General features: G+C 40.5%; 7 protein-coding genes across 15 annotated transcripts; 3 read left to right on the top strand and 4 right to left on the bottom strand.

The window, feature by feature from the left end:
- Window positions 1-28,510: 28,510 nt before the first annotated feature.
- On the bottom strand, window positions 28,511-43,198 carry mideasa (mitotic deacetylase associated SANT domain protein a). 3 transcript variants are annotated; one of them, XM_061746357.1, is made up of 13 exons: window positions 42,869-43,198; window positions 40,737-42,420; window positions 38,590-38,808; window positions 36,449-36,791; window positions 36,292-36,358; window positions 36,065-36,207; window positions 35,866-35,969; window positions 34,590-34,665; window positions 34,369-34,457; window positions 33,756-33,899; window positions 32,040-32,156; window positions 31,684-31,850; window positions 28,511-29,563 (listed from the first exon to the last, which is right to left on the bottom strand). In XM_061746357.1, exons 2-13 carry the CDS (start codon window positions 42,189-42,191, stop codon window positions 29,278-29,280), a joined length of 3,210 nt encoding a protein of 1,069 aa, XP_061602341.1. In that variant the 5' UTR covers window positions 42,192-42,420; window positions 42,869-43,198; the 3' UTR covers window positions 28,511-29,277. The 3 variants fall into 3 exon arrangements, with proteins under 3 accessions (XP_061602341.1, XP_061602339.1, XP_061602340.1); XM_061746355.1 differs by having other exon boundaries at window positions 36,449-36,815; window positions 42,869-43,197; XM_061746356.1 differs by having other exon boundaries at window positions 36,080-36,207; window positions 36,449-36,815; window positions 42,869-43,197.
- Window positions 43,199-47,445: 4,247 nt separating this feature from the next.
- Window positions 47,446-61,732, top strand: ttbk2b (tau tubulin kinase 2b). Its single transcript, XM_061707396.1, has 15 exons — window positions 47,446-47,613; window positions 48,677-48,804; window positions 48,891-49,038; window positions 50,479-50,552; window positions 50,654-50,794; window positions 51,014-51,118; window positions 51,319-51,384; window positions 53,201-53,293; window positions 53,386-53,511; window positions 53,661-53,818; window positions 54,081-54,270; window positions 54,543-54,757; window positions 54,845-55,316; window positions 58,148-58,845; window positions 60,114-61,732. The coding sequence occupies exons 2-15, from the start codon at window positions 48,736-48,738 to the stop codon at window positions 60,460-60,462; spliced, it is 2,904 nt and encodes a 967-aa protein (XP_061563380.1). The 5' UTR covers window positions 47,446-47,613; window positions 48,677-48,735; the 3' UTR covers window positions 60,463-61,732.
- A 303-nt stretch (window positions 61,733-62,035) lies between these two features.
- churc1 (churchill domain containing 1) lies at window positions 62,036-66,627 on the bottom strand. Its single transcript, XM_061707404.1, has 4 exons — window positions 66,423-66,627; window positions 65,453-65,588; window positions 63,089-63,159; window positions 62,036-62,976 (listed from the first exon to the last, which is right to left on the bottom strand). Exons 1-4 carry the CDS (start codon window positions 66,459-66,461, stop codon window positions 62,884-62,886), a joined length of 339 nt encoding a protein of 112 aa, XP_061563388.1. The 5' UTR covers window positions 66,462-66,627; the 3' UTR covers window positions 62,036-62,883.
- A 135-nt stretch (window positions 66,628-66,762) lies between these two features.
- LOC133418609 (zinc finger protein 106-like) lies at window positions 66,763-78,800 on the top strand. 4 transcript variants are annotated; one of them, XM_061707394.1, is made up of 21 exons: window positions 66,763-66,807; window positions 67,105-67,226; window positions 67,717-67,778; window positions 68,280-68,483; window positions 68,579-69,880; window positions 69,977-70,313; window positions 70,396-70,456; window positions 72,082-72,236; window positions 72,344-72,404; window positions 73,124-73,931; window positions 74,036-74,079; window positions 74,151-74,284; window positions 74,738-74,872; window positions 75,175-75,291; window positions 76,156-76,347; window positions 76,588-76,650; window positions 76,760-76,879; window positions 77,936-78,007; window positions 78,160-78,231; window positions 78,347-78,493; window positions 78,611-78,800. In XM_061707394.1, the coding sequence occupies exons 2-21, from the start codon at window positions 67,107-67,109 to the stop codon at window positions 78,665-78,667; spliced, it is 4,263 nt and encodes a 1,420-aa protein (XP_061563378.1). In that variant the 5' UTR covers window positions 66,763-66,807; window positions 67,105-67,106; the 3' UTR covers window positions 78,668-78,800. The 4 variants fall into 4 exon arrangements, 2 of the variants coding, with proteins under 2 accessions (XP_061563378.1, XP_061563379.1); XR_009770470.1 differs by lacking the exons at window positions 76,588-76,650; window positions 76,760-76,879; window positions 77,936-78,007; ... (1 more) ...; window positions 78,347-78,493; window positions 78,611-78,800 and having other exon boundaries at window positions 74,738-74,892; window positions 76,156-76,271; XR_009770471.1 differs by lacking the exons at window positions 76,156-76,347; window positions 76,588-76,650; window positions 76,760-76,879; ... (2 more) ...; window positions 78,347-78,493; window positions 78,611-78,800 and adding an exon at window positions 76,125-76,154 and having other exon boundaries at window positions 74,738-74,892.
- Window positions 78,801-78,821: 21 nt separating this feature from the next.
- capn3b (calpain 3b) lies at window positions 78,822-111,250 on the bottom strand. Of its 3 annotated transcripts, none has more exons than XM_061707397.1 (23): window positions 110,758-111,250; window positions 103,594-103,663; window positions 103,058-103,176; window positions 102,292-102,425; window positions 101,725-101,893; window positions 101,352-101,435; window positions 101,158-101,249; window positions 100,903-100,980; window positions 90,749-90,909; window positions 90,505-90,674; window positions 90,408-90,419; window positions 89,671-89,879; window positions 89,515-89,551; window positions 89,219-89,242; window positions 88,559-88,645; window positions 85,565-85,642; window positions 85,410-85,467; window positions 85,267-85,331; window positions 84,141-84,209; window positions 83,991-84,069; window positions 83,735-83,851; window positions 83,395-83,453; window positions 78,822-80,157 (listed from the first exon to the last, which is right to left on the bottom strand). In XM_061707397.1, the coding sequence occupies exons 1-23, from the start codon at window positions 111,073-111,075 to the stop codon at window positions 80,131-80,133; spliced, it is 2,316 nt and encodes a 771-aa protein (XP_061563381.1). In that variant the 5' UTR covers window positions 111,076-111,250; the 3' UTR covers window positions 78,822-80,130. The 3 variants fall into 3 exon arrangements, with proteins under 3 accessions (XP_061563381.1, XP_061563383.1, XP_061563382.1); XM_061707399.1 differs by lacking the exon at window positions 110,758-111,250 and adding an exon at window positions 104,344-104,465; XM_061707398.1 differs by lacking the exon at window positions 89,219-89,242.
- Window positions 111,251-114,754: 3,504 nt separating this feature from the next.
- nrbp1 (nuclear receptor binding protein 1) lies at window positions 114,755-129,414 on the top strand. Of its 2 annotated transcripts, none has more exons than XM_061707402.1 (18): window positions 114,755-115,200; window positions 116,105-116,351; window positions 120,725-120,847; window positions 122,522-122,623; window positions 122,723-122,812; window positions 122,964-123,004; window positions 123,481-123,575; window positions 123,763-123,846; window positions 123,927-123,985; window positions 124,306-124,404; window positions 124,482-124,614; window positions 125,018-125,108; window positions 125,241-125,291; window positions 125,620-125,755; window positions 127,317-127,370; window positions 127,459-127,522; window positions 127,636-127,691; window positions 127,792-129,414. In XM_061707402.1, the coding sequence occupies exons 2-18, from the start codon at window positions 116,133-116,135 to the stop codon at window positions 127,885-127,887; spliced, it is 1,593 nt and encodes a 530-aa protein (XP_061563386.1). In that variant the 5' UTR covers window positions 114,755-115,200; window positions 116,105-116,132; the 3' UTR covers window positions 127,888-129,414. The 2 variants fall into 2 exon arrangements, with proteins under 2 accessions (XP_061563386.1, XP_061563385.1); XM_061707401.1 differs by having other exon boundaries at window positions 116,102-116,351.
- A 209-nt stretch (window positions 129,415-129,623) lies between these two features.
- On the bottom strand, window positions 129,624-141,185 carry si:dkey-12h9.6 (macoilin-1). The gene is made up of 11 exons (XM_061746426.1): window positions 141,007-141,185; window positions 139,283-139,424; window positions 138,989-139,115; window positions 138,258-138,381; window positions 137,761-137,939; window positions 136,028-136,496; window positions 135,781-135,939; window positions 134,782-134,952; window positions 133,726-133,852; window positions 132,777-132,951; window positions 129,624-131,896 (listed from the first exon to the last, which is right to left on the bottom strand). Exons 1-11 carry the CDS (start codon window positions 141,081-141,083, stop codon window positions 131,706-131,708), a joined length of 1,941 nt encoding a protein of 646 aa, XP_061602410.1. The 5' UTR covers window positions 141,084-141,185; the 3' UTR covers window positions 129,624-131,705.
- Between the last annotated feature and the right edge of the window lie 1,473 nt (window positions 141,186-142,658).

Here is a 142,658-nt window from a genome sequence, read left to right as displayed (position 1 = left end):
CAGACTCATTACTTATGATGATTACTTATTTAATGTTCATTTATAATTAACAGTTGCTACCTCATTTTAACCAAAAATCTGGAATTTATTGCAGCAATGCATGGATGCTACATTTTTGTTTTTGGGTTGTTTTTTTATCCATTTAATACATTTCTTATTCCCTCTCTGTGTGGTGTTTGTTGATAGATAGATAGATAGATAGATAGATAGATAGATAGATAGATAGATAGATAGATAGATAGATAGATAGATCTATCTTTGGTCACCACTCTGAATGTATTGAAATGTCAAATATATAACCCGACTATTGAGGAATGACACAACTTTAATAGATTATGAAATCAGTAAACATTGCTCAAGTAGTTTATCGTCTCAACAACCAGTATTTTGTTACTTTTAAGAGGGAATAATGTTAATTTGCATCTAGTGTAAATGAAATGGAAAAGGATGGTATGCATTTGGGCAGGCCTAGGTTGTGATCAAGGAGCATGTTCTCATTGGTGAAAGCTCAGATGGTTCACAGATACACTTCATTTAGTTTTAGCTCTCCTGAGAGTCACGATACAGTACTTTTTAGTGACAAACTTGTGTCACAAAAGTATGGAAACTGCATACATTTACATCTCTTTTAGACCTTACATTTAATTCCAAGTTGTGGAAAAGGAGCACATCAAGCTGAATATTTTTTTGTTTTTTATTGTTTCTTGAAAATAAATGCCTTTTTTAGTTTGATAAATTGGAAAGTGACAAAGCGAAATATGTTTGTGTGAGCAGTGATATAGTCAATGTGTTGCTGCATATGAGAATGCATTTGCAGAGAGTAGTGCCTTCCTCACCATTACTCCCAGTCTTGTGGCTTTGGCCTTTGGTTCTGACGGGGAAATTTCAACATCCTGTTATTTATTTTTATGCCAGAAAGCATTCTCTTCTTGTGGTTATTTCAGGATTTTCATGATTTATAACAGGACATCAGGAACGCACGGTGTGTAAGTTCTCACTTACAAAATGGGTACTTTATAAGGATGTTTTAGGTCATTACATTTGAGTTTATATAGCAGAATGATACCCAATTTGAAAATTGGTTTTGAGTTGAAATTATGAAATTATGATAAATTGTTGCACTTGCAGTATAGAATTTTCCTCCAAACATGTATGCCTACAGTACTTAACTGTCAAACCCGTAAACCATAGTGAGTGTTAAAACACACCGCTTATTTAAGCCTATGACCCGGCCCTCCCACCGAGCAAATCTGTCCATGCATAAAACAACTAAAGCCTGTATGCGCTGTGTTGGTTGTGTGCTGCGCGTCATTGGCCAAGAGGTTGTAAAATTCAATTTGGAAAAGGGCGATTACCTGTAAAGGTCACATAAAGTGTGTCAGCAGAAATGCCACTGCTGCAAGAATGAACACCTGTGCTACAGACTTCCAGTTAAGGCTTTAATTGTTCTTTAAATTAAACCCCCCCGTTGCCTTCGAGCTGAAGCTGTTTCCCACAACATTGCTGCAGCATTAATTGAAATCTTAATGAAAGTTAATTGGATGTGGTGGAGCATTAAACCGCCTGAATAAAGAGTCACTAATCAATCCAATTTCTACTGGAAGCACTGGGATCACTTTCATAAATAATCTAATCTCTTCTTTGAGATTTATGTTGGTGAATACAGATAGTTTGTTTTTTTTAATATATATTTGATTTGAGCTATTTGTGCACAAACTAAAGTGGTTTAGCAGGCCTTTATACTTGTCCATCTGTGTTCCCTATACTTCAAGTGTTTGAGGAGAAAACATAAATCTTTCTTCGGACACTCTGACATTTGTTTTCAGGTAAAATGGATGAACTTGTATAAAACCTAAGCCTCAGGGTCTATGAAGGGATTTGTCCCTGGACCTCACACAAAATAAAAGGTCACTGCATGCAGTGATGAATGTGCATAAAGTAAATTGGAGATTTCAGAAGTTGGTTTTATGACTTTCTTGAGCAATTTTACATAAGTTACTTCTGCAGATTCATTAAATTTCATGCAGTGGATTTTTGATCAGCACACCTTCAGTTCAGAGGACACATGAGCACAATTAGTAATAAGTTGAAACTTTTTAACGCACTCTTTTAACCTTTAAGATGTGTCTCAGTCACGTATAAATATATATATATATATATATATATATATATATATGCGGACCCGTCTATTCACTGATCACACAAGCAAAGATGCACTTCTGCATCAAAGTATAGGTCCAAGCGTAAAAATTTATACTCAAATTGAAACTTGGTGGTTGTCGCTCGTGCAACACTTCCTAACAATACCTGGCTGAAGTGCAAGTGAATGTTTTTTTTTCTGAAGTAAATGAGTAACTGTGGCTACAGACTGTACATAGGATAAACCTTTTACACATCCGTTGGTTTCTGCACTTCAGCTCCTGTTCAGTGTTTTTGATCAGAGCTAAAATAACCATCCATGCAGAATACATTCACAGGTTTGTTTTTTTGTTTTTTCACAATTAGCTCTTAAGTTTCAGCTGTGGTAGAACAAAGAAATAACTTTTTATGAATTTGTATTATATCTGTGTTCCCCTTGATTTAGGTTTAAAGCACACCGCCTGAAAGGGCTGTGTTATTACATGTGTTCATCATCATTTGTTACTTGTACAACATTTGCAGTTCTGGACGCAGAACTGTGCTGCAATGCAGTCAGACACACAGCACGTATTCACAGTGAAGCGTTCTCCACATCTCATATACTGAAAAATGTAATTTAATGGACAAAAGTGCATGGAATGGTGCCACATTTCCCAGCTTTTGCAGCCTAAGCTAGTCTTCAATACCAGATCTTGGGGTGTTTTCACAGATGGCTCTTTTTAAGGATCCTCTTCTTTTTCTGTTCCACGTAGATCTCATGAGGCCTCAGCCGTCTTTCTGTTCACGCTAGTTCCTTCAGAAGTCTGAGACCCTTACTGCTGGGAATGGAAAACCTGAGATAAGAATAAGATTTAAAGAGAAAAAAAGCAAGGTTGCTCTTTATGTTTATAATGCTGATGTTAGGGGAGCCACTTAATGGACTATAAGTGAACCACTTCACTTCAGAGGATTCTTGAGTTAATTTAAAGTGTTCTGATCTCCCTGTGTGTGTTATTTTTCTGTTTGGCCAATGTTGTCCTTGATTGTTGCCACCTGTGTCTAAGTGTGTATAAATATGTACATTCTGTCCATGTGTTTTTCTTTTCTTTTCTTTATTCAATGTTGAGGGTCTTGGATTGGTTTTGGAGTTTTAGTTAAGAGTTACAGTATGGTCAGTGTTTGGGATCTACACCAGCACTTTCTCATGACAAATGGTAGACGGATACACACAGCTTTATCATTCTTCAGTTCACTAACTTACTTAGCTAGACAAATCTGTGTAGGTTAAATAATCACATTTATGTTTATGTTTCCATATTCTGTACAATTCTCTGGATCAGCCAGTTTCATCATATTGAACTCTACTTTTTTGTGGATACAGTTTACTTGATTGTCATGGCAATAAAGTGTTTACTTGGAGGTTAATTTGATTATTTTGGTTTTGTACTCCCTTACAAGTATGAATGAAAACTGTAAATGAACCAATAAACATCCAGAATTCAGTAATCTGGAGCTTAAACTGATTTGTTAAGATATTTTCTATTAACAGTGACCAATACATGTAAAAACTGCAGAATAAAAGTGTAAAGACCTATCGTATGCATAAAAGTACTGATGATGAAATTATCTTTCCAAGATTTTTTGTCCCTTGTTATTTTTAATTGTTATTACTATTATTTGATGGATGCAGAGCATTTCTTCATTAGTTGCAGAAAAGACGTGCCTGGCTTTGTACCTTTAGAAATGTGTTATCATGTGATAGACATAGTCCAAATGATCTCCAAGTTGTTTTGCCAGATTTTTCAATTATTTTATAAACCTATACAGACAACTATCAAAAAACAAGAATATTATCCATCCATCCATCCATTATCTATACCCGCTTTATCCTTTGCAGGGTCACGGGGGTCTGCTGGAGCCTATCCCAGCTATTTTCAGGCGAGAGGCAAGGGTTACAAGAATATTAAATAAAAAATATCACAATATATTTATTAAATCTCTGTGTTGTGACTAATCTGGTTTAATAATTTAAATATAATGATTTTTAGCTGCATTGTTCACAGCTGATAAGAAATAATAAATTTAAGGCTGAACTCACCTTCACCTCACCCTGGACCCCGCTGTGTGACTTATCCCATTTTGCCTTTTTGGTCATGCCTATTGTCCACAGTTATAGTCATAGCTGGGAAACCCTCGGCAATTATGAAAACGGAAATAAGCAGATAATCCAGCCTCTCATCGGCTGTCTGGTGTCACTCTCAGAGGCCTGATGTCCTCAGCTCCAGTTCGCCTCTCGCTGCAGCATCAGCTCCACTGGGACCGCTGGCATTAGCATTCACTTTGCCTGTCTTATTTGGACAGGTTATGTGAGGGTAGCACGAAAACACTCCAAGGCAGTGGCGGAGCTTCAAACATCCCGGCATACAAACATTGGGATGTTTAAACTCTGCATATAGATCCCCCCTCACTCTGCTTGTCTGCTTTCAATGTTGTTCAAATTCTAGCATTCCTTTTGTTTAACAATATCAAAATGTATTCTGTATTGCCTTTCCAGTTTCCACTGGACCCTACAAGTATATTTTGAAATATTTCCTGCATCCTCTTTGCTTTTTTTTTGTTTCTTTTACTCCAGCCTAACTAGATTTTTATTTGACACCTTATGAGCTGCAGCCCCACTTCATTATTCATTGTAATAAACAACGTGTATCTCCAAACAAATAAAAGTGCAAGAAAAGCAGACATGATACATGAGCTTCAGACTCTCCCACTGTTCATCACTGGCTCACTCACATTTTATAAATTGAATTTGCGTTTCACTGACGTATTTCATAGTCACGGAGAGCCGAGCTGGGCAGGGCCGAGCTCTTGGAAAAAATGAAGTGCAAGCTGAAAAATGTCAACAACATGGCTGCGGCTCTTAGCTTGGATGATGAACTGACGTGCCCACTATCTGAGAGCTGAAATGAAAAGAGCAAGGATTTAATGGAGGCAGTAATGGAAATGAGGGCTCTGAGTCCTGCTAATGAATCAGAAGAAGACGAACAGAAGAAGGGAATGGAGATGAAGACGGAGGTTGAAGAATGAAAACACTTCACAAATCTTTTTACACACATGGAAATGTACCGGCACACAGTGAGCCACATTTATAAGCCGTAAAAATTTGCAATCCTTTGACATTTTTGCTGAGATTATAGAAACTAAACAGAATGATGACTTTTTTAAAGAAAACTATGTGTTCAATGTTGTAGATTCCAAAAGAAACGTTTAAAACTCAAATAGATTAGGTTGCAATAAGTTCTAATAATGTAGCAGTAGGTCACAATAGAGCAGCGAGCCACCCATTCTTGTGACACCAATCAGAGGCTGGTTAAGAGCAGGTGGACTCAGACTCCTCAGATCCTTCTGTGCTCTGGCTGTGACTGACTGCTCTGGGGTAAAATTGACTTTTTTAGCATTGTTTTATCTGTATTTTAATGATTGTAGTTGTGGGTCTGTCATTTGTCATTCAAGGTCAAGGTTTACTTTATTAATCTCCCGCGGGAGAAATTGGTCTCGGAGTAAAAGCCACAATGCTGCAGTACAGACAGACATAGACGGCACATTAAAAACATCATTATTAACAGTGCTTTCTTCATTTTTTTTTAGGGACAGCACTGGCTGTCGTTTATCTTAGTTTTGCATTTTAGATTTCAATTGTATTGAGTTTGTTTGAGTTGTGTTGGTTTAGTTTTAGAGTTTTAACATTTTGTCTCTTTTGTTTCTAGTATTGCGGCGTGTGGCGATGCTGGGAGTTCACTGGGGATATGGTTTGTGGTTGCACATTTAGTGAGTGTGGTGTCTTTATTGGAAGTAGAAGAGGGATTTGTACTTCTTTTCGATATTTGGTATGCTCCTAGTGTCCTAGGCGGTGAGTGGTTGGTCTCCCAGCCATCATAGGACTCTCTATCTCCTTATTTTCTATTTACTGTGTCTTTTAGAGTTTCGGGTGTAAAATGAAAAACGACTTACCCACACTGACCGTTGTGGCCTCCTTAATTGAAGCCCCTGTGAGTCCACTAGGTTACTAGAGATGTATCACTTTTGCTTGAAAGTTATTGTTTGCATTAGGTGACGAAGAAACTGGGTTCATACAAATGCAGAATGCCTTTTATATTCCAACTCAAAAACAACTAAAAACCTAACTCCTAAGAAAGTTAAAAAAAAAACCTTGTTTTGAAAAACTATTTTTAGAGTATTTTGACAATTTCAAGAATTCTAGACATCTCTTATCCCACTGACAAAGATATTTTTGCTCTAAATTAAACTGGTTTGGGGCTTACCGTATGTCTAAATAGGCTTTTTTTGCTGTGTCATCATGTGATATTGTGTATCTCAACATAGTAGAAAACCAGAATAGAGATACGAGCCCATTCTTGCTCTCAACGTGACAAATTCTGCTATTTTGTTGTATACTTATACTTATGTGTTAGGCATTTCCACACAAGGATCAAGGTATAGAAACATTCTGGTGATCCCCTCCTTATTTACCTCCATTTTCCAGCTGAGTCTTGCCTTCCTGGTATTTGCTCTCTCAAAGCATTCTGTCGCTCCTCAATCTGAACATGGTCTCTTTTCCTCACCTTCACGGTTCACAGCAACATGTCATTAATGTCTCTGGTGTCTGACTGTTTTATTCAGCTGGTAGTAAAAAAAATAAAAAATTAAACATTTTTATCTGGTTGTCCCCTCCTTGAACTGCCACCTTACTGTGGTGGAGGGGTTTGTGTTGCCCGAGTGATCCTAGGCGCTATGTTATCGGGGGCATTACGCCCCTGGTAGGGTCTCCCATGGCAAACAGGTCCTAGGTGATGGGCCAGACTAAGGGCGGTTCACAAGCTTGTTATGAGGAGGAAACCAACAAGGGCCGTAACGTCGCCCGGATCGGCGTCACCGGGGCCCCTCCCTGGAGCCAGGCCTGGGGTTGGGGCTCGAAGACGAGCGCCTGGTGGCCGGGTCTTTGCCCGTGGGACCCGGCCGGGCTCAGCCCTAAATGCCGACGTGGGCCCGCCTTCCCGTAGGCCCACCACCCGCAGGAAGGTCCATGACAAGCCGATGCCATGTGATCTGGGTAGCAGTCGTGGCGGGGTACCTCGACGACCCAATCCCTGAACCAAAACCCTCACAGTGGGGACATGGAATGTCACCTCGCTGGGGGGGGAAGGAGCCGGAGCTTGTGCGTGAGGTTTAGAGATCCCGGCTAGAGATAGTCTGGCTCACCTCCACACATAGCTTGGGCTCTGGAACCCAGCTCCTTGAAAGGGGCTGGACCCTCCACTACTCTGGAGTTGTCCAGGGTGAGAGGCGGCGGGCTGGTGTGGGCTTGGTTATAGCCCCCCAGCTCAGTCGCCATGTGTTGGAGTTTACCCCGGTGAACGAGAGGGTCGCTTCCCTGCGCCTTCGGGTCGGAAAAAGGTATCTCACAGTTGTTTGTGCCTACGGGCCGAACAGCAGTGCGGAGTACCCGGCCTTCTTGGAGTCCCTGGGAGGAGTACTGGATAGTGCTCCAACTGGAGACTCCATTGTTCTACTGGGGGACCTCAACGCTCACGTGGGCAATGACAGTGATACCTGGAGAGGCGTGATTGGGAGGAACGGCCTCCCCGATCTGAACCCGAGCAGTGTTTTGTTGTTGGACTTCTGTGCTAGTCACAGTTTGTCCATAACGAACACCATGTTCAAGCATAAGGGTGTCCATCAGTGCACGTGGCACCAGGACACCCTAGGTCGGAGGTCAATGATCGACTTTGTTGTTGTTTCATCTGACCTTCGGCCGCATGTCTTGGACACTCGGGTGAAGAGAGGGGCTGAGCTGTCAACTGATCACCACCTGGTGGTGAGTTGGATGCGCTGGCGGAGGAGGAGGTTGGACAGACCGGGCAGCCCCAAACGGATTGTGAGGGTCTGTTGGGAACGTCTGGCTGAGCCCTCTGTCAGGGACATCTTCAGCTCTCATCTCCAAGAGAACTTCTCTCAGATCCCGGGGGAGGCGGGGGACATTGAGTCCGAGTGGACCATGTTCTCTGCCTCCATTGTTGACGCGGCGACTCGAAGTTGTGGACGCAAGGTCTCCGGTGCCTGTCGTGGCGGCAATCCTAGAACCCGGTGGTGGACACCGGAAGTACAGGATGCCGTCAGACTGAAGGAGGAGTCCTACCAGGCTATGTTGGCCTGTGGGACTCCTGACGCAGTAGATAGGTACCGGCAGGCCAAGCGAGCCGCAGCTCGGGCAGTCCTGCAGGCAAAAACTCGGGTCTGGGAGGAGTTTGGGGAGGCCATGGAGGAAGACTTTCGGTCGGCCTCGAGGAAATTCTGGAGGACCGTTCGGCGCCTCAGAAGGGGGAAGCAGTACTCTGCCGGCACCGTTTACGGTGCGGGTGGGGAGCTGTTGACCTCGACTGGGGACATCGTCGGACGGTGGAAGAAATACTTCTAGGATCTCCTCAACCCGACTGACATGCCTTCCACTGAGGAAGCAAAGAGTGGGACTCTGCTTAGAAAATATGGAACTACTCTTTCAGGTATGAACTTGGTTATTAAGAGCTTTATATGTGAGAGAAACTTAAACTGGGAAAAAATGATCTCTCCTGCAGAACCATGAATTTCGGATGAGTTTTGGATGCAACATATTCCAAGAAAAGTCTGATTTGTCCGATTTGTCCTGCGAACACGTCTTTAAGTGTGCAACTGCAACTTCTTTGTTGCATTTTTCGTTTCAAAATCCTCCACACATTCTTTACAGGTCGGGACTGCAGGCAGGCCAGTCCAGTAACTGCACCCTTTTTTACTCACTCGAGCTCAACCATAAAGTGAATGTGCTTTTTGCATCGTCTTCTAGAAAACTGCATGTTTGTTCCCAGGATAGATGTGCACACACGTGTAAGTTACATTACCATTTCCAAAGCACTGATACAACCTCACTATCACATATCATGGCTTTTGAACTTGTTGCTGATAATAGTCTGGCCCTTTCTGGAGAACACAGTGTCAATTTCTTCCATCAACGATCAGGATTGGTGATTTGTGTGACCACAATGCATGTTTCCGCTCTGTGATGGTGTCAGCTTCAATATAGCCACCTTTAAACACATTTGAAGTGGTATTTGATTTTGTATACTGTAACTTGCTATTGTAGTTCTTCCCACTGCCACACTCATGGATTTGAATGGTGGCGTCCTGTCTTGCATTTTTGCCCTCTGTGCACTGAAAGAGGGAGAAATGTCTTCCAATCTTTCTTTGGGGAACATTGTTCAGTCCATAATATTTTTCTAAAATGTTTATTGACAAATGTGAGTTCCTCCCAAGCTATCAGCCTTACATGAATACTGATTCATTTTAAATAATGTTTACAAACTTCTGTTATCACCTGTTGTTACCTCATTACTTAAAACATTGGCATCAATATGTTTTATTGTTTCTTTCTTTTTTCTTTTTATCGCTTCATTCAAGTTGCATTATTGATGTTAAACTTTTTCTGAAAGTTAAACCTGACTTTCCTTTGAACTATGAGAGTTCTTGTATCTGGAATCACAAAACTGTACTTGGGTCATTGGCTATTTCCACCAGCGTTGCTCCTGGGTCTCATAAATCAGACGTAAATGATTGTCAGAACTGTCTGCAGCTGCAGCTGGTGGGACATTCAGCTGCTAGAGGTAGTATTGTTAGCCCCTTAGGTTTGGGGCTTTTTTCCCCCCACAAGGGCTTGATGAACAAATTCATCAACTCTACACCTGAACTACAACAACAAAAAAAAAAAACCCAAAAGCAGTTTCAACACTCAAAATCTCCAGTTCAATAGAAAAGTAAGTCCACATGAAGTGAGCCCGGTTAGACTGGTGATTTTATTACTTTTAGCCCATAATCATAAAATGCAACCATATGGTCATAAAAATCCATCAAGGCAAAGCATGATTCCCCACTCCCAACCCCATGAGTGCAGTTGATGGTAAATGCTTGGGGTACGTAATGCGCATGCTGATTAAGGCCACTCAGGCATCGATAAATGTCTGCAAACTGAAAATCAATGAGAATTATTGCTTTATTATTGTTTATGCAGTCTCTAGTCTAATTATGCAACATTTTAACTTCTTTGATGTGATCTAATCTGCTTGTCTTTACTCCCACATTTTCAGTGAGAGCATGGAGAGATTTCTGATTGAGAGATAAATGCTATTGTATACATGGATCATGACTGAATAAGAGTCTGTATATAGTGAATAAACACTGCAGCATCAGCGGATGGTACTAACGACAACAATGTCCTGATATCTGTTTGGGAAGTGAAAGTAGAAAATGAGGGTATTCTGTCCTTGAATGATAAATGATGCAGTAACAATGTTTAAATGGACTTGTGCAACCTTCCCTCTAACTGCAGTAATAATGGTTTTTGGAGGAAATAATCCATCATTTTCAAAAAAGTGTCTTCTATTACAACATTGAAGAGCAGGTCATCTGCCTTGTCCTCATCTCTCCACTTCTCTGTCCTTCACTCTAATTTGCTGTTATGACAGAGTGCTGCTTTGATGGTTTTAGATTTCACTGTGTCATTACCGGTAACTGGATAAAGATGACCGACATTGAAATGGATGAATCAACTTCAAGCACTTCAGACAGCTCTGAAGATATTCAGTTCTGCTGCTGTATTACTCAGCAGGATTGTGACCCACTGATTGCTTTGATTAGCTTAGGACGACCTTGTGGATAATGGATATGGTATTTCATTTCTTATGGAGTGATTAATGCCACAATAAATCTTATACCTGAAGGTGAGAGTGCATGTGATTACTGCATATACCTTGCTCCTCTTTTCATGTTTAGTAGCAAGAAAAAGTATGTACCGGTAAGCCCATATGAATTAATAGTTGTTTTTTTTTATTAATTTTCCCTAAAATGTTATCTCCTCTTAGTCTAACTGACTACACTCACCGGCCACTTTATTTTATACACCTGTCCAACTGCTCTTTAACGCAAATTTTTAACCAGCCAATCACATGGCAGCAAATCAGTGCACTTAGGCATGTAGACATGGTCAAGACGATCTGCTGCAGATCTAACTAAGCATCAGAATGGGTAAGAAAGGTGATTTTAAGTGACTTTGAACGTGGCATGGTTGTCGGTGCCAGAAGGGCAGGTCTGAGTATTTCAGAAACTGCTGATCTACTGGGATTTTCACGAACAACCATCTCTAGGGTTTAGAGAGAATGGTCCAAAAAAGAGAAAATATCCAGTGAGCAGCAGTCAGAGGAGAATGGCCAGACTGGTTCGAGCGGATAGAAAGGCAACAGTAACTCAAATAACCACTCGTTATAACCGAGGTATGCAGAAGAGCATCTCTGAATACACAACACGTCCAACCGTGAGGCGGATGGGCTACAGCAGCAGAAGACCACACCGGGTGCCACTCCTGTCAGCTAAGAACAGGAAACTGAGGCTACAATTCGCACAGGCTCACCAAAATTGGACAACAGAAGATTGGAAAAATGTTGCTTGGTCTGATGAGTCTCGATTTCAGAATTTCAGAATTTATTAAAGGATAGCCCCTTGAGATGTGCCATCTCATTTTCATGGGGGTCCCAAAAAAACATACATTACAATACATCACATTACAGTATAGACATACATGATATAAGACAAACAGACATCTTGCTCACTCCCTCCCACACACAACCCCTACCCACATAAGTCTAGTTACAAAATAGACAAATTGAATAACCGGAACAATGAAATTAATATAACATAACAGAGAAAAAAAAATATAAAAAAGGACAAAAAATACATAAATAAATTAAAAATGTAGGCAATTTGTTTTAAGATGAGAGTATAATGACAACTTAAAATAATGAACAGGAAACTGAGGCTACAATTCGCACAAGTCTCGATTTCTGCTGCGACATTCGCATGGTAGGGTCAGAACCGGAAAGCATGGATCCATCCTACCTTGTATCAACGGTTCAGGCTGGTGGTGGTGGTGTCATGGTGTGGGGGGTATTTTCCTGGCACACTTTGGGCCCATTAGTACCAACTGAGTATCGTGTCAACGCCACAGCCTACCTGATCATTGTTGCTGACCATGTCCACCCTTTTATGACCACAGTGTAGCCATCTTCTGATGGCTACTTCCAGCAGGATAATGCGCCATGTCATAAAGCGCCAATCACCTCAGACTGCTTTCTTGAACATGACAATGAGTTCACTACTCAAATGGCCTCCACAGTCACCAGATCTCAACCCAATAGAGCACCTTTGGGATCTGGTGGAATGGGAGATTTGCATTATGAATGTGCAGCCAAGAAATCTGCAGCAACTGCATGATGCTATCATGTCAATATGGATCAAACTGGATATGGAATGTTTCCAGTATGTTTTTTAATCTATACCACAGAGTATTAAGTCTGTTCTGAAGGTCCAACCCAGTTCTAGCAAGCTGTACCTTATAAAGTGGCCGGTGAGTGTATATAAAATCAATGTGCTTATGATGACAACACACAAAAATGTATAATTTGGCATGTCATTATTTAGCACACCTGTTAAGCTAGCACAGTTTGGATAGAAAATTTGATTTGAAACGAGTTTAGACTTTTATTTTGACACACCAACATTTTGAGTTTGATGTTCTTAAGAAACATCTTCTGAACAAACGTGACCCCTGATGACATATGATCAATAGTAGCTGATCTGCATAATGCTGGAAAGAGATACAAATTCATCACAAAGTGTTTAGGTATCCTTAAGTCCACAGTTCGGACACATTAATTATAAATTGACACAGTTAAATATTGCAATTCTTCTTTTTAGTCGTCTTCATCTTGAATTTTTCAGGAAGAATGCTCATGATTATGATGGATGTGACTAAAAAAGGGCACAGTATACCACCATCAAAGCAGCATCCCAGTGGTGAAGTATGGTGGAGGGATGATTTGGGTTGAGTTTTTTTTGCCCAAGATAATGTCAGGGTGCTTGTTTGCCAGCTGAAGTTTAGCAAAAATTGAGTGATGCATTAGGACAATCATCTGAAAACTATAATCCTCCACAGAAAGGGTTCAGAAAGAGAAACTCTTGGACTAGTACCTTCATCCTTGTAGAAATCTTTGTCTGGGCAAAAGCAGGTCTGTGAAGAGGAATGGTCAAAAGGTTCTCCTGATTATTGTGCTGAGGTGATCTAAATGTTGGGCTTAAGGCTTTTCTCGCACTATGGGAGTTTTTACCTGCCATTGTTTATGTAATAATTGCTCGGGGGTTTATGTTTATGTTTATTTTCATGTTCTGGATCTCTGGAAAGCGTCTAGAGACAACATCTGTTGTATTAGACACTATATATATAAAATTGAATTGAATTGAATTAAATCTACCAGGGACCTTTTCTTAAAACCATTTCTTCTAAAGGAGGCTCAACCAGCTGTCAACTCTGACGGTTAACTTACTTTTTATCAAGCACTATGAATGTTTAATAGTTGTGTTCAATAAATAGATTATATTTGTGCATGATCTACTTAAATAATCTGTGTTCATCTATTATTGTGATTTAGATCAGACCACATTTTATGGAAGATTAAGGTTGAAAAACCATGTAATTCCAGGGGGTTCCGATACTTGAAGAACTGAAATTAGCTCTGTCATTTAAAATAACACACAGCCATCCGAGACTCCTGTTCTGGTCTAATGATCCGTGAAATTATTCTGGGGGATTTTGCCAGAATAATAAATGAAAGAGATGGTTTTTGCTTTTTTTTTCGCCTTAATCTCAAAATATCTACCTCATATCATCTTGATTAGTTAAATGGATTTCTCTGGACTTTTAATATAATACTGTCCTCTGATTTCAGCAAAGTCTAAAGGAAAAAAGCACAAACAGCTTGATATACTGTATATTGAAGGGCAGTAAAGCTTTCTGTGTCTTTTTACCACATTTCCGATCTACATAGTGCGTTTAATCTGCAGCAGAAAACAGTTTAAAGATGTTGTTAGGATTGTGCGGAAAAGTAGCCACTATGTCAAGCATTACGTGTTTCCAATTTCTAGACCCAGATACAAAAACAAATTCACCGTAACTGCAAGGAATGCTTGATGTTTTATGTTGGAGACCAGAGACAGACCTTATTGGACTTGTCAGCTCCATTTAAATCAAAGACATAAAGAAGAATCCGCCTGTGTAATGGATAGCGGCACTAAATTCACCTGAATATGTAAACAGAACTCTTGGAACGAGCAATTGTCTTGTCAAATAACGCACACACAGTGCAAAATGCAGCCAGACACAAACTTTAGGGGTCATGAAGAGACAACATGTCTCTTGAATTTAAATTGTTTTCAAGGCACCAGGGAGGCATTTTCAAAGGATGAATTATACATTGGCAAACAGTGTAACTGGAAGAAGATTTACATGGTGCCTTCTTTATGTGTGCACATAAATGTGTAAAAAAAAAAGAGAGAGAGGTCTGGGCTGAGATCGAGATGGTGTTTCATGTATTAATATTTCTCTACTCACAGTAAATATGTAGTGTAAATGAAGGTAGAATGAGTGAAACATGTGGCTGATTGTGGGAAAAAAAAAGAAAACTTGCTTTGATTAACTTAATACTGGACTAAACAAACAGCAACCAGCCAATGAAATGGCACCAATTTGTCATTTGTTTTTTTGTTTTGTTGCGTTGTTGTCAGTTTGCAAATGGATCACTTAGCTGTGATTCAACACCATGCTACGTAAACTGCTACATTTCAAATTTAACTTGCAGCTGCACTTGACATTGAACCTGATTTTAGTTATGCCTCCTTTCCACTTGTCGTCCATTGGTTCGTATGAATACATGCCCCCCAGTGTTTAAAAGCCAGAAAGTTCAAAGCAGTTAATAAACAGATAGGTTAGCTTTATACTAACACTATCAGTTCTAACCCTGCTGCCATGGGAGAGAAGTTGCTCTTATAACATTCAAACCTGAAGCCTAAATAATTTCCCTTCATAGTCCAACGACTGAAAATTTGTTTCTCAAAACCCTGCAATTTATTCATACTCTGCTGACTAGCATTAAAAACTAACACATTGTGTAAATTATCTGAAATCCACAATGCAATTTTCAACACACACTAGATAATTACCTCTCTAAATAATATGGAAGAAGCAGTTTCACAACAAATGTGATTACGGAGGTTCTTGTAGTAGTAAACGTACTTCTGGCCATATGACATCAGTAAGAGGTTTTTCTCAGTTGTTTCACTAAAGGACAAAAGGATTTGTGGATTCAAACGACATCATGTATTACATCACATGTCATGAGACGAGCACCCCCCCCTAATTATTTTAATATAACTAATACAAATTTTAGCCTCTACTTTGAGTGCGTAGTGCCATGGCTTGCCATAATTAGACTTGCGTTAAGCTGACCGAGCAGAGCGGAAGTTGGTTTCCAATTTGTGGTTTTTGACTTGACAATGACAAACTCACAAATCCAAAGCTGCAAATCAAAAGCAATGAAGGTTGAAAATTTCAAAATTAAGCCCACGTGAAATCGATTGATTTGGTTTTATTTTTCAATCAGTTTTCTGACTGCAAAGGGCTTAAACAAAGGTAAACATCAACCAAAACTGTGTGCAGGATGAGATTCTGGGTGCTTTCACACCTGTCCCGTTTGGAGCAGTTGTTCCGAAACAGGGAGCGTTTCCCCCTAAAGATCGGTTTGTTTGGTATATGTGAACACAGCAATCGCGCTCGGATGCGGGACAAAACAAGCGAGCCGAGATCGCCTAGGAGAGGTGGTCTCGGCTCGCTTCCATTCCAGACCTGGAGCGGTTCGTTTGCAGTGAGAACATAATTGACACAGCAACCGACACAACTCACTCATAAATCGCTTAGGATGCTCCATAGTTGTTTTTCCCGGGGTACGGAAGAGGAAAATCCTTCCGCGTTCATTTCTGACCAATCAGAGAATAGTTGGTTCGCACATGGCATTTGTTAACAGCTTTGAACCACTACAGACGGTTGCCTTGAGAACACAAACACCACAAATGAGAAACGAAACAACTGTATCAATTTAGCCCCTGAATCGGAACAAAACAAACGGGCCACAGATCTGAAAGCACCCTAAGAAACTACATAGATCCTTGTTCAAATCTTTTATCAGGCCTAAGCAGGAACATTTCAGAGAAAGAGACATTCTTTGAGGAATTATCAGGTGACATCAAGCTCACTGTCATCTACAGGGTAAACCAGAGACAATAGAGGCAGTGCAATGATGCTCAAAAGGACATGGCTGTCTTATGTCACATAGGAGTTTAACTTTGGATTAAGCTCTAAATCTTAAATAAACTACCAGAACTTGGCCCAGATTGTACAATACCTAAAGATATCAACATTACAAAGGCAGGTGTTGCACTAGAGCATTAAAATCTCTGTCAAAAACAAACACGAGAATTATCACGCAAATAGTGCATTTCGGCACAGTTAACCTTTACTGAGCTTTAATTTTGTTGGCAACATTCTGTTGTATCAAATGCAGCTAATGTAAGTAAGAAATTAAATTGTGTAAAGCAATTACACTCTCTGTGCAACAGGAAATATTGGAGAGGTTGAAAAGGAGAATACATTCAACAATATGTCAAATGCCAGGAATCACAGAGAGGATGTAAAACACTATGTTCCTGAAGAAATTGAATAATCTTTGCTTGACTATGACAGGCTCATTACATTTTCTTTACAAACATACAGTGTGGATGTTGTTACAATAATCATAATCAAAATTACAAAAAAAGTAGTAAAAACAAGAGTAGTTTAAATAGAAAATGATTATTTCAGGTTGAATAACATCAAACAAGCATAAGATGCTGTGAGCTAATTGAAGTGGTGTAGTTTTGGTTTCATGTTCAAGTTTAAAAGCAAAGGAGGCAACAACAGTCTTGTTATGGTTTGGGTTTTCTGGAGGGTTTTGAGTTTCATTTCTGTTTTACTTGTTTCTTTAGTTCTGATCTTGTGTTTGACCTGTTTTTTGAAACTCTGTGTCCTTGTGTTTAGTTAAAGTTTGCCCTGATTGTTTGCACCTGTGTCTCTTCAGTGCTATGAGTGTATGTTGTCTTGTCTTCCCCTCCCCCCCTTCATTTTGTAAAGCCTTTTTGTTTATTAGGAGTTTGCACACTCCTAGTGACTCATCTCCTGCTCCAACCTAAACTTGTGACAGAATGGACCAACCGGTCATGGACCCGGTGGAGATAAAACTACTTCAAAATGAAGTCGACACAAGGAAAGCCGAAATGAGGAAAGCCCCTCTGAGAAACAGCAGTGCAACCTCATCAGAGCTCTCAGCACACAGTGTGTTCACTAATGGAGCCTTGGCCGGATGCCTGGATCGATAACGAGGCCATAAGGCTGAAGAAGTTCTGCTTTCAACAAATCAGAAGCCATCCTTCAGTTCACATGCAGGCTAAGACCGACCCCCCATCACTGTGGGATGCAGGAGAAAAGCTTAATCAGGGTGGTGCCAGTGGTCGAGGAGGGACAGGTGGAGGTGTGACAGATGGGACATGCGAACAAACCTTGAACGGAGGAAAGTGTCACTGAGATAAATCTGAGCACCCTGAATACATTACCTGCCTGCTGAGAGGGCAAGGCTCATGTTGATGACTTGATGATGGATTACTGATTCATCACATCACATGATGGATCACAGCAGGATCGAACAGTTGTTGAGGGGAATTAAAAGTGTCAGCTCGGGGGTTTGAGAGAAACATCATCAGGCAACAAGGAAACATACTGATACGGTTGATGCTCTGTTGAGGGATTTTTCAAGAATGTACAAATATATTTATTTTAAAGTAGATTATTGATAGATGTGGGAGATGTATAGCAGATGCAATGAAGGTTAAAGTGCATGATATAATTAAATACTTTTCTGTTAGATCATTTTTCTTACATATTTCATCAACATTGAAAAAGTTGGATAAGATCAACGACAACATGGTGGAGTTTTTTCCATAATTGTAAGTTAGACCGTAAACAGTTTGACAACACAGTGAAATAGTAAAGACCTTCATAATACAAGATACAGTTTTTGCTTATTTTTGTCAGCTCTATGAATTTCATCCCTCCATTCCACCTTCATACTTCAAATGTAACAGGTTGTGGGGTAAAATAGTGTTCGAAGGATACTTTACATTTAAGCATCAACATAAATACTTTAAAACACAACAAAGTTTCTTTGGACCTGTTCGATTCCAAAAATACAGGGTAATGTGACTCCACAGACGCAAATCAGAGTAATTTATCCAGCGTCTTTGCTTGATTTTATGTTTTTCTGCATTGGATCTACCTCTGAAGTGGTTCACACAAAGCTGCAATACGAATTTGGACGAGACCCACCTTGAAGAGGTGGGTGAACTGGTAGTTTAGATGACTCCGCCCCCTGAAAACCAGCTGCTATGAACAGAGCTCTTAATGTGTGGTTGAAAACTGAGCTGTTTCACTGTATTACTGTGGGATTTTGACCAAAATTTGATGGAGACTTTAGTTAAGACTTTAATGAATTGTATCGGTTATAAAACTGCTGTCCTAGCGACTCTTCGACTCCTCAGATGTACTTCTTGTCCTTTTGCATGCAGAAGATTATTAAAAATTCACTATCTGGAACCAAAGCGTCAAGTCTTTATTTTGGTGTTATATTATTTTAGTCTTACTCAGATATTGCACTCACCTGGACATTAAAATGTGTTTATACAGAGGTATTAGATACTTTTTCCACAACATTCAGTCAATGCAGGTGATCTTGAAAGTAGTACTCCAAGAAGCTAACAGCTAAACTCTCTTAGATGCCTCCACATCCGGGTCAAACTCTGATTGGTTGAGCAATAGCAAAAAAAAATTTTTTTTTAAAGTGCAGCATATCAAGGATAATGCTGAGGTGTAAATCATTGTTTAAAAAACAGAGTAGATAATAATAATAAAAAAGTCTCATCATCTGGCTTCATCTGCCTCTCAAGACTGCATCAAGAAATTAAAATGTACATGCTGATACTCGCTCTGCCAAGAAAAGGGCCGATGATAGAGTTCATCAGGACAAAACGTGAAATTGAGATATTAAGTAAATGAATACAATTTAAAAACTTAATGAGAAGCAAAAAAGTGAATTTATTTAGTACTTTATCTCGTTGTTTATATACATAGACCACATAAATACCCACATACAGAATGTCTTGCAGCTTTTTGAGATATTTTGAACTGAGCAAGGAAGGTTTACCTGTTTTTAGGAGCAAAATGTCCACAAGAACAGTCAGGAAGTTTTAGGTCTTGCGTTGCTCAATTTGTTGCAGTTTTTACTTTTGTGACATCTGTAAAAGACATGATGATTCAACCGTTTAAGAAAATTCACACTAATCCTTCTTCCCATACTTTCAAAATGACTTCAAACATTGCACTAAGTGTCTGGTTGCATGAAACTGATGAATGTGATCATTAGACCATCTAAATAATTTATTACCTTAAATTAAACAACAACAATAATTATCTTTAAACACAGTTACCATTCAATGAAAATGTGCTTTGTTGTTTTTTCTTAGCCATTTCTCCTGATGGATGCATGTTTTGTGGCTGCGTAAGCAATAAATATGTCCTTGTATATAGAGTCTTTGTTAAGCATCAGTGCGGATGGGCCAAAAGCCTTTGTCCTCTCATGGGGAGATGGCCAGGAGTCAGGAAACGAGCCCTCGGTTGAGAGCACTTACAATGAGTGAGTGCATTTGGCAGGGCTGCAGTCACCACTTCTGTCACTCATGGATTATTTCATATATCAGCTAGGTGGCCTTCCAAGCTGCTTATTTTTTTGCAGAGTAAGGACAATAGAAGAGCCAGTGGTGAATGAAGTGAGTTACCTTTGAAGGACAAGACACGTGGTCACACTTTCCATGGCATCATTCCAACATCTATACATCCCACAATTCAAGAAAGATTACATTTCCCTCCACTTTTACACCAATTGCCTTTATTGTAAAATGTACGTGTCCATAAGACAGTAAGAGCACCGGACCTTTGCAGAGTCATATTCAAAGTGACACAAAGGAACTTCTCCAGTTTTAAGCTCTGATGCTCCCGTTCTAGTTGTGGAGGTTAAATTGCATTTACAACACTGTTAAAGATTCGCTTTGGTTCAATCTCTCGCTTCATTAATCCTTTTTTCTCAATCATTTCTCCCCTTATTAATGTCTTCGGACTTGCATCCGCCCACTGTGACTCTGTGAGCTGCCTTCAGTTTACAGCCACTGTTACTGATGTGTGACATCACAGGATAAAGATGAGACAGTTGTCAGACTAAAACTAGGACAGCGTTGAAACTTACTTTATTTGTTTTTTGCTGATCTCCGAGACGGGAGACCATGAAAGCTAAACAATTCCTCCAAAAAATAACTCAATGTTCCCTTCCATAACATTAATTCTGATATGTTAACCTGGACTTACATGTCACTAATTTACGTAGGTGTAAAAGGCAAATTGGTGTAACTTGTATTAAGTTCATGGTTTTGAGCTGGAATTTCCAAACGGTTGACACACGGTGTGTTCAGTGATATTGATCGACTTCAACAGAGAAGATGGAGCTATCCGAATAGGAGTCATTTGGAGCCAAATTCAGCAGCCGTGAGTGGTTTTCATGTGGAACAGGTGGGTGGCAAACTTTGATTGATTGATTGATTGATTGATTGATTGATATATTTATTTGGTCACGTTGTTAAAGTTATTTGTCGATACAAAGTTTTTTCATGTAGATCAAGGACCAAAAGGTGTAGACAGAAGCCAAAGCTTATTTTGTCTACCCTTTTAACATAATATAACCACTACAGTGCAAGATTTGAAAAAAACGAAACTAAATAACTACGTGAGAGAGAAAATAAATAAATAAATAAATAAATATATATATATTCATACATATATATATATATATACATACACATACACATACATACACACATACATACATATATATATATACATATACATACATACACATACACATACACATGCATACCCACATACATATGAGATAAGGAAAGAAAAAAATAAATAAATAGGAAAAAGAAATAATGTTGCTCAAACTGGCCTATCTCGGTTTAACAGCATCAAGATGTGCATACATTCATCCACATGTACCAAACCCACTTATATATACATAGCTGTGCATACATACATACATATATATGCACTTGTTTATACCTGTATACACATACATACATGTACACTCATCTACACATACATGCACCCTTCCATAGACATAATACACACATAATTCTGTCCATAATTTAGCAATAAATTTACATAATGTGGCTATGCCAATGATTTATAATTATTTATGATCTTATCTTTATACATATTTTTGAAATATTTTAGTGTATTACACAGTTTCATTTCGGTATCAAGGTTATTCCTTAAACTGAAAGAAAAAGCAGCCATGATTCCTTTTCTCAGTGTAGGTTCAGACGCAGAATGAATGGATGTCCAGTGGAGGTATTTGAGGTATTTGCAGAGCTGAAGTGTTTGTGTGAGGTGGAGCCGGTTCTGCAGGACACTGCTGGTATTAACCAAACTGTTGTCGTTTAGTTGACTTTTCATGTCCTTTGGGTTTTAGCTCTGTCATGCTGGGGGAGGCCACTGACACCAGGATACAAATTTTCTTTAAAGGATGTGGGTGATCACTCAAAACAGCTTTGGATTGATTTGCAATTTGGACCAAAAACCAAGTCAGCAAAAAATGTCTGCCGCATCCCAACAGAGCTGCTGTATCCCATCACCGCAGAGGTCAGGGGTTCGGTTCTTTCCTTACATCTGTCCCCCAAGTTCATGCTTGACTTAACAGTCTGTTGGTAAAAGACTGAAAATTAGACCCTTTAAGTTTCTCTTTTTGTTATGTTGTGATGAGCTGATTGTGTCCTCTTTAGATTCAAGATAATCCTTTTCAGGTCTGCCGTTACAAATATTTTCATCTAATAATTGGTAAGAAGGAGAAAGCTAATTTTTCTTAAAAACTTAGCTAAATATGAACCTACTGTATCATCCTGTTGAAGCTGACAACAGCTGGAAGAGCTTCTTTATTCAAAACTGGAGGCAACGGCTCATTACACTTGGGGACAAACTATATACCTGCCAAACTGAGATATACAGTAGATCTAGCACAACACGTAAGTGTGTGTCACAGCTCATATTTTAGGCATCACAACTCTGTCAACTCTGTTTTAACTGGAGATTAATGGTCTTCAGTCGAGGGCTATTTGCATACCAGGAACAGAGTGATGCTGCTGACTCCAGCTAAAACACAGACAGACGGGTTTAATTTCCCTAAGTGATTTAAAGTGTAAAAATAGAGTGGCAACTGATCTGTAACGCAGTATGATTCTTTTTTATCACTTTCCGCTGCACTGAGCCTTACTGTAAAAACAAAGCAGGAGATCTGTGAGTAAAGATGAGACGTGTTCACGATCCAAGAGAGAGGCAGCACGAGTCAAGAGGTCAGCCAGACAGATCACATCTCTCGAGGGCACTGACTCCTCACTCACATTTTGCTGAGCACTTTGTCTGTTATATGGCCCCCATAGTCATTACATGAAATGATTTTGTTTGAGTCAAGGACAGCTGGATGTAAGTGGTGCCAGAGAGATTATGTAAATTACACACTGCTTCAGAGGACCAACGTCCTTTCTGTTATTTAGTGAATAAGCTCATTGAAGGTCTTTGAGATCAAATGCTGTAGATGTGCTGGGTGTGAAGGATTTGTGTGTGCTACCTTTTCTGCTAAAGTACGGGAAATCAATGTGCTTCATTACTCTGCACTTACCACAATTTACTTGAGTTGAAGTTGAGTTTTTCTATGGATGTTATGGGCTACATTTTTGGTTCCACTTTAAAAACTTAAAAAATAAAAATATATAAATGTTTTGAGTTGATGACTTAATCCATCCAGCCATTAACTTATTCAGAGTTTGGTCAAGATGCAATTTCGCCAGTGGGGACTGCCTCTGAGCTTTCTCTTTGGCAGCCTGTCTTTGGCACCATGGGCTCCCTGACGAGCCCCTCCCCCTGGCCCGGCTCCAGGGTGGGGCATCACCTAACCATAGACTAAAAACAACGGGCAAAGCATTTTTTTTTATTTATTTTTTTTTTATTTTTTTTATTTAATTTAATTTGCACAACATGAATGTATACATAAACATGACATGATAATTCATTTCCAGAGGAAAGATAACAGGTAGTGGTTGTGCACGTGAGGACAGAAACCCTAGGGGGGCTTATGCAAGGACCTCGCCGTTTACAGGACATTACATGACTTGTTTATTATTAGAAAGTAAAACTAGAACAGAAACAAAAACAAAATAAACAGCAAAAGAAGACAAACAAGAAAAAAACAATCAACAAGCAGTAAATAAAAATAACTGCAGAATGTTAAAATACTAATACAATAAAAGTGAATACTAAAACAGAGAGAACGAGACAAAAGATTGGCAAAGCAACACAGGTAAGGCATAATCATCATATAAATGGTATATCTCTTTCCTTTAGTTTCTTACTTTAGGTAAGGTGACCCACTGGTTTCTGAAGAGTGGTTCTGAAGCCTCTTCTTCTTTTGTATGGGGCCGCTACTATGTTGCTCAAGAAGCCGACAGGAACACGCCCACCGTTGGTCAATGAAAGTTAGATTTGGCTACCAGCTCCTTCAGTAGATTTCCGCCAAAATATCTCCAGAGCTGCCTTCAGACGTTTACAGCAGAATATGACCTTTAATATTTTGACTCAACAGCAAAATCAAAAATGAGTTAGAAGTTAGATGGTTGCCCTCGGCCCGAACCGAAGGGCCTTCAGCTCTGCATGTTCTTCTCCTCACGCAGGAATTGCACTGGATCACTTAATCCTCCTGCACCAGTGTCTCTTGGGAAACCCAACCAGGTCTAATTTCCCCGGTGTTCCTGACATCATTTGGCCACACAAACTTTCCTTTTCAATAAGTTGATGAATTTAAGGAGGGGTGATAAAAACTTTTGATTTGAGTAAAAAGTAATTTATTGCAACTTATGGGCTTCATTGTAGGAAAAAAATAAGTTGACTAACAAAAATGTATATTTGCAATCCTTCAAATTCAGAAATTGACAACTTTTTATGCATTTTCTCATTTACTGTCATTTATTACTGAATAACCAAAAACAGCAACTAAGAGCCACAAAATAATGGTTTATAACTAATCTATTATGAGTTTCCTCTCCAATATTTCATGTTATATTACTACTAATATGCTTGATTAGGAACTGTAAGTCCTGTCTGGATTAAATGTGATTTTATTTTTTATTTTTACCATCAAAAGTCTGACTATAATCCTTAATTTTACATATTGTCTAAGGTTTCTTGTGGGTTTTGACACAATAGATGTGTGTATTTAATTAATGTAAACAGCAGAAGTAGAGATGTTCAATTGCTTTTTACCCAAGTAAGTATAACTGCTGCTCGAGCGCATGCTGAGGGGAGGAGTTTGTCATAATTTCTCAAACATCTAGGAGACCAAACTTGGACTGATTTTTATGTAAAAGGGTCAAGACAAACTTTCCTGGAAAATGTGAAGTATCACATGTTTACCTCAAGTACCCGACCTCGGTGTGACCCCTGTTGTACTCGCCGTCAGCATCAACAGTTTGCAAGACCAGCAAACATTAGTTTAAACATTGAGAACGAAAACGCAACAAACAACTGACCCGTAGTCCAACACGGTCTCAAACTCAAACTCCAGGCAAACTGGAGGGAAAAAAAGCTCAAATAAACAGAATTTGCTTCACAGCTGTCTTTGTGCTACATGTAGTATGTCTTGCTTTCAGGACATTCACATTTTTCTTCACAGCTGCTAACCATGGTGGCCTTTGATGCTTTTTATTAGTTTTTGTGTTTTTTTTTTGTATTTTGTGATTTTTAATTGTTGAACATTCTACAATGTTCTGAAACTTGTAGGTTCCTTAGCATATTTTGTAGAAAACAGACCAGATTTGCTGTCTCAAGACAACAATTGCATCCAAATCGATATTGATTGGTTTATTTCATTTTACTTCAGTGTTTAAATCCCACAAAAGCCATATCACTTGCATTTCTAGTCAGTATGAGCTTTCTGTCCACTAATGTTAAGTGGAATGCATTTATATAACACTTTTCTAGTCTTACTGACCACTCAAAGAGCTTTTACATTACGAGCCAAATTCATCCATTCACTCTCATTCAGCACTCCTTAGTCTACATAGTTTTCCTTTTTGTTCCTTTATACTTTTCTCCCTCTGCTATACAGGGACCAGTGCACATCACCCACCCAAAAAATGGAGAGAAAAAAAAGAAGCTTTACAGCACAATGTCTGAACATAAATAATCGTAATATATATTTCTGCTTGGCATGAGATTTAGCCTCGGTCTGACGAGAGGAAAATCAGCGCACCTTTCATTCATCTTCCAGACATTTAAAGACATTGATTCAGTGTGTTGGCCTTGTCCCCCATCATTCCTCACCAGTCTGTCTTGTAATGTCTTCATCTTCTCCTCCATCGTTGACAGTGTGACGGGATTTCTTACTAGACATTATCATATAGACCTACACTCAGGGAAGATATTTGATCCAAACCCGTAATGCTTTGTAGCATGCGTTGTCGGTGTAAAACTAACATTCATAGAATAAAAAACATGCATGATGGGTCCTGCAATGAATTTCTGAATCTGCAAACACAACAAACAGCAAAAGGGATTTTTTGAAGCAATTTGAAATGATTTAGATGTGAAAAGCGGTGCTGCTGTCGTGATTTATGGGACATGCTGGTGTCTGTGATTAAAAACATAATTTCCTTCTTTTTTTTCTTTAAGCTCTCATGGTGTTAATCTAACGGGGGAAGGAGACATAAAGATGGGCAGAAAGTGGGGGTAAAAAGCGATGAACAGGCATAAATCAGGACTTAAACCCAGCCAGCTATGTCGGGAGGTTCAGCCTCCTCACCTAAAGCAGTTAAACCATAGCCTGTTCACGTCTAACAAAGTGCTACGAGTGCATATGTATGTCCTTGTATGTTCTTGTCCTTCCACTGTCCATGCGAGCCCTCTTCACTAACTGGTTTCAACACAGCAATTTCTATGAAAGTTTTTTTTTTTTTTTAAAGAAAGAAAGCCTTGTTTTAAGAAACTTTGAAGACTATTTTTTAAATTCTAGTCAAGAAAGTCTTTCTTACCCGGTTGACAAATATATTTTTGGTTAAAATAAGATATTTTTGACTAGACTTATGGAATATTAGGCATATTTTTGGAGGGGCTGTTTTCAGTGTGCTGTTCATGTAATGGAGGCAAAACCAGGTGGGGCTTCTCCATTTTCATCAAGGTTTCCTCAAACGTCCAGACCGGATCAGATTCTACATTTTAATCTCAAATTTACTCAATTACCAGATACTTTTTATGCAAAGTGATGTATATTTCGAGGCATTCACTCGGGCTGCAGCATGAAAGGAGACCTTGAAGTAGGAGCTGAGTAAGGAGGAATAAAGCAGTGGAAAGGTGAAATGATGAGTGGAATCAAATAAAGTGAGATAAGGAGAGGGTTAGGAATGTCAGGAGGCCGGGAGGGAAGGTGAGTTTGGAGGGGGTGTATCTACGAGAGACTCTTGAAGACAAAAGACTCCTCAACTCTTGCAGCCTTTGATAGTCCATTCCCTCATCAGAGAGCTGCCTGGACTGGGTTTGTCTTGTGCATAGAAATGTCAAGGCCAGGCGGCGTTGCTGCAAGGAACGCAGTGATCGATTATTAGCCATTAAGAGGAAGTTCAAGCAGATGGGTGCTCAGCTGGTGCATACTTAAACGAGTGTTAGTGGTTTGAACTTCTCATGTAAGTATGTTGGTCTCCATGGAGCTCAATGAGGCGAGCCTTTTTGGGTTCATTAAAACCCAGATGCACTGTCCACCTCCACGTTCTGTTTTGTCCGTGAGGGTTTTATGACACATGCTAGTGGCAGTCGCCGGTAGCTGAGATAATTTTGGCCAACAAGAATTGGGTGGGGCTGGATCGCAAAAGAGAGAGATTGCAGCAAAATGATTAATCGTGGCACCCAACTTCCTCACCACCCCGGGGCGGTCAAGTGGATATAGGCCGTGCAGGCAAACCAAAGGTTTTGTCAAATCTTTGTTGATGACTTTTACATTCTATGACAATATGGACACAGCTGGAAGATTATACACCTTCTGTACACTTACAAAGTTCAAATTATTTCATTTCCAGGGACTGTATGTACACACCAAGTGTTAGTTGTGTCAGAGGCTCAAAATTTGAATACATTTTGGTGTAGGTTGATTACCACAAGTTCATCAATTAGTTGTTATTTTGCTGCAATTACATTTTGCATTTTCCCGTAAAGCTGCTTTCATTCACATCATTTTGGTAACCAAAGTGGACCATCAATAACCATCAATTAATAAACCTCAGGCTCTTCAAGATCTGAAATGTTTTATCAAGAAAGAGGGAAACCTCAGCTTTGTTGATCTTAATGGCATCAGACTTCAGGTGGTCAATACAAAATATTTGCTGTTGAAGCATTTCACAAAAAGGGAGTCTTCATTTATGGTTATGTTTATTTGCACAATAAAATTTAGCCCCTTGAAATAATAAAGGATTTTCAATATTAAAAGAGACTATTCCTTAACTTTGAGTTAAGGTTTTGGAGTTTAAGTTCATTGATCCTCATATGAATATAACTTTCATTAAGTTTTGTAGGCTTTCATAAACAGTGGAGTTCAGAATCTGATTCCTTTGTTGTTGTCCTTGTCCCATCAGAAGCATTTTTAAAAATATGGCAGCTCTCATAAAAACAGTGTAAAACAACAAAGAAAATTGTGCAAATACTATAGATAATGTTGGTTCCAAAATACATCTAAATCTAACTATAATGACAGACAATGAATACGTCTTGGATTTGAGGTAAAGTGTGCGTTCAATCATTAATTACAGAGGTCAAGCAAAAGAAAGCACATTTTTACTCCAAAAATGTAGACTAAGACTATCATAATCTGAGAAATTAATCCTTCCTCCCTTTCCTGAGCGAGGTCTTTAATGGCTGAATGACATCACCAGTGAACAAGGCAACATTTCACCGCACACTGGTGTCAAAGGTTCAGTCCTCAGTCTGAAAACTATATTTATTTCTGGGTACAAGTGAGAGCTGCACTGGGAAGACTTTTTAACGTGCAAGATGCCCTTGTGCCCCAAAACAGCCACATCATTTTAAATATATCTGCAGGAAACCATAAATTAACTACATGTCCAACAAGGAACATCTGACTCCCTCTGCTGGTTCGACAATGTATAGCAATCATTTGGTGACAAGAAGGAAAACAAGATGCACTCCAAAGAACAATAGACTTTTTAATACAGCTTTTAGTTAACCAGTCATTTCTCAACCATCATGATTATTCTTTATATTATCAAAATCATTGCAAATGCTGTATCATAAATATATGGCAATCTCATATATACTTTTTTTTTGTACATGCTCATTTTAAAGGTCCCTTGTAAAAAATAGTAAAAATAAAGTGTACAACCGACCTAAAAATCTGGCGGCGAGCATCAAAATTCAGCACAGTGGTGTTTTTACATACAATCACACCTATCGTTACTTAAAAGGGCTCCCACTCTACTTGACAAATTGATTTGATCTTTTTTTTTTTATTGCTGGAGAGATGGTATGAAGTATCACCAAACCACTAAGTCCACCCAATGGTAAAGTATAATAATTTGACACAATTTCATTTAAATAGAGGATTTGTAAAAAAAAAAAAAAAAGAAAAGGCAACATTGGCAAAAGCAGAGATACAGTATAAGTGCGTTATCAAAAAATAAACTTTTTTTTTCCAAATTTTAATTGTACAAGTGTGAAAATGTGGAGTGTGAATTCTGATAGTGTGAAGCTATAACGGTCAAACGGAGAGTTTTGGTTGGGGAAGCTGTGTGAAAATTAACAGGAAGACTCAAAATCATATCTCTTGTGCTTATTCTGCCCTCAGAGGGCAGTAGTTTGTTGTTTAACTCCCTCCTGCTTTGTTCGTCACCTTTACAGTCTGTTTGCACGTAATTCCATCCCCGTTGAAGTTTGTTTTCTACCCTCCTCCATGTTCAGTGCCAGTCTTCATCTTTTTCATCTTCCGCTTCAGACGAGTCTTCCTGGCTGCTGACCTCCGCCTGCTGCATCGCTCCGTTCCCGCTTCCTCCCCCAAGAGCCTCCGCTGCGGCGGCTTCAGCAGCAGCAGCAGTTGCAGCCGCAGTTGCAGCCACCTTCCTGGCTCGAGCCTGAGCTGCCGCTCTCTCCTCCTCTTCCTTCTGACGCTGTGCCGCAGCCTTCTTCTCCTGCTCGGCGTGGCTCTTCATGTGGGCACTTCGACTTTTTACCTTATTAAAAACCCTACAGGGAAATAAGATCATGCAGCATAACCCACAGTAGAAACAGCTGGAATTAAAACAGTACCACATGTAGACAGAAAAAAAGACACTTAAAAATGCACGTAACTGTTCTGCAAAGTAATTATTTATGTTGGAAGGAATTAAGCAAGAATTTAAAATGAAACACTCACTGAATATTTAAACTTTACAAGCAAGTTCCTGCTCATGACGGGCTAGAATGAATCAAATCATATGCTACATCCCAAACTAAATTAATAATACTTTTTAATCCAGCACTTTCCACACTTGCTTATACTTGCAAATTGTATGACTGACTCTACTTTACTTTCAACTGTGAGACACACGCAGAGGCTCATATAAACAAAGTATGTACGAGTCCTGGCTAAGGCTCACAACCAGAGGGTGATCTTTCCCATTTGTTGTTATTTTCTACATCATCAAACAAATACTTGTTACGTTAAGATACAGAAGCGTAAAGGTGATATTGACACAAAGTCCAGTCACTCTACTTCTGTGTGTACTTTAAAAAAAAAAACTGCTCTGGGGCATCGGGCGTAGAATTCCGTCTATGAACTGAACACATGAGCCAAACACTGTGTAAAGCATTAAATAATCAGACTTATAAAACTAAAAATTATTTTCCCTTCATCCATCACAGCCTATCATAGTGTGTGTGTCACACACACACGCCCATGTTTAGCCATAAAAAGTCGTTTCATATGTAAAAAAAAAAAAAAAATAAACTAGATGGACGCTGCCCCCTGCAGGCTACTACAGGTACATCATGCTCAATGTGTTAAAACAAATTGTAATACATGTTTTGTACAACTAGAAAAAGCACCTGCAAACAACAAAAAAGCCGGCTGAATCATTAACTTGAATGTGGTCCAACTGTTCTTGAAATTCCCTGGTTGCCAGAGACTCAAAACAGGAAAAATAAAAAAAATAAAAACTGAGGGATGGCGCCGTTCTGTCTGGTTTGCCAGTGGCCGTTGTTCTCAAAGTAATTAGAATAAATCCATAACTGCTTATCAAACAATTAGACCATTATTTTATATCTCGCCCTCATCTAGAGGACCAGTCGAGAATGAAAACATGTACATACACAAGATATACAAGACATTTGTTACTTTGATTATTTCTCTATCATTTTAAATTGGACATTATTTCCTACTAGTAATCATACATGTGACTGATGATGGTTTGTATGGATCCGTGTGCATTTCTCCTTCATCTGCTGTCAGTTCACTAATCAACTATCTGTATTTCAAATGTGCTTGATCTATGTACATACAGGCGAAGGTGTCTGGAGGACAGGCATGTGCATTTCCCCATCAAATATTTTATTCTTAGTCCACACGGTAATAATAATAATAATAATAACAATAATAATAATAATAATAATAATAATAATAATAATATCTATTAGCTACATGAAGAGCTCTTCATTATCCGCTATAATGGCTCGGCTTGTTTTTGATGCACACTGTGTGAGGGAATAAAGACATTTAGGAGCTAAAACATCAACTTGTCATCAAGTTCAAAAAACTGTGTTCTTTTCCAAAGGATTTCATTCATTCAGTTTCCAGAGCACCTTCAATCGTGTTCAGGCCCACATTGGCCCGCTGGAGCTTCATTGCAGATTAACTTTTGTACATGTCATTACACGTGACAGACTGCTAATGCAGAGGCAAATATATATATCTAATTCCTTCTTAATATGATTTTGTGTTAAACTCAAATCCAAAATAGGATTTAATTTCACTTTTGGTTGTACTTCAGCTTTGTTTTATATAATAAAAACATACTTTAACGATCATAATTCTAATCTATATTACTTAATACCATTTGCTGAATATGACTTGTTTTCATCTTTTTTTCTTTATTTTAATCATTAGTCACCAACAAGGTGGATTATAGTCTATAGGCAGATTTGAGTTGACATTATATCCTGAATTTTTCTATGTTATTTTTATTTTATAATGTCTTATGTCACTTTCCATGTTTAAAAATAGAGACTTAGAAGAAACTTAGAAATCTGCAGCAGAAGACATTACTTTGACTCTAGAAAGTGAAACCAGGTGAGCAGATGTGACACAGAAATGGGTGAAATGACCCTACCTGCCGCATTTCTTGCACGGAAACACCGCATTGGGATCCAGCGGAGGCTTCGCCGGTGCCCTGGTCTTTTTTGCTGCGGGTTCGGCCCGAGGCCTGTGAGGTACTGAAGGGTAATGAGCCTCCTTATTAACGGTGACCTGCTCTTTGAACGCCGGCACCTCCCCTGCCTGAAGAAGCATGTGTACGTGTCAGACTCACCAATTTTATGTCAAAGTTTCAGTCAAAATAACGGGAACACGACCACAACTCAATTTACTATTTTAACCGGACTGCAATCGTTTTTTTAAAAACCTTGTTGGAAGAGTATTTAACAGTTGTGTGAAGTTTATAATTTGTCTGTACGGAGAAATACTTACATAATCATGAGCCTGTAGTGACAGAGAAATTCTGCTCTCGTGGCTCTCGTCGTAAGAAACATCTTTCTTTTCGTCCACCTCTTCCTCTGCTTGAGTGAGTTTTGGCTGCTGCGAGCTCTGCAGGGAATCACACCGCTACACATTAGACTGTCAGCAGAGTTCAAGAATTTTGAAGCATAAAAGAAAACTCAGCAGGGAGGAATTGATTCCTTCATGCTCCGTCTTTTTCTTTCTCTCGGTAAAAATGTCCTTTACTGATGCTCCTCTTTCACTTCTGCTACCCAATGAGGCCGATCCAGTCTCATACCGTCTTTTAGGATACTGTGCCATAAGGAAGCTCCACCAACTCAAACTGCTATTTTAAAAAGGAAATATTATAGAAAAATGACCGTTTCTGTGCTTGAAGGCATAGGGATGGGAATCGAAAACCGGTTCTTGTTGAGAACCGATTCCCAGTGTTTCAATTCGTTGGAATCGTTTGCCTTTTTTTGCAAACGATTCCTTTATCAATTCCAGTGGGCGCGAATGACGTCACCATGCACGTTACGTAGTTACGCAACGTGCATGGCATTCGCGCCCAGCAGGAAAACGTGCCGACAAAGCGGCATAAACGCTCGAAAGTTTGGTTACATTTTACCAAAAAGGATGACAACAGGGGGACTTGTTGTTCTCCACAGCTGGAGACACCATAAGTCCAGAAAGATCGCGTATCCTTCCTGAAAAAGCAGATATGCTTATTTTTCTGCAGAGGAATTGTTAATTCTTCATAGTTGATGGTTGCAGAATTGCATTATTCCATTGGAATTGAGTTGATTATATTTGTCAATGGCTGACGTAGTTTTATTTTTGAGTGCTCAGCTCAGATAGCCTTTTAAAAAGGAACATTTTAATTTCTATTAGAGAGAATATTTATTTTATTATTATTATTTTATATTTATTTTCAAAACAAATATTTTTTTCTGGGGACCCCCTGGCACACCATGGAGGAGCCCAAGGCTAGGGGCGTCTTAAGACCTCACTTGTATTTTTTTGTTCAAAGATATACAACAAAGTTGATTCTAATCGACCTGTTTGTTCTCCTTTTTTCCAAATGAGAATTGTTAAGAGAATCGATAAAGAATCGAATTGTTAAACAGAATCGAAAATAGAATCGGAATTGGGAAAATCTTATCAATTCCCATCCCTATGAGAGCATATATGGGTGTCTGAAGTGACTCCTAAATCATAAAACGCTGACATGCGACTACCCTGCAGTTTAGTTTTGGTCAACCCGAGACTAAAAGGATGTTACTCAGTGAGCCGTTCAGATTTACAGGGTTCAGTGACGCCACAGATCCACATCCAACTTCTCCAGCTTTAATTCCACCCAACTTCACATCATGCAGCCTTCACTGCTGCTCTGAATGTGACAATGCAAAGATGCTGCCCAAACAGAGAAGGGTGGCGTCGGGTCAAATAACGGATCCTACCACCTAAAACTGATGTGAAAAGGACTGTAAAAACATGCAGCAATGGAAGATGTGGTGGTCTATACCCTTGGTATATTGTGCAAAAAGATTGTCAGAGATTTCTTAAGACTTTAGAAAACTTTGTACGCTCAAGAAAAGAATAAACAAAATCTGCTTTTAAAGACTATTACAGTATTATGCTAATATGACTGCAAAACATCCCCCTGACATACTGTATGTTTGCACATTTAATATAACACCACGTTACCTTTACATCCACCACCGCGTCTGTGTGTCTTTCCGCAGGCGAGTCCGCAGGGCCGAAGGTCATCGTACTGTTGCGACCGATCTTCACCTGCTTCTTATAGGTGTAGTAGAACTCCACGCACTGGGCCACGGTCTTGGTCTGCACCTTTAAAATGGTCCGAGACACATGCAGTCGCGTTAGGATTTAAAGTCAACTCCTCTGTCGCGCTTAAGCTGAGGTTATTTACTGCTGTTATAAGACGTTTGACGCTGCTTGAAGAACAAATCTGAGCTGAGAACTAAGGAAGCCTTCTGGACGGAGGGTGAAACGTCTCCAAGAACAAAAGAAAAGGAAGTCCAGCTGCCGTTGAGTTACATTAGAGTGGCTCAGGAGTCTGACTTCGCTGTATTGTTAATGTTTCTATAAACCAGACTTCCCACCACAGAGAGGAAGTGATTTTTTTCTCCCTCAAATCTGATTTTCATCTTTTTTGAACTTTTTATAAATGTTTTAGTCTTTGTTGAAATGGCCACATCCTCTTCCTGCTTGCAAAAGCATGTTTTCCATTACATATAAATGTAACATTGTGTTTTGTAAACCCATTACCCCCTGGAAGATAAAAATCACTAATTACCAGTTTCTGGACCAAGAAGAAGTCCTTCCTGTAGGCGGAGATCCCCTTATTGAAGTAACACTTCTCCTCTGCTGTCCATCTGTCTGAGCCTGTGAGAACCACAGATGCAGATAAACCTCTCAGGAAAGATTGATAAATATTTCAAGACAAACTGACTTTCTATTTCTCACTCTGACAACTCCAAAAGTTGTGATGTTACAGAGCTGAGAACGCGTCCTCACCTGAGTAGTGATAATTCGTCAGGTGATGGCCTTTAGGGAAAACTGGGTCCTGAAGCATCAAACGTTCCAGTGTTTCCTTAAAGTTAACATCACAATAAGGGAAACTTTCATGATAGAAAACTTAAAAAAGGTTAGTGTGCAAAATTAAAGTGATAATAACTAGGGGTGTAACGATACAGTAATCTCACGATACGGTATGATACACGATATTGAGGTCACGATAACAATACGATATTATAGCAGTATTTTTTTTACAACCTCGAATGAGGAACATATGACTGGAAAAAATTATCTTTTATTTGAAAGACACAAAATACAAAACAATGCTGTGCATTTGCCCTATTGTTACAGTTTGTAATGCTTTATAACTGTTTAAGTTTTAAAGAGAAAGCCAGGCCAACCATTTTCCACAAACTGAATTAAAAGTAATTGTCAGGTTTGCATTATGCACCTTCAGTTTCATACAAATATTTTGCCACAAACTGAATAGTTTCTCTCATGTATGATTTGACTTTTTTCTTTTCCAGAAATGTAACAACTAAAATTAAATTTAATAAATAATAAATAAAAATAAATAAATACATACAATTTTACATCATAAAAAATATTGATTCATGCTCAACTTATAAGTGTAAGAGGAGATTTATTTTTGTTAAGAAGGTTATTTTGGTAATTCAGGGTTCATTATTTTATAAATATATTCTTTATATTCTGATGTAAATCAGGGACTATAATTACACTAGTCAGTTTATCTGTAGTGATTAGTCTGTTTTAGATTGGGCGGAGTGATACGCCACAGTACGGCACTAGGTGCTGTGTTGATGTTCTAAAATCCTACACTGTTGAGGGACATTAAAGTAGACTGGAACTCAGCAGAAGTTGTCCCGTGTTTATCCTACTCACGACCCCAAAAAGGTTTAATTTAATAAGGTAAGGCTTAACTCTACACCAGCCTTACATAAGTAAAGGTTCAGAGCTCAAAACGGGACCGCAAAACGGTACTAGTTTCTTCTGAGCGGAGTAAGATTTTGGTCCGCGGGTCGAGGCGCGGTCGGCACGCGTGGTCGGTTGCGCGTTACTAGTCAACACAATAGATTAATATTAATAACCCAATATCGCGATACAGTTTGTCACCTCCACGACACGTATTGTGACGTTTTTGTATCGTGAAATTTCGTGGCACGATATATTGTTACACCCCTAATAATAACGTAAGTCTGATTAACAGACACTGAGGGATATGTTCAAAGGAGTCATTACGAGTGACTTTACTCACAAGGAAGTTTCCTCCACATTCATGTAAACAGTGCAGAGCCAGCTCCTGGTTGGTTCCTCCTCCGCTGAGAACACTTGTACAAGCCATGCTCATCAGATCTTCAACTGAAATGAAAAGTTCAAGGGAAGACGATGACACGGCGCTCAAACAGAATAACTACAACAGCAGCGAGTGGTTATAAGCGCTGGGAAATACTAACTGCTCTCCTGGTCACCGTGTTTGAGGCTGGAGTTGTCAAGCGGAAGAAAAACCAAATCGGCTTTGTGTTGGTCAGACTGGGAGGAAAGTGCGTCTTGCAAATCTGGAATTTCTGCCTGGTACCGCAGCCCGATGTTGATGCGGCTGCAGGCAAGCACAAAGTTTTACGGAGATGCAAGCAACATGGACGGAGATGTTGCGTGTCCAGGTGCAGCAGGTTGTACTCACGGCTCGAGGCTGACGGGTGTGGCATCGGCGATGAAAGGCAGAACTGGAGGAGTGATCTCTGAACTCGCTGAAAGACATAAATCAAGACAGCTTCTCATTTGTGATTTATTCCCAATTAAATCTGCTGACTGAAACTAAAGCAACAATTCTGACTCACTAGAACGCAGCAGGCTGCGTGAAGCAGACTTGGGCGTAGGCGGCAGTGGCATGATCTGGTTGCTTACGGCCATGCTGGTGAGGAAGGTGGAGAAGTAGAGCCCTGAGCCCCCTCGTACGGGGGACAGGATGGGTGGAGGCGTGTACGGGGGAAGGGTGTTCGGGTTGTCCGGCAGGCGCACGGGCGAGCGCAGGTTACTCTGGTAGGAGGTGATGCTGGAGTAGAGGGATGGAAGGATGAAGGTGGATGGTTTGGGAGGCGGGATGATGAGAGGCTCGGGACGAGGCCGGCGCTTAAATTTAGCTTTTCCATCTTCATCCAGCCTTGAATCGTTTTCCTCATCCTGGATTGAAGAGTGATCGAGGGGCTTTAAAAACAAACAGACAAACAAACCCACATCTGAGTATTTTTTCCTCACTTTAACTGAGTGCCGCTGCAACTGAACACAACACTGATCAGAAACAGCAAGAAATCAAAGATCAACGGTGTGATCTTGGATGCTGAGTTCAGGATACATCTATTTACTCAAGAGTCCTGTAAACACAGCCAGACTCACGGGATCAGGCCTGTAGATGTCAGGTGATGAAGTGAAGGATAGGTTTATGACAGATTGTAGTTGCCATTTGTTATGAATCCTTGATTCTTTGAGCTCTTTGTGATGACGTGTCTTGCATGCAGATTTTAACTTTAAATTTTATATTTTAGTATTTTATCATTCTTTCAAGTGTTTTTTTTATGTAATTTGAATTTCATTTTTTTTAATAACTTCCTCATAACCCTAAAATCCTCCAAATCCTGAAAGAACCAGAATCTTTGCTCACTGAATGTATGAACCCAGTTTAAACCAGCTGTACTTCAAAATCCTGGAAGTTGTGAGGCATCATCATCTAATCTGAAGCCCACATTTACAGACGGGAGAAGATTTCAAAGCGATGTTGCTCTTCAGGAGATTTCTTTAAAGACAAAAACATTTATACAAGCGAGAGGCTTCTCGTAACCGTGAGAACCTGAACTTTGAGGTTACTTGTATAAATGGTAGGGCTGTGACAGATCTCCCTGATCTGTGGCACATCGTGTTAGCTACCGATTGACTTTTCTGACTTAAAGGAAAAAAGGAAAAAAACAAAAAGGCACACCAGGTGGACTGTGAGTGCCTGGAGTGTGAGTGGTAGTGGTGAACCTGCGGAGAAGCAACTTGAAATGTCTGTGGCATCGTTTAAGTGGAGCACTTCGGCTTCCCCGTTAAACCAATGGGCAGTTACGCTAGCGGGGATTTACACGCCAGCTTACAGCAAACGTGCAGGCTGTCGAGCTCCAGACAGGCACGAATTACTTCATAGGTGATGAATGAAGCATAGTTCACCTTGTATCTGATTTTTACGACAGTATGATGATGGTTTTCCTGCAGTAAAACAAGGAAGCCACATGGACGTGACGATACATGACGACACACGTAAAACATCATCATCCCTCTCTGCCACCGACAACAGAGAAACCAAAACAGGAGATTTACTTCAATTTATTAAAGACAGCATTTTGGTTTCAAATGTAGCCTTAAATTTTATTTTTTAGGCCTCATAGTTTTATTGTACTTTTGTTTGAATTATTGTTATTTTTTCTTTTATACCCTAATGCTACTGTTTTTTGTTTTTTGTTTTTTTTGACAAAAGACTAAATTTTGGAATGAAAGTGTTGGAAATTAACCAGGTATTGTCTCTATTTTTACTTTTGAAATGGCATGGTTTTCTTATTAATCAGAATCAGAATCATCTTTATTGGCCAAGTTTGAACATTGTACGACGAGGAACCAAATTTAAAAATAGCAAACAGTAAATAAACAAATGTGGCACTTATTAACATATATACAATTAAAAAACTGAAGGGTGCAGCAGTATGAGGTAGACATGGTAATGACGGCTCTGAATAAAATAACATATCTACAATTTTTTTAAAGTGAAAGGTGCAGCAGACATGATTATTGTTGGAAGATGCATTGTATAATATTATTCAAACACTGTTAAATGCTGCTCGTTGTTTTACTGGGGGATCCAGAAATCAAAGACAGGGCAACAACATGTCCCCTGCTCACCTGAAATAATCAGATCAATGTTGACTCGGGAGAAACAAACGCAAGAACCCACCTGTCCGAAACTCTCAGTCAACGAGTTTCTCAGGGACCGCCGCCGAGCCACGATGACGGAAGGTTTGTGGTCCGACTGTCGCGCGGGCTGCTCGTCCTGACCGAGACAGCCCTGCGGCCAGCCGCCCTGAGGATCCGTCCGATTCTGGTGAACCGGCACCGACACGGGGATGACCAGGGGCAGCATGGCGGACTCTCTGCCGGGGCCACTATCCTCCTTCTGCGGTGCAAGAGGCAAAACGGAGACGAGGAGAGGCGGGAAAGAGAAGATTGGAGGGAGGACAGGGAAGTGAAGGGGAAAATAGAAAAAAAAACAGGGAGTGAGAAGCGAAAAAAGAGGAAGATGACGCCGGCGTGCATCACTGAAACATAAATGCAATTTCTAAACCTGCTGTGTTTTCAAATAAGCTGTAAAAGTTTGATCTTTAACTGCACAGCAGATCAGATTAATTTAGCCTCGTGAGTATATGTATAAGTTCAACCTGCCATTAAAAGGTTCAGTAATGTGCAGGTGGCACAGGTTCAAATCCCGGCCTGTCGCTCTTTACTGCGCGTCTCCCCCTTCCCTCTCCTCTCACCAGTTTCCTGTCAGCTACCTGTCAAGGCCACTAGAGCCACAACATCTTAAAAAAAAAGAAAAAAAGGGCTTCAGGCAATCCGGTGAAAACGATATCAGTCTTGCAGGTAAAATTTGAGGCAAAGTTGAGAAGATTACATGTGACCCCCCCATCCCTGACACAGAGAGGGGCTGCTTGTTAACCACAGAACTGCTCCGTGTTGTCAATAGCTGCATTAAACCTGTTTGAGGAGAAAAGAAGTGTAACCGTGCAGGTTGACAGCGCGGCCCCTCCTTAGCTCAACTGACTGATTGGGAAAAGGCCTGAGGAATGTGGAGGTGTGCAGACTTGCAGTTGCTCCAAGTGTACGTTTGGCATGCACGCTCTCTAATAAAACCCCAAACACGCCTCTTAACTTCTTCTGGGCAGAGAACTACGCGTCTCTGTATTTCGGTGTTGACTATCTGTTTAACAAAGTCCCTAAAGGAAGAATAAAAAAAAAAGAAAGAAAAAAGATCAAGAATATCTCAGTGGGTGTGCCGCCTGCTATGTAAACATTGTAAATCCTGAATAACGAGGGTTTCATCTCTCTTATGGTGAAAATCCAATCCAAATGTACATTCATTCTGAAAGAGGAAATCTTGAATTGTAGCTTATTTTGCAGTCTGCAGTCAAATGTGGTGCAAGATTATACACCGTAAAATAAGACTGAGCAGATTTGTAAAACAGCCTGCGACCGCTGGGACTCACCAACTGCACGAGTCGAGAGACTGAAGAAAAAAAGGATTTTGCAAGGATTTTTGGGGAAGTTCAGCATAGAAACAGAACTCTTCCTCTTTGTTAAAGGGGACCTATTATGGCATCTAATACATATTTTAAACAGGCCTTGAATGTCTTAAAAACAAGCTTTTGATTGTTTTTGCTAAATAAATTAGAAATTCAGCCTCTGATCCATGTCTTTATCTTCCCATTCTCTAATTGCATTCTCTATACTGGATTCTGAGTGGGCGGGGCTATGATAAAGAGGCTCTGTGCTGATTGGCTGCCTGAATTACGCGATACACCGCTACAAAAAAATGGCGGAAGCTCCGGCCGGCGGAGTTAGTTGTTGTTTTTGTTCCGGCTAGAGTTTTTGTGGGCGTGGTTTCACGCATCGGAGGCCAACCGATGCAAATTGCATTTTGGTTACGTAATGACGGGAGCAGAATCTGAACGGCTCGTAGAAGCCACGTCACACTGGATGGCTCATCCGGGCGGCTGTACAGACACTGCAGAATTTGGTTGCTTTCCTCCTTCTCTGAGTTGGCAGGCTGAGGGGAGACCACTTTATATACCGGTATGTATAAAGCAAGAAAAAACTTGTTTTTCACAATAGGTCCCCTTTAAGCTGCCCGTCAACTTTGCCAAATGAGCAAATTTGCTTTCATCTGTATTAATTGACCACCTTTGGTGCTCTCTCCTGACTATATACAGCCTGAAGCAAGTGGTCAAATTGCAGTCTCATTGGACTTGTGCTGTAAATGAATAATAAATTAGGTATAAAAGGAGTGGAATAAGTGTGTGTGTGTTTTTGTTTGCTTTTTTTTTTAACCTTGACAGATTTAGCAGGTAGAGACTCCATTTCTGATGCCTTCTGTGCAAGAGTCTCCAAGTTGATCTCCTTGGATGCTCTCCTCCTCCTGCGGGTGATCTGGATGACCCCTCCCGTTGAGACCTGGCCTTCCCCTGCCCTCGCAGCCGGGACGCCTGCAACTCCATTCTGTGAAGGTGCTGGCTCTTTGGAGGCTTGAGACCAGATGTTTGTCGAAGGGGGGCCCAGTGGGGACTGTCCCTCCCTGGAAAGACGACGTGAACGCCGAGGAGCTGCTGATGCTGCATCTGCAGGCTCCGCGGTATTTGTGGCAACCTTAGCATGGCATGAATTGGATGCAGCGGATGCGTCGCAGGCTTGAGCTCCCGGTTGCAGCCGTGGCTCCCCCGACTGGACATCCTCTTCTTTAGGCCCAGTGTCAGGCGGATGAGGCTCAGGAGGCCGATAAACTCCAAAGTTTTGAGTCTGCTGCTGTCTGGGTTGCACTTGTGATTGTATCGTTTCTGGCTGTGGCACATTTTGTTGCTGCTGTTGCATTTGCTGCATTTGTTGCTGCTGCTGATACTGTTTTTGCATTTGCTGTAGCTGCTGCTGCTGTTGCATTTGCTGTTGGATCTGGTGTTGCTGCAGTTGTTGCTGCTGCTGCTGTTGTTGCTGCTGCTGTTGCTGCTGCTGCAGTTGAAGATGATGCTGCTGATGCAATTGTTGCTGCTGCTGCTGCTGCTGATGGTGATGATGGTGATGGTGCATTTGTTGCTGCTGCATCTGGTGCAGAATCTGCTGCTGACTTTTGGGCTGCTCACTGTACACCAGGTTTGGCAGTGCCTTGTTTCCTTGAAAGACAGGGTAATACCCAGACGAGAACTGCTGCTTGTTTGGTCTGAATGACGCTTGGAAGGACTGCAGCATGGCGTGAGGCTGCACATGCGGCTGGCTCTGCAGCTCCACGCCCTTGTGACCCTGCTGATAAGCTTGTAGCTGTGCCTGATGCATGGCAGCCGCATGCTGCTCCCACTCCAGCCCTCTCCCTTGAGTTTGAGCCTGGGGGGCATCTCTGTAAACCTCCACAGGCGCCGACATCTGGTTTTCTCCTCCCATCTGCATTGGCCCACCTTCATGAACGCCTTTGTGAAAGGCCATCTGGCCCCTGGCGTTCACACCGCTCATGTAGGAGCCAAAGTTCTGTCCCCAGGCCGGAGCTTCCTGGGGCCAGGTGGGCGCTTGCATGGAGTCCTGCATCCATTTTACTGGAGCCGTCTGCTGGTAGGGATGCACACTTTGGGGCCCTTTCTCTGGGTTATAAACACCAGAGCTGCTAGCAGAGTCACCGTGGCTCGGCTTTAAAGCCGGAGGTCCCATACCATAATAAACCTCCCCTGAATGTGGCACGGCCTCTTTCATGGCTGCAGTCCGTTGCTTACTCTTGTCAGTATTAACCTGAGAAGGAACACTCATAGTACTATTAAATGACAGTCTGAATCTCTGACCGTGCAAATGCTTAGTGCCTCTGTAGTGTGTTCAGTCCCCTGTAGTCAAGAAAATGTTGAACTGTGTATAAAGAAGTATCTGGAAGGAAATAGAAATCCCAAAAAGGAAAAAAAGTGCAGGGTTGGGGAAACTTGCAGCCCTTCCTTCAACAATCAAAGCTGTGGTCCATTCCTGCCATCCTCTCGGGGAGCCAGACCTAACGACAGAAAGAAAAGTCACACAGCAATTTTTTTTTTTTTTTTTTTACAGCACTATGACTTTTCAGTCGACTCACAGTCGCCAGCAGCAGAGAGGAAACCGAGGCCTACACCAGCAAAAAAACCCGTGTGGAAAGTGAAATTATAAAGGGGGAGCAAAGAAAAGCTAGATTTCTAAATATACATTTAGGTGCATGCACAGAAGAGGTTACAAGATGAAGTTTTGAAACGGTAAAGGGGGGGGAAAAACAGCAACGAGGAGGCGCCTGCAGTTGAGCTGCCATTTGGCACAACAAGAAATACAGGAAACGAAGGGGCTCTTGCAATCACCCGAGCGCCAGCCAGTAATATCACGTTAAATATGAAACATATAAGGCGTCCGAGTAGCTGAGAGCTGTTAGGAAACGCAGGATATCAATAAGCATTACTTAAACGCGGTGTATGTACCTTATCCACGGTGCACAGGCTTCCCCATGAGCAGCTTCATGGAGTCACTTTGGTTTCGATCAAAGTCGACTTCATGTCGCTCCAGGAGCGGAGTGTGCGCAGCAAATGTCATCACTGACAACTTTCCATCGAGTTTCGCTGCGAGGTTCGCAATATGGCGAACAGGCGACTTTATCAGTCCCACGGAAAGATACCAGCAAGGTCCAGGACAGGAAGGGAAAAGGCTTTTTAACGCTGTAGTTACAGTGTTGCACACTGTATCCGTGAAACCGTGCACTTCCAGGAAAACATGTCCACAACTTTCCCCCCCCTCCCCTCCTCCTCGCATCAACGACTAGAAAACCACCACACGAGACGGGGAAAGTGTGAAAATGCTGCCGTGCAGCGGCTCGTCCTGGTACTTTCTCAGATTTAAACGTGGTCGTTGCGGAGCTCCGTGGGTTCAAGTGCTGCTGCTCAGACTTGTCCGGAGTGTGTTTAAAGCTGCGAAACTGCGCGAATGCGCCGACATTTTTGCGGCCGCGAACGCACCGCCTCACCCAAAACAGCTGAACTGACTTCCTGTTGTCCAATCAGATCGGCCGGCCACGCCCACTGCCGTGTCCGGGTACGTTTGTTTTGATGGCGCGGCTGTCCCGGATACGGAGACTCAATACAAGGACACGAGTGGTTAAAGTCAGGACGTTGATGATGAGTTCAATTTCAAACAGTCACTTCAATCACATCAATGATAACATATTGATGTTGCAGGAATTAAGAAGTTGTTTTCCCTGTTTGTCTGGTTCAAGTCTTTTTTAAGTATTTTTGTAACATTTGATTTAGTTAAAAGTATGTGCAAGACACACAAATAGGGTTGCCAACCGTCCCTTGAAAAACGGAATCGTCCTGTATTTATAAACTAAAGTAGCGTCCCGTATTGAGCTGAAAAAGGACGCACTTTGTCCCGTATTAATGTGTGAGATTCAAGAAATAGTGATAAAATGCCAATGGAAAATTGCATTGAGCTGTTGAGTTCATAAGTTATTTTTTTCTGTTTTACTACAACTGTAGCTACAGCCATGGCCTTTGAGGCACAAATATGTTTACAAGTTTTCTACAGACTTTCTGTTTGCACTTTTGTTATTGCACTAAAAATGTGCACTATTACAGAATGGATGTTCTGCTTTCTTTCTATTGTTTTATATTCATTTATACAATTTTAAGTATAAGGTTAAGGTTTCTGTTTAAGAAAGATACTTATTTTATTCAGTTCATTTTGTTATTTTGTATTAAAGTGAATAGCTGGATAATAATTTGTTTTAAATGTGTTCATGGCATTCAAAAATATACATCTAATTCAATTCAGGTTCGAGTCAAATAGTTAAAAAACCGTTTCACTCACAAAAAAAAGGGGCTAAAAAAATTCACCACGCCAGGAAGGGTGAAGGCAATCGGGTTGGTGTCCCTTATTTATTTCTCAGGGAGTTGGCAACCCTACTCACAAGCCTGCATTTACATGTAGACCCTATTTGGCTTAAAAGTGGGCTACAGATGGGGTTTTGAGTGGGCTCTACCTCGATTTTAGGTGGGGAGAGGCCTGACTGGTTCATTTCCTAATGTGGGGCCTATGTTTAAAGTATAATTCACTTCATATTTGGTGCCCAAAATACTCAAACCACAAAGGACCCATGACATTTAAATATTTTAAGCCCAAGCTCACTCTGTACCCAATTATCCCACTTTTAACCTGGATAGGACCTCGTGGATTTGCAGGTTTGCAGGTTAATACATTAAAGTGAAGAATTCTTGTTTATCTTTAACAATGTATATTCACATGCACACATTTCCTGCATATTCCTTATTTCAAATCTCCAAATATTACTCCATTGCAAGTTTCTTAAATATTATGTGAAAAAAGTAGGATGAAGCCACTACCATATTTATGGACAATAATTCTGAGGAATGAAGTTTAATATTTGGCTATCATCATCTTGGGGTTTTAAAGGTTGAGGACACCATGCATGTTAACTTTATAGTAGACACACTTCTTATTACTGACTTAAAGTGACCATTCTCTTAAGCCATATGGGAAAAATGTGCCTTTTCATGTAAAATTATGTAGAATTTGGGATTTTGTCATTTGCAGAACAACAAATGAAACAGGTTCAAAGGATCCAGACGATTACTTGTTGAGAGAAATTTGAAAACCAACCCTGACTAGCTGTGATTTTAAGAATCTCAGGGGTGCCTGCAATAATACAGATAAAAAGGAAACAGAAATCACTGCATGGTCTAAGAAGGGACACTTTTGTAACTATGCAGTCAGTGAATAGTGCTCCTGCCAATGCAGGTAAAAACTAAACAATACTATGAGTGAATAAATTAATAAAAAAATAATATGCAGAAGTGTGACGGTTTTCGGCCCTGCGATAGACTGGTGACCTGGGAGCTGGGATAGGCTCCAGCAGGATGGATGGATGGATGGATGGATGGATGGATGGATGGATGGATGGATGGATGGATGGATGGATGGATGGATGGATGGATGGATGGATGGATGGATGGATGGATGGATGGATGGATGGATGGATGGATGGATGGATGGATGGATGGATGGATGGATGGATGGATGGTTTCCCTTTTCCTCTCAGCTGGGTGTCATTTAAGACAGAGTGAGGTGTATAGGAAAACTGTCTTGAGGTACGACTAATGAAACCTGGAAACACAAACACCACAGTTGAAATGACGACTGGTGGGGTCTCAGATTTGTTTGTTACACATAAAGCATGTGATCTTATGACATTGCATTAATGTACATGCATAACTATAGTATTAACACTGAACAAACACGTGGAGCAACATATGCTGCCATCTAGAAAATAAGTTTCTCAAAGAAGGTCTTGATTTTTTCAACATAACAATGTCAAACCATGTTTCTGTACGTGTACCTGCAGAATGGCTCAGTACCAAGAGAATCCAGATGAAAACATTTTGGATTGTCTTGTCTTGCTTGATGTTAGTTCATCTATGACAGCCTGCCAGCAATACTCTAAAATAAAATAAGAAAGAAAAGTTTTGAATGAAATAACTTATAAGCATTCATATTGGCATGCATTTATTTTGATTATGTTTTGTGATGACATTATTATCAAAGGAACCACAGCAAGTTAATATAAATTTTAATCAGACTATCCAGGCCAAGTGTTTTCATTTGCAATAATTGGTGAAACTTCTTTTTCGTATGGAAAATTGAAATACACGTATGTTTCTTTTCTTTCTCTCAGTGTTCCTGAGAGTCACGCCAAGCTAAAGAAGTTGCCGGTAGCATATAATGATGCGTTCAGGATCCTCCTTAAGCTTCCAAGATGGACAAGTGCAAGCACTTTATTTGTTAATTGTTATGTCCCCACCTTCCATGCTCTGCTGAGGAATTTTATGTTTAAATTTATGTGTTGACTCCATGAGTCTGAAAATTGTCTAATAACTGCACTCACTAACATCAAATGGAGTGATACAAGGTACACATCTGGACTATGGAAACATTGGAACAGATGTTTGCATGTATTTTAATGTGTGACCTGTAATTTTTATGTATTTTATATGGAACCTTTTGAGTCTGTAATAAAGTATTCATTCATTCACGACAATTCCTCTACTATTCGAAGGTTTTTGTTTTATCTATCAGCCAGAATGTTAATATCAACGTGATTTAAGACAGTGGTTCTCAAATGGGGGTACGCGTACCCCTGGGGGTACGTGAAGGCACTACAGGGGGTATGTGAGATTTTAAAATATACATATATTTAAAAAGTAGCATCCATGCAAAAATCCTTTAAAAATAAATATTTCATAAATAATTGAGGAAAATATGTCTTTTTTTTTTCCTTGTCTGCACACATATTAATGATTGATACCATGAAGGTAGAAACCAAAGTTATATATATGTGCATTATTACTATATTTAATATATATATATATATATATATATATATATATATATATATATATATATATATATATATATATATATATATATATATACATATATATACGCATACATATGCATACACATACATAAATATACACATACAAACCCAGTGATTTTTTTTTTTTTTTTTTTTTATATAAGGAAAATATAAGTCTAAATTCATAAAATGAATTTTATCTTCAGGAATAGGCTATTCAACTTATTATCCTAAAACCACAGAGTATCCCCCACATCAGGATGGTTCCACCTAACCTGTCAAATGCCACCTGGCTTCACCTGTCAATCACTTGGACCAACGATGGAGTCGTGGTTGAAGCATAGCAGCAATATTTTTATGTTTAATAAATCAGTTACTGATGGCACAGTGCTCTGTTTTAGGTCTTTTTTTTTTTTTTTTACAACCAAAGGTGCTTTGCGCTGGTTAGGGGGCACCTGGCTAAAAAAATATTTCACAGGGGGTACATCACTGAAAAAAGGTTGAGGACCACTGCTTCTTCTCCCCATGGCGACTGCAGCATCAGCCTGGTTTGTTTATATGCAGATAACGCCTCATTGCCAGATGCAGGAGTTTTCTGACCAATCAGAAGCCGGGAGTGGTGTGACGTCACCGAGCCTGGTGGGACAGCATCGCTCCACTAGCAGCTAGCGGGCTACCGGTTGCTAACGCGACTGTTTCATTTATAAACAACTGCCCTCGATGGCTCAGACCTGATTGACAGCATGGAGACTGTTTGGATCGGATACCCGTGCTGGTGTCGCGAGGTTGCAGCGCGGCCAGGTGAGAGATCCCGGAGATTTTACTCCCCAGCAGCTAATTAGCGTCTTAAAGCTGATTTATGGTCCCGCGTTACACCGACGCAGAGCACGACGCGTACCCTACGGCGTAGGCTCTGCGTCGATCGCAGCCTCCATCCTGAACCCCCTGACCAGCCGAGGTTACACCATCTCCACAGACTGGCTGATGCTTATTTACCACCCAGCTGGGTTGTGTTTTGGCTCCAGCCTAACGATGATCAGCATCGGGGACGTGATGTGCTGCTGATGGATCCACACGTGTGTCAAGGGTAGGGATGGGCGGTATGGACTAAAACATGTATCACGATAATTTCTGGTATTTATCCCGATAACGATTAAAATGACGATAGAAAAAATACCAATTCACCAAATCTTTCTTTCTTTCTTTCTTTCTTTCTTTCTTTCTTTCTTTCTTTCTTTCTTTCTTTCTGGCTCATTTCTTTCTTTCTTTCTGGCTCATTTCTTTCTTTCTTTCTTTCTGGCTCATTTCTTTCTTTCTTTCTTTCTTTCTTTCTTTCTTTCTTTCTTTCTTTCTTTCTTTCTTTCTTTCTTTCTTTCTGGCTCATTTCTTTCTTTCTTTCTTTCTTTCATTTTGGCTCATTTCTTTCTTTCTTTCTGGCTCCTTTCTTTCTTTCTTTCTTTCTTTCTTTCTTTCTGGCTCATTTCTTTCTTTCTTTCTTTCTTTCTGGCTCATTTCTTTCTTTCTTTCTTTCTTTCTTTCTTTCTTTCTTTCTTTCTTTCTTTCTTTCTTTCTGGCTCATTTCTTTCTTTCTTTCTGGCTCCTTCCTTCCTTCCTTCCTTCTCGTACGTTGTGCGTGGATTTAACACAGAACCATAAATCTGCTTTACACAAAAACGTCATCAACGGGAATTTATCGTTTTTACCGTGAGATGACAAATTCTTACTGTGGGGAATTTTTTTGACGGTTTATCGTGAACGGTAAAATATCACCCATTCCTAGTCAGGAGAGTAACAAGACACAATCTGCTGCGTTTTCATTCATTCATTCATCACTAACCATCTCTTCCGTGGGGTTTGTTCCCAGTGAGGTGCTTGCTCCACTAAGCTGATGTGAGGTGTGGGCTGCGGCTGACAGCAGTCAGGATGAGTGGGGTTGGGGAGCACACAGACATCCTGGCAGTGGGAGATGTGGTCAGGGACAGGTGGAAAGTGGTAAGAGAAATCACAAAATCAAAGACAACCTACAAGAATCTTCTCTGCAATGTGGTGGTTTAACAGTGACTGATGCTGCGTTGCAGATGAGGAAGATAGGTGGAGGTGGCTTCGGTGAGATTTACGAGGTTCTGGATCAGCTGAACCAGGCCACGTTTGCCTTGAAGGTGGAGTCTGCTCAGCAACCCAAACAGGTGCTGAAGATGGAGGTGGCTGTGCTGAAGAAGCTGCAGGGTGAGTAACGCTGGCACAGTGTCATTCACAGACTAACTGAAGTATTTCTACAAGAATAAGATGCTAAAGGAGGAGGTCAGGGGTGCAGATCCGATGTCAGGATTGGGGGGGACACCAACGTGATTTAAATTTTAAATTTTTTGCCAATATGCAACTCATACTATGCCATAAATTGGTAAAGGCTCGCCAAAAAATACTGCACAGGGAATCATTTATTGTGCTTACCTTTCTTGTTTATTTGTCCTAAACAGCCAACAGTGTGTGTCACTGCTTACTTAACTGTTATATTCGTAAATCATAATTTTAAGGGTTTTGGGCATGTAGTGTCTACTCATCTCAAATTCTTCTCACCATCTTCCTTTTATCCTATGGGGCTACTTTATGCACGATCAATTGATATATGGACGAAATATGGAGCCCTAAACAAGTTGTTTAAACTAACCGATCATGTTTTAAAACAGTTATGGTGGTAAACAGTTCTAAAAAAAAAAAAAGGACCCATTGCTTTCATTCTGTACACCTCAAAATGCACCGTGGATGTATTATTTTTTTAGAAATATATTTTTAATAAATATTCTACATATTCAACCTTTAAGTCTGAAAATACATTTTTTCAATTTTGAATAATTTGGGGTATTTTTATTGGGGGGGACAATTAATGTTTTTCAGAAATTGGGGGGGACATGTCCCCCCCGTCCCCCCCGGGATCTGCACCCATGGAGGACGTGCATTTTCATTCAAATAACCCCGATTAGCCATTTGACCCAATTTGTTTTTTTTGTCATCAGTGGAATTGGCATCATATACCATTTTTCTTTTTGTTTCAGATCCATCAAATCACCATCTCTGAGTTATCAAGTTCTCCTTTTTTGTTTGGCCTAAAACCAAAATTGTGCCCACAGCATTGCAGTGGTGTTCGGCTTTGCATTTAAATCTCTGCCATTAATGTCAATAGATACTGTTTCAGCTGCAGTGTGTTGAATATTGGAGTTTAAGGGAATAGAATTTAGTAGTTGGTCACATTCACTATTGCAAAAGAAGGGGTGAAACACTAATGGATAATGTTATTATGGAGTTAAATCTAAACAACTAAGGTACTTTTCTTCCTTTAAATTGAATTTGTAATGATGTAACCACTGTTGGTCATTGTTTCAGTCAAAACAACTCACCTACACTTTAAAACATTGCAGGTATCAAGTGTTAATACATAGAGTGATTGAAGCGGGAGTTAACCATAACAGAATTATTGCTTGCATTTATTGAACAATATTAAAGTGAACATAGAACATTTGAATGAACATAGTTAAACCTAAAACTGTGTCTCTAACAGGGTAAATATATTATAGACACTTCAACAACGCAAACATCTGAAGAGCACAGAGTTTGTCAGCTATAAACAGCAAAGTGAGCTGTGATTAAAAAATGTAACATTTCTTACAGGCAAAGACCACGTGTGTCGGTTCGTGGGCTGTGGCAGGAATGATCGCTTCAACTATGTGGTGATGGAGCTCCAGGTATGATCTTCACCAGTCGGTAAAAATGTGTCTCATTTTCTTCTCACACCACATGCGCTGCATCATGAATGTAACATGCAACCTTGATTTTTTGTCTAAAGGGGAGGAATCTGGCAGATTTGCGCAGAACCATGACCCGTGGCATCTTTTCCATCTCTACTACTTTGAGACTTGGCAAACAGATTTTAGAGGCTATTGAGAGCATCCATTCAGTGGGCTTCCTGCACCGTGACATTAAACCTGTAAGCTACTACTACTACTATTGTCATTTAGCACATGCCTTTATCCAAAGCGACTTACATCTGAGAGAACAACACAAGCAAGAAATCACATAGGAGCTTATCTTTTGTGCATATTTAACCTTCTTTTAATGTGTATGTAATTAATCCGATTCTTTCCACTGCTTAATAGACTTTAAAAAGATCAATAGTTAAACTTGTTTGTTTCTGTTAAAATTGCAGTCAAACTTTGCAATGGGCAGACTAGCCAGTACCTGCAGATGCTGCTACATGCTTGATTTTGGTTTGGCTCGTCAATTTACCAACTCCAACCAAGAAGTCCGTCCTGTAAGTACCAACTTCTCTGCAACATCATCTAAGGTTTCAAAATCAAAAGAATTCTAAAAATCACCTTTGAGATAGTTTGTGCGCATAATGCATTATTAAACACTTTATTTAACATGAATACAAAATAGAACATTTAGTTTTCGTCTTGTAATAATATAATAATAATATAATCCTGACTTCTTCCATTATTGTTCTTTCAGCCTCGTCCGGTGGCAGGTTTCAGAGGAACTGTGCGATATGCTTCAATCAATGCCCACAAGAATAAGGTAAACCTTTCACATTTAGTCCCCCTACACTATCAGTAAGAACATTAAAACTACCTTCAGTATCATCTGGTGTCTGGCAATGGGATGATTTCATCAGAACCTTTAGGTCTTGTAAAGTTTAGAGGTTCGGTCGACATGTTTGAGTTTTCTGTTTCTTTAGTTGTTTTTGTGATTTAGCCGAACAGGTCCGTCTGTTGGGGCTGGCTGTAGCTGTCAGTGAGTGCCACTCATGTTTCATTGGGTGGTATTTGTCAAAGCAGGTCTGGCTTGACATCAGGAAGAAAGTACGGTATATCAGCAATGCATTGGTGAACTGCTGCATCACAGCTGCCTCTGTGGATTTACACCACTGACATTTCTGTCGCAGTGGTGGTACAGCCTGTGCAATGTTTTTAAACTGCCGTTGCCTCCATGAGGTGGCTGTAAATGCAGTTTTCAAAAAAGGGATTTTCAATTTCGTCCCTCGAACATTCTGAGAAGTCACTTTAAAATACTAAATACCCCCCTCCTGAAAAAATTAAAAATTAAATAAAATAAATAAAAAAACCCAATTCTTTGGTACAGCATCAGCACAAGTTATCGGTCAACAACAATAGTTATAGAACCAATATATACAGACTGTCTCAGAAAATTTGAATATTGTGATTTTCTGTAATGCAAACACAAAAACAAAAAAAATGTCATACATTCTGGATTCATTACAAATCAACTGAAATATTGCAAGCCTTTTATCATTTTAATATTGCTGATCATGGTTTACAGTTTAAGATTAAGATTCCCAGAATATTCAAATATATGTTTATATCCCTATGAATTTACGCATTTATACAGTCAGCGATCTTTTGCCAGCTGTCTTTCCTGCATTTTGCAGCTGCAACTGTGTTGCTTTTTGCCTGTATTATATGCCTATACTCATCATATTTCCGTAAAATTATTGTTTGCTCTTCGCTACTGAAATAAGCGGCTCTGACAGCGGACTTCTCCATGCTTGCGATTGGTCATGCGCTGAAAACACCGCCCCTTTTATGTGCACGCGCTCATATCCAGATTGGAGAAACCTGGGTTGATATACCGAGTTGATAACCGCCGTCGTGTGACCGCTTAGCGTGATTGCAATTGTCCCGCTTAGTGAATCTGGATAAGGAAAAGATATCCTGGATATGTTGAACTTGCTTCGTAGTACAGGCCCCTGGTGTAGCAGTATTATCTAACAAGATCAACCCAACTCTGCAACAACCTAACAATAACAACGCCTCATCCAACTGAAATCTTTCAAAATGCTGGCAGCAGATGCGTGATGCCAACTTCTCATTTGGCGCAATTCTTTGCATCTTTAAAATGTAGCTGAAACTGAAACAATGTCAAATATATACTGTTCCTGATGTGAGCGCAGTATGAGCAGCAAATGTTTTAGCTGTGTATATGCATACGATCCTGCACATTTGAACTGCTTCCCTAATGTTAACCCAACAAGGGGAAAAATAAGCAACAGGCCAATAATGCAGATGGTGTGCAGCTGTAGGGCAGCTGAGATTTGTTACTGCAAGGGCTGATGTGAAAATAACAAGGTTCCCCATATGCAAAACACATGCCATTCAGTCATTGTGTAGTTGGCTTAATATCCACCTGAATGTCACCGCTCAAAGGTTCAGGGGCCGGGACTCTGTAGATCCACTCTTTTGAAGTAACTCAAGAGACTTTATACCTAGAATACATTTAAGTTAGAGCTACATTTGGAGATTATTTCCAGTTACAGCGCATCCTGATGCTCTCATTGTTTGATACCTTCTTTGTTCTTGTGTATCTGCATCTGCAGGAAATGGGTCGTCATGACGATCTGTGGTCTCTCTTCTACATGCTGGTTGAGTTCACAGTGGGGCAGCTTCCATGGAGGAAGATTAAAGACAAAGTATGCACTTTTATTATGTCCTGGGTGCAGGTTCATAATACACAGATATGTCCTCCATTCAATTTAAACTTTTTTTTTATCACTGATTTTAGGAACAAGTAGGAAATCTAAAAGAAACGTATGACCATCGACTCATGCTGAAGCACCTTCCTGCAGATTTTAGTATTTTTCTTGATCATATCTCAATCTTGGACTACTTTACTAAGCCCGACTATCAGGTTAGACTCCTTTTACTTGGTATATTTTGCGTGCACTGTTCATTATTTGCGTGCACTATTGATTATTTGCATGCATTGTTGATTCCTCTCCCGTTATTGATGCTGATGCATGTGTTTCTCTTTCTTTTTTTTTTCTTTTCCTGAGGCAGCTTTTAATGTCAGTTTTTGAGACTGCCATGAAGAGCCACAATGTGCTGGAAAATGACCCCTATGACTGGGAGAAATGTGATTCCGAGGATTTGCTGACCATCACTGCCGCAGCAACAACTGCTCAGCAGCTCACTCGCCTCACACCGGCTTACCTCGGGTACTTAAAGCTAAACAACCTCTGTCACTATTGATATTTGGGCCTTTAGTTTTTAAATTGCTGTCGGCAGTTGCTGCAGTTTCACTTGTGTTGTCCGGCTTTCCTTCACAGTCTGATGGATATGAGTTCCAATATACACTGAGGCTGCAACTTTTTTTTTTTTTAGACTAAAAATCTGCACAGTCAGAGATCCCTGAGAAATCACTGCTGTAAATTGTGTTGTGGAAATGAGCAGCAGGGTGACCTTCTCTCTTTTCCACAGCATGGCCAATGCTTCACTCCTGCCAGGGGAGCTGCAGAGAGAAAACACTGAGGATGTCCTTCAAGGGGAACGCCTCAGTGATGCTGACAACTGCCCCCCCATCCCCACGCCGACAACCCCTGGTGCAGATGTCTGGGAAGAGATGGACCGCAACCGGAACCATAAACATGCACAGCCATTGATCAGGAAGGTCAGGGGGATGTGTTTAATTGTAAATTGTCAATATAACGCCCTTATACTAAGTCCTGCTGTAATATTAATGTGACTGCTGCGTGCAGTGAAAAGCATATCTTGGCTGCAACCCCGTGTTCGTGTCCCCAGAGTCCTGAATACATTAAGACGGCTGGATTTACTTTATATTTAGAAATGATAATGATTTAGACCTCCTTAACCCCTATTACTTGGTACATCTGGTTCTGCACACCTCTGGTAAAACCTGCTACTGTCACTCTCTGTCTTTAGGTGGTGAGTGAGGATGAACATAGTCAAAACCAGGGAAACCAAAGTCCCAACACGGGTTCTGTGCAGAGCTCGCCTCGACGAGTGCGATCAGAGACCATGGTCTTAGACCGGGCTGTACCGCTGCTGCGGAGGATGAGGCACAGCCAGAGCTTGGCGTTCGAGAAGAGACTTGCACCTGAACCCAAACCCACCATAGAACGCTTCCTTGAGTCCTAGTAAGTTGTTATAAGAGCTGAAACTTGATCTAACGACGGACAAAAGTTTGTTATAATGCTCTTATTACTATTCTTTGTTCTTTTCAGTCTGGGTAAAAAGCGTCCTGTTCTTTCTTATGTTGGAGAGAAATCCATTCCCGAGAAGGAAAATGGTCTGCAGACGCCTTCCTGCAATGAGGAGCCCTCCGGCACGGCGACGGCTGACCCAGACGAGGGCGCAGCTAGCAGCGGTTTCGTTGCTGTAAATTTCAGTCCCGTTCCACATGAGGGAGACTCTCAGGAGTGGGTGATGCTAGAGCTAGAGCAAGGCAGTGGCTCTGGAGGAGGCAAGCCTCCAACGGAAGTCCAGAATGGGGACAAAACGGCGACCCGCATCACCGCTGAAGCTGAAAACCAATCCGCTGAGCCACAGAACAGTGAAACCAGTTCTGCAGTGCCAAGCAGCCCTGTCCTGTCACAGATGGCCATGCCTGGCACGTGGTTGCTGGGCCACCGGAGGCTACCGGGGATGCTGGGGCAAATGCCCTCAGTCATCATGGGACGGTCCCAGATGGAGCAGGTAACAACAATTTTGATCTAGAAGCAGTGAGATCAGCACTGCATAAATAAAACAGTTCTTAGCCTTTTCTAAGTCCATCACAAACAACCATGCAGTCATACACACACACACACACACACACACACACACACACACACACACACACACACACACACACACACACACACACACACACACACACACACACTTAAAGTTGTTGGTTCTGAGATGATGCCATATATGTTACTATATGTTAGTCTTTTTTTAAGTATTTCTAAAGCTTTTGCAAAGTAGAATAGTGTGGCTGGTTTCTGTGCAGCAGTATGGTTCCATGCAATGACAGAGCAGCGTTTGCTTTGAGAATATCAGACAGAATTCAACTGCAGGAGATCTGAAGTGGCAGAAAAGTATGATAGAGTGGTACAGGACATGGATGACGGCTTCATGATAGCAGTGAGAGTAAATGCTGGGTCTCAGATGAAAGTGGGAGCGCATCAAGGATCGGCCCAGAGCCCCTTCTTGTTTGCCCCAGTGATGGATAAGCGGTAGATGAGGTGGAGCATTAGTCGCCATGGACTAAAATGATTGTTGATGGCATAGTGATCTGTAGTGAGAGGAGCAGGTGGAAGAAAACCTGGAGAGGTGGAGATATGTTCTAGAGCAGGGGTCGGCAACCCAAAATGTTGAAAGAGCCATATTGGATCAAAAACACAAAGAACAAATATGTCTGGAGCCGCAAAAAATGTCTTGTCTTGTAGAATGAAGGCAATGGCGAAAGGTGAAATGTCGAGAAAAAAGTCGGAATGTCGAGAAAAAAGTCGGAATGTCGAGATTAATGTTGAAGTACGATCTCGGGAAAAAAGTCGAAATGTTGAGAAAAAAGTCGAAATGTTGAGAAAAAAGTCGAAATGTTGAGAAAAAAGTCGAAATGTTGAGAAAAAAAGTCGAAATGTCGAGAAAAAAGTCGAAATGTCGAGAAAAAAGTCGAAATGTTGAGAAAAAAAGTCGAAATGTTGAGAAAAAAAGTCGAAATGTCGAGAAAAAAGTCGAAATGTCGAGAAAAAAGTCGAAATGTCGAGAAAAAAGTCGAAATGTCGAGAAAAAAGTCGAAATGTCGAGAAAAAAGTCGAAATGTTGAGAAAGAAAGTCGAAATGTCGAGAAAAAAGTCGAAATGTCGAGAAAAAAAATCAAAATGTCGAGATTAAAAAGGAAAGGGAAAAAAAAGAGAACAGAAGAAAAGAAGAAGAAATAAAAGAAAAGAGGAAAAAAAGGAAGAAAAAAAGAGAAAAAAAGAGGAAAAAAAGGAAGAAAAAAGAAGAAAAAAAGGAAGAAAAAAAAGGTCAAACATTTTTGAAAAAGCTCCAGGAGCCACTAGGGCGGCGCTAAAGAGCCGCATGCCGACCCCTGTTCTAGAGAGAAGACAAATGAAGGTAGATCATGTGTCAATAAAAAGGAGGAAGGTGGAACAGTGACGTAGCAAAGAGTCGTTCTACGAAGGAACAGCCCGGGACAGACGTCTTGGAGATGAGATGGCTTCAACACATGTAGAGACTGTTGCGCGAGATCCTTCCTGCCCACAGCAATAAACCTTTTACAATGAATCTCTGAAGAGACTTAAACCATTAAACCATAACTACTGCATCAACTTCCCTTCAGGGGTTAATAAAGTAGTTTTGAATTTAAATAAATAAAGAGGAGGGATGGTGAATAGATTAAGCTGCCAGGCAGGAGAAATGGGGAAAGGGCAAATAAGAGATTTCTGGATTTGATATGCAGAAGACGAGATGAGATGGAAACAGGTGGATAGCTATGCCGACCACTAAAGGCAAAAGCCATAGGAAGAAGTAGTAATATAGTCTATAACCTTCTTGTTTTTGGATTGTGGGACCAAACCCGAGTACCTGGAGAAAACCCATGCAGGCATGCTCAAATCAAGACGAAAATTATAATCAAAGTTATCTTAATGCCTAATGCTTAACTCCACGATTTACTCTTGTCCAGTTTCTTGGTCAGTGACTCTCATTTTCTCTAAAGTTTTTCTTGAGTCTTAAGGCCGGGACGTGTTGGCGTGTCCTGCGCAAAATCGGCCTCCATGACCAATCTGATTGGTGGAGCGATAGCCCATGACGAGTGAATCAGAATTTACTGGAAATGACGATGTAAACATACTTGATAGACGGCGACGGCACAGACACTAAACTACTCTATCATTGCATCGGTTTGGATTAGGATTGTTTTTGACTGTGTTGTGAACGCCAGTATATTTTCATTATTAGCCATCGTCTTTTAGATCCTTCTTGACTTCTATTAAAAATGAAAACACTGACTGATGACAGCGGGCTCTGTTTAAAACTCTAGACTAAAGTGATCTGTCATTTCCGGTTGTTTTTCTTTCCATTTCTTTTTGGGCGCCTTCACACATTAGCGCTGCCTGAAGTTATGGGGATGCATTACGTAAGCCCCAGTCGGCGTCGGGATGTTGTCTTCGGGAGTATTTGTTCATGACCACTGTAGCTCTGAGTTTAGTGCCATTGATATTTTGAAGTGGAAAAAAAATATTTCTTTAATAACAATTTTTTTTGTGATCAAATTTTTATTTCTTTTTTTCCTTTTTCTGAAAAAACAACATGGTGCAAAAAAAACACCAATACATAACAACAAAACATGAATAGATAAATGTAATAACAAAAAAAACAAAACAAAAAAAAAAGCAATGCCCATATTATTAAGTATAACAATGCAAAATTAACACATAAATTAAGAGCAAAAATAAATAAAAAAATAAATGAAAATAAAATCATAACCCCAGACATTTAATAACACTTTAATAACAATTTAACTTTTTTTTCAGTCCTCCAGCTGTGCTCTACTGTCACCTACGCAGAAGAGAGATGCAATAGTATTAGAAGATCCATCTGGTAAATCCGAAGAACTTGCAGAGGAATGCATGAATGATGGGGGGAGGCTGGAAGCCGTGCCAGCGATGAGCACAGTTAAAGGCCCCACAGCTCCGTCCACCAAAGACAGAGACCCAGAGAGCGATTCCGGACTGCCTGACCGCTCCTCAGAACCCAACCAGCAGCTGCAAGCAGACGCAGGGGGAGGTGCTGTGGAGAGCACTGTCACCGTCTCCTCTTCTCCACCTCCAGCTCTGCTCAGGCGAAGAGACTGTCCCTCGTCCCCGAGACTGAGCAAAATCCCCGTCAGAGACCCCGGCAACCCTTTGGACTCTCCGAGCAGGGACCTGAACATGGAGAGACGACACCGCTGGAGCAGCCCCATCCCAGGCTCCCCGACACACTCGCCCTCTCCGTCTCTGTCCTGTGATAACCTACCCTGTGTTCTGCCAAGAGACCGGCTCTCCTCTGAACGAGGCTCCAGATCCGACTGTGTTGGAGAAGAGCCTCTCTCCCTGTCTTCCTCATCAGGCAGTAAAAGTAAGATCCCACGTCCTGTGAGTGCCTCATTTCTACCGGAACAGCTCACCAGCAAGTTTCTGCCTCGACCACCTCCTGGGAAACCACCTGTCCGGCAAAGTGTGGACAACAGGTACGTGTACTTCAGCGGTGAAGATGTTCAAAGGAAATTCATGTTGTCTTTTTTCCCCTCTTTTAAGCCTGGGTTCCATTTCTCTTGTGTTATTAATTTACTGTTATGCTTATTTTAGTCTCAGCTTTGCCATTTAAGTTTTGACATCTGAGGTTTAAGCAAACCACATTAGTTGACTTGGATACACATGGTAACTGCCAATCGCAGCAACTGCGTCTGACATATCAGAAAGTGCATGTACATGTTTGTACAGAGCAGCCGGCCAAACTTGTTTTGATGTTATAAATTGTGCTTTCTTGTGTCATGCAAGTGCACGCTTCTTTAATTTAATGTTAGTGTTTTATTTTTGTTTTTATTGAACTCAGTGCTCTACGGGCCACTATTATAGTACTAGTATAGGAATGTTGTCCTGCACTTCATCCTGTTATCCTGGTTGAGGTGTAACGTTACTCTGCAGCTGCTTGATTTAGTTTTTTTAAAAACTGCATTTACACGATAAACCGCATTGTATAATTACTATAAGGTTCTGATTTGGTAAAGTGACCTGCATTAGACTTTCATGCAAACGAGATGGCCCTCTGAAACAACACACGTACGCATCTGATACTTTCAGTATGTGTTTTGTATCAAGAAAGTAGACGTCACATTTGTGACCATATTGAAGATGGAGAGCTGATTGAAGAATTAAAATGATCGGTTTGCTAAACACTGTTTTAAAACTACTGCTATTGTTGCATTTATTTTTTTCCTCTGATATCAGCGTTAGGTTGAGCCTTGAATGTGCAAGAAGAATACATTTCCATTTTTTTGCCTATGCAGTTCTTAGCCCATATGTAAGAGCAAAAGCTGCTTGAATTCTGATACATCTACTCCCACTTGTATTGCATGGCCACATATCCTACATGTGTTAAGGTCCACAAACTAAAGTAGGACAATTCTGACCTGAAAATCAGAATTGATGTTAAGATTTCAGTGTCTATACACTATACTGATCTGATTACATCAAGCAAAAAAATTGGAAAGACATTCCTTCTGCAAGATAGTGCGACTTTAGGCTCTGTTCCATTAATCACTAAAAGAAAACCCCCAACATGTCTACAATTTATCTACAAATATGATCCTTTCACAAAAAAACCTTTATTTATGTGCCTGTGTTTTAAGGAAAGTCTACCTCAGACACATGTTGGGAGTTTGAATCTGGCTACCACATGTAAATAAATGAAATGGTTTTGCTAAAAACAGGGATTTCTCTTTGTTCTTTCCTTCAGGCGGCGGCGGTTAAGGGTCCGCGCCAGCAGCACCAGCGACGCTGACTTCCTGGCCAGTCTGACCCAGCTGATGCAGGACCGCAGCGGGATGCTGTTCAGCCCCCCTCCTCGCCCCCGCAGCTCCTCCTCCCTACAGCGCTCGCTGAGCTCCTCCCCATCCCGTCAAGAATTCCGGGAAGGCGGGGTCCTGCAGGGACGCAGCCGCTCTCCGTCCAGCCTTTCGGGCTCCCCACCTCAGCGGCACATGCACCCACAGGACAGGCCCTTGGGGATGGGTCAGTGGGGCCACAGCTCCCGGGGACGAGGAGTGTCTCATGAGAGCAAAGGTTCCGGAAAAGTGACTCGATGACTGTCTTCACATACAACTGACTGATGCGGATTGTTTAACTGTAGCACGAGGCTGCCTCACTTCCTGTATCTAATAGCATGTGTAAATATGGCATTTAGTCAAGGGAATGTACTGTAAGTAATGTAAAATGTATGAAATATTGTATTTATTTATTTATTGGTTTGTTGGCTGACAAAAATGTGGAGGAAAATCTTGAGATTGCCAACTCTTACCTCTCATTTCACTCCTCTGTTAAAGGTATGGTAAGCAATTTCCAGATGTTACGTCAGCTTGAGCAGTGTTTACCAACCCTCTTTCCTTGGGCAAACTGCCCTGCATGTTTTACATGTTTCCCTGCTCAAACCCATCTGATTGTCTGATTGGATCACTGCCAACTTGTCATCACGGTCTGCACAAGTCTGTCAATGGCCCACTATTTTGATTCAGGTGTGTTAGAGAAGGGTGACATCTAAAACACGCAGGGCAGTGGGCCTTGATGGACAGGGCTCCGAAACATAGAGGTGGAGGCAGCTAGGGAATGGGTAGGACATATTGAATGCACATGGAAGGGAAAAAAAACTAGTGTTTTGGATTAGAAGTCATGTAGAATTGCTTACCCTACCTTTAAATCCATATAGGCCTAATATGAAACCAAAAAGATCTTGTTAAATACTTCTGAAATGTAAAAATTATACTAAATGTAGATATGTACCAATATTAGAATGGTAATCACTACTTATAGAAACAATATACTCACATTAGGAACACTAATAGTAAAGAACATTAAGAGCACTATACATAACCAGCATTCATGTGAAGAACAGAGGCGTCCAGTCCCATAGTGACCTTACTCTTGCAAAATTACTTATTATAGTAATTAACAGTGAGCTGCTCATTTTGACACATCAGTGTTGGTACCGTGCTTTGCTTTAAAATATTGTACCATGCAACATGCATTTGCCTTTTAGAATGTACATGTTAAGTGCACACACTTCAGTATTGTAAACGTGCATGAGTATCATTGCTGATCTTTTTTTTAAATTTAAATTATTCATTTGTACAATCAGCTGAGGCATCTGTATTTTTAATGAACTGCTTCTTATCAAAATACATCATAATGTACATCAATGAGCATTTTCTTTGTCTTGAAAATAGGAGAGAAGTTAAATGAATATTTTTTTTTTCTTTCCTTGAGTGACAGAAGTGACTGGGAAGGAGCAGAGTGGTTACAGATGACATCGACTCGCATATAAAAACTTCTGCTGCTGCTGTCCCGAGGAAGACGATTAGCCAACAGTGAACTATAACTCCCATAACTAAACATGGAGAGCAAATTAAAAGAAAAAGATTAAAATAATTTAAACAAAGGCAGATTATTCATCCTTTGAGATACCGGTATTACTACTCAGTGTTTCTGAAGCCAACTAGATTTATCAGTATTAACACACCAAACCTATGTTCATTAACATCTTAACCCTCAAATTCAAAGCGTACCGGTAAACACTGGGTTATTGGTGTGTTGTTTTTTTTTTAGTTTGGCAGTTGTGGATTAGTTTGTAAGGTGTTGGGTGGTCTTTGCTCCAGGGAAAAAAGAACAACAATGAACTGAGTGTAATTGAAATGAAACACAGATAAGGGTGTATGAAATTTGTTACCCAATTATTTTCATCAACTAGCTCAGAGGTATTCCCACATTTGGTGACTCGATGCATTTTATTCTGTGTGGAGACATTTCCACCCTCATGCCAGTGACATCTTCCAGGGACACAGGAGTCCCGTCCACACGACACAAGGAGTCTACTGAGCGGTTCCATCAGCATAAACATGTGAATCATTTGCAAATACCTTTCCTGGCCCCCAGAGATTTCAGAAGTCTTTCAAGATATCTCTGAAAAACAGTATTCAACCTCTCTGGTTGGGTTTCAGAGGCGTTTAAAAACTGATCTGACGCCATGTTGTGGCCAAATACCTTATTAAGACATTTAAGGTTGTTTTTTTCCTTCACCTATCTACAATGGCAAATGTTGAAAGGTTATATATTGCCTTTAGGACCGGAAATGACAACAACACCCAGATGTTAATGATATAACAGATAAACTGGTCCCTTAGCAAAAAGTGCTCTAAACTGGAACACTCAGTTTTTCAGTGAAACCTCTTTGTAGTTTGACAGCTGCAAGTCATTCTGTCTCTGCAGGATCACATATGCAGCATCAAGAATGAGTGAGATGGTATCTTTTTTTTTTCTTTACAATTTACAATACAGTACATTCAGAATTGTTAAAAGTTATAATTCTTGCTCATCTTACACTGGCAAGCCATAAAGTATAATGTGGTGTTTCAAAAAGAAATGAAACTTTGAATAGATGATAAAAATGGTTGGTGCCCTTAAGTAAGAACCCGTCATGTTAAGTCCATGCTGGCGACAGTTTTGGTGATGGAGGTCTAGAAAAGCGGTGCAGACTGTCTGGGGTCATCTGGTAGCACACTGATGGAGTCCTCTGCCTTTCCACAGAGCATGCACAGCATAGTGTACTCCTGGAAAATACAATAAATACGTTTAAGTCTATAGCAGCCAATGACCAAATCTGAGAAATTTGGCTTACATTATAATCCAGCATGGTCATCGTAAACAAATCACTTTACTCACCTGATATTCATCAACAACAGAGAAGGTATACTCATGTCTGGCAACGACGTGGTCACAGTTTTTACAAACATCTGGAAAGACATAAAAAAATAGCGCAGTCTTTTGTAACATGCTTTGGGTGATTTGGTAATGATTTTATATTCAATGATCCAGGTCACTCCAAAGCAGCAGAATAAGGTGGCATTTTGTATTTCACTCAAGATCTTGAATGAATGAATGAATGAATTGTCTTTATTTCGGTCATTGTACAAGTTATTTTACAAAACAAAATGAAAAAAGTAAAATAAACATTGCTTTTGCCGAAAATGTGTAGGCTGAAGCCGTAGCTTATAGTGCCTAACCTTTTTCTCTTGTGATCAGTTTAAATCTGAAACATTAGCGTTAATCCATGGAAACAAGCAATGCATAAAGAAGACAAAAAATAAATAAGACAAAATATAAAATTTACATTTCACATGCTAGAATGTTTTTGATAATATACTTTATAGTTATAGTGTTTTATATTTATTTTAAATATTTTCTTAAACGTGTAGATAGAACTGCACATTTTTAGGTTGTTGTCACAACTATTCCACATTTCTCTTGCCTTAATTGATGTACATCTCTTTAATATTTGTTCTTGCTGTCGTCATCTCAAACATGAGTTTCTCCCTCAGGTCATAGCGGGTTTCTTTTATTTGGAACAAATCCTGAATGCAGTTTGGAAGCAGTTTCTGCTGGGCTTTAAAGGAAAATAAAACAGTTTTCCGCTCTACTATATCATGGAATTTCATGGAGTATCATATTTAATAAAGAGATTATTTGTTGGTTCATAATAGTCAGATATATTAATTATCCTTAAAGCTCTTTTCTGTAATAAGAAAATAGGGTTTGTATTTGTTTTATAGGTGTTACCCCATACCTCCACACAATAAGCCATGTATGGAACTATGAGTGAGTTATACATCAAAAACTGTGCTCTTTGACAGAAGATATAATTTGTTTTACTTAATATTGCTAGGGTTTTAGACATTTTTGATTTTACACTATTTATATGTGATTTCCAGCAAAGTTTATCATCAATTATTACTCACAGGAAGTTATTTTCGTATACTCTTTCTATTTCCATACCACCAATTTTAATTGTTATTTGATTATTTATTTTTCTAGTGCCAAAAATTATGAACTTAGTTTTAGTTAGATTTAATGATAGCTTATCGATATCAAACCATGCCTTCACATTTTTTAGTTCTCCTTCCACCACATTCAGCAGCTGTTCCAAATTCTTCCCTGAACAATAAAAGGTTTGTGTCGTCAGCAAACAAGACATATTTTATTATTTTAGATAATCTTTGGAAATCTTCCTACGATTTCTCATTAATCGCGTAATTGTCACACAGGAAACTCATATTTTCCTTCAACACACTCTTTTCATGTCCTGGTAGGGCTAAGGCAAGGCAAGTTTATTTATATAGCACAATTCAACACTTCAAAGTGCTTTACATCAACATTAAAAGCAGCAAGACATAATTGTACAGTAAATTAAATTATGAGAAAAGGAGGTAAAATAATAAATAAAATGATAAGAAAAGAAGTAAAATACCGTAATAAAAAGCACAAGTTGTTAAAAATAAAAATAAGGGCTGTATAGTACAGCAGGTAAGTATTTAATTTAGGAGTATGCTTCAGTAAACAGTAATGTTTTTAGGCCTGATTTGAAGGAGCTGACAGTTGGAGCAGACCTCAGGTCTACAGGAAGTTTGTTCCACCGGTGAGGAGCAGAATAACTGAACGCTGCCTCACCTTGCTTGGTTCTGGTTCTGGAACCACAACAAACCAGATCCAGATGAACCTCAGGGGTCTGGGAGCTTCATAGGAACTAACAGATCAAGCATGTATTTTGGTCCAAGACCATTCAGTGCTTTGTAGACCAGCAGTAAGGTTTTAAACTCTATCCTTTGACTCACTGGAAGCCAGTGTAGCAATTTCATGACCGGTGTAATGTGGTCCAGTTTCCTGGTGTTTGTAAGGACCCTGGCGGCAGCGTTCTGGATCAGCTACAGCTGCCTGATTGATTTCTTGTTAAGGCCTGTAAAGATGCCATTGCAATAATCCAACCTATTGAAAATGAATGCATGAATAAGTTTTTCCATGTCTTGTTTAGAGAGAATACCCTTAATTCTAGCAATGTTTTTTAGGTGGTACAAAGCAGATTTAGTGATAAACTTTAGATGGCTATTTAAGTTCAGGTCTGAGTCAATAATTACACCAGGATTTCTGGCTTGATTTGTAGCTGTCAATGACATGGAGCCAAGGTGAGCGCTGATCTTTTCCCTTTCATTAAAGCCAATTCCCAGAGAAACGATGAAGATGAGAGAAACTCACGGTCATATGTGACAATCTCCTCCCCATCCTCATCCTCTGTGTTTTTGTTGCTGACCAGCACGAAGTCCCTCTCGTGACAGTTGGCACAGCCCAGGTAGTTCATCAGGTAGGAGCCGTCCTCCAGACAAGTGTTACCCTGGACCAGGGGGGCAGATCCGATGTCAGGATTGGGGGGGACAACAACGTGATTTTAATTTTTTCCCAATATGCAACTCATACCATGCCATAAATTGGTAAAGGCTCGCCAAAAAATACTGCACAGGGAATCATTTATTGTGCTTACCTTTCTTGTTTATTTGTCCTAAACCGGCAACAGTGTGTGTCACTGCTTACTTAACTGTTATATTTGTAAATCATAATACACAAATACACCCATCCTAACAGGTATAATCCATTTATCCACCAATTGATTATTGAAAAGGCTTTGTTGAAAACAGACGCATACGACCGGGAGGAGGCAGGAAAACAGCCACAGTGAGCCACATGTTGGCTACGGGCAGGTACGAATGTAAACAGAACGTTGACAAAAAGTCATTGTCGAGCCCGTCAAAAATTTTAAAAATATTAATTCAGACTAAAAAAAAAAATGTATGGAGTAGCAATACTTTCATTCTGTACACCTCAAAACGCACCGTGGATGTATTATTTTTTTAGAAATATATTTTTAATAAATATTCTACATATTCAACCGTTAAGTCTGAAAATACATTTGTTCAATTTTGAATAATTTAGGGTATTTTTATTGGGGGGGACAATTCATGTTTTTCAGAAATTGGGGGGGACATGTCCCCCCGTCACAACCGGGATCTGCACCCATGCCCTGGACCACAAACACCAGGAGAAACATATTAAACCATCATCTCGCCCGTGGACACGTACATAACAGGAACCGTACGCAGTTAAATACATTGCATTAAATCAGCAGCAGTGCTTCAAAAACAAATGCAGACTTTCAGCAGCCTCGACTTACCCGGTCCGGGTATTCTTTTTGCACGCAACCGTTGCACATTTTTTTTAAGTTGAAACTGTTTCAACTAAAATCAAATAGAAATTTTAAAAAAAGTAACGCAACTATACACTGTAAACAAATAACACACGGCTAAATGTTTTACAGAAAACCCGCACTTCCGCACGGATGAGTGGTCCTCGCAGCTTCGTAGAGCTACAAACCACGCTAATAGGCGGATATAACTGCTTTAACGTCAAGTTGTTCCATCTTGATGTTTTATAGATCTACTTCTTCCCGCCAGACTTCCGCCCTTCGTCCCAGTAAATGATTGGCCGACGCAGACGTTACGTCACAAACATGGCGGCGTAGCTGGAGGTGCTTCTTGTGGCCATGTGAAATTAGTGAGGTCTGCAAGAGTTACCTTTTTGATAATTGTGACACATTGTTGTTTCATGTCATTGCTCCATTAATTTTATCCCGCCAGGTTATAGGAATCGTAGTGCACTGAACGTTTTGAGCGGCGTCTAACTCCAAGCCTGTCAACAAAGTGTTAGCTGGCTTTTACTTGAAAACCACGCTGTGTTTCTTTCATCGTGTTAGATTGAACGACTGCAGTGTTGTTTTTCAGCACGGCTAGCTCTTGTGTACTGACATTAGTTGTGGGGATTCTCCTTATGCCTGGTGTTTTGTTTCATTTGTTCAGAGATGGCAGACGTTCAAACACCAAATATGAAGGTGCAGCGAAGTTACGGGAAGAACAATCCAAAACCTCCCAAGCGCTCAAAGATCTACTGTATATTATGTCGTCGGATTTATTTAAAGACTGTGAGTTGATTTCACTTTACCATATACTTTACAGGACTGTCTCAGAAAATTAGAATGTTGTGATTTTTCTGTAATGCAATTACAAAAACGTCATACATTCTGGATTCATTACAAATCAACTGCAATATTGCAAGCCTTTTATTATTTTAATATTGCTGATCATGGCTTACAGCCTAAGAAAACTCAAATATCCTATCTCAAAAGATGTGAATATTCTGGGAATATTAATCTTAAACTGTAAGCCATAATCAGCAATATTAAAAAAATAAAAGGCTTGAAATATTTCAGTGGATTTGTAAAGAATCCAGAATGTATGACATTTTTGTTTTTTTAATTGCATTACAGAAAATAAAGAACTTTATCACAATATTCTAATTTTCTGAGACAGTCCTGTATATCACTTTACCGTCGTTGAATCAAATTGTTTGTTTTTTCGTCTATGTACTAGTTTCAAATGATTTATAATGTTTACTATGTGTCCTAACTGCAGATGGGACATGAGCATATGCATAGCATGCTGCATCACAAAGAGCTTGACACGATGTTGGGCAAGTGAGTACCTGTCATTCAGGGATGCAGAAACAAACACACACACACACACACACACACACAAAATATGGACTATCAATCTGTATAGAGGGATGGCCAGTGGCAATAAAGTGGCATGCATATATATTGATGCCCCTGAAACTGAATTAATAGTTACCTAATTTCTAATAACCAAAATATGAGGAATTCTTATCAGACATTCATAGAATATTAATTGTGTTTTTCACTATATAAGACTGTTGAGAGGGAGAGGAGCACTTTGCAATAGTATTGATCCACGCTGGGTTTGATCCAGTTATTTTCATTTGTGTCTTTTTTTCTTTTAAGATTATATAGAAGAAAATAATATTACAAAACATATTTATAAATTGTAATATTTTAATGTTGTGACATTTGGAAATCAGCTCATACTTTGCTACAAGTGGCAAGACTTTCATGGTTATGGAACTTTAAGTTGCGATGTCTGATACTTTGTTTTATTTTTTCACGTCTTTTCATGAGCAGGAAGGCCTCTCATGATTGCCAGGCATGTCAGGTAAAGTCCCTGGGTTTATCCGAGTACGAACTGCATATCTCAACAGCTCTACACAAAAAGCAGTTCAAGAGCTTGATGAGCAAAAACATTAAACCGCTCTCGCTGCACAAGACTCTGAGCAAAAAGACCATCGACAGTATTATGGAGAGAAACAAGTTGCTAAAGCAAGAGAAGTAAGAATTTAATTTTTTCATCTCTTACTGATTCAGAATGATTTTAGTTTGTTTTCAGTTTTATACTCAGTTTGAACAACTGTTTCCGTTTACAGGAAGAAAACAGAGATGGAGAAGATCAAAAAGAAACAGGACCAAAAGGCCGAGCGGAAATGCCGGTATGAAGAAATGCAGAAGAAAGCTGCCACAAAGACTGTGTTGTTTAAGTGCAAGACACAGGAAAAAAACAAAGCGGTGCAGAACTTTGCTGCTGCATCAAAACAAATGCAGCAACATCACTACACAGAAGGCAACAATGCTGTTGTTCAAAACAAAGAGAATAAACAGGGCAGTCTGCAAATACATCTTAACCATGGAGAATCAACTCTGCAGACTCAAAGGAGGGCTGGTTGTCAGTCAGAAGAAACTGCGGGTCTGTCTCATCACCCGTACGTCCGTGAGCAGTTCACCCAAACAGCTTGTCAGATTGGGTATAATGAGAAGTTCTCTGGCAACAACCCGGGGAGCCAAATCAAAGCAGAGAGCTCCCAGACTGATGGACTACCTAAAACCTCACAAAAATATCAAGGAGGTACCACTGACAAGCAACTGACATTACCTACTGTGAGCCAGAAAAGCTATCACAAGTCTAATAATGCACCAGATAGAGACTTCACCAGGGATAACCTCCCTGAGAAAGCATCTGTTCTGTTTGATCGGGACCAAGGTGAGACCCCAGCTTCCTTTCAGCCGCAAAGTTCGAACTGTTCAGATAATCCTGCTGCAGCAAATAAATCTAATGGCACGGCTCCTGTACAGGAGCTAGACGTCAACTCCTTGCTGAAGCAAATAAGGAGAGCGCTGGGTGTTAGGGAGCCATGTAGGGCAGATCGAGAAGCCCGGAAGCAAAACACTGAGGTCACTCTCCAGGCAGTTGGTCGCAGCGCAACAGAAGCTGAGGCAAAGCAGCCGGCAGGCACCTCCACAAGTAACCACATCACCTCCTCTCTAGCTGCGCCACCTCCACAGGTCAACACTCCAGCTGCCACAGCCAAATCTTCCAGTGTTGCTTCTGCTACATCAAAACAGACAACTGCCAAAATGAGACAGAAAATGAGAGTGCACTGTAGGGAGAAGTCACCAGCGGTGGACGGACCGTCAGACAGCAGCGAAAAAGACTCTCCGGGTGGCAGTGAAGACTCTACTCTCAGCAGCTGCACGGTGACATACTCTGAGCCTAACCTGAGCAAAGCCCCTAAGGTCAGAATTGCCCACAATTCACAAGTGGCTCAAGGGCAGAAAGTGGTTAGACGTAAGCCAATTCACAAGCTGCCTAGGTCATCAGGAGACAAGGGTAACGTGAGTTTGAGGCAGATGTATGACGACATGAAAAAAAAGAATATACGAGGTGCACCCAGGTGAGGTTGCCAGCATCAGACGAGATGTTTGGTTTAAACCTTTTTCCTCCCAGGGTTACATCTTCAGCTTTATAACTCTTTTTTTTTTTTTTACAGGTTTGGAATTACATTGGTACAGCATCAGACTGACCCTGGAATCTCTACGTGGAACGATGATCTACCTCTTTCCGAGGGCTTCCACTGGGACGCGTTGCCAGGCGGTGTTTCAGGCACAGATTTGATTTCACCGCCTCCATCCCATGAAAGTCTCCCAGAGACGCAGCCAGTTTGTCCGTTGCAGGAATCTTTAGAGCAGCCGGATGCAGTTCAAACACGTACGAGCAGTCCGACGGCAACAGGAGTCTCTGTGAAAATAGAACCAAACTTGGAGGGTGTGAGCGGAGACTTGAGGGACGGGATCAGTGCCAACAAGAGGAAAAACCCGGCAGTGACGGTAATTCCGCTTTTATATCGTGGAGCTCAAATGCCACATCAAGATTGATGATGATTCTTTTCATCATTCTGTATTCTTGCAGGAGGAAGATGGAGCCTCTGACAAATCAGGTTTTGAAAAGAAGAAAAGAAAGTCAAACACGGGTAATTCAGATATTTTCTGGTTTTGTTTTTGACTATTAAGTATCTTTACGACATGAAGTGTTAGATTTGGTACGTTATACACAAAAGGTTTCTGAAAATAACTGTGATTTACCTTTTAAATTACAATCTACTTTTTAAACTAGTTGGGGCACTTTACAAAGTGTAAATAAGAACATGATCTCACAATTATTATTTTAATTGGCAACTGGTTTATAAAGTATTTAATATATATATATAGTGAACATCTCAAATAATCTTTCAGGGAGGGATTTACCTCTTTGAATGACTTTGTTTATGTTATTAAGAAAAATGAAGATTGGAATTCTGCTTCTTAAAATAAAAGTCAAAGGATTACGGGATCTTACCATAATACAAATTAATATATGAAAACATCATTTAAATATTCTGTTACTCTGGAGAAATCAATGTATGCAAGAATCAAGGTGAAAATGTAACATTAGATCCTCTGGCAGCACATTCTCAAATGTCATTGTCATTAGACGTGATTGTGTTGTGGAGGTCGCTGCTTGGGTTCATCAAGAGTGGACTCTTCATACAAGTTCAAACGATGTTGGGTTTCTTTCACTTTATTTCCAAATTCCTTCAAACCATTTTAGATAAAGTCTTACTTCAATTTTATTTGAGAGGGACCATGTGCAATTAAAAACATAAATGTAAACATTTGATGCATTGCACCAGAGTAAGCCTTAGGCTAATTTGCATCTGCAGTCCCTCGGTACAAATAAATACAGCACAGATAAAAAACGTCAAATATTATTCAAGGATATTATCAAACATCACCCATCAAACATTATTCAGTGCCCCCCCCCCCCCCCCCCACACACACACACACACACACACACACACACACACACACACACACACCATGATAGAGGGTATGGCAGCATGCACAGCATACAGCACTACACCTGTACACATACACATCTTCTCAGCCCCATGAGAGGGGCTGGAGGAAAAGGCAATGTTGTTCACTAGCAAGTTAATGGTTGCATTGTTGTGAGAGTTTTAAATGTTTTTTTATATTAGCTTTAAAGGCACCGAGCAAGTCACAGGTTTTTATGTTGTCTGGGATTGTGTTCCATTGTGTGACAGCTTTAATCCAAAAGGCTCCCTGTCCAAAGGCTGAAAAGCGAAAGGGTACAGTGCAGCTGTTTACAGAAGCTATTCTAGTGGACCTTACAGAGCCACGGTAACAGAGAAACTTGCTCAAACAGGTGGGGGTCTATTCAGTTAGATTGTATTGATGTGTGTGGTCACTGCATCAAGTTTTTGTACCGGTAAATAACTATTTTCTGTTTATGCTTAGAATTAACTTTGCATCCTGGCATACTAACGTTTGGGAGTCTGGGTTGTGTTATAAAAATAAAATAGCTAGAGACAATTTGGATATTTTTAGCTGCCATGAGCATCATATTTGGTATCTTTTAGCCACTTGTAGGTACTAGGTTTCGGAAGTGGGAAGAAATGAAAGGATTAAAAAAGAGAATTTGTCTGCAGCTGCTGCATCACTCTACATGGATTTGAATAATCATTTTAAAATCTGTGTTTTTGTTCAGAGCGGGCCACAGGTGTACATTTTCCAACAGTTATTCCTTAATTTGCAGGCCAAGAGCAACTGGACCAGCTGTTGGCCGTGTCTGTGAGGGAGGACGAGTTGAGCCACTCGTTGCAGGATTTGGACAGGTCTCTGATCCAGGCTCGCAACGTCTTGCAAGCGACGTATGCAGAGGTCCAAAGACTGATGCTCCTCCGACAGCAGGTGCTGCTATGAAAGGAAAAATCCCCAAAACTGGATGTTTGTCTTTTTTTTCTCAGGAATCCTGTTCCTAATTAGGTTTATGTTAAATGTGTCTTCTTTCATTTCAGTTTACAAATGAGGTTGACACTCTGAGAACAAAGCGCATCGAGATCCTGCAGTCAATGCAAGGTAAAGTGACCTAAAGTACAATGTGAGTCCTGCAGGGATAACGTTTTTCTGTATAAAACACTACAAAATTTAAAGAACACAAGATGACAGAGGTATTTCTAGGGACCAAGAACCTGAAATAGTCAAGAAAAAAGTTGTAACAACTTGTAATAATTTCTTTTTGTAACTTGAATTCAACTCAAATGTGTATGCAGAGGATCAATTTGATGTTCCACAAAGCTTCTAAAATATTCTGTTGACTGATATGACAAAAGATGAACTTTTTGGCACATATGTAAACACCGGGTTTGGAGGAAACGAAGCAGTGAACAGCAACGCCATGTTTTTGGTGGAGGGAGCGTTATAGTCCAGCCTTTCTTTGCTGCTTTCAGACCTGGTCACCTTGCAGGCATTTAAAAATGTCATAAAAATTGTACAATTGATCAAACACACTAGTTACTTAAACAAAGTATGGTTGAGGTAGAGGTGATGTCAATTACATTTTGAGTTTAAGTCATGACATTAGGAGGGCTGTTTAAAAAAAAAAAAAAAGAAGAAAGATATCCCAGAAATATGAGAGATGTTCATGAAGACATACCAAGAAGAACTGTTTGTGGTTGATAGGTGAGGCAGAGTGTGTTTATCTGTAATAGTAAGTTAGTAAAGTTCAAAAGTAACTTAATATATAACCACAAACACCCATGCAGCTGTGTTTAATCATCTTTGTCGATCTCTTACAGAAGGATACTGTGGAGCATCTAACGCTGCAGAAAGAGCTTCCACCTCGTCAGCAGGTCCTGCTGCTGCCGTACCTTCTGCTTCCCTTCCTTCATCAACTGCCTTTCCCTCTTCCTTGATCCAGCAATCACCTGCCGCACCCTCATCATCATGCATCACCCAACCTCAATTTCCTCAAACTCTGGCTGGTGTTCCATTAAAAACAACAATCGGCTCTCTGGCTCCAGCTGGACAGGCCAGCGTTTTTCCCCAAACATCACCCTGTACCACCGAAGCATCTCAAGTCCTTGTGAACCAGCCTGCACCAATGTTTCCATCTAGTCTGCTGCCCCTGCCGCTACTCGGACTGCCACATGCCCCTACAGATGCTCAACAACCTCCAGCAGGGAGCTCCACATCACTGAATTCATATTCTCCGGGAACATCGGGCAGACAGAAGGAAGGAACTAAGGAGAGGTTAAAGAGCTCCACAAAGGCAAAGGTCCTGACAAAAGAAGCACCGTGTGCTCAGAATGAATCGGGAACAAAGACGGGTACAAGTGTAAGCATAGGGAAAGTTAAAAGAAAAGAGTCTTCATCTAGGAAAGTGTCTAAGGTAGTCGACGAAGGGAATGAGAGCGACAATTCAGTGGAAATGGTCGATATCTCCAACAAGGAGGTCATAGATATTGAAGAATCAGACTGTGAGGAACCACCCGAGACAGATGCTCCAGTGCAGCCTGAAGCTCCAGTGCAGCCTGAAGCTCCACAGAAGTCAGCTTGCGTAAACTTCAATTCTCCAAGCATAAAAAATGAAACGAAAACGGATAGGTGAGATTTATTTAGACTGAATTCTGAAGTCTACGGGTTTCTTCGGGTGTAGGTTTGTGTAAAAAGTACTTATGTTTACGACCTCTTTCTCCTTGATCCATCAGTAAAATTGAGCCTGTGGAGACGAAGTACGCCAAAGTTCCTGCAGGTGAGCAGTACCTTCTGTTTATTTCAAAAGTAGCATACAATCAATCGTGCTAAAAGATGACACTGTTTCAGAGCCGGTGGAGGATCAGGAGTTATCTGTAGGATCCTTTTCAAGTCACTCTGGCTCCGTTCACGGCCTGCAGGTCCACAACGGCCTGTTGTACACGTGTTCAGGGGACAACACAGCCCGGGCCTACAGTCTGGCGGTGAGCCGCGCACTTTCACATTCAGCTACAGAAAGCAGATGAACTTCCAACTGCTGTGAATATTTCAGTAAAACGCATTTAATCCAAATTGTACTTTAACTCCCTCATTATGATGACAGATATTCCTGTTGACTGCCATATTTTTTTAATTTCATCTAACTGACATACCGGTACTAACGGTATGTAAGCTAGTCACTGTGCAGAGGTTTGAATTTTAAATTGCTGTCTTTCAGTGCGCCTCATATTTTTATGAGACTTTGCTGTTTTTAATGAGAAAATTCAATAAATAAAATAATAAATAAAAAGAAGAATAAAATCAATCCGCTCAGCCGCTGTTCCTACTGATGACTGACTATTCAAACAAAGTAGCATTTTTATAGTGTGAAGTGACATGCAGGTGTGCAGGTGTTGTTTTTCCAACAAATAAGCATAATATTTTGTCTATGCATGCAGAGCAGAGAGTGCCAAGCGGTGTTTGAGGGTCACACGAACAAAATCAACTGTCTGCTTGTGTCATCGCCTCCAAATATGCCGACACGTCTGTACACGGGGTCCAGTGACCACACCATCCGCTGTTTCAGCATAAAGGTACAACATATCAATACGAGGTTTGTTTTACATGCAAAGTAACTTATATAAGTTACCTTGGGAAAAAATGGGTGGATAATTTATTTTCTGTTGCTATTGTTGAACTGTGCTGACTCCACTATTGTGTGATACTGAGCACTTTAAATGAATAAAATCAGATTTGTGGGCCGCTGGGTGGCCCGGTGGGATAAGCAAGCGGCTCATATACTGAGGCTACAGTCCTCCGGCAATGGTCGCAGGTTCGAATCCTGGCCTGCGGACCTTTGCTAAATGTCATCCCCATGAAATGTGTTTCTTTTCAGTCTAAGAAATGCCTCGAGGAGCTGTCTCTGCCAGACAGAGTGTTGTGTTTGCACATAGCCTGGAATATTCTGTACGCTGGACTCGCCAGTGGATCGGTCACCAGTTTTGATCTTAAGGTGGGTGTGTTTAATGCAGAAAGGATGCACAGCAGTCACACACACACACACACACACACACACACACACACACACACACACACACACACACACACACACACACACACACACACACACGTTACTAACAGAGAGTTCAGATGGTAGGATAAACACGTTCACTTCCTTTTGACTTTCTGGAGCCCAACACACTCTCTTCATTAGGAGATTGAGGCAGGATTTATGAAAAAAATTCGTATACGTTTTAAGTTTTCTAGTAATAATGTCAGATGAAGCGTTCAAAAGCCCTCTAGTGTATCTCTCCTTTGCCTTGAACAGGCTGTGTGCTGCAAAATGTGCTGCAATTCGGGCCCAAATTTCCCGCGCTGGGCTGCGGATGTGACGTCACATGACGCTGCATGTGCGTTCTCCCCGTTCTCCTGTGCCGGCTTCGCTGTTGGTTGCAGTACCCCCGACGGCCGTCGTGGTGAAGGGTGGCGCTAGAGAGTCTCATTTCTTAAAAGGAGCCTCATGCTCCTTTAAGCATATTATCACATCAAATCAGTGTAACTTTATTTTATACAATACACTTAAATATATTTATAAAGGACATGTAGATGTTTTTGTATATTTATACACTTGCTTTGTAGGCAGAATGTCACTGAGTTGGTAATTTAATGATGATCTAAGTTTGCAGAGATGCGATTTTTTTACGCAGAGTGTAAGTAACCATGCATTAGTTTGGCTTAATTTCATTTGAATCATCTTTCATTTTCAAAAGTCTATTATCTTGAGTTCATGTAGTTATTTTATTTTACACTTTGGCTTCTAATGAATGTTTTTCTCCTGGGTGTTAGAAGACCTCTCTCTCATGTGTCATCTCCCCAGACTGTGAAGGAGCTGGATGTGTTTGAGTGTCATGGCCCACGAGGGGTGAGCTGTCTGGGTACAACTCAAGAAGGCGCCCGTCGGTTGCTGCTGGTCGGCTCGTACGACACCACCATCAGCATTCGCGACGCCAAGAGCGGCCTGCTGCTACGCTCGCTGCAGGGTCACACCAAGACTGTGCTGTGCATGAAGGTGAGGAGATCACGCTATTAATCTTTCTTCTTTCTTTCTTCCTTCTCCATATTCTGTGTAGACAAAGACTTTTCTGGTTGCTATGGAAACCCCTTACCAAAATGCATTTAATTTTTTAATTGCCATGACATCACTGAGAGGTAAAAGGTTACCATTCTGTGATAGTTGAATTACTGCTTTTCTAAAACCAATAACCTTGCATGTCAGTTGGTTTTAATTTCACATCCGTGATGTTTTCAGGTGGTGAATGACCTCGTCTTCAGCGGCTCCAGTGACGCATCTGTTCATGCACACAACATCCACGTAGGTGTCCCAGATTTGTTTTTAACTTCCATATGACTGAACGTCTCTCTTGATTTACGTTGTTTTTAATTTGGTCATTCACTGTTATTGTTGTCTTTGTCGCTTGTAGACGGGTGAGTTGATTCGTATCTACAAGGGACACGGTCATGCTGTCACATCGATTGCCATTTTGGGGAAAGTGATGGTGACGGCTTGTCTGGACAAACTGGTCCGAGTGTACGAGCTGCAGGTATTTATGGTTTAAATGTCGTCATTATGTCAAAGTGGTTAAATTACTTCTGAAGTGCAAATTTTAGGGATAATTCTATGGCTTTTCTGCAGATGTCTTAGATCCAGAGAAAAGACTAAATATTTTTCCCCCTGGAGACTTAATTTAATTTTAAATTCAGGATGTGATGAACGGTTTTCTTTACCTCCTGTGTAAAATACACAAAACAATGATAAAATATGGCTTTTGTCTCTATTAGTTGTTTACAATTTTTACCACATCCATTTTGAAATCACTGTCTGTACAATGTGAGTGGCTCAAAGAGGTGCAAAATCATTCCCAATCAGCATCCTTTTGTCGAGTCAGTCACAAGCAAGGACTAAAATAAAACAGCTAATCAAAGTTCAAATCAGACTGAAGAAAAAAAGAGACTGGAAACCCATTTTAAAGATAATTCTCAAATATTTGTTGCCCAATGCATTTTTCAGCTAAGATGGACAGATTTAACTTCTTACAGCGTCCAATTGATTGTGATGATTTTGCAGCAGACGAGTTAGTTTGATGCAATTTTTTGAGTTTGCTGGAGATCTTTTTTTTGTTCTTTTTGTGCTTTTTCTTTTGTTGCAGGAAATTGACTTGAAAGAACTTGCTTCACGTTTCCCATTTTCATTCTTTTTTTGAGCATTGTCACATTATTTAAGTATAAAATAGACATGAAGGTGTTTCCATTTCTGCTCCCTGGATGATTGATTAATAAAAATGTCTGTTTTTATTGTTTATTGTGGCGTAATTTTAAACTGGATATATAGTAATAAAGTAGTAATTAAGCTTTTGCTGTACAATTTGGTCTGAAATCACACTTGAACCCCTCTCCTTTATTAACAAATTACTGTTGTTTATCTTCTTATGTTGTACTTTTTAAATTATTAACTTGCTGTCAGATGTAAAAATGTCTTTATTTCCAGTCATTTAAAAGATTTGACAGGCCAGTATTTGTGGTTTTGGAAATGTTTATTTATTTATTTATTCTAAATAATTTATTTATTGGGTTTTATCTAATGTTTATTTTTTTCCCAGTCCCATGACCGCCTGCAGGTGTACGGGGGTCACAGTGACATGGTGATGTGCATGGCCGTACACAAGAGTGTGGTAAGTGAAATGAAACGACACCAGCACAGTTTTCTTTTCTTTCCTTCTTTTTCTTTACATTTAATCTAAACGTGCATGTTAGATACTCACAAAATGGAGAAAGAAACATGGATAATACTGAATTATTAATCAGCCGTTGCTTGTTTACACAGATCTACACGGGCTGTTACGATGGCACCATTCAAGCAGTAAAACTCAACTTGTTTAAAAACCACCGCTGCTGGGTAAGACTTAGACAGTAACTGTACTTTTAACTTGTTCACATCTCATTCTTGACATGTTCTTTACTGATTTTAAGATTTGGTGACATCTATTGACTATACTCTTGTGTGTGCGCAGTGGCAGACTTGCCCTCTAACTTTCGGCGTGCCGGAGCATCTCACCCAGCACCTGGTCATCGATCATAGCAATCCCAATCTGCAGACGGTCAAATGTCGCTGGAGAGGCTGCAACACTTTTTTCGCCACACAGCAGTCAGTCAAACAGGCAAGTTACTACATATCAGGCCTTCAAACCAAGAATGTGATCTATACCTCCCATTTTATAAATTCCTTAAAAATATCTACTTTCTAAATCCTTCATTCTTCTCTTTTCCCCCTCCAGGAGCTGCCTGCACACATGCAAAACCACGTGGAGAACGACAGTAAGCTCCATGCTTGACAGCAGTAAAGGTGAAAATACTCTGGAGATCATCTGCTTGTTTTCATCCGTTTCATTTTTGGTTGTTTAAGAGCATTCCCATTAATATTACTGAACAGATGCAGTGTTTGACTCAACACATTCACTTTCTCTTGTGTGACAAGAAAAGCCTCCACATGTTTACAGGTTTGTTACGTTGAACCTGCAGCTATTTATTTGCAATATGTTAAGTGATGGTCAGAATACATTTTATCACTCTTCTCTGGAATATGTTGCATCAAGATTCAACAAAAGGCTGTCATTTAGTCATGAATGATATCAGTACATTTGTAGGGACAATTATTCAGGACATTTCTTGCAGCATAGGAAAGCTTTGATGTGGCAGTATTTGCTGTGAACGTCAGTGACAGCCAACTTTGAAAGCATGCATCAAATGTCAACCAGCTTGTGATATCGTTCATCTGAGCTTTTGAAAGGTCTCAAAAGAGTCGAGCATCTCAGTTGTGGGACAGGAATTCTCATGATAGGAAAAAACCCACATTTTTGTGGTCTGGGAGTACCACAATGAAACCAATAATGCTGTGGCCCAGCGAGAAGTTGGTGCTGTGACAGTGGTGGTGCTTTGGATTGTACAGCAGGTAGACTGGTCTGTTGCTTACTGGACATTTTCCAACACACCATCCAGCTTCTTCTACCATACTGCAAATTGTTCAGTTGGTCCTGTCTTGCATACTAAATTTTCACATTTGCTGATTTACATACTATCAGTAGTGTAGTATGCAGTCACCTTATTTCTTTCAAACTGGTGCCTACGTTACCCACAATGCAATGCGGCGATCAGCTGCTCAGATTCTTCCAAGGGCTCAGCTCACGATATTTTAAGTCATATTCTTTTTTTTTTTTATTTTTGTAATGTGTGAAACATTTACGAATATATAATTTCCAAAACATCCCATTTCTGTCACTGCACCAACTGTAAAATGCCCCCTTGCTTGTCCCAAACTGTTGGGAGAGTAACTTTTATGAGGTATTAATAAAACCTCGGCTTTTATATTTCATATTGTGCTGTGTGTACGGAATTTAATACCTACCGTATGTTTACCGCAATGAAGACAAGTTAAAGTGTTTATTACTACTTCTTTGTTGTTTTTCTTTGTGAACAACTTACATTACACATGTCTCTTTAATGACTTGTCAAACAAAATCCACTTTTATATTTGAAATTCAGGAGATTTGGCAAAGGTGGTAAACGTTCCACATTCAGAAATTTACTCTGTCCTTGGTATTAAAAAAAAACTCCTCAGAAAGTAAAGCTGACCTTAGCCATCCAAACGTATACTGAATCAAGAGTAAAACTGGAGAAACGCTTGAAACCGCTCACAATGACGTCACACCCCTGCTTCAGTGTAAAAACATTTTGTTCAGGGATAGGAATTGTCACAAAAAAGTAACACATTTTTCAGTGTCATGGACAAGATGATCTTCTACGAGTACATGGTCAGCTGAAGCCACTGGAGAGAAAAAGAAACATTAATTAGCACAAACAGTGTCAAGTTAATTACAAAAAAGAGTGTTAATGACTACTTATGTACATATTTGTCTTCTATGCCGTACTGGATATTTCAGCTGCACATTAAAACATATGTGTAAAAATGAAACTTTTCTGAAGTGTTTTTACAAACATGTCTCATAAAAATGTCGGATAAACGTCAAATGTTGCCAGAGGCTATCACAAAGATGACCTCTTTAAGGGGGAACTTGAAAGTAGTAAGGGGCTTAATGAGCATGATTTTAGTCAACAGAGTTCCATTAGGAGGGAGCTTTATTAGGAAAAACTCATCTTTTGTTACAAACTGCAACAATTGGCTCATCGTGCGGCAGAAATGTGATGCATGCAGAGTCTTGAACATGGACAAGATCAGTTGAAGTTGAAGAGCATCAGAATGAGAGAGAAATGTGAGTGGAGTGGCTTTAAATGCAGGGTAAGTGATTTCTAGATGGCATGATGCCCATTGATATTTAAAAAAACAAAACACAGATAGCTAGCCCGTCCCTCAAGTGCTCCATCACTGCTAATCCCCATCACGAACTAAAGGTACAGGCTCTTCAGAACTGGCCAACAAGAAGACTTGTTGTCAGCCTCAGTATTAGCAGTTAGATTTAGATGTAAGCTCAGAATTAAAAAATGAAAAATCAGTTTTTGGGCCTGTATTAATGATGCTGGGGATGTTTTCTGGCTGAGCTTGCGTTTCTTATTACCGACTGAGTCCCATTTATGTTGCACAGACTGAGCTTGTTGCTGACTGCGTGATAACTTTACCAGACTTAAATGGCCACCTGAGACTCAAGACAGAGCAGAGTTCAGTATGAGCTGGAACTCGTGATCATAAATGTTCTGGCCACAAATGTGCAGTGAGTGTGCACACTCCTGTAACCTGGCCAACAATTTGCTGGACTTTTTTAAAGAAGTACGAAAGTTAAAAACGTAACAGGTGCCCATCTGGTACTAGGAGAGGTTTTTAATACATAAATGAGTATTTATTTATTTATTTATTTATTTATTTATTGTAGATCCCCATTAGTCACTGCCTCAGCAGCGACTGTTCTTCCTAGGGTCAATTAAAAATTACAATGCAATTTAAAAAATACACAAAAAAAACAAATATAATATATACATTCAATATCAACAAAAATTGAGTGTTTCTTTGTATGGAGTTAATATTGAGCAAGTTAAGGAGGCCAGATTGCTGGGGGTTACAATAGATGAAACGCTTTCTATACCAAAAAAGTATAAAGAAAATCAAACATTCTCCTAACAGATTACAATTAACTGACAAAAACATTAGTCACATTCTACAACAACCTCTTTCTGCATTACAGCTCTTCTAAGTATTTTCTTAAAATCAACAGTATTGGAAATTAAAACTAAATGTTGTGGAAGTCTGTTCCAGTATGTGATTGCCCTGTACATCCCAGTTTTTTTTTTGAAAGCATCAGTTTTAGGTTTAGGCAAGGTGAAAACACCTCTCAAGGCTTGTCTAGTGCCATAGCTGTGACTATCACTAGCGAGCAACAGCTGAGAAGAGAGACTAGTAGGTTTACGTGACATATAAATGTTTTTCAAAAATATAATAATGCTACAAACTAGTCTCTCACCGACTCTCATCCATGACAATTGATTGTGCATTTTTTCCACGCTCTACCCAAAAAGAACAATGCAGAGCTAATCTCGCAGCTCTATTTTGGGTAAACTGGATTTTGTTTAGTTCTTGTTTAGAGGCATTTGACCAGATTGCTGGGCAATAATCAAGATGTGACAAGACAAGGGATTGTATAACTTGCTTTTTGGTTGTGCTGGTTAGAAAATAAGCACTTTGTTACTATATTATTAATATGAGTAGCCCAAGAAAGCGTTTCATCTATTGTAACCCCCAGAAATCTGGCCTCCTTAACTTGCTCAATATTAACTCCATACAAAGAAACACTCAATTTGTGTTCTTTTCTCTGAGCATAGTTTGAGCCAATAACAAGACATTTGGTTTTAGAAATATTAAGTTTCATCTTATTTTCAGTAACCCATTTAGAAATCTGCATTAACTCATCTTGAGGAATGCTGCTAAGGCCTGTAACATTCTCTGCAGAAGCACATATTGTAGTGTCATCTGCATAAATTGAAATTGAAGCATCCTTTAAAATATATGGCATATATCATTTACAAATATTGAGTATAATAAAGGTCCTAGGCAACTTCCCTGAGGAATGCCACAATCTAATGTTTTCACACTTGAAAGAGTTCCATTGAACATGACACATTGCTGTCTATTTAATAGGTAGCTTTTCATCCAGTTAATAGCTGAGAATTTGAAACCATAAGCAGCCAGTTTTGTAAGTAGCAGTTCATGGTCGATAATATTAACGTAGCGCTAAAATCCAACAACACTGTTCCAACTAATAATTTACTGTCAATATGTTTTAGCCAGTCATCTGTCAATTGTGTGAGAGCTGTGCATGTTGAGTAGCCAGTTTTATAAGCATGTTGAAAGTCTGAATTAATACTATTATTAGAGAAATCATTTTGAATTTGCTTAAATATATTTTTTTCCATTAATTTTCCTAATACAGGTAAAATACTAATTGGCCTGCTATTTGATCCTGTGAATTCTTCTTTCCTGTTTTTTGGTAGAGGAGTGACCTTAGCAACCTTCCATACTTGGGGATAAAGTCCTTCCTTCAGACTTAAGTTATAAATGTAACATACAGGACTAGCTACAATTCCAGCTGACAATTTCAAGAGTCTACTGTCTAGATTATCATGACCACAAGGTTTGTCACATTTCAATTCCGACAATAGCTTTTCAATTTCCAATATGTTAATCACCAAGAATTCAAATTTGCATTCTTTATCCTGCATGATTAGTTTTTTTCTATAATTGATTCAGATAGATAACCATTTACAGGCAACATATCATTTCTTATAGTATTAACTTGAACTATGAAATAATTATTAAAATAATCAGCAATTTACTTGGGCCTAGTGATGAAGCCAGCACCTGATTCAATAGATGAAGGTGTTTTTCCCATTTTATCTCTTCCCATGATCTGATTTGGGGACTTTAACTTTTTCTAGTAAGTATATAGTCTATTTACCCACTTTACAGTTACATTTTAGGTAGATGTGGAAGAACTCTGAGACTTGGATATTTTTTCAAATGGATACTTATACAAATATGTGAAAAAATAAATCTTACCTCCAGGACGTTTAGCTTGATTACTCCATCTCCATCTTTATCAAATGCATTAAAAGCCCCTGTAAAGCACACAACAAATGATGCCGCAGCAGGGTTTGATTGGAATTAGTTGAGTAGGTTATAACTTTGTAATTACAATGACTTCATGAATGTAAAATAACACCATTCGCATCTGTGACACACTCCAGTTTTTCATCTTTGACCAGAATAAAGTCTGTGCTCACTGAGATATTAAAAAAGAAATCCTACAGGTAAATCAAAGAGGTTCTACAGTTGTTTTACACACAAATCGTAAGATGTTGTGAGTGTAGCAGAGACAGTAGATGAAGCGTGGACTTACTGAACATGCCCTCTAGTCTCACGAAACAGCAGATGTAACTGTCAAAATCAATGTTGATGTGTTCATCTGCGTAGCGCATGGCAATGATGTCATATAACTGCCTGTTGAGGTGAAATCCTGAGGAAAAGAAGAAGAAAAAAAAATTGTCACCTTTTACAAGATTCTCACATCAGCTTTTCAATGTTGGAGCGAAACCTCAAAACTCTAAATCGTGGGACCAAATTAAAGAGAAAGGTATTTCCGTCATACTGCCTACCTGCATCATTAACAGCATTCCTCATCTCAAAACTACTGATGGAGCAGGATTGGTCTTTGTCGTAACGTTTGAAGATGAGCTGCAAACATGAGGAGATGGTCAGAGAAGCCTCGACAGCATGAGCAGAAGTTTAGGTTTGAGCTGCTCTACCTGCCACTGCTTGATCTTCTTCCACAAATGCTTGAACTCCTGCAGGTTCAGCTTCCCTGTCCCATCAGTCTAAGAAAGGGTCCGTCACGGAAATGGTAGCTAATATATCTACGTGCTATTTTTTTATTTCTGTAGTGATTTGCTCAGAAATAAAAATGAACAAGCACAATGAATGAATGAATGAATGAATGAATAAGCTTCCCCGAGGCAGTGATGTAATCCCAAACCACTACATCTCCAACACCTTGCTTTACAGTTAGAATCACGTTCTTCCTTAAATATAACACACCTCTCCTAAATAGATCAAATATATTAAATCTCAAAGAACATAAAACATGGAAAAAAAACAGGGTAAAATGAAGGATTAGAATACTTGGAATGAATTTCTTTTTTGTGTTTGGATCTTGGTGTAATGGTATCGTGTTTCTTGGCAAAGAGAACACCGGGTCCTAAAAGTGTTAGCTTGAAATAAAGCATCACTCCCTGAAGTGATCGGACTGTAACTGGCTCATTATCTGGAACCTGGGATCATGACGTTTTTGAGTAAAAGGCATGATACAGTTACAGCTTTATGTATGTCATCTGTTTAAACTATATATAAAAACGGGTCATGTTAATGTGTCATTTGGCAGACTGTGTTATCTGTTTTCACAAGCACAAATTCAGAGATTTTCAAAATATGTACTTGATAGGATAGTAAGTTGTTTCTATGGTATATGTTCCTCTTTTAAAAAAAAAAAGTCTGTTATAATCTGCAAATCTGTTACACTATTTAATATAAGGAATCTTTGATTACCTTTAGGAAATGTTGTTGCACTCACGTTCTTTCAGTATTAAGATCAGCAAAAACTGCCCAAAGTACCCTTTGAACTCCTGGTTGTGAAAACCCAACAAGAGGCAGCTGTGTTTGACTTTGATACATCAGAAACGATGACACCGGCTCACAGAGCAACCGGGAACATCATAGCAGAGACAACTCAGAGACTCAAGACAGTAATGTCAAAATAGAAAACGAGACTGTGACCAGTCAAGAGGCCGAACAAGACTAAATCTTGGACAGTGTTGTAAAAGCAGCTTAACCCCCACAGATCTGTGTCCTTCCTGCATGGACCGATTCAAAGGATACATCCATCAAGGCGATCATACTCCGGCAAGTCTCAAGGCTGAAACCTTCTGACGTTATTTCATTATCTGTGAAAGAGAACCGATTGATGTGAGTGTGAGAACAAAGGCTCCAGTGTTGATCAATATGCTCTCAAGCACGCTCACGCTTGGAAAGTACGTTCTTCATGATCATCTTCAGTTCGTTGGCACAAATCTGCATGTCCTGCAGGAGGGAGAAAAGATGTGTTCCACATTAGGTCAAAAAACAAACCAAAACACTCAGACATGACTGTATTTCCAGCTGTCGTCCACTTGCATACCTCACCAGCAATCTGCTGGTAAATGGCTCTGAACTGTTTCTCTTCTTCAGTCTCTTCATCCTGTTGCAACAGTTTTTGCTGGAACACAAGAGAAACTATGCAAGTTGGGAAATAAAGGGTTCACAATTTGAGAGACAAAGCACTAGCCTGTTGTTAACTGTAAATCTATCTTGTAAGCACTTTAGTGAGGATGGTGCCATAGTATGTAAAGGGCATTAAAGTCAGCTTGGTTAGATCAATTAGATTGAGTTTTAGCAGGATGGATTTACTAGTTTTTTCATTATCGAATGATGATCGATCTATTGATGGATGGATGGATAGATATGAGCATCTCTCCTTTTAAAAACATTGATGTGTTTTAGAGAGTGAAAAAGTGGAAGGTCTCCCAGTCTTGTGAAAAGGATGAGGCTAAAACTTTTTAATGTTGCAAATGTTCACACGGTATGGCATATCTGGACCCGAGACGGGTAAGTTTAGCTCTTGGACTTTTTACTACAGATATATATATGTGCAGACTGTGGTCGGTGTGAAATAAGCAATGCAAACGGTCTGCTACAAAATGTTATATATGAAAATATAAATATGTACTGTAGATTTCATTTTCAAAACATGCATAATATTTCATTTTTTGCTCATAATTTTGTAAATCTGTTCATCCAGTTCTTTGATAATGACCCAAGTCATGCAGTCATGTGCAAAGGGTAAGACCACTATTTTAATTAAAAACATATTTAAAATCATGTGATCATAGTGGGCCTTAGTACAACATAAATACAGTCTCCGATAAATGACATATAACCTTCTTCATCATTAATATAATAGTAAGTACTAAATACCCATTTACTGCTTCCATAGGATTTAATAGTGTAAACTGCAGCCAGGTACTGTGAATATCAGTCCTTGACTAATTTATAACTAGCAGAGGTGCAGACTTCTACCAAAGCTGGTTCTGGTGTATGCGGACACAATGCTAAAAGAGAAAGACATGAGCAGTGATCTCAGAGAGCCAGTTGCTGCTGTACATCGATCACGGAGAGGACTTTGAGGGCATTTGCAAACAATTTGGAGCTAAAAAATGAAAGTGGAAAACACTCAAGCCAATAGTGGAAAATTTACCACAAGCTCAGATCAGGAAGTCCTCAGAAAAATAAAAGAATAAGAATAAAAATGAAATATGACAGAACTACATTGTCAGACCCTACAGGCCTCACTGAGCATATTAAATGTTAAATGTCCATGACGAAGCAGTTAGAAGAAGTCTGAACCACTGTGATTTGCTGATGAGGGTTGACAGGAGGAAAGCTCATCTGTCTAAAAATGGAAACACAACTGAGGTTCACAAAACGTCCCCTGAAGCACCTACAAAGCTTCTGGAACAATGTCCAGACCAGAGTGGAGTTGTGTGGCCCCAATGTCCGGTATCATGTTTAGAGAAAATGCAATGCAGCACTTCACCTGTAACATCCAACCAGTGGTGGACAGTAACGGAGTAAATTTACTCGAGTACTGTACTTAAGTACATATCCAGAGGATTTGTACTTTACTTGAGTATTAGATTTCTTTGGTACTTATTACTCTTACTTGAATACATTTCCAAGACAAATATTTTTTTTTTAGAGTAAATTTCTAGGAAGGCTGAAAAGTACTAGTTACTTTCAGGTCTGCTCTTTTTTCTTCTTCCCTAAAATCCTATTGGACACAAGCGGTTTTTGTCAAAGGAGGAGACCTATCACAGTGCACGCTCTTCACTGGGATGTACGTAAAGCGGAAATATGTCAAGCTTCCTCAAAACGATACCGCCAAAGTAGCCTCCGTTTGTCAAGACAGAGCCGCAAAAAGTCAAGACATAGCTGCAACAATGGCTACGCCTGCGTCAGGAGAAGAAAGACAATCCGCTGAGTCGTCTGAGTCTGATAATGAGCCGGACTCGGAGCAGGGACTTTCACAAAATCCTTGGCCGTATCTTAACTCAATGTTTGAGTTCGACCGAGTAAAAAACGAGGGCACAGACAAACCACAGACATTTATTTTCAAATGTTTATTGTGTCTGCCGAAGCAGAACTACCTCTCTGCTTTCAACAACTCACCAGCTGGTTTCAAATAGTTAATTCTCAGAAACAAGAGTTAAAAGATCCTTAAATTAATTTATAAAAAATATAGTAATTTACTGATGTGGAAAATAAGAAATTTACTCTTACTCTTACTCTTACTTTTACTTAAAGTAAATTTAAAAGCATTTACTTTTGGATAATTAAGTACCTTTAAAAGCAAGTACTTTTCTACTCTTACTCGAGTAATATTTTGACTGAGCTACTTTTACTTGTAACGGAGTAAATTTTGACCAGTAGTATTTGTACTCTTACTCAAGTACTGGGGTCGAGTACTCCACCTCTGCATCCAACACAACACTGAAGAGTGGTGATTTGGGATTATTATTGTACAGCCACTGGACCTGGGCCAACTACAGCCACTGAGTCGATTCTGAACCTCTGTACACCAGAGTATTCCACGTTCAGTCAAAACTACTTTCTTTTTTTTTTTTACATTATTACATAAATGAAAAATTACATGCAGACAATAGTTATATTTGCCTAAAAACCACATACAACACAATCCAACTATTGCAGGTGAAAGCTGACCTCGCTGCCAGAGATTCATAACAGAAACCGCAGCAATGCACTTGCTGATTATCACAGGGTGTTTTACTTGCGGTGCCAGAGGGGAGTGGCAAAACGAGAAATCACAGTATGATCGGCGAGGCTCGCAGAAAAACAGGTGGAGCTGAGCCACTTGAGATCAGTTGGCGTCGAGCTCAATCTTTTATTCCCAGTCATGTCATTTGACCTTTTATCGAGGCTGCATTTCTGAGCCATTAGCCAACAGAAATGTTGACGGGGCAGAGGTCTCAATTTACTTTGTGCCTTAAGTGTCAATGTTTTGGCTCAGCGGCAACAGTATACAGTAAGCACCCAGCTGCCTCCTCTGAGAAATTACCTTCGGTTTCTTCTTCTTTTCCCCCTGTATGCCGTCATGCTCAATTTCTTTATTGGCACGTGCTCGGTCTGACACAAACACAATCGGCTGGCACGTGGATGAGGGAAGGAAAGGGTCATAAAAGATACAAAGGAAGAGGAGAGAAATAATGAACTTTCAGGTATTCAACTTTTTATAATTTGTATAATTTTGGCTGACGTTAGCTGACACATACTACCACTACTACCACTGTCATTTAGCAGATGCTTTTATCCAAAGTGACTTACTTCTGAACAACTCAAGCAAGAAATGACATATGAGGGTCTAGCATGGATCAGTGCTGGTCAGACTGCTGTGAGTCCAGTTAGACACAGGTGCGCCATGCTAGTGCTAGAATTTATTATTTTTTGTTCCCTTCCCGCCAGTCCCTTTATACAAGAAAGCTACGTCTAAAAAGACACCATCATGCAATCATCTAGTCATAAGTACATGCAGCTTACTCAGTGCCGAGTCATGCAAAGAGCTGGGAAAATCTAACTAATTCTGGTGAGCAGAGAAGATTAGATGCAGAGGTGCTCCTTAAAAAGCTGAGTCTTTAGCTCGCTCCTAAAAGTTGATTGAGAAGAACACGTAAAGCGTAAAGGCAATATAGAAATATGGCCGCTGCATGCATTTTTTTACCTTTTCTCTCTTTTTCTTGTCTTGCTGATGACCAATAAGACAAGCAAGGTCAGAGGAATAAAATGAGATGAAAGGTGGAGGAAACACTTGAATATTCAAGCCTGTTAGTGACCTTCAGTGAAAAGTGTGAACCAGTGAACATAATGACAGAACAAGAAGAAAATTGATGGAAAATGGAGTACGGTACATGCTTTTGAAAGTGTGTCGGAGGAATCACAAACAGAAGCTAGAATGCTTGATGTCAAGAAGAGTCTTGGTAGGTCTCGACTAACAACATCAACTATCAGAAGACAAACCTGTGTTTTGTCAGATTCAATGATGTTCTCTGCTTCCCTGTGAAGAAAACCAGGTGCAGCATTATTTCTTAATGGTCATTTTTGTGTGTTTTAAGGACAAAACCAATTTTGCTGTTGATAAGGCTTCGACTACCAAACGTCTCAGTGATTACTTACTCAGATGAGCTCTGCTTCTCGGAAAACACCCTGAGGATGAACTCTCCCTCTTGGTGGGGTTCGAAGGTCGTGGGGACGATGACGTACTCTCCAGGAGGGAGGCGGAACCGCTCCGTTACTTCGCGCAGGTTAATGTAGCTCTTGCATTTGGCTTTGGAGGCGTTGTAGAGGAAGAAGTCCTTCTGCAGATGCTGATTCTGCCCTCGCATCTGAGGACAACAGAGTAGAAACAGACCCTTACAAAATACGGTGAAATGGAAAAGAACTCTTTATTCGAAGACAGTTGTCATAGTTACAGTAATAGTAGTATTGTTCATGTGGTTTTCTGATCATCCACTATTTCTTGCTGTTTACATAAACACAGCTAATCAGATAGGTTATATAAATACAAATGACATGCATAAAAAGCTTTAGCTTCTTAAATTGAAGGTTCTGATGCCTTTCTTTATTCTATAGGCTATAACTAAACATTTGGGCTTTGAACTGTTTTGAACTCTTACAATTTATAAGCTAAACAATAATTTTATGTTTAGAAAAGAAGCAGATGAGCAGACAGTGAAGTGAACGCTGTCACTTTAAGTCCCACTGCTGTGGAGGTTAAACAAAAGCTTGACCAGGTACTATTTATTGCTCTGCGTGCTGCTGCTGTCAACGCTCAGAACTCCCTGGAGAAACACATCAACACAAGGGAAGTGTTGAAGTGCTCAAAATAATGCCCCTCTTCAGGATGAGCGTACCTGCTTCGGCACCTGTAGAGAGGCAGAAGGAATAGTCTGTCATTTATACTCCCGAGGATACATGTTGGGTTGAAAGAGTTTGGTCTCAGTGGATCACCTCATATATGGAAAATCCGATGGTGAGGAATTTCGCCCCTATATGTCGCTGCATCCTCCGACCCTTTTGCATCAGGGCCACAACAAAGGTGCATACCACCTGCCCTTCCTCCGGATCATCGTCCTCCTCATACAGCTGCAGCCGATACTGAGGGTTTGTCCAAAATGTTTCTGTAAAGCATGAGTTTGTCAGGATTTATTTATTTTTTTAAATGTGATACAAAAAGCAGAAAGACGAGGTGTACCTGGGAAATTCCTACAACCGCCAGCAGAGCTGCCTCTGACCCAGCGACCCTCGTTGACCGACACCGTCCAGGTATTCCTTTCGACGCCCTGCAGCGCATCAGGGGTCAGGTTGCACATCTCCAGCTTAGTAAAATTCAGCTGGAAATCATCAAAGGACATCCTGGAGGAAAATGAGTAACTATGAAAAATATGAATAAATGTAGAAATCATACTATAGTAAGTATATACAACAAATTGTTGTAGAATTAACATTATCTGAGCTATGGCCATGGCTGAGGCCCCAGGAGGCGACACAGCACTTATGGATGAAAAGTGTTCATTTTTTTTTTCTATTTTAAGGCTTTTATCAGTTGTAGGAAAAAAATGTAAAGTGGCTTAGCACGGTGGGAAAGGAAAGCTTGTTCTCTGTGGGGCCCCCACTGAAAGACATCTCAGAGAAGCTTATCAGGACCCATTTTTACAGGGTTGTGGACATGCACACAGACGCCTGTGGGGGTCGCTACTGTTACTACTAATAGAGGGCTGCATTTCAATAGATCAGAACGAGCATGCACTCACAATGATTCTGTAGGTCCCAACAATCACAAAAATATTTATCTCACATGGATGAAGGACGGTACTGTAAGAGTAAGCTTGGTGAATTTCAATTATTGTTATTTTCCTCATAACTCAGGCTGAGGCTGAATGTGTATATATATATATAATATATATAATTTATTTTCCATTTGTATATATATATATATATATATATATATATATATATATATATATATATATATATATATATACGGTATGTGTATATGTATATTTGTATATTTGTATATATATATATATACAGTGCATCCAGAAATTCACAGCGCTTCACTTTTTCCACATTTTGCTATGTTACAGCCTTATTCCTAATTAGATTAAATTCATTTTTTTCCTCAAAATTCTATACACAACACCCCATAATGACAACGTGAAAAAAGTTTTTTGAGATTTTTGCAAATGTATTAAAAATAAAAAACAAAGAAATCATATGTACATAAGTATTCACAGCCTTTGCTCAATACTTTGTTGATGCACCTTTGGCAGCAATTAAAGCCTCAAGTCTTTTTGAATATAACGCCACAAGCTTGGCACACCTATCTTTGAGCAGTTTTGCCCATTCCTCTTTGCAGCACCTCTCAAGGTCCATCAGGTTGGATGGGAAGCGTCGGTGCACAGCCATTTTCAGATCTCTCCAGAAATGTTCAATCAGATTCAAGTCTGGGCTCTCGCTGGGCCACTCAAGGACATTCACAGAGTTGTCCTGAAGCCACTGCTTTGAAATCTTGGCTGTGTGCCTAGGGTCGTTGTTCTGCTGAAAGATGAACCGTCGTCCCAGTCTGAGGTCAACGGCGCTCTGGAGCAGGTTTTCATTCAGGATGTCTCTGTACATTGCTGCATTCATCTTTCCCTCTATCCTGACTCCTCTCCCAGTTCCTGCCGCTGAAAAACACCCCCACAGCATGATGCTGCCACCACCATGCTTCACTGTAGGGATGGTATTGGCCTGGTGATGAGCGGTGCCTTGATTCCTCCAAACATGACGCCTGCTATTCACACCAAACAGTTCAATCTTCGTCTCATCAGATCAGAGAATTTTGTTTTTCAGGGTCTTTGAGTCCTTCAGGTGCCTTTTGGCAAACTCCAGGCGGGCTGCCATGTGCCTTTTACTAAGGAGTGGCTTCCGTCTGGCCACTCTACCATACAGGCCTGACTGGTGAATTGCTGCAGAGATGGTTGTCCTTCTGGAAGGTTCTCCTCTCTCCACAGAGGAACGCTGGAGCTCTGACAGGGTGACCATAGGGTTCTTGGTCACCTCCTGACTAGGGCCCTTCTCCCCCGATCACTCACTTTAGACGGCCAGCCAGCTCGGAAGAGTCCTGGTGGTTCCCAACTTCTTCCATTTACGGAAGATGGAGGCCACACATTGGAACCTTCAAAGCAGCAGAAATTGTTCTGTACCCTTCCCCAGATTTGTGCCTTGAGACAATCCTGTCTTGGAGGTCTACAGGCAATTCCTTTGACTTCATGCTTGGCTTGTGCTCTGACATGCACTGTCAACTGTGGGACCTTATATAGACAGGTGTGTGCCTTTCCAAATCATGTCCAATCAACTGAATTTATCAAAAGGTGGACTCCAATTAAGCTGTAGAAACAACACAAGGCTGATCAGTGGAAACAGCATGCGCCTTAGCTCAATTTTGAGCTTTATGGCAAAGGTTGTGAATACTTATCTGCATGTGATTTCTTAGTTTTTTATTTTTAATAAATTTGCAAAACTTTCGAAAAAAAAAACCTTTTTCACATTGTCAATATGGGGTGTTGTGTGCAGAATTTTGAGGAGAAAAATGAATTTAATCCATTTTGGAATAAGGCTGTGTAACCCCTTTCCCAGGTAGCTAATTAGTAATGATGGGGTGTTGTAGTACACTGGAACGGGGCCTGAGTTCGTCTAGTTTTGGCGCAACATACCGGTAAGGACCTGAATAATAATATGAAATAATATGGCGGTGCCTCCAATGATATCTAAGAAGTAGCACAAATTAGGTACTTCCCCTTTAAAATGTCTTGACTGACTTATATTTCAAATAACCACAGAGTATTGACTTTATAATCAAAACACAGATTTATTTTTAACAAACCGTTATTTATGAAACAATATGAAAGGTAGTCAAATTAGTTAACAAGTTCACTGTTGACCTTTAAAAGGTGTACTGGTAACAAAGTTCAAAAACCCAATAAGGAACTCACAGTTTTGATCCACTTTAAATCAGTGAATGAATGAAAATGACCATAAGTCACGATACCCACAGCCCACACTCACACACACACACTCACACCGGGCTGTTAAAGAAAATGAAAAATAAAATAAAGCGTTGCAGGCCCAGTCGATGCTCGTGAGCGGTGAGGCCAAAAACGAAAGGCCGATTCACTGGGTTACCAGCATAAAATAAAACAGCACGTGCAAAGGTACTCACGAACCCAACAGTCAGAGATGTGGGGATGAGGGAAAAGGGCAGAAAGGCACGACGTGGTTTCGGCGGTCAGGATGAAGCGGGCAGCTTCACCAGGCAGGAACACGTGCTCTCAAGTACAGCAGCTTCAGCCTCTCACGGTCCAGGGCTCTCCTGGTCCTCACTCTCTCCCATACGGCAAATGTGCAGTCCTGAACCAAATAACTCTTTTTAATTTTCACACCACAGGCTGACTCGTGGCAAAGACTCACAGTAAACACCATTAGCAATTGCTAGCCGCAATGCAAAATCATAATATAAAAGTCTATGAGCATGTTAAACCAACGGCTAGCAGCGCTTAGCATTTTAGCTCGTTTTTACACATGTCAAAAACAGTAAGTACATAAAACACATTCATTTACCTCTGGCAGCTTCTCAGAGTACACACACATCCACTACACGACGACTCTCCGTCAGTCTTGGGAGTTTAGAATGTTCTTACTTTAATTTTACTATAGGCTTCAGCATACAGCTCCTCTGCTCGACGCAGCGAGCTCCAGCTCGGCTCTGCCGATATATCATTGATGCGCCCGAGATGACGCTAAGCACCTCCTACCTGAACAAGGTGAGGACAGGATTGGCTCAGGGCTGGTGGCCCAAGATGAGATCATGAGAGGATGCTCCACTGTACCCAAAATTAACACCAACAAAACCCTTTACTCTCTGACTTTTTAACTGTAAATAGAATGAATTTTTAACATGTTATACTACAGCATTTTTAAACATAGTTACACCTTATGAACTATTATTTATTAATAACATAAAACATTTTATCCTCTAAATAAAGGAATAAATAAGAGCCACAGGGCTACAATCTCCCCTTTCTAAAAAGTGTTGATGTCCTCATCACACAAGTATTACATCAGTCACATCCGATATTTTGTCAATATCAATGTCTGGCATATATGCTACAGACTAAGGTCTTAAACAGGTGTTTTTATCACATCATTATACATTATCCCAACTTTTACATATCATTGGGGAGTCTCTTTTGATAGTAATTCTCAATCCTCTATGTACAACCACAATAGGTTCATTTGTGGAATGGCCAGGTCTATCATAGCTTAGCCGAATGACTGGCTTCACTGGTCTTCGGGCAGGACGATCATGAACAGGGTTAGCACTACTTTGAGACTGACTAGTAGAGGGGAGCGCTCCCCCTTCTAGACCTGTGTCCACCACAGTGTCATTTGGCAGTAGCTGAGTTTGCTCTGTATCTTGTCCTACTGGGATTATATCCACACCCTGCTCAGTTTCCACATCAATGTCCTCCTCAACATTATCCTGTGTCAGCGCATTTTCCAGGTGGACATCTCCACTTAACTGATCCGCCAGCAGATCAAGGGCAAGTAAGAGGTCCTCCCTCCGGTCAGCAGGTACATCCCAGTATTCATCCTCGTCTTCCGAGTTTTCTTCCTGGTTTGAGCTTTCATTTGGCTTTTCCTTTTGATGTGATCTTGTCACAGGTTTCTGTGGTAACTGAGTCATCTCCAAATCTGAGGGAAACCTGACCAAATACCCAATGGGTAAAAGGTGGTCCCGGTGCAGAGTCTTGACGATGGCTCTTCCCTTTTCAGGTTTTACTCTGTACACAGGTAAGTCTGGTAGTTTTTCCACAACGACGTAAGCGTTAGAGTGCCATTTGTCACCAAGTTTGTGCTTTCCAGGCAAACCTAGAGCTCGCACGAGCACACGATCACCTTTCTCCAACACTTGGTCTCTTACTCGATTGTCATAGTATCTTTTGTTTTTGTCATGTGACTTGTTAGCAACTGTCACTGCCAACTCGTACGCTCTCTTCAGGTCACTCTTCAGTCTTGCTACATACTGTAAGTACTCTCCCTGGTTGTTTCCATCAGGTGAAGTACCAAAACACAGATCAATGGGAAGACGCGCCTCGCGCCCAAACATTAGGTAGTAGGGGGAGTAACCCGTCGCATCGTTGCGGGTACAGTTGTAGGCGTGTACGAGTGCACTGACATACTGGCTCCATTTCTGTTTTTGACTGGGCTGGAGGGTACCAAGCATAGACAAAAGTGTTCGGTTAAACCGCTCTGGCTGCGGGTCACCTTGGGGGTGATATGGAGTCGTTCTGGATTTTTTGATGCCTAACATCCCTAAGAGCTCTTTAATGAGACGACTCTCAAAGTCACGTCCTTGGTCAGAATGGATTCTGGATGGAAGACCATAATGCACAAAGAATTTCTCGACCAGCACCTTGGCGACAGTAGTTGCCCTTTGATCTTTGGTCACATATGCCTGTGCATAGCGGGTAAAGTGGTCTGTAACCACAAGAACGCTGGTCAAACCTTTTGAGTCTGGCTCTATAGACAAAAAGTCTATGCACACTAAGTCGAGGGGCCCGCTACTTGTTATCTGTTTCAAAGGTGCGGCCCTGTGAGGTAGTGTTTTACGAGCAACACATCGCCCGCAGTTTTTGATGTACTGGGAAACGTCAGAGGCCAATTTTGGCCAGTAAAATCGGTCTTTCATCAGGTCAGTGATGCGTTCAGCTCCCAGATGGCCAGAATCATCATGGATAGACTTAAGGACTTTGAGACGATATTCACTGGGAAGAACTAACTGACAAATAGACCTTCCCACTGGTCGGGTGGTTTTCCTGTACAACAGGCCTGATTTTATCAACAGTCTGCTACTTTCTCGCTGCAACAAAGCAACATCTGGAGTGTGATTTTGGGAGGTCGCTGGCCAGACTCCATTTTGTACAGCCTGCTTGGCAATACTGATGGCAGGGTCCAAATCTTGTGCTTTTTGCAGCTCCTTGTTGCTTAACTGTTCCACAGAACTCACCCCAAGCTGAGTGGATAAGGTGTAAGCAGGTGGGATGACACTTGGAGGAACTCCCAGCTGGTCTATGAGACGGTATGGTAGCGCAGATGACTGAGAGACGCTAATGGGGCGACAGAGAGCCTTGACACCTGATTGAGGGATGTGTCTCCATCCGTCGTCCTCTTGCATGGCATTTCGGGACAGCCAGTCCGCATCAACGTTTTCTTTGCCAGGCTTATACTTAATGTCAAAGTCGTATGTAGTTAAACTAGCTAACCACCTATGACCAGTAGCGCTCAATTTCGCAGTGGTGAGGACATACGTCAGCGGGTTGTTGTCTGTTCTAACTGTGAATTTGGCACCGTAGAGATAATCGTGGAACTTATCCACTACGGCCCACTTCAAAGCTAGAAACTCAAGTTGGTGGACAGGGTAGTTTTTCTCTGATTGGCATAACTTACGACTAGTGGTGGGAGTTCGTTTTGTCATTCTCTGATCTTCCTCTACTCTAATCTCACTTAATAACTCCATGAAAGAGGGCGGGGTGCGCAACCTCTCCTTCAAACGCAACTGGAGTAACAGGATGTCTGACTCTGATGTTGCACCTCTTAATAGCTGCTCGACCCGGACACGGTCTCTGGACGCAGAAGGAAGGCCTCCTTTCTGAACTACTTTGGACAGCACCTTCTCTAATCTCCTCAAATAATCTGACAGTCTCTCACCTGACTTTTGCTGCATGGATCGGAAAGTAAAGTAAAAATCTTCACCAGACTTGGTGACTCCAAATGCATTTTCCAAAGCTGCCAGATAATCTTCTGGTCGCGCATCTGCATCATTGCACCGTACAGCTTGGATTATCTCAAATGCTGGACCTCTTAGACTTTCCGCAATCCTCTTTTTTTTCTCTTTTACAGAACCATCACATTCGTCCAACATCACCTGTGCCTGCTCGAGCCAGTTTTCGAGGCTCTCTTCCCCTGCGGGTGTTGGCAACACTCCTGAAAAGACACGTAACCTCCGAAAGGCGTTATTTTCTTGTGGGGGTCGCATTGTTTTCTCTAACAACTCTCCCACAGCACGAATGATGGAGGTTGGGTCCGACTGTGTGGATGTACTTTGCTCAAGTAATGGTTTGAGATCATTCATTGATTTACCTTCACTTTGCAGTAAACTTAGCAACTTCAATGTGAAGTCATCAGGAGGAGCAGCAGCGCATGTGAGAAAGGTTGTCGTCCATGAGGTTCCACCACCAATGGGGTAGATCTCAGGGGGAACTGTTTGAGGGTCAACTGGGTTTCTGCACTCACAGAGTATCATCTCATGTTTTAGCGGTGGGAATACTTTTCTAGCTTTGTAGCGAACTCGGCCGAGTACTTTTACAGCTTCTAATGACTCTGTTATATCAGCTACAACAATCTCGTCAGGTACATCACCAAGTATCAGAGCATTGGCTGGATTTACTCCTACGTTTTCACACCATTCCTGAAGCTTAGCTAGCAACTGAGGGTCAGGTGAGTGAGCCATTGTTCTTATATGGGTTTTGAACTTGTTACCTTAATTACAGTCAGTCATACAGGGAACCAATCCCAGCGGTGCCTCCATTTATGTAACCCCTTTCCCAGGTAGCTAATTAGTAATGATGGGGTGTTGTAGTACACTGGAACGGGGCCTGAGTTCGTCTAGTTTTGGCGCAACATACCGGTAAGGACCTGAATAATAATATGAAATAATATGGCGGTGCCTCCAATGATATCTAAGAAGTAGCACAAATTAGGTACTTCCCCTTTAAAATGTCTTGACTGACTTATATTTCAAATAACCACAGAGTATTGACTTTATAATCAAAACACAGATTTATTTTTAACAAACCGTTATTTATGAAACAATATGAAAGGTAGTCAAATTAGTTAACAAGTTCACTGTTGACCTTTAAAAGGTGTACTGGTAACAAAGTTCAAAAACCCAATAAGGAACTCACAGTTTTGATCCACTTTAAATCAGTGAATGAATGAAAATGACCATAAGTCACGATACCCACAGCCCACACTCACACACACACACTCACACCGGGCTGTTAAAGAAAATGAAAAATAAAATAAAGCGTTGCAGGCCCAGTCGATGCTCGTGAGCGGTGAGGCCAAAAACGAAAGGCCGATTCACTGGGTTACCAGCATAAAATAAAACAGCACGTGCAAAGGTACTCACGAACCCAACAGTCAGAGATGTGGGGATGAGGGAAAAGGGCAGAAAGGCACGACGTGGTTTCGGCGGTCAGGATGAAGCGGGCAGCTTCACCAGGCAGGAACACGTGCTCTCAAGTACAGCAGCTTCAGCCTCTCACGGTCCAGGGCTCTCCTGGTCCTCACTCTCTCCCATACGGCAAATGTGCAGTCCTGAACCAAATAACTCTTTTTAATTTTCACACCACAGGCTGACTCGTGGCAAAGACTCACAGTAAACACCATTAGCAATTGCTAGCCGCAATGCAAAATCATAATATAAAAGTCTATGAGCATGTTAAACCAACGGCTAGCAGCGCTTAGCATTTTAGCTCGTTTTTACACATGTCAAAAACAGTAAGTACATAAAACACATTCATTTACCTCTGGCAGCTTCTCAGAGTACACACACATCCACTACACGACGACTCTCCGTCAGTCTTGGGAGTTTAGAATGTTCTTACTTTAATTTTACTATAGGCTTCAGCATACAGCTCCTCTGCTCGACGCAGCGAGCTCCAGCTCGGCTCTGCCGATATATCATTGATGCGCCCGAGATGACGCTAAGCACCTCCTACCTGAACAAGGTGAGGACAGGATTGGCTCAGGGCTGGTGGCCCAAGATGAGATCATGAGAGGATGCTCCACTGTACCCAAAATTAACACCAACAAAACCCTTTACTCTCTGACTTTTTAACTGTAAATAGAATGAATTTTTAACATGTTATACTACAGCATTTTTAAACATAGTTACACCTTATGAACTATTATTTATTAATAACATAAAACATTTTATCCTCTAAATAAAGGAATAAATAAGAGCCACAGGGCTACAGCTGTAACATAACCAAATGTGATAAAAGTGAAGCGCTGTGAATACTTTCCGGATGCACTGTAGAGGTATATATATTTGTGTGTGTATATGTATATATATATATATATATATATATATATATATATATATATATATATATATCTATATAACGTATGTGTCTGTTTGTGTGCATGTGCTAATAATTAATCTACCTTACTCCTGTTTCTGCTTAGTCCATTTAAAAAAAAAAAGACAAAAAAAAAACGTGTGTTTTATGTGTCTTTACGCCTCATTTTGTTTGTGGGTTTTGTTAACAATAGCTTGGAGACCAGTTGGGTGACTAAGATGCTGTCCAGTGATGTGTGACTTTAGTCATGTTGCAAGATGGATAAAACACAAGCAGTGAGTGCAAGAGGACTGCCTCACCTCAAGGGATTCAAGGATTCAAGGAAACTTTATTGACATTTGCATCACATTTGCATGAGGTGGAATCAAATTGCGTACGCACAGTCCCAGTTATTAAAAAGAAGTAAAAGTAGAAATAATAAAATATAAAAGAGTGCAACAACCAGAGTTTTGATATGATCGATATGGGTGTACCGGTATATATGGAGTGTAGATATGATCTATTATAATTATAGCAGCAAAATGAAGGTTTGATGACTAGCACCCTCTCTAATCAGAAAAAAATATCTCTTGTCAAAGTGTTGTTGTTTTTTTTTTAAAAGGAAGATGAGGCTCAACATTGGCATTGCTTTCCCCTGATGAAGACAGCTCTTAGCAAATAAAGGAATGAAATGTGATGCAGAACTGGGAATCCTAGTCCCCAGTTCTAGTGACACAACAGTTTAACTGTACAGTATTTCAACATGAATACCACTGCCATGTGGGGTAATTGGTTACAGAAGACTTTGTTGTATCTGATACACAGACTCTTGTGTTATGCTGCCCCCATTTGGTCTGGAGTGGTATGGTCACATAGTGTGCCTTTAATTCTTGAACATCCTGACATTTTTGTTACAGCACCACATTTGCATAATTCACAGTTTGCACTCTTAACGACCTGCTTGACACATCTTCAAACTGAAGGGGAAACTGCCTCTCTGCTCACCACTATTTCCTGATGAAAGTCCCTTCTCCTTTATTAACCTCAACGTTTGTTGTGAAATTTTACTTGGGGCCAACCAGACTGACAAATCCCACCTTTCCCTTTCACCACACTGGTGATGTGGTTAAAATAATGGAGGAAGGATGTGATGTGAAACAGTAGCAGAAGTTTCACTCACCAAAACTCACTCGTCTCAATGGTTTGTTTCTTTAGATTCTCATGGTCTGCGGTGGAAATGGTTGACCACTCCTTTGAACTGTGGAAAAAGTCAGGCAACACAATGTTTCCATCAGTCTTTCACAGTTATGCTGGCAGATGCATGGATACCTCCTGCATCATCATAATATGCTCAAAGCTAAAAGCCATCATTTGTAAATACATCAATTATTATGTGCTGAGTAAATAATACACTGCAGATATTGTCATATCTTACGTTGAACTCCAAGGTCCCTTCCAGAGCACCCAACCCCAGGGATTGCGCAAGCGGATCAGGCGAATTCTTGTGTCCTTTGAAACCTCATCACACTTGTAAGAAAAAAGAAGAAGAAGAAACATTTCACTTTAGCAATTCTTCATAATGTCTTCAAATATTGTTCACTTGTATTTAAGTGCACACTTTACTGTTACCTCCTGGAGACCTATGATAGAGTAGGCGTGGCCCCTGACCAGCCCCTGGTCAGTCCGAGACTCCAGTTCACTGGCTGAAAACACCTGACAGATAAAACACACGCTAAAGTAAAACATTAATGATTCTGAGAAAACTTGACAAGGGTCAAAAATGATCATAATAACTTAAGCTCAACCAACTCATGTGCTGTAATTCAAAATAGCTTTGATGCAATATATGACATAATAATTTGATTTGAATTATTGTCTGTGTCACAGCTTGTCCTGTAAAACAAACATTGCCTTAGAAATATTAATCTTCATGTTCTCATCTCCACCAACCAGTTTGACTTTTTTTGTACATTTTGCTTTGAGTTATGTCTCCAGCACATACATCTATGGAGCAGCCCATCAGCGAGCCTCTCTCCAGCGCTCTCTTCATGATGCTGTAGAGCTCTTTGGTCGTTTCGTTCAAATCGAAGAACTCAGTAACTCCACCTGTGAAATCCTCCATGGCCTCCAGCGTGTTACCCCCTTTGAGTGCCTCATAAGACCCGTGCAACCTGAGAGACAGTTCAATCACGTTAGTCACGATGCTGACATGTTTCTTCTTCAGGGCTTGTAACAGTGTCTGCAGGGAGTTAAGGGAACATGAGCAGCTGAGTGGCTCAGTGGAGTAAAAACATTACAGAAATATAAAACTCAATAAGAAATGTGTTTCAAGCTTGTGTCATAAATATTTTTTAACTAGAAGTAAGTTCAAGTAGGTTTCATTCTTTATTAATACCATTATTAGATAAAAGTTGGGTTTGTCTATAGAGGAAGTCTGAAATTTTGCTTTTGTCAGTGGTTGGATTGGAACTCTAAAGCAGACTGAACAAGTAGATGGCAACACATTTCAAGTAACAGTGCAGGTGGCTGCATGACTCGAGTCGGCGGAGGATAAAAATAGACTGCTTACTTGGCATAAGCTTTTTCCAAAAGTGCGCTCCAGAACTCATTGTTTCTGAAGGATTTGGTGAAAATCAGCTGGTTATTGCAGGTGGGGATGCGGTCATCCACAATCACGTCAATCCATTCGCCATAACGCCAGAACTAAAAAGCAGTAAGAGAAGAAGAGTCACCGGGGGGAGGAAAAGTGCTCGCGATATTTTGGATAATTTGCAGAATAATCAAAATTCTTTGGGATTAGGGATTTTTGCCTAATCTTTAAGACTGTCAAAACAATTCCTGTTTCATGGATTAACTTTACCACCAGCATGTTTTGGTAACCTCTAATGGAAGGAATAAGTCTGGTTCCTCTAGATCTGACTTTGATGTCCAGGGGACAGTATCAACAGATGCAGAAAGGACTCTCTATGGATGCCATTGGATAGCCACACAACCAACCCATGGGTTAGGGTTAGGGTCCGCTAGATTCTGTACCAGTGGAAAAGGCGGTGAATTGGACCCATTTTAAAATAGAAAAGTGAATAGACATGGCGAGCCAGGTTTTATTTATTTTTCTCTGGCATTTAACACAACTCTGTCCAATTTTTACTACTAATTATGACTGAATTTAATGATTTTAATTAGCAGTCACAGCAGATGAAAGACTTGTAAAATACCGTATAATGATATTCTGTAAAAGATTTTTGGTTTCTGCACTTTTTAATAGATCTTGATTCAATTTTTAATGACAGAAGTAAATTTGCTTAACATGAAGTTTAACTTTGTTGATGTAAGACCTGGAAATGGAAGATCCCGGCGTAGTGTTCAGTGAAGCTCTGGTCCGGAGGAATCACTCTGTACAGCAGCTTCTCTTTGAGAGTCAGACAAGCGATGGCAGCAAGTAACCAGCAGTCACCTGTCAACAGCCGATTCAGGAGCTATGATTGCCATTTCATCCAAGCATACCGCATCAGAGATGTCACAGATGGAGCCGCATTGCTGCAGGGATTAGTAGTTAATACCTCATGCTTGAAGCCAATGATGTGGTTTTGTGTGTTTGTGTCTGGCTCTATGGCTGAATTACCTTATAAAGTAACGTCTTTTATTATATGATCAAGCTGTGCAGGAGTTATTTTTTTGTAATAGCACTTTTCAGCTCTCTAAATGCTTTCAAAAGAGTTATGGTTAGGTATCATTGCTGGTTAGTCCAATCTTTTCTTTTTCCACTGTATTATTTTTAACTTTTTGGGGATTTTATTTTATTTCTCTGGTGTTCTCTGCATGCAGGCTGAAGCAACATTGCATCTGAAAGTAGAAACAGCTCAAATATTACCCAGCTCTCCTTGACAGATATCTGTCCGGTTTGCTCCATCTACGATAAACTGAGGGTTGTCACAGATCTCCTGGAAGACAGAAAGCATCAGGGATCAATTTGTGAGCATTTTCTTTGATTCTCATTATGAAGTGATTGCTGCATTGGCTCAGAAAGCATTACATCTAATAATATTGATCAGATATTGATATAAATGTTCTGGTTTTTCTCTTAAAATCTCCCCGAAATGCCCTGCAACATAATAAACATCTACACTTATACTTTTGTTTGTTAATTCTTTAAGCATCTTAAACTTCTTTTTTTTTCTATTAGGTCTTCTCTTCAGGGGTCACCACAGCGAATCACTCGCCTCCATCGAACCCTATCCTCTGCCTCCTCTTCTTTCACACCAACTAACGTCATGTTCTCTTTCACAGCATCCATAAATCTTCTTTGGTCTTAAACTCCTGCGGTAAATTAAACTGTTAATGTCAGATATTAAACTAGATGTATTTATAGATGTGTCCATTCAGACAACATCTTTCAACTACTGTTTCTATTTCTATTTTTCTTTTGAAACTTTGGCTCTTTAGTTGACACACAGAAGATCATTTTCACATTTCAACAACAGTATAACTACTGGTCCTTATTTATACCTGATGAAAACAAGGTGAATTTGGCTTTTTCTGACTTTGTTATAGGAAAGAAATTCAATTCTCCTCACAGACATTTACATATACAGTAAATGCATGTAATACACAAAATACTTGCATTATTCTTCTCATCTTTTAACCGAAGTATTGCACTTGAATGACAGTGTTTTAGAGGATGCTTTGCTTGCTCTTGTACAAGTGCTGCAGATGTAGATGGAAGATGATCTTTCATTAATGTTCCCACGCCTGACAAGTCATAAGATACATCTGATGAGATTTCAGCGTGATTAAAGGAACACTAACTAAAAATCTCAGAAAGAGGAAAAACAAACATCCAGGACGTTGCACACACACATTCATAATGCAGGCCTGAATGTACACAGCTCAATGTTCACTCTTTTCCTCTCAGCATGTTATTTACCATTAGTGAGGCAGTAAAAATGCACAGTCATGTTCCTAATTTAGACCTTGATCCACTGCTGACCCCTGTTGAGGTTCATGTATCACTCATCTCAGCCAAGTGTTGGAACCTACTTAAGTCTTTTACTACTAAGCAGTAATCACACCACAAGTTATCATTACTTTGGATTTATAAAACTGTAGCCACAAAAATGTATCGTGTAAAACTCTTTCATATGAATGTGATGGAAATAAATGAAGGTCATGAGTTTATGGTGTTCATCTAGCTGACTCAATTTATATATAAACTTAATTCTGCAGTCTTTTTAATGATGTATATACTTAAATCAAACAAATGACTGATTTAAACACTGTAAGCATTGTTTTTATTATCTTTGCTTTATGTTCTCAATCAGAGAAACACAGCACAGGATATTTGAACACATGGAGAAGCTATAGATCAAACCACCGATCTCCTGATTGGAAGAATTAGAAGATCCACCTAAGTCCAAGCCTTGATCTAATCTGAATATTATATGTAAATAAAATCATTTAGGAAAATTACCTTAAATGTTCTTATATACGGTGCGATCCCCCTATTTGAGTATTTCCTTTTATTTACACATAAATGAACTATCCAGCAGAGTGGTTTCTATGCTTTTACTAAAGCCACTGAAGGTACCTGATTATTGGTAAAAATCAAGACAAAATGCATAATTTCCAACAATTCAACATTTAAAATGTTTTATTTATCTCATTTCACTCATCTTCTTCCGCTTTATCCCTTCCCGGGTCGCGGGGGCAGCAGCCTCAGCAGGGACGCCCAGACTTCCTTCACCCCAGACACTTCCTCCAGCTCTTTCGAGGGGAGTCCGAGGCGTTCCCAGGCCAGCCGAGAGACATAGTCTCTCCAGCGTGTTCCGGGTCTTCCCCGGGGTCTCCTCCCGGAGGGACATGCCTGGAACACCTCCGTAGGGAGGTGGGACATGCCTGGAACACCTCCCTAGGGAGGCGTCCAGGAGGATCCGGTACAGATGCCCAAGCCACCTCAGCTGACTCCTCTCAATGTGAAGGATCAGCGGCTCGACTCCGAGCTCCTCCCGGATGACCGAACTCCTCACCCTATCTCTAAGGGAGCGTCCAGCCACCCTGCGGAGGAAACTCATCTCGGCCGCTTGTATCCACGATCTTGTCCTTTGGGTCACTACCCAAAGTTCATGACCATAGGTGAGGGTAGGGGCGTAGATTGACCAGTAAATCGAGAGCTTCGCCTTTCGACTCAGCTCCCTCTTCACCACGACGGTCCAGTACATCGACCGCATAACTGCGGACGCTGCACCGATCCGCCTGTCAATCTCACGCTCCATTGTTCCCTCACTTGTGAACAAGATCCCGAGATACTTAAACTCCTCCACCTGAGGCAGGACTTCTCCACCCACCCGGAGAAGGCACGCCACCCTTTCCCGATGGAGAACCATGGCCTCGGTTTTGGAGGTGCTGATTCCCATCCATGCCGCGTCGCACTCGGCCTCAAACCGCCCCAGCACATGCTGAAGGTCCCGGTCTGATGAAGCCAACAGGACAACATCATCCGTAAAAAGCAGAGATGAAATCCTGAGGTTCCCAAACCGGATCCCCTCCGGCCCCTGGTAGTGCCTAGAAATCCTGTCCATAAAAATTATGAACAGGACCGGTGACAAAGGGCAGTCCTGCCGGAGTCCAACATGCACCGGGAACAAGTCTGACCTACTGCCGGCAATGCGAACCAAACTCCTGCTCCGATCATACAGAGACCGGACAGCCCTTAATAGAGGGCCCCGGACTCCAGACTCACTTAGCACCCCCACAGAATGGCACGAGGGACACGGTCAAATGCCTTCTCCAGATCCACAAAACACATGTAGACTGGTTTGGCAAATTCCCACGAACCCTCGAGCACCCTGCGGAGGGTAGAGAGCTGGTCCAGTGTTCCACGACCGGGACGAAAACCGCATTGTTCCTCCTGAATCCAAGGTTCAACTATCGGCCGTATTCTCCTCTCCAGTACCCTGGCGTAGACTTTCCCATGGAGGCTGAGAAGTGTGATCCCCCTATAGTTGGAACACACTCTCCGGTCCCCCTTTTTAAACAGAGGGACCACCACCCCGGTTTGCCACTCCAGCGGTACTGTCCCCTTCCTCCATGCGATGTCGCAGAGGCGTGTCAACCAAGACAGCCCTATGACATCCAGAGACTTGAGGTACTCAGGGCGAATCTCATCCACCCCCGGTGCCCTGCCACCGAGGAGCTTATGAACCACCTCAGTGACCTCGGCTTGGGTGATGGATGAGCACGCCTCCGAGCCCCAACTCTCTGCTTCCTCAGTGGAATGCATGTCAGTCGGGTTGAGGAGATCCTCGAAGTATTTCTTCCACTGTCCGACAATGTCCCCAGTCGAGGTCAACAGCTCCCCACCCACACCATAAACGGTGCCGGGAGAGTTGAAGAGAGTTGAAGATGTCCCTAACAGAGGGCTCGGCCAGACGTTCTCAACAGACCCTCACAATCCGTTTGGGTCTGCCCGGTCTGTCCAACCTCCTCCTCCGCCAGCGCATCCAACTCACCACCAGGTGGTGATCAGTTGACAGCTCAGCCCCTCTCTTCACCCGAGTGTCCAAGACATGCGGCCGAAGGTCAGATGAAACGACAACAAAGTCGATCATTGACCTCCGGATTAGGGTGTCCTGGTGCCACGTGCACTGATGGACACCCTTATGCTTGAACATGGTGTTTGTTAAAGACAAACTGTGACTAGCACAGAAGTCCAACAACAAAACACCGCTCGGGTTCAGATCGGGGAGGCCGTTCCTCCCAATCACGCCTCTCCAGGTATCACTGTCATTGCCCACGTGAGCGTTGAAGTCCCGCAGTAGAACAATGGAGTCCCCCGTTGGAGCACTATCAAGTAACCCTCCCAGGGACTCCAAGAAGGCCGGGTACTCCGCACTGCTGTTCGGCCCGTAGGCACAAACAACAATGAGAGACCTTTTCCCGACCCGAAGGGAAGCGACCCTCTCGTTCACCGGGGTGAACTCCAACACATGGCGGCTGAGCTGGGGGGCTATAACCAAGCCCACACCAGCCCATCGCCTCTCACCCTGGGCAACTCCAGAGTAGTGGAGGGTCCAGCCCCTTTCAAGGAGATGGGTTCCAGAGCCCAAGCTATGTGTGGAGGTGAGCCCGACTATCTCTAGCCGGTATCTCTCAACCTCATGCACAAGCTCTGGCTCCTTCCCCCCCAGCGAGGTGACATTCCATGTCCCCACTGTGAGGGTTTTGGTCCAGGGATTGGGTCGTCGAGGCACCCCGCCACGACTGCTACCCAGCCCACAATGCACCGGCCTTTCATGGACCTTCCTGTGCGGGTGGTGGGCCTACAAGAAGGCGGGCCCACGTCGCCGTTTTGGGCTGAGCCCGGCCGGGTCCCACGGGCAAAGACCCGGCCACCAGGCGCTCGCCTTCGAGCCCCAACCCCAGGCCTGGCTCCAGGGAGGGACCCCGGTGACGCCGATCCGGGCGACGTAACGGTCCTTGATTTATTCCTTCTCATGATTGGGGTTTGTGAACCGCTCTTAGTCTGGCCCGTCACCCAGGACCTGTTTGCCATGGGAGTCCCTACCAGGGGCGTAACGCCCCCGACAACATAGCTCCTAGGATCACTCGGGCACACAAACCCCTCCACCACAGTAAGGTGGCGGTTCAAGGAGGGGATGTTTTATTTATTTATTTATTTATTATTTATTTATTTACTTGAAATGAAAAATAAATAAATAAAATAAATAAAAAAAGGTTTTATTTATTTATTTTCATCTCAAGTTTATTCTCTGGACAGCTTTAATATTTCCAGGGATCCCTCAGATTTTGGGATAATGTTAACCGGACAGACGTGACACCAGCGTCATTGTTCATATTAAACTCTTTCTGTGGATACAGCACTGTTGGACTGTTCAACAGCAAAGTTAGAAGTTGTTTTGGAACTGATTGTATCATGGAAAGGATGGTTTTGAAGAAGCAAATGAAAGGAAGAATATAAAACACTTCAACTTTGAAAATGCAATTCAATTCAGATGACATTATTAATTCCTGCGGGGAAATTAATTGTTGCAATAGTTATGATTTCAGTCTCTTGTCCATCACTGATACACCCCACACCTGAATGGTAATCCAGGTGATTGTGGGGGCATCCCCCTGTGTCTTCTGGAGTTTCTTAAGTAGTAATGCAGGCTGGATGGTGTTCGATGGTCTGGAGGAATCAAAGAACATGATTCTCACAGTACAGCCCACTTTGTCCAGATGAATGTGGGTTCGTTAATACAGGTGTACTCCAACCCATGACAACAAGCAACTGCTGTGGGTCCTGGAAGCTGCTTGTTTGATTATTCAGATGGGCCAATAACAGTCTCTTCAGGACTTTGATGATGTGAGATGTTAGAGGCTACAGGTCTAAAGCCATAGAAGAAGATGGATGAGGTTGTGTTTCACAGCACTGGACTCTTCTTCTGGCTTGGGCTGGGGTTGAAGAGATGCTGCAGAATCCTACATAGCTGGTCTGAACAGGCTTCCAGGATCCTGAGCCTGACCCCATTCGGTCCTGCAACCTGGTTCCGGTTCAGTCTCTCCAGTTACCGCTTTACCTGACTGCTAGAGACAGACGGGCGTACTCTGGTGTGGATGATGCCGTCCACACAGAAGTGGATATTGGCAGTCACACACTCAGTCATGGCATTGATATCATCTCCATCTGGCTGACAGGGTGCACCCCAGTCCGTAGCCTCAAAACACTCCTGCAGTTTCTTCAGTTTCCCGTGACCACCTCTTCAGAGTCCTTTTGCTCAAAGTTACCCTCTGGATGATGGGTTTGTAGGTAGAGGAGATTATGATCCGCCCTGCGGAAATAAGGTAGTGCAGAGGAGCTACATGCATCCCTGACGTTTGCATAAAGCGGACCAGAAAAGCAGTCCAGAAGGGTGTTTCCTGTCAAAGTGGGATGCAGATGAATTTTTGCAACATTTATAGCCTACTGAAACAGATGGAAGTGGGAGGTTGCTCCCTTCAACAAACCATCAGTTCTTTGACCACTACAGTAAAAAAAATAAGCAGCAATTTGTTGTGCTTTACAAGAAAGGACAATAGCAGGGGTGCAACATGGAATGGGAAAATATGGAGCTAAGAGGGGTGGTCTTGGGACACCAAGTGTCATCATAGAATCCTCTGGAGATGATGTGAGCTCATCAAAAACTTCTGTGAAGGAGGGTGCCCACTAGAAAATATCCAACTCACCATAGGGACTAAAACATTGAGTTCTATTAGCTCTACTTTTAGCTTATAATAATAATAATAATAACTCTTATAATTATTTGGACCTTATTAGACAAAATGTACTCCTCTATATTTCTTACTTCTACATCAGCTTGTTCAAATTTTTCCTATACTGTACCATAATTTAAAAAAAAAACGAAATTAGACCGTACAACAGTATCTGTGCATAAAACATCAGCTACAAAGGCATAATTTAGATGATTGAATCTATTTGCAAGACATCCTGTTGGATTTTAAATACTTTTCTGTGCTTTCCAATACAGGACTTTTACCTGTAAAGGGTGTTTCTCTACACTGTTTTAGTCATACTTAGTCTCGGGCAAGAGTTTTTCTATGCGTGTGTGTGTCGGTATGTTAGAAGGTGTACAATTCAAGGATGTGGTCTTTTAAATGTCGAATTATGTTGTATTTTGCTGCACTCTCACACCAGCTATCGAGGATACACACAGTGCCAAAAACAAAGTGATGGAAACTATCATAACCTTTTCAAATGGTGCGTCAGAAAACTCTCTGGCCATCACTGCATTACTGTTATGTTTCCCAGCATGGACAGGGTGTGAGAGTCAGCTGTTTGTGATTGTAGAAGGTGATAACCCAGAAATATGCACCCCCGCTCATGCAGCCATATCAACCTGACACTTCACTCATTTGCCATGGAGGAAGTGTTGAGATAAAAAAGGATTTTAGTGGAGAGCTTTTACAAACTTGTTAGACCCTCTTCTACATAAACCACAACTTGGCCTGAAGGACGTAGCAATGAAAGAGTGGTACTCACTGATGGACGTTTCCATTCAAACCTCATTGAAGGTTTCTTACTGTAGAAAAGGGAAGAGTCGTCTGCAGGGAACAGAGGGTCTTCAAACAAAACCTTCTTCTTCACATATTTGTCTCGAAGTTCCAAGAAGGTTTTCAGGCGCTTGGCATCTTTGACAGCCTCATTTCTGCTTAGAATTGCAGAGTAGATCGAGTTTGCCCCGGTAAGACCGTAATCGACATTGCCGTCAGGCTCGATAGATGCTTCAGTTTCATAAAGCACCCTCACCTTGGTTTCCTCAACAACAGGCGCTTGCCCCTTGTGTGTCTCGTCACCCATTGCCACTGCCTTTAGTGGAGCTTCTTCAAGAGTGAAAAAGAAATGTGAGTCCTTCTTCTTTGTGCAAAAGTGCACAAAGTTGCAAAACAGCTCTAAGAAACTTCCCGTATTCCTATAAACAGTTTTGGTTCCTTTATTTGCTGGAAAGTGCTGCGACTGCTCATGGAAAGTAATCCACCAGGCTCTCAAATCATTAGTGTCCCTTGAGCTGGTGGGACCTAAATATAGGCTTTTTAAAAGAGGGGAGGAGGTTTTTGAAGGAAGACCTCTTCCATTTTCAACTGAGAGTGTGATGGTCAGGGGTCGTCCAAGTTCGTAAAAGCAGAATCAACAGAACAAAATTAACTAACTATTTCTTCCAGCAACATAAAGCATCCTTTTGTCTTCATGAAGAGAAATATAGAAAATAAATGATTATTATAGTCATGCGCAAGGAGACATCTTCCGCTCACCACTTTTTTAGCATTAGACGTTAATTTCAAGGCTAAATGATTATCATTAGCTTAAAATGTGACAATTACTTATTATATTAGTGTGACTTTTATTCAAAAAATATCTTTGTTTGACTAAGAAGACCGTCATATTTCTGGGAATACAGGAGTGTGTATGATGTCATGCAGAAGAATTAAAGTGGTTCTATGTAGTAATACCATTTCTGACCACATGGGGCCACATAGAGCTGCTGTGTCCACATAAGAACCACTGACAGTACGACGTTAATGGATGGGGACCGTCCAGAATGTGTTGCAATACAGTTTTCTCCCACTGAAGTTGCACTTTGTTGTGTCTGACTCCATGAACTCTCTTGTGATGTGCTGCATGCTTGTGGTCAGGAGTAGTATTGCTATAAAGGGTGGTGTTTACAATCTGTGATTTAAGCAGCTGTCACCATATGTTTTAAACATGTTCTCATAACTTTGGATTAATTACCATTATGTTTGACTTAACATATTGTGACCGGGGTTCATTATCTTACAATGAACTCACACTTTTGCTGCATAGAGCTGTAGTCAGGTAAAATTACTGATTACAGCCATGAATTCAACAACTACAGTCTCAATTATATTGACATCTAGTGGTTAATAAAAGACAGTTGTCTTCCTTGTCAGTGCCTTGCCCTGGCGGACAAGCCAACCCCCCCTACCTCATGATAATTCACATTTCTATTGGTCTAATTCTCTGTCAGTCTATGGCCATAACAAATGACAACGTGAAGCCGTTGAGCACAAGGTTGCCAGGTTTGAGAAAAACATGCATCCTTATGTGAGCTTTGTTCATGTTTAGTAACATCTTGACCTGATAAATTAAATTATAGCTGCTTTTAATCTGCGGTTTTGACTAAATCCCTTAATAAATATTCTATTTACTTCAGCACCATGTCTGTCTTTCTATATTCTGTGATTACACAGATTCTAAATGCCATCTTTAACGGACAGAGACCAAAATATCCACTATCCTGAAGTAATCTTTATTTTCCCCCGAGTTGTCCAAATAAATGTAGGGATATGCTATGTTCAACATACAGAGTAAATAGAAAATATTAATGACATGGACTATAGAGGCCTGGCGCTCATCCTTACAGGGACTAACTTTTCTCAATCTTTACTCCACTCTTCCCTGCTTTCCATAAAAGTGAGTGGAGGATTCACAAACTTACAAAAAGATATAGAAAATAAGGTGACAGTCAACCCTGTTTGGGAGCTTTCAATTTATTTCATAGAAGCAATAAAGGTGCTTGTGACACACAAATGTTTATTTTATATTTTCTTTGTAAACTAGGGTCCTCATGTCATGCTCCCTTTAGATGTGACAGATACCAACAAAAACACAAGTTACTCCATCAAACTTAAGGTGAAGTTTAGTAACAGAGACATCCTTCAAACTGTTTGCCAAGACTGATTTCCTAGCCATAAATGGGAAAATGGAGAACAAAGGACGCGAGGAGACACAAAAATGACAAATGAAATCAACTGCAAGACTGAAAGAGTTACAAAACACACACACACACACACACACACACACACACACACACACACACACACACACACACACACACACACACACACACACACACACACACACACACACACACACACACACACACACCATGCAGGTACAATATGTGGTTGTTTTGTGTGTCTGTGTGTGTTACCTACTGTTTTGTTTCATTCTACATATGGATTTATCTCTTTCATGCAAGTTGTTGCCTTTCTCTCTGATTTTTTTTCTATTTTCATCAATCTAATGGGGCATCTCACATTACACATTTTTTTTTCCATCTTTGTTTTGTTACATTATTTTGAATCTCTAAATTCATTTTTCTCAATTTTTAATACTAGGGTTTCTATGACTCATCGGGCGCTTAAACCTTGCCACTAGCAATATGTTTGTGTCTGCTTACATTTGGAAAATCTCTAACAAATGTGCACGTCGTAAAAAAAAAACACCCTGACTAACAGTAAGCTTGTGCATTGTAAATAGGGTTGCCAACTCCCTGAAAAATAAATAAGGGACACCTCATCGGCAGGGCTGGCCAGTTGCCTTCACCCTTCCTGGCGTGGTGAATTTTTTTAGCCCCTTTTTTTGTGAGTGAAACGATTTTTTAACTATTCGACTCGAACCTGAATTGAATTAGATGCATATTTTTGAACACATGGAAAACAAATTATTATCTAGCAATTCACTTTTTTTTATTATATATTATTATTATATCAAAATTAACTGAATAAAATAATTATCTTTCTTAAACAGAAACCTGTCCTGCTTAACTTAAAATTGTATAAATTAATATAAAACAATAGTAAGAAACCAGAACATCCATTCTGTAATAATGCATTTTTAGTTCAATAACAAAAGTGCAAACAGAAAGTCTGTAGAAAACTTGTAAACATATTTGGGCCTAAAAGGCCATGACTGTAGGCTACAGTTGTAGTAAAACAGAAAAAAATAACTTATGAACTCAACAGCCCAATGCCATTGTATGACTATTTTTTGACTCTCAGTAATACGGGACAAAGTGCGTCCCTTTTCAGCTCAATACGGGACGCGTACTACTTTAGTTTATAAATACGGGACCGATTCCGTTTTTCAAGGGACGGTTGGCAACCCTAATTGTAAACATGTATAATTGCTGCGTCTGTCTTGCTGTATCATGCTACATAGATACGAATCTCTCACTTTAAGGTGACGCTGAATATTTAAGCCGATGTTCTGCTCCCTGCCGAGAAATGCTACTTTGTGGTTCTGCGCATGCGCACAGTCGATTTTCAAAGTTTGATTGCCACGCTAAATCGATAATATGGGATGTTGAGTATTTTGATCCTTCAAAATACACGACCGATGGCATGAATTGCATTACACTTTGTTAACATTATACGATAAAGAGAGAAAAAAACAATTCTATCGCTTTATTTGATATTCATTCAGTCATCAGCCTTTATTTAACCAGGCAGGTCATTAAGAACATTCTTATTTACAATGACGGCCTGGCAAGCGACAAGGGGGGAAAGGGACGTGGGCTAGGGAGTAAAACACAGTAAAATTGTAGCTCTATAAAGGTAGAAAAAACCATTAGGGAGCATTTTTTTGGCAAAGCAGCAGAAATTGGCAGAACACCCGGCCGAGATGGGGGATTGTATGAGCCGGACCTGGCAACCCCCGGCTCTGACGTGCAGGCTGCGCCGACAGTGCGGTGTGAATCTGGAAGTTGTCGCCATCATAAATGTTCAGCTAGCTCTTCAAGTCAGTCAGCTGTTCGAGGATATATGCAGTTCACGACGCCCCCATAACCCCTTTTTGTCTTTCCACGTCGAGCCGTTGTGAACCGTTGCGATGTTTTAAGCCAGTGAAGTTGTAGCGGAGTAGTTTGTGAGGAGTCTTGAGGAGCAGCGGAGAGGAGGGCTGCTAGCGGGGCGTAAACACACTAACACTTGTGATTATCTGAGCGAATAAAGGCAAACAGGCTGTGGGAGGGGGGGTTCTGTTCGTCAGCTGTGAGTTAATAACCCAACCACACCACCAAGGGAGCCAGCAGCGACCCACTGGACCCTCTCGGAGCTGCAGCTCGGAGCTAACGCAGGGCTGATAAACTGGAGCTGGCATCCGCACGTTTCCCGTCTTTCACAGGTTCGTACGGCCATGTGTGGGGGGGACTTTTTATTTCTGTTTGAGATCCGGGTTTGTTGTGGCCTTTCCGTGTTGAATCCGTAGGCTGAAGGCTGACTTTCTTTTGAAATGTTGAAGACGGTGCTTTTTCCTGCAGCCGTGTCGGTGCACACCGTCGCTTTATTAAGGCTGATTTATGGTTCTGCGTTACATCGACGCAGAGCCTACGGCGTACGCTCTGCGTCGTTGTAACGCGGAACCATAAATCAGGCGATAGATAGATAGATCTTTATTGTCATTATAACTTATGTACAACGAAATTAAAAGTGCTCTCCAGTCAGCGCATCATATATAAAAAAATAAAATAATCAAATTAAATGTAATTTAAAATATAAACAAATAAAATAAATATATATATATCTGTAAATATCCATCCGTTATTCTTTTAATTCTTTTTATATACTAGTATTTTTTATTACTATTTTTATTCTCCTTCTTCTTCTTATTATTATTGTATATACTGTTTATAGTGTTTTTTTAATATTATCGTGTGATATTGATGCCTCTTGTGTTTTGCACTATCCCCTTTGCTGCTGTAATCTGGAAATTTCCCCTCTGTGGGACTATTAAAGGATTTCTTATCTTATCTAGACACATTCACCCTTCCACATCAACACACGGACCCCACAAGAACCTTCATCAGCATACAATCATTTCTGTTATTGTTATTGCATATTAGCTTCTGTTTTTGTTAAGGGTGGTTTTTGCTGTTGGATAAAAGCTGTGTTTGAGTCTGTTTGTCCTCGTTTTCATGAGTCTGTATCGTTTCCCTAGAGTCTGATATGCTGTTTTAATTGCATCGGAGTGCGTTTTGTGGGTCGTGATGTTTACATTTTGGGGCTGATGTGGATGTGTTGTGCAGCAGGCTGCTGGGCCCCACAGCTGAGAGGAGGATGTCCGAGGGGGAGAGCAAGCAGGCCCCGGCGGACGGAGCCCCGGAGGCGAAGCCGGACTCCGCAGGCCAGGCAGTGTCGTCGGTGTCCCCGCCGGTCTCCATGGTGACGCAGCCTCCCGCCGCCACCACCACGGAGGATGAGGAGGAGGAGAGCGAGGATGAGTCGGAGATTTTGGAGGAAAGCCCGTGTGGACGCTGGCAGAAACGCAGAGAAGAGGTAGGGGAGGGTGCATGTGGGGGGTTTAACGCTTTAAAAGTAAAGGGACTGTTGGATGCAACTATTTCAGCTCTTTTGTTGTGACTGCCAATAAGTTGAACTGAGCAACTAGAAAATGCATTTATATGTGCAATGGTTAAAGTGTAACAGTGGCTCCATTAAAGTTAAAGGGGACCTATTATGGCATCTAATACCTATTTTAAACAGGCCCTTGAATGTCTTAAAAACAATCTTTTGATTGTTTTTGATAAATAAATGAGAAATTCAGCCTCTGAGCCATGTCTTTATCTTCCCATTCTCTAACCTCATTATCTATGAAGGATTCTGAGTGGGCGGGGAGGCTATGATAATGAGGCTCTGAGCTGATTGGCTGCCTGAATGACGCGATACACCGCTACGAAAAAATGGCGGAAGCTCCGGCCGGCGGAGTTGTTGTTGTTGTTCCAGCCAGAGTTAGTTGTGGGTGTGGTTTCACGCATCGGAGGCCAACCGATGCAAATTGCATTTTCGTTACGTAACGAAAGGGAGTAGAATCTGAATGGCTCGTAGAAGCCACATCACACTGGACGGCTCATCCGGGCGGCTGTACAGACACTACAGAATTTGGTTTCTTTCCTCCTTCTGTGAGTTGGCAGGCTGAGGGGAGACCACTTTATTAAAGCAAGAAAAAAGGTGTTTTTCATAATAGGTCCCCTTTAAACTTAAGTGTGTTATATTTGTATAACATAGCTGTCGAGTTTTGGATTTAAAAATACGGGAAATCTTTCGCCAACCGAGGTCCAGTATCTTATATTTTAAGTTAGATTTACGATAAATCCAAAATATCTACCTGTCACCGACTTAGAAACTACAATTATGTCCTCAGACTCCGATAGGCCGACTTTTGTTGACACTGAAATGCTGTGGACATTCCTATGTATGTAATTCCTATAATAGAGCCTAAATGAAAACACAAAGGGGAATTAAAGCACATTTATTTATTTTACATTTTTTCAGTTTATATACACATTGATTGTCTTCAAGTGAAGCATTTACATTTTCTTTTAATTTGTCATTTTCACTCATGTGGCTCTCTGCCCCATCCTGCTCATCTTCAGGAAAGTAAATTTTATATCCCATTTTTAGAGATATTTACATGAAGTCTTTCGCTTTTTTGGCAGAAATGCGTCCTTTCTAGTTTTGTTTTTGTTTTGTTTTTTATTTTGGATCCCCATTAGCGGACACAAAACGCCAACTAGTCTTCCTGGGGTCCATGAAAACTAGTTAGTTACATCCATTACATCCATTACATTAGCATCTAGTTACATCCATCCATCTCTGATTTGTTGTTCCAAGTTTGCTCCCGTTGTCTCCACTAACCTCGCGAGAACTTCCACCCAGGCTGCAGTAGGTGGCAGTTCTCGCGAGGCTAGTGACAATTCAGTTTGCAGTTTAAAAATGATTACATCATAAAACGGGAAATTTAGGGGAAAATACTAATACGGGAGGACGGCGGGAAAGAGGGGTGAAATACGGTAGTTTCCCGGCCAAAACGTGAGACTTGACAGGTATCTTGTATAAGTTAAATGTATATTGCGTGTGTGGATCTGTGCACACAGACACGTCTGCAAGTGTGTGGACATGAGTCTGCTTCTTTTCCTATCACCAGCACATGAGCAGTAGTGATGACAAGCTGCAAGGGAGATGTTTATATCACGTCACTAAAGAGGAAATGGTTGGTGAGGGAGGCAGTGTCGCCTTAAAACAAACATGATCTGTCAGAGTTGTCAAGGTTTATTATCGCTTATTATGGTTTATTATGTTGATGAGATAAACCTGGACAACAGTTCAGTGTAATCACAACTTTGATATTAAAATAAAATAGAAGGAGAGAGAATGATCTTTCACTGCTGGGTGAGTTTATATACTATAGATATAATTTTGTCTCGTTTTCCCCTTCAAATGTTCTGTGTCTAGTGGGCAAACACTTGTAAACGACAGTGTGCATTTATGATTTCTCTTTGCAGTACGACCCAGTGTTTCTAAATGCTGACGAGTATTTATAAATGCTGTTGTAAACTGAATGTTTACATGCTTTGAGCTAGAATGTGTAAAGACCAGTTGGTTTTTAAAAATCTAATGACATCTATAAAAACATGCTCAGAAATGCCTACACTATAACATTTAAGTTTTAAAAATAGATAAAATAAGAGAATGACTTGACTAAACCCGTGTACTTCCACTGCTGCTTTGACTGAACTTCCTCAGTTTTTCTTCAAATTTTTGAAATAAAGCTGACTAGATGCTAAGTTTTGCATTCAATACATGGCAGTTGTAATGTTGTATTTGGTCTCCATGTCAGCCTTTACTGCTCGCTGTTCTTTGCTCTGGATCAGTGAAGAGTTGCTGCTGCTGCTGCTGCTGCTGCTGCTGCTGCTGCTGCTGCTGCTGCTGCTGCTGCAGCCGCAGCGGTTGCAGTGCTCTGAGCTTTGGCTGTCAAAGCCTGAAAAACTGGTTCTATTTCATCCCTGCTGACCGCCAGAAGCGGTGCTTCAAGTACTGAATATTCCACTTCGCGCATGCGCAGTTCGAGTATGTATACCAACAATGACTGCGTTTACATGCACTCAATAACCCTTTTAAAATCCGAATATTGGCAATAACCCGAATTTGCACGGCCATGTAAACACCAATAACCCCTTTGAATAACCTGAATTTACTCATATTCCGGTTTTTAAAAACCCGAATATAACCCCTGGGTTACTCCTTTTAAAACCCGAATATTCGGTCATGTAAACGCCAAACAGAATATCCCGATCAAACAGAACATGAATTTGTTTTCTGCACATGCTCTGTTCGCAAGGAATCCTGGTCTTTTGAGTCCAGGACGTTCTTATAAACACGGCGAAATTCAAGAGAAATGAGGGGGAGACTAATCACTTCATAGATGTAATGAGGATATGAACATTTTGGAATTTGTAGACGGTAGAAAGTACGGGGATAGCGAGATTTACAAGAAGGTGAGCGAAAAGTTGCGGGAAGCAGCATTTGTTTTGAATTTGGATACAGGAAGAAGAAGCGGAAATGACGGTAATTGCGTCATCACGTTCTCCACGCGTCGCTGGTTTGATCGAGATATCCCGAATGATTAATTACCATGTATACAGGGATAACCCTGTTTGCTCACGCATGTAAACGGAATATTCCGAATGTTTCAGTAACTGGAATATTAGCAATAACCCTAATTTTGACTGCATGTAAACGTAGTCAGTGTCACCTGTGCCCCTGGATGACCCGGAGAAGTCGATATCTTCCGGCGTCGTCAGAGGATCAGTTCCTTTTCATCTTCTCGCACGCAGGTTTGCTTTGGAAGCGTTGAAGCCGCATTTCAAACTGGTTTTATGTTGAGCTCTAACTCAAAATAAGCACTGACTTGAAGGCACTCCTGACACTTTGAGGCATGGAGGTCTAATTCCTGGCATAGCGGTTCTATTGAAGTTACATTTTGTGAAAGAGCACAAATTTATGTGTGAATTATGTTTGACGTGGTAAAGCTTTAAGAGTGAGAAGAGCCTTGTTCAGTGAGAAATAAACTCTTAAAATTGCTGAAAAGCCTTAAGACCTGCGGCTTTAAGAGCTCAACATTTTATCCCATAGTACTCATTTATGCACAATTTATTAATTGCTAAATATGTCAAAGTATAAACTGCGGTATAATGAAACATGTAAAGGATATTTTTGAAAGAATAATGGTGTACAAGCCTATTAACCTAATCCCCGTGACCCATTTAACATTTTTAATGGTGCTTCTAACTAAAAGTATGGCAAACAAATTGGCTTTCAATGCAAGAAATTTTGAAGTGGGCATAAACATTTATTCATTTAAAATCAGAAAATATATTGAAGGGGGGGGAAAAAAGATAAAATTACATGAAAAAGTTTTTTTTTTTTTTTTTAAATAATAATTTGCAGTTAGCAGTTGAATACAAAACAGACACAGAATAAATTATTGAAATCTAGCTGTGAAACATCCACACACTTGGGAGAGTGATTAGTTCTTCATTTTGCATTACCTTTTTACTGCATGTATTCGGTCTTTCCTCTTTCTACCTATTTTTCTGTCTTTTCTAGTTTTCTGTCTAACTACTTTTCAAAATAAAGGCCTCTAGAGTCGCAAACATTTTTATAAAAAAGATGCAAAACTTACGACCGAATGTTCTTTGTGTTTAAAAAAAAAAAAAAAAAAAGATTGTTTGTCATTACTGGCATATTGTGGATCCCCAGTGTTTTCAGAGTAATTCATTCAGTTTGGAATTAAACTAAATGTAATCAGATTTTTCCTAAATGTTGATTAAAGATAAAACCTGAATAGTTTTCCTTGTTCCAATGTTAAGGTGAATCAGCGAAATGTTCCTGGGATTGATAATGCGTACTTGGCCATGGACACCGAGGAGGGAGTGGAGGTTGTGTGGAATGAGGTCATGTTCTCGGAGAGGAAGAACTTCAAGCTACAAGAGGTGGGTGCAGAGCTGGCCTGACGTAGGAAAACACGTCAGATATTTTCTTGGGCCATTCCTCATTTCTTGTTCTTTCTGTGACGTCCATGCAGAACTCTGTTTTGTTGTTTGTTTGGGGTTTTTTTTCCCTTCTTTTTCGTCCTCGGTATTTTTAATCTCCTTAGGCAAGTTGGCTGAGTTTTTGCTGCTTGCTGGAGGTGGAAAACACGTCTCAGGAATTGGAAAGGATACATTTTGTAGACCTGAGAAACAAAGCGGTTCCTATCTCTATTCCGGAGTGAAATCAGCCCCAGGTCTAATTAGAGATGGTAGTTAGTTAAGACTTTTACTGGGGATTATGTGAATCAAAGCAGTTATGAGTGAGAACGGAGCACGTATTTATAGTTTACCGGCCATTAACCATAAACCTGATTAGCAAGTAGCTGACCTCAGAGTAAACTAACATTTTAAGTCTCTGACAAATTTCAAAAAAGTCATCGCCCTCAAGTGCACTACATTCTGTAGATTTTGCTTGTGTACAAAAAGTATACAGGACTGTCTCAGAAAATTAGAATAGTGTGATAAATTCTTTATTTTCTGTAATGCAAAAAAATAATGTCATACATTCTGGATTCATTACAAATCAACTGAAATATTGCAAGCCTTTTATTATTTTAATATGGCTGATTATGGATTACAGTTTAAGATTCCCAGAATATTCAAATTTTTTGAGATACGATATTTTAGTTTTCTTAAGCTGTAAGCCATGATCAGCAATTTTAGAATAATAAAAGGCTTGCAATATTTCAGTTGATTTGTAATGAATCCAGAATGTATGACATTTTTGTTTTTGTAAATGCATTACAGAAAATCACAATATTCTAATTTTCTGAGACAGTGCTGTATAAAAGTCTCCTTTCATAGAACTGGACAAGAACTTTAATATTTATGACAAAATAGGTGAGTTTTAGAAGCAGAGGCCATGAACTTTCCTCCTTTACCGACTCCAAAAGAGCAATTTTTGTACTTTTACATATTGCAGAGATGCCTGTACAAACAACCCTTTTTAAACAGTTTTTGTGCACATACAAAGTTAAAACAACTTTGGTTTCTCTATAGAGACCATATCACACCATATCTTAGGTGGATTCACATTTTAAGTCTTTTCAGAGGCTTAAAATAACTTATTCTGATATCGCTATTTGTCCTCAATTGTAATATTAAAAGCTGATGTGCTGCAAACGTGTCTCCTAACGCCAAACTGCTTGGATTTGTTTCACTCCTTGAACAAAAGTTTACACTCATTACCATCTAGTAATAGGCCTAGATTTAATTCAGGAATGCTCTTTTATTTAATGCTCTTACTTGTGTCTGACATTCATGTGTTTCTTTAAGCTTTTACTGTAAATTCTGATGTCTTTGGTTTGTAAAGTAAAACTCAGAAATGTATTTAATAAGCTCTCATTAGAATCAGGAGAGGTGGTATTTTAATCTTGCACTAAGTCCACCTGCGGGCCAAAACGAGGCTAATTCAGAGGAAGTGAATGTGATAGGTATAATGAGTATTCTGGGGTTTAAATCATTCAGCTCTTTTAGTATGAATATGCAAATCCCTCACAAAATATAACAAAGTGGCTATTGTTTAAAAACTTAATTGGTTTTTCCTTTTTTTTTTTTTTGTTCCATCCACCACAGGAAAAGGTCAAAGCAGTGTTTGATAATTTGATCCAGCTGGAACATCTGAACATCGTGAAGTTCCACAAGTACTGGGCAGATGTCAAGGAGAACAGAACCAGGGTACAAAGTCATATACTATATGTACATGAATGATTGTCTGATCACATGGACAATATTATCATGATCTTCATGCTTATGTTTGTATGTTTTTGTCTGTAGGTCATTTTCATAACAGAGTACATGTCATCAGGGAGTCTCAAACAGTTTCTGAAAAAGACAAAGAAAAACCACAAGACCATGAATGAAAAGGTGCGTAAAGCTCCGCTGTGACTTGCCAATAGTTTCTGAGATGGATTTACTTGGAAATGGCACTGTCGTGATTAGAAATGTTGATTTCGCTCAAGCTGTTCCTGTTTTAATCATGTTTTATTGGATTTTTTTTTTGTTTGCCATCTGACAGGCTTGGAAGCGCTGGTGCACACAGATACTGTCTGCTCTCAGGTCAGTCCGACGTAAATGCCAAAATGTGCAAGCTGCTTTGTGTTTCTGAACAAATCATAGTGCTAGGTAGTGAGTGAATGAGTCAGTCATTATCATTCACAGCCCAAAGAACAAGGTTTTTATTTTAATTTTATTGAGGGTGCAGCGATCCTCCAAATCTGTTCAGTTTACATCTCGTTTTAAATAATTAATGTTTTATTTTAATATAAACAAAACCAAATACAACATGAATCTATTCCTCAGCCCATATTTATAGTAGTGCTGTTTACACCAAGACATAAATTGTCATTACCTATGAAAATGGCTGAACATAAGCTCACATGAGCTTCATTTCATCGCCAAATTACAGTTCCTGAACTTGGCTACAGTGAAGAAATCTCCATATGTTCCCTTCAGTTTAGGATTTTGTTTTTATGCTGATTTCAGTCCAGGTTTTATAATCAGGGGTTTTAAAGTAGCTGTTTATTTATCATCAGTTACCTGCACTCTTGTGAACATCCCATCATCCATGGCAACCTCACCTGTGACACTATCTTCATCCAGCACAACGGCCTCATCAAGATCGGCTCAGGTCAGGACATGAAAGATTTCTTAAAGATGCAAGAGTTTTGAGAAGGAAAAAAAAAAAGAAGAAGAAAATCACTTAATCAGAGAATTTGAATCCAGTGGGATGTTTTTATTTTCTGTAGACGCATCATTGCTTCTGTTTAGTGATGACTATCATCATGACCAGGTGTTTTTTCCCTTCGCTCCCACAGTTGCTCCAGACACCATCAATAATCATGTGAAAACCTGCCGTGAAGAGCAGAAGAGCCTTCACTTCTTTGCTCCTGAGTATGGAGGTAAGATCCTGCTGGTTTCACAGATGCCTGGACTTAGCATTTGCCTCTGAGATTTTAATTTGTTTTTTGTCTCTTTCTAGCGGTTGCCAACGTTACCACAGCGGTGGATATTTATTCCTTTGGAATGTGCGCCTTAGAGGTGAGAGGAGACATTATTGGGTTCAACAGTTCTGGTGTTGGCAGTAATCAAAACAAAACCATTAAAGAGCGTAGCATCACAATATAACACAACATTTTGATGAAGCCTTGATCACTGCCGTTCAGGCTTTAGACAGTGTTGTTATTGACTCAGAAAGTTTGTTGTTGGAAGTCAGACAAATGAAAATCGGATGCATTCATGTTTTTAATTGCCCCTGTTGTTATTTAAAAAAATAAAGCCAGATCTAAAGTGATGACATGGGATGCTGCTTTTTTAAATGTTGTTTTTTAATGCCATTGTTTGTCCAATCGCTTCGTCAGATGGCTGTGTTGGAAATCCAGAGTAATGGAGATTCGTCGTATGTGTCCCAAGAAGCCATAAACAGTGCCATTCAGTCGCTGGAGGACCCACTGCAGCGGGTAAGTGAGGGACTGCAAGGCTGTTTGGAGAACATTTCAAATGATTAATCTCGTTATATCCCCCGTACTTTTCTCAGGAGTTCATCCAGAAGTGTCTGGAGGTTGACCCCAGCAAGAGACCCACAGCCAGGGAGTTGTTGTTCCATCAGGCCTTGTTTGAGGTGCCCTTACTGAAGCTGCTGGCTGCACACTGCATCGTCAGCCATCAGCGTGAGTCCCCTCTATCATCTGTGCTTTGGCTGTTAATGTCTTCGGTTTAAAACTACACTTCTTTATTTTTCAAGAAGCATTTGTTGTTGACAAACAGCCTCATTCAGCACTGACTGGACATTCTAGCAGTAAATCGGCAAGCCTCTTATAGTCATTTAGCTTGTCAAAGGCTGCTCACCTAATAAGCTGGTAAACTAATGAGGGGGGTAAAATGGCAGAATATCATCCTTCTTTGGTTTCATGGCATTTGGCGCTTTCCATCATTGTTTACCATTATAATAGAGCAAAGAGGGCAACATGTGAAATCGCGGTAAAGTTTTATTTCACATGATTTCAAATATGTTTGCCTAAAAAACCAACGACGATTGATCAGATCATAATTTGTGTTGGTTTTTATCTGCAGACATGATTCCAGAAAATGCTCTGGAGGAGATGACCAAGAACATGGATCCCAACCTGGTGATTGTTGAGGCGAAGGAGGGAGTCCAGATGAAGTAGGTCTCAATGTTCAGTCACAAGACATTCAACTGTATAAAATACTAGATCCCGTCATTGATGATCATTTTATCATAATTAAAGTGATATTCTTCTGAAGGGGTACAGTTATGGAATTTGTTTTACACTAGGCTCTCCCAGTTCCCCGCCCTCGAGTTGGACAAATTTCTGGAAGATGTGAGGTGAGAAATCTTTTTATTTATTTTTTTGTTGCTACATATAGAAATAATTTCCATCTGCTTTAAGGCTTCTGGCTTAATTAAGGTGGGAACTATTAAATAAAAAGTTGCTTCCACTGATGTGAGTTTTTTTTTTTTTTTTTTTTAAAGGGTAATAGAGGTTGAGTTGCAGCTGAATGTTTAGACCGTTATGCATAAACACATCTGTTCATTCAAATCTGTTTTGTGTCCATTAAATAATATGGAGTTGTGGTATTTTAAACAAAAAAAGACTTACAATGAGCATGTTTCTGATGTGTTTTTACTTTTTTTTTTTATTCTGGTTTAACAGGAATGGGATATATCCTCTGACTGCATTTGGGTTGCCGTGTCCTCAACAACCTCAGCAGGAGGCTGTGAAATCGCCCATCGTTCCCCCCTCGGTCAAAACCCCGACACCTGAGCCTGCAGAGCTCGAGACTAGGAAGGTAAGAACTTGAAGTAGACGTCAGAAACAAACTCTTGTGTTTTTACAGCCAAAATCGTGTGTTTTTAAAAGGTGAGGTTACCTGTGGGTGAGCTTTGTAGAATCCTATTAGTGTTTTGTTTACCGTCAATGCTCTTAGGTTCAGGTGCTTGTTTGTAAAGCTTGGAGAAGATGAAGCGATGGCATGAATGTGTTTTGTAGGCTGAGGTGGAGTACAGTCCCTGATGATTAACTTTCTGAGATGAAGATAATTTATTGTTTGACTGTCTGGACTACAGATTTCAGCCCCACACAGTGGGACTGAGATTAGGTTGGTAGCTTTTTTGCAGACAAGTAAAGTCAGTGAGTCTTGTCTGTGGGTTGTTGTCAGTTGCAGTTTCCATGTGAGACTAACAGTAAAAGAGTATTTTTGTGGGTGCTCAGTGCAGCAAATCTTCATCAGTGCAGATCTGAGGAAATTATCACCCACGATTTCTGGGCTTCTTTTATGCAGGATTCAATTGCTTTTAAACACTTTCAGATTCAAAAGACATTATTGGGCGTTGGTGGTTTTGAGCAGCTTGAAAAGGGCTCGAATGAGTCTTTTGTCTTTTACAAATGTCCTATCGCAGCACCTCTTTTTGATTTATTTGTTTAGGAGAACCATAAATATAAGCATTTCATTTTTCTTCCCACGGTTATATCTCAATCTTTACATGGCTGCAAAAATGAATCAATAGATCGGATATTTTGAATGATCTTTCCAGCTCTAATTTCTGAGGCTGTTAAAAGAAGAAGTTTACCTTTATTTTGTGAAAGGACATATGTTTTTTTTTTTTTTTTTTTAAATCAGATTTGTCTGTTCTCTGAAAATAAAATAAATAAAAATTGCTGTTTTTATCAAGTCCCCAACAAAATGGTTCTCAAACTTCTCCTGCCATGCCTCCGTTTGGAGCATTAAACTCCAAACAAACGACCAGTGTCTCTAAATAATTTGTTGCATTATTATTTCACAATGCTCTTTTATCAGCCTTTTTGCAGCTGTGTTTAAAAACGCAGACCGTGTAGCGGGTCGGAAACAATTTTCCTTTGTCTTCTTAGTTGTTCAGGGTGTGGTGAATTTAAAAATAAAACTTTACCTGTAAAGCCACACATCTTAACACCTTTTGAAAACGGTACTGCAGGATCGTTCCCCTTACTCTCAAGTGACGCTCAGTATTCAGCTTAGATCTAGACTTTGTTTCCTCTCGTAGGATAAGACTGGAGATGAGAAGCAATTTCTCAGATTCCATCAGCAGAATGTCCATTTCCAAGTCTGTCGTCTTCGCTAATCACCGTGGAAGTGCAGTGTTACCTGAAAACCTGTCCCAGTTGAAAGCGAGTGCAATTTAAAAGCATGAGTTCCACATGCAACATTTTTCCAACAAATTAAAAAAAGGGAAAATAATAAAATCCCATTGTTTTAAGATTCACAACCCTAACAGTTCCTGTGGTTACAAGCAAAACCATGAAAATGGCAACCATACTGATTGCATGTTCTTTATTAGAGTTTGTGTTGAGTAGTTCTTCTTTGGTGCTTCCAGGTGCTTCAGATGCAGTGTAATATTGAGCCTGTTGATGAGGGGACAAAGCATCATGTGAGTCTCAGTCCCACCTGTGTGACACGTGTCTGAGTCTCTGTTGAACATGTTACTCTTAAATAAACATGCTTGCTTCTCCCTACAGCTGACCTTGTTGTTGAAACTTGAGGATAAGCTGAACAGGCACTTGAGCTGTGATTTGTTACCAAGTATGTATCTTGTTCTTTTTTTTCTTCTTCCTTCACATTGAAGAACTTGTAGTTTCAGATTGTTATCAGAGAGAGACTTCAATTATTATTATTATTATTATTATTTTTCTTAGATGAAAACGTGCAGGAGCTCGCCGTGGAACTGGTTCAACTGGGCTTTATCAGCGAGGCAAGTGCACTTCATCGACCTGGGTCACCGCTTGTGTTCCTGAGTTGTTGTAAAGCCACAGTTGAGGATTTTGTTTCACATTGTCGTCTCCACATTTCAGGGGGATCAGCCGCGACTCACGTCCGTTCTTGAAGAGGCCTTCTCGAAGTTTTACAGCCGGAATGGTTCCCTCAACCCGGTGACGGTTTCCTCGTAGCCGAGGACTCACCAGGCCTTCTCTCAGCCTTCCTCGTCCTCCACAACAGGACTAGCTTTTGCTTCGTGTCTGAGTTGCAGGAAAGCTTTGCGAGGACAGAGGAGGAAGCCTCGGTCTGACTGCAGATCCTGCAGCCTGTCCTCGTATCTTCTGGTGGGAAAAAGCTGCCACTAAGTGGCTGTCAGTTTCTATTTTTTTTTTCCACTCCACCTAATACAGCCATCTGCTTCTCTTTTAAAAGAGGAAATCCTAGTTACAACTTAATGGAAAACACAAATGTTTTCACTTTTTGGCTTATTTCTGACACTTCTGATATTGTACAGAAATGGGAGAAGTAAGCAAAATAAAACGGGTGTTTTCCTTAAGTCAGTGTTAAAATTGTATTTTAAACATTTTTACCTGAAATTGTTTGATAGTCGTCCGTATGTTTGTTGTCTTGCATACTGAAGTCTGTGTATTATGGTCTTGTGAGCTAAAGTCTGGTTGTCTGGATCTTTACATTTTCTCCCGAGCAGCGAGTGAGGCATCGTCTGACCCTGTATCAGTTCTGGACGGCTCTGAAATGCATCCAATGGGTAAAAACAGGGTGTTGATTTATTTAAAAATTCTCTTAATTATACAACATAGCCAGAAATATTCAGCCGCAATAGTCTAATTGGCAGGTTAAGACATCGAAAGAAGAAAAAACCCATATCTGAACTTTTTGTCTCTTTTCCTGAGTGAACAATGTACTTCACTTCCAGCACGAACGGCCGATGTTTGTTTCAATATACACTCAATTCTTTTCTTTGAAATTAATGTTATCTGCCAGGAAATTGTTTGTTTTGTTTTTTTTATGGATTTTTTTTTATTATGGTCCAAACTGCAACACTTAGAAGGTTGCATCAGTATGGGCTCACTGAAAGGGTGTCTTATGTTTGGCATGTTCATCAACAGACAGGTTGAGTCCATGTGGCGCTGCTTTGGTGTTTAGCACTGCATCAATGATTGCAACCATGGTAACGGAGACCAATACACCTGCTTCTGGAACTGCTTCAGTTCTCCACTTAATGTCATTTCAAACTTTTCAGCTGATGCTCATCCACATATAGATGAGATTGTTTGTTTTTTTTTTGGGGGGGGGGGGGGCACTTTCAACTTCATCATGGCTGAAGCCGTCTGTGCAACACTGTTCTTCCGCCTCTTATTTTGTCAAAGGTTCAGACCACTCTTCTTTAACTGTTTGATGATCTCTCTGCTAGTTTGCACAAGCGTACACTTCTGTATCCTGTTGGAAATGTCCCCGTGGCCTCTGGCTTGTGCACACCAACAGGAGGAGCGTAGGTGATATGGAAACGGAGTCATTGAAAAAGTCTTGTCTTCTCCACGCCGTGACGACCTGCTGACAGGGTCTGTAGATACAAGTGTGGGACTGCCTGGCATGCTTGTAACCATCTTTTACACTGTATGCTGGACACTGTGCTCTGTTTCCACGATGCTTTTACCCTCTTTTTTTTTTTCACTTCCTTAAATTAAAACAAACAAAAAAAAAGATCCAGTGTTTCATGTCTTTTGTCCGGCCTTCTTTTACTTATCACAAGTAGATCACCTTAAAGATCAGATGAGGACTTTTTGTTTTTGGATGAATTTGGCAGCAACCTAATTGCAGCTAAAGCTTTTCAAAGCAATTATACAAAAGCAGAAACTACAAAATGGTATTTTAATAAAAAGTTTTATATTTAAAATCAGAAATTACATTGTGGAACGCTGTTAAGAGAAATAATGTGTGCACAGACACAAATCAGACAAATTCAATAGTTGAAATAATTCATAGAAAATATCCTAGTGTATCAGGAGTCTTAAACCTCAGAAGATCACTGTTTGAATTAAGTTTTGTTTGTTCAAAATGATTTAGAAATGATAGCCCTTGTACAAGTATATTCTTGTACATGAAGTCACAATGTGTGCTCAAACACCAGTTGAATAAAACACAATTCATGCTGACAAACACGATGCCGTACAAAATTACAGCAGTTGAATAGAAGTACAGCAAGACTAAAAAATAGCTTTCATATAAAACACCCTAAAAACACGCTGTAAATAAAAAGCTACCAAAATGGCCACGTCCCATTCATGAGTGTTTTTCAGCTGTTTGGGTATTTTCAATTCTGTACAACGTGAGAAAAGAAAAGAGGAAACGAAAACTACAAAACAGTACATAGCACTTCAATTCAAACACAGTACTCTTTCACGTTAAATAGTGTTTTACTTCCCTGTTTGAAAGTAATTCATATAGGCACAGTAATTAAACCCTTGATTCGTGTTCGGTTCAAACCAAGTCCTCGTTATTTAACTTAAAGACGAAGCGGCAACCGTTGGTTCAATTCTTCACGTTTCTGTTGAAAAGCTGCTTAAAATGTCAGTCGAAAACAGTGTTGCAGATCCCTTTTTTACTGCACCTCATCATTTTATCAGGTTACCATGACAACAGTTCACCAATTAACTGATCTCCTAGACAGATGTGCAGAAGCAGACATTTGTCAACTCACAATATTTCAACTCTGAAGGGTTTTGTTCCAAAACACAGAGCATCTTAAAATTAAAAAAAAAAAATAGTTGAAACCACAAACCTTATTCTGAATTTCAGCATAATCCAAATAATTATGTATTTACAAACAAGACAGGCAGACAAGAACATCTTGCTGCACGCTCGCCTCGAAAAATAGTTTTGACAGTTACATTTATCAGTACAGACGTTCCATATCCAAACATCACTGAAAAGTCATGAACTTAATTAACTGATTTCACCTTTGAATATTAAGTAGATTATTTTTTATCTTGTCATAGTCATACTGAAACACCCAAATCTGCTGCAGTTTGAAATCTCAAATACTACGTTTACATCAGATTACGAGAGGTGTACAAATCAATTAATTATGGCTGAACTTTGAATAGCTGCTTCAGTTTTGTTGTCCTGAAATCCAACATGCTGTCTCACTCTTACAGCACACTGGAGTGTTTGACCAAAAGATGGATGTCGATGGTGACACGTTTGCTCTTTTTTTTTTTGTGCGTGTGTATGTTTTAATGCAAGAAACTAAAATGAAGATATGAAAACATACCAATTTCTCACTGAGATTAGATTAGAAAGGGATTTAGCCAATCAATGATGTAGCAGATAACTCTGAAATTGTTTAAATACACTTTTACAGTCTTGCAAGCATAACTCTATAAAGCGCATATATAATGTTAAATGCTAAGTTTCACTTGCATGCCTGGATTCAAACTGTTTATACTGATCATCAAATACTGAACAGCTGCAGCGGGGAACTTTCTGGTTACACCAAATGACAGGTGTAGACATTGGTCATTTTTTCCTTTTTCCACAGATGGGAGGAATATACTCTCGGTATATCTCAATTCTTCCCATCGCCCATCCCATCCCTATTTCACTTGAGTAGAATCATCCACATCATCAGACCATCGCGCCATGAATATCCAGGATATGAACAAGCAATGATGTTGTGCTTCTCTCTGCTGTATCCTGACTTTGTGTTTAATGATCATGGGTTACAATTCTGCCAAAAGTAGCTTCGCATAATAGATACCTCGCTTTAGAGTGAAACCCTTAGAGCTTTGACGCGGGAGGAAAGTCAAAATATCAAAAACAATATCAAGGTAGCACCAACAGTGCAGAAGGCATTTGACTTGTGGAGCCTCACAGCGTTTCCACTTGTGACTGGAAGCAGGTGGGTTCACTGTGTCGTTTAGCTCTGTAATAAACTCCTCTGGTCCTGACAAGGAGGGATGAAGATCCATTAAAGCTCCATGGTGTCCTTTCATTTCTTCAGACACTGATACATCAGTGCTCGTGGATTCACCAGGTAGCGCTCAGAGTTGAGTAACTTGGTGAGATACTGAGGCATCTGGGGCCGAGGAGCGACGTAGGACATGCCAGGGCTCACTGCCATCACCTCCGCAATTTTCTGCTTCATCTCACGGATCTCCCTGTCCTGCTTCTTCACTTTATCTGTCAAACAAGGCACAGGATATGTGAGGATGGTGACAGAGGACTTTAGTCATGGTCATATCCAGCCACCAAAAATTAAACCCCTCATGATTTATCTGAGGGGTTTTTCTAGTTTTTTAGTGACACAGTGGTATTAAAAAAAAAAAAAAAATGTAAACTGATCAAATGAAAAAAAAATTAAATAAAAATAATTTTGTATGCATTGTTGGCCACTGTGTGTGTATATATATATATATATATATATATATATATATATATATAGGTTTATGTGATTTTGCCCTAGTTACTTGAAAAAATTAAAATAAATAAAGAAGTCATTAAATTAATCTGAAAGGTCAGAAAACCTATAGATGCATTTAAACTGTCGGCTTGCATCAAAATTCTTGTGGTGGGTGAAAAAGAGAGCAGGTTTTCTCACCATAATCAGAACAAAATAAGTGTCCCAAAAGGGTATTTTGGCAAAACATTATGCTGTGACTTTGTATATTTATATTTTATATTTGCAATACAAAATACAAGGTGTTGATTGTTTATTTTTGTAATTGCAAATTTTAGATTTTTGAGTGTTATCCAATTTTCAATTCACTCAGGAACCGGTATCAAAAACATCTGAGCAGCCCGTGCTACAACACCCATGACCACACTGTGGTGCTGCTGGATTCCAATTCTCACAAAAACCTGACCACTTGCCTCCTTGGTCTTCTGTTTGTTACAGTAATTGACTCTAACTTAATGCCATCTTTTTGAATAGTCAAAGTAATTATTTGAAAGCATAACAAAATGGGAAAAGTTACTAACTGCAGGATTCTAAAGTAACAAGAATTTAAAGGGGATTTTCATACAAAACAGTTAGTTTGCATATTTCAGAAGCATAATGAACCTTGAGCGATTTCCAGCTGTCTGCGGGCGTCTCCCAGAGCAGAGAAGAGGTCCAGCTTGATGCGAGTCTCAGCGCTCAGGTTGTACTCCAGATGTTGCGCTTTCTCCTGCATGGCTGACAGAGTGGACAGCAGCATGTCTGTCTCTTTCTCCACACAGTGGTACTTTCCCAAACCCTGTGACCAAAAAAAAAAAAAAGATGTCAGCAGTAAGAATAAGCACAAAACATCAAAGCTTCCTGCTGTGGCCACCTGAGGGACTCGGTGCTTTGGTTTCCCAAGTGTATTTTTTTTTCAGTTTTTTTTTTCCATCAGAAGTTCAGATACTTCTGCCTTCATGAGTACAGTGTTCAGTTTATTTGCTCAGGGAACCAATGCACAGCAGAGAGAAAACAGTTGTCACATACGGATGATGGACTGGTCGGCCATTCACAAAAACATTAATATCAATGCTCAGATACTCAGAAAGAGGGTTACTGCAGTGTTAAAACTGCCCTTTTAACATTTTATGGTATTTTGTGAAAGATGGCCTCGACCCAAGGACCTTTTTTAAAGCAGTGCAAAGTTTTTATGAAAATACTGTTTTTTTTCATGCATCATGGAAAGCATGTCACTAAAATGAGATCAAATACCACAGTACAACAACGCACACATATCTAATGTAGGACAAAAACCACCGCACAACAACACTAATACCAATGTGATGACACGGTGCAATATGCTGACTGCAGGCCAAAATAAACCCAAAATACTGAATGTCCCCAATGAGTGCGATTCAGTTTTCTAATAAACTTCACCAAACAAAAAAACCCAAAACAACAGAAACAAGAAGAAGAAGAAAAAAAAAGGGTAGATCATGACCAAACTCAGGATGATGAAATACTGGACCACTTGAGACTCACAGACACTTAAAAACTCACAAGTTCATTCCCAAATAGAGTGAAAAGATACCTCAACATCTCTCTCTAGCTCTACCACACGACTCTCTTTCACTTGATACTCCAGCTGTAGTTGTTTGTACTCTGTCTCTAGATCTTTAACTCTTTTCCTTAACATTTGGGTTTCACAGTGTTCCTGCCTGATGTAGGAGATGGAGAAAATAACAGTTTTGAGGGATAGGAGGGGACCTTCATTAAACATGAAATTTCATTAGCATTTAAAAAAAAAATCTAGAATAAATACAAAAATAAGCAATAACAGGCAACAAAAAGATGAAGTCTGCATGAAAGGGATATTTTTTTATGTTGTCCATTTGTACAGTCAAAGAAAGGACTAATATGCCTTTGAAACCTGTTTTTTAATGCATGGCTCGAAGATGTATCTGCTTACAAAAGCTGAAACGTAAACTACAATTTATTGTTGAATTTGGACATAAGCTTCATATTTGGACTTTTCAAGACAAAAGATTACCGTCCAAACCAGTATTACTACGAGTGATAAATTAACAGTCACATTGTTTCTTCTGCTGTTATCTTTGTTGCCAACTCAGCAGCAGGTGATGAATGGTGCTCTGCGTTAGGAGAATGATAACCAAAAAGAGTAGAAAACAGATTTACAAAAAAGAAATAATCTGGTTGAGGTGTGCTTTTGATTTGTCTACAAGCTGTTTCCATAACTGTGTCAAGATTTAGCACCGGACAAAAAGAAAAAAGAAATCTTGACATAGTACTGTAGGTATCAGTGCACAGTCCACATACACACAAACATGATGTCATACCAGAGTTAACATCACAGTTTAGCTTTAACTTCACTACTTGGACTGCTGAATGTCAGACTGTGTGTGCACCTGGAGAGCTGAACCCATCAGCTGTTGGTTCCAGCTTAATGTAAGTGCATAGACATCATAACGATGTAGATCTCTTCTTCTAATAGTATCATTCAGACTACTTAGTCATGTGAGACTGTACACTCTTAGCTAAGATATTAAGACATAGATGAAGATACAGGGTTACTTTTAAGGTGCAGAGCTACTTTTGGACCACTAAAGGTCTGCAAGGAGGGTTTTACCTGTTTGTCAGACTCCGTGCTGTGTTTGCCGACTCCTCCAGTTTCTGAGCCTGAAGCTCAGCCAACTGTTTCTCAGCAGTGAGTCTGGCCTCTGCCTCTGCTCTGGTCTTTTTCTCCAGCATCACGCTGGTCTGCTTGTCCCTCTGCTTGGTTTTAGTCAAGCACAGAATCCTGCAGTAAAGACATTACATTTCCTTTTTATGATGTCAAAAAGGACCACAAGTACTGTTTCAGACTAAGTCATTGGTGAACAGCTCCTTTAAAAAATGGAGTATGTCTTATCAAAGCTGGCGGGAGCTGATCAAAACTGAGTAAGATGTTCATCTCACACATAATTCGAAGCTTCTGGCTGGTGGTTCTGCTTTTATGCCATAATTGTGAAAGGAATATCTCTGTGACTACATGAGCCAGTGCAAATTTTTCCAGTTATATATGAGATTAGAGTATTAAAATGTTTTTACTGAAGCCACACAAACAGCAAATGTGACAAGGAAATAGACTGTTTACTTGGGTAAAAGGTATAAAATAGCTGAGCTGATGTCTGGTTTTCCAATTTGTGCTGAGTTAAGACATGAAATTTAATACCCTGGCTGATAACATGGTTAAATGTTTGAGAAAAAAAAAGTGTGTTTATGGGTTTGTGACTGATGGACAGAGAATATAAGCAGTAGGCTGAATTATCTCCTAGTAATTTAATTGATTTGATAACATTTTAGTAATTGATCAAGATTGTTTTCTTTAACAAAACATCAGCATTTGTTTTCTGCTTCTATAATCTCTTAAAAAGGTCACACGAGTGATATGGATTTGTGCTCTGATCTGAAAGTAGATTAGAAATCCGTCCAATAATCATCATCCCACAACTGTGTTTGCATGAATAATACAATTAAACAGCGTTTCTGGATCCTCTTTGGTGTTTATATATGATGTAATGTGCAAAGCAGCCCACACACAGATCTAGAGTCTCCGCTCCTTCACTGGGTTTGGTGCTTCACTCACTTGCTCTGCAGGAGCATGTTGGACTGTCTGAGAAGGGACACCTCAGGTCTCAGGCTCCTTTCGCTGTTGGTTAAGTTGCATATGTGACTTCGCAGCTCCTGTTCACTCTGCCTACTTGTCTGCAGCTCGCCCTTCAGCCTCCGCAGCTCTGCCTCCAGCCTGACAGTTGAAAAAGGACTTTTGAGCACCAATTTAACCATGTCACACTAAATCTATCTATGTTAAGTTGAAATGAAATGTGTCTTACTTGCTTATCTGTTCACTGTGAAAGTTCTGAGCCACTGTGGCACTCTTGTCCCCTGGATCCCTGTTGGGACTGGCTGTTTTCAAACTGGACTTCTGTTTCTTCTCAGTCCTTCCTGTAGGTGGTGAAGGTGTGTTTGGGCTGCCTCTGCGGGCTTTTGGTGAGGAGCTCTTTGTCACCCGTGTGGCTTTACTTCCTTGCTCCTCCTGAGGTAGACTGTCTGGGCTGGTAGATGATTCTGCTCGTCCAGCCCCGCTGTGAAGCTGGTCTTTGGACTCAACCACTCCAGGTTTGGAAGATACTGGCCGCCGGTTGGATTCTGCTGACCTCACTTCTTGTGATGCCTTCTCTGCTGCTCTCTCCTCGCTACGGATCTGGAGGCATTCCAGAGTGTGCGTGTCGTCATGGGCCACCACGGCACCGTTCTGACACTGGTACTGACCCGACTCAGGCTTGAGCTTCCATTTGGAGTCTACAAAAACAGAAAGAAATGATAATACATTCCATCATTTAACATCATTTAAACAATTAAAGTATTTTTCTCTTTGGTACGGACTTCAGTTTCTAGCATTTATGTTCAGAAGTTTTTGCCACAACAGAAAAAATTGTGATTGAAAAAGTGATTGATGATGATGCGCTTTTTCCCATAAATCAATCTCTGTGGAATCAAAAGGCTCTACAGACTTTACACATGAAAGTTACCACAATCAGCACTTTATAGACTTTGAAAACATTTGCATAATGACTCCTGTGTCTCTAGAGTCAAGACTGAGATACTAAGCATACACAATAGGAAGTGATGCTAACACATAGATGGTTAATTACACAGAACCAGAGAGTCGTTTAGGGACTGTATGGACAGTCTAGCCTCCAGTTGCTGTTCACACATGCACTTCTCAGTGAGAGCTACATTCTCAACCCGGAAATACTTCAGCGAGGCATCTGCAGCAGACACAATTTAAGAGGCAATCACAGCAATCACAGTGTTTTGTTCAGCGTGTGCAGAAAATGGTGCATGAGGCTACTTGATGTTGGAATGTTGACAGCTCCTTGATGGAACTTTTCGCTGCTATATTCGCTTTTGGGTACACTTGCTAATTTTACAGACTTTTTACTTAGCAGCTGGCAGAGTAAAATCTGCAAGAAGTCCGCATATACACTTTCCCATTCAGCCCTTCTGGAACAAATTTGGACATTTTCAAGGCGATTTCTGCCTGGAGGCCACAAATACATATATTAATGGCCCTTTTCCACTAGTCCCGCCTCAGCTCCAACTCTGAGGTGCAGATGTTCATAAACCTGGTGGCTGAGGAGAGAATTAAAAAAGGGATGTAGACGGGCTGTTTTACTCTCAGCCGCTCGCGGCTCCAGCTGATTTCTGATCAGCGCCGACATGAACAAAGCGGTTGCGCAATCGAGTACGTCACAGTAGCTTCACCCCAACCCCCCCACTTCTCCCCTGGCTGTGGAAAAACAAACGGGGACAAAACGGGTAGAGGCGTGACGAGCCGAGTCGGGCCGAGTAAGTCCTAGTGCAAAAGGGGCACTAGGTTACTCTTTCTTTTCTAAAAGCAAACCATATAACTCTAAGTCTCTTAGTTGTCATTAAAGTGCTAATAAAGTTGTCTGAATCTGAATAAAGGTATTTAAATGAAAAGCAAAAAACTTGCAGGATGTACAGTAAGAATAGTGGTTGGAAGTGCAGCTGAATGGCTGGTGCAGGTGCATGGACTTACTGCTGCTGCCATCTGTGCCGGTCTTGGAGTAAACCTGCAAACCTGGCGGGAGCGAGTGCTGAAGAAGGTGCATGTGGAAGTCATTCTCAGTTTGAACGGCTTTTTGAATGCGCAGCTTAAAAATGTTGGTGAAGTAGCAGGTGGCATCAAACCCCAGATAAACTACAGGATATCCAATACTGCAAGTAAAAAGGAAAAACAAATAGAATACACTTTAAGTTTCTTAAGCCAGAAACAACCAGATTAATCACTGAAAATGCCAGAATCTGAACTATTCATCTAATGATAGGTCTAAATGCTTCTGATTACAAGCATATCACAAGTGGCTGTGGCACAATTCAAAAAGTTGGAAAAACTGACAATCCATCGTTTTCAGTAATGGTGGATGCATGATACGTTAGCCAGCACTGCTAATTTTGACTAGAAAATAATAAATAAATAAATAAATAAATAAATAAATAAATAAATAAATAAATAAATAAATAAAATAAACCCACCAGTGTGCAGCAAAAAGATGAGATAGGTTGGGATGAGAGGTATTAAGATCTTTGAGTCGCAGCGAAGCCTCCGTGTACACAAGCAGAATCCAGAGGGACACTGTCGATATACAGATACCCTTCTCTGAGGAGAAAAAGAATCCTTTGAATGAAGGAACGCCATTTACAACCTAATTTCTAAAAGAACGTGGAACACTGTTTAAATTTTGAAACAAAGTTATACATTACAATTCTGTTGTGAAAACTGTTACACTTAGAAAAACCTTTGTTTTTACATTCACAAATTTAAATTGAGGCTCAATGATACAAAGAAAAACACAAACGTTGCTGCTTTCTTTGGACCTGAGCTCATTGAAGATGAACTGAGGCCAAGTGAACAACTGTCCTTTGTTGTGATGTCTTAAAATTTGTATTTCTTTCCAAAATCAAAGACTCTTTGTCCTTTGGGCTGGAGGAAAAATAAACTACTCGACTTGTCATTAGTGCACATTTTGGACTGCTTCAAAAGGAGAAAAAAAATAGGGAAAAGAATCCTCAGCTTCATTTGGGATTCTATCTTTTGCCTTTTAAATTAAATATAGGATATGAATTATTTGCTGATCATTATATATTTGTTTAACCATCAATAACTGGTGTCTATTTAAACTACCAACATATCCATTACATTTAAAGAATATTAGCAGGAGAAGAACAGTGTTTGGCACATTTATCACAAATAAACACATACTCACCTGTATGCCATATATAATTGAATAAAACGTAGGTGCTCGCCACAAAAAATAGCCAGTGCAAAGGAACAAAAATTAAACAAAAGATATCCAGTGTGAAGGCAGCACAAACAAAAACAACACAAATAACCTGCAGACAAAGAAACAAATTGAAAGTGAGTTTATCAAATGCATAAAATTATTTGCTTTTAAACACAAGTAAGGCCATGAAGTGTTTTGTAACTGCACAGCACTGGCTTGGCTTTCATCATCAAGGCCACTGCACGGAATATAAAATCACACAGCGGGAGTCCTCACCAGCCCATGGCAGTGGAAAGTGGTGTACACACTCCCAAAGAACAGCCAGCATGGCCACAAGTACTCCAGCCTGAATTCAAGGAGGAAATCTGCCAGCAGCACCAGCGTCCACATCACCATAAACTTCAGGAAGGTGTACGCACTGAAAAGAAAAGTAAAGCATTGTAATCATTGTTATTAAACACAAACATGACCAAGTGCACAAGTTAATGTTGGACTAATTCTAAAAGTTCTGATTTGTATTTAATAATGGTGTTTCAGATACCATTAACCCTACCTCTGATTTTGAAACACAAACATTCCGATGCAAGAAATCAGATAGACGGTGCTGAATCTATAACAAAGCAGCTGCACCTTAAAATACAGTCCATTCTTTTATTTTAGAAGAGGTAACAAAGAACAATGACTGTCCCCTTGTTCATTTTTTAAGCATCCACAAGCCAAACAGAAGCTGTGGTTTCCTCCTTTGTTCTGCTCATACATAGGCTGCCATCACATCACCCCTTTGTTTGGTAACCATGGCAATATTTCATCTGGAGGAGAGGGGGAGCACCAGAGCATCCTTGTGCGAGTTCAAATCTGTCTCATAATTTTACCAGTACAAATATACTGTATTTCAAATATATATGTGCAAAACATGAAATTGGTTCAAAGTATTAAATCTAAAATTCGACTTATTCCAATAAATGTATTGCAGGGATTTCAGAAGGATCTTAATGTCATCTGAAATGGCTCATACACTTTTAATCTGGACCTTGAACATTCCTTATACACAAAGACTTTTTTCCCCTTACATTACATGTGGTAGATGCTTTTTCTAATATAGTTTACAATCATGCAAATGTTCAACAATGAGAACAGACAAAAGGGGACCATCACATCTGACATTGCTCATGAAAGCTCAAGCATGCCCTTTAATATGACTGGAGGAATTTTGGTTAATATAGTGGTCAAGTCATAAGAAAATTTTTTTTTTATATCTAGTGAGATAAAATGATAAAAGGGAATCCCCAGAGCATCTTGAATTATTTCGGTTTCAAATCAATCTTATAGTATTTCCATTACAGTCTTTACTATCATGAGGATTTCAAACAAAGCAGTCAACCATGCATATTATTTTGAACAAAAAGAGAAATAATTTTACATTAAACTGTTTTTGTAAATTTCAAGATCACTTTGAAACGAATTAGAGTTCAAAGCTGCATAATAAAAAGCATAACAATATATGTTTTATGACAAAAATGCAACATGAAAAAGTAGGTCTTTTTTTGTTTGTCTTGCTTTTACTCTTCTTGTATATGGGGATGCTTTTCAAATCTGTTTTCGATATTTTGGAGAGAATACAGTCATCAATATTATCCAGAACAGTACATGTTTTTATCTGCACATACAGTCACGCTGATGTAAACAGGAGACGGTGTCAGGAAAGTGAGGAAAATGAAGGAAAAGCAGGCCGACGTCAACTTGCAGGTTTCTGCCTTTCTGTAAACAATGTAGGCTCAACTAAAGGCTGGTTTATGGGTCAGCGTTACACCAGGATTTAACGCAGAACCATAATTCAGTCTTTACTGGGACTGCATTTCTCCCCACGGCGGCTGGTTTCAGATGCGAGGTGAGGATGGAGTGAAAGGACCAGGGGCAAACAGGTGAGAGGGATGACGACGACTGAGATCCACACAAAGACGGACACCACAACAAAAGCGGCCGCCTGGCGGCTCCGCTACCTCTCAGACAGCCTCTCCGTGATTTTCAGTTTTTTCATTTTCCGAAGCCTGTTCGCGTCCACATAGCGTTTCTTCATCTTATGGCTTCTACTTCCTCCGTGCTGTTTCTTGTGACACCGCAGCAGCAGCAGCAGCGGCGGTTGAAAAAAGGAGGGCAAAAATAAATCCTCCCTGACGAGGATGCTGAGTCCAACCTGTGATGATGAGCGACGGCTCTGCGCATGCTCAGTGCTGGCTGCACCTACAAGTGTTTATCGCAGGAGGGGAGCAGATCAACACCATCAACACATGTACACGGAGGGAGCGCTGTAGGCCTGTTCATGTACACTCATTTAATGTGAATGAATAGAAACACTACGGAAATAACAAGAAGCCCTGTAATAAATACAGAAATAAACATGCATTCATTACTGGCGTGCTTTTATTATCCTTATCTTTTCATTTTCATTTCATTTATGTATTTATTCAAACAGGTTAAAACAAAAACAAAATAATCAGAATGTATAAAATGTATATACCGAAAAAAACAATCTTAAGATACTTGATAAACTTAAAGGAGCTGTATGTAAGAGCAATAATAAAACAAATCATAAAATGACCCCGATATGTCAACAGACATTTAAAAATCATGTTCATTTCAAATACTTATGTCACTGACAACAGCACTCAAGCCAGGATATTCCAGTTTAAAAAGAGGAGTTGCAGCCCTCAACTGATGTTTATGTTGTCATTTTTTGTTTTGGCCTGAAGCTCCACCCTCCACCTATCTCCCAATCACCAAGTCAGTAATGTTTCGGCATCCGGGTTGCCAGCTCGGCTCTAATTATTTATCGCAGCCATGGCAGCCTACATTCCTGCTGCATTCTGCAGCCTACCTGGCAACCTCTGGTCGGGGGGAGGTGGGGGAGGGTACACGCCGCTCAACAGTATTTTGAAAGTGACTGCAGTACCAGTTTAGGCCATTTCTTACAGACGGCTCCTTTAAAACTACACTAATCAAAATATTTCATAATAGACAATGAAATGAGTTGTTATTGTTCTACTGGGGGACTTCAACGCTCACGTGGGCAATGACAGTGATACCTGGAGAGGCGTGATTGGGAGGAACGGCCTCCCCGATCTGAACCCGAGCGGTGTTTTGTTGTTGGACTTCTGTGCTAGTCACAGTTTGTCCATAACGAACACCATGTTCAAGCATAAGGGTGTCCATCAGTGCACGTGGCACCAGGACACCCTAGGCCGGAGGTCAATGATCGACTTTGTTGTCGTTTCATCTGACCTTCGGCCGCATGTCTTGGACACTCGGGTGAAGACAGGGGCTGAGCTGTCAACTGATCACCACCTGGTGGTGAGTTGGATGCGCTGGCGGAGGAGGAGGTTGGACAGACCGAGCAGACCCAAACGGATTGTGAGGGTCTGTTGGGAACGTCTGGCTGAGCCCTCTGTCGGGGACATCTTCAACTCCCACCTCCGGGATAGCTTCTCTCAGATCCCGGGGGGGGGGGGGGCGGGGGATATTGAGTCCGAGTGGACCATGTTCTCTGCCTCCATTGTCGACGCGGCGGCTCGAAGTTGTGGTCGCAAGGTCTCCAGTGCCTGTCGTGGCGGCAATCCTAGAACCCAGTGGTGGACACCGGAAGTACAGGATGCCG

The sequence above is a fragment of the Cololabis saira genome, chromosome 18 (assembly GCF_033807715.1).
Source record: "Cololabis saira isolate AMF1-May2022 chromosome 18, fColSai1.1, whole genome shotgun sequence".
Taxonomy (NCBI): Eukaryota; Metazoa; Chordata; class Actinopteri; order Beloniformes; family Belonidae; genus Cololabis; species Cololabis saira.
Note: the sequence above shows the minus strand (reverse complement) of the source record. Positions and strands in the feature narration are given on the sequence as shown.

Coding starts and splice junctions, on each gene's coding strand:
- mideasa (XM_061746355.1), bottom strand. CDS start 42,191: ATGAGTGTTCCTTCTCAGGTTAATACTGACAAGAGTAAGCAACGGACT. Junction 35,970..36,064: donor ACACGGTGACCAGGAGAGCA/GTTAGTATTTCC, acceptor TTTTCATTTCAG/TTGAAGATCTGATGAGCATG. Junction 33,900..34,368: donor TCTTCTTGGTCCAGAAACTG/GTAATTAGTGAT, acceptor ACCATTTTAAAG/GTGCAGACCAAGACCGTGGC.
- ttbk2b (XM_061707396.1), top strand. CDS start 48,736: ATGAGTGGGGTTGGGGAGCACACAGACATCCTGGCAGTGGGAGATGTG. Junction 50,795..51,013: donor TGCACCGTGACATTAAACCT/GTAAGCTACTAC, acceptor TTAAAATTGCAG/TCAAACTTTGCAATGGGCAG. Junction 51,119..51,318: donor CCAACCAAGAAGTCCGTCCT/GTAAGTACCAAC, acceptor TTGTTCTTTCAG/CCTCGTCCGGTGGCAGGTTT.
- churc1 (XM_061707404.1), bottom strand. CDS start 66,461: ATGTGCAACGGTTGCGTGCAAAAAGAATACCCGGACCGG. Junction 65,589..66,422: donor AAAAAGAATACCCGGACCGG/GTAAGTCGAGGC, acceptor CCCCTGGTCCAG/GGTAACACTTGTCTGGAGGA. Junction 63,160..65,452: donor GGAGATTGTCACATATGACC/GTGAGTTTCTCT, acceptor ATGTCTTTCCAG/ATGTTTGTAAAAACTGTGAC.
- LOC133418609 (XM_061707394.1), top strand. CDS start 67,107: ATGGCAGACGTTCAAACACCAAATATGAAGGTGCAGCGAAGTTACGGG. Junction 69,881..69,976: donor AATATACGAGGTGCACCCAG/GTGAGGTTGCCA, acceptor TTTTTTTTACAG/GTTTGGAATTACATTGGTAC. Junction 76,348..76,587: donor AGACTGTGCTGTGCATGAAG/GTGAGGAGATCA, acceptor TGATGTTTTCAG/GTGGTGAATGACCTCGTCTT.
- capn3b (XM_061707397.1), bottom strand. CDS start 111,075: ATGGGTGACGAGACACACAAGGGGCAAGCGCCTGTTGTTGAGGAAACC. Junction 101,250..101,351: donor CTATCATAGGTCTCCAGGAG/GTAACAGTAAAG, acceptor TTTTCTTACAAG/TGTGATGAGGTTTCAAAGGA. Junction 85,643..88,558: donor AAAAGAAGAAGAAACCGAAG/GTAATTTCTCAG, acceptor CTTGTGTTCCAG/CAAAAACTGTTGCAACAGGA.
- nrbp1 (XM_061707402.1), top strand. CDS start 116,133: ATGTCCGAGGGGGAGAGCAAGCAGGCCCCGGCGGACGGAGCCCCGGAG. Junction 116,352..120,724: donor GGCAGAAACGCAGAGAAGAG/GTAGGGGAGGGT, acceptor TCCAATGTTAAG/GTGAATCAGCGAAATGTTCC. Junction 123,986..124,305: donor TTGGAATGTGCGCCTTAGAG/GTGAGAGGAGAC, acceptor TCGCTTCGTCAG/ATGGCTGTGTTGGAAATCCA.
- si:dkey-12h9.6 (XM_061746426.1), bottom strand. CDS start 141,083: ATGAAGAAACGCTATGTGGACGCGAACAGGCTTCGGAAAATGAAAAAA. Junction 137,940..138,257: donor CATCTTTTTGCTGCACACTG/GTGGGTTTATTT, acceptor TTTTACTTGCAG/TATTGGATATCCTGTAGTTT. Junction 132,952..133,725: donor AGCTAGAGAGAGATGTTGAG/GTATCTTTTCAC, acceptor TTTTGGTCACAG/GGTTTGGGAAAGTACCACTG.